Raw genomic sequence first — 144,179 nt, 5'->3', positions numbered from 1 at the left:
TGATGAAGCGATAATCATAATAATACATAATACAAGATTAACTTCTCAGACCTTAAAGACCCAAGTTTCTAGCCTGAAAGGGCCAACCACATCATGACATTTCTGAACAATGGAAATAAATAAAAGATCCTAAAAATTCCCAGAGAGAAAAAGACATGTCACATTTATTTTTTAAAAAAGATAAACAAGATTAATGAGACTTTAAAGACTTTTTATTATTGATTTTTTTCAGAGAGAAGAAGGGAGAGGGAGAGAGAAACATCAATGTGAGAGGGTAACATTGATCAACTGCCTCCTGCACACCCCCTACTGGGGATCAAGCTCGAAACCTGGGCATGTGCTCTGACTGGGAATCAAACCAGCAACATTTCGGTACATGGAATAACGCCCAACAAACTGAGCCACACTGGCCAAAGCAGACATGTCACATTTAAAGAAAAAGCAGAATAGCACTAGACTTCCCAACATTAACCATAAGAACTAAAATAAAATGGAGTAATATCTCAGAAGTCTGATGGAACACAGTTTAGAACCCAGCCAAAAATGTAAGTATAGAAATCAAAGATGTAGATAGATTAAAAACATTTTTAGACATAGAAAACATAACAATATTCTCATGAAGTTCCTGGGGAAATATATTTTGTTAAAGCAAGAACATAGGAGGCGCTGGCCAGGTGGCTCAGTAGGTTGGAGTGTCATCACATACACCAAAAGGCTGTGGGTTTCAGGAGGCACCATTCAATTTCTCTCTCACATTGATGTTCCTTTCTCTCTCCCTTCCTCTCTAAAATCAATGAATATGTCCTCGGGTGAAGATTAAAAAAAAAAAAAAGAAAGAACATAGGAGACTCTAAAAATAAGGGGCCCAATACCAAAACACGGTCCAGATGGCAATGTGCAGCAGACCAAGACAGTGACCAGTCTGGACTGGGGCAGAAGGCCAGAGCACTCCGATGGGAACAGTCTGTAGAAAAAATGCAAAGCTGATAGACTGACATACCTTACCAGGAGAGAAAAAAGTGAATGGCAGATAAAAACCAATGGGAGCCCTGGCCAGTTTGGCTCAGCGGTTGGAGCGTCGGCCTGTGGTACAGAGAGACCCGGGTTCGGTTCCCGCTAAGGGCACGTACCACGGTTGCAGTTTGTCCCCGGCCCTGGTTGGTCGTGCGGGTGGCAGCCACTCGATGTGTCCCTTCACATCGATGTTTCTCTCTCTCTCTCTCTTCCTCTCTCTCCCTCCCGCTCTATCTGAACAAAAAATGGAAAAATGTCCTCGGGTGAGGATAAAAAAACAAACAAACAAAAAAACAAAACAAAACAAAACAAAAAAAAACCAATGGGAGAATGACAAAAAAAAAAAAAAAACCTTAAAATTTTAAGTACATCCATTAAACAATTTTTTAAAAAAACTGGGCAGTTGTTATTAATTCTAGGAAAACCAAAAAGTTATATAAGAAAATAATCATAATATATTACCTGGATCATAAGTGAATCATATTTATGAACTAGTAAAGTTAGCAGTGACTATTACTTTACCAAAAAACTTTGATGTAAGTATATTAGAAGAATTGGGGAGGAGAAATGGGACATGAAGAGTTGAGTTTAGAAAGCTGAATAAATCCTCCTCTTTCCTATACAGAAAATTAGAAAAATGTTTTAAAATAATAAATCAAGAAACAGCATTATAAGCAATGGAGTTAGAAATAGGGCAATAAATGCTACAAAGACACAAGAGCTTAATATGTTTTTCTTTGGGAAACAGGACTGGTGGGGTAGAGGGCTGTTATAATTTGCTACAAGTCTTTGAGCACTTAGTTGACTTTATAACTACGTGCATATATTATTGACAAAACTTGAAATTAAAATCCGAAAATAGGAATCATAGCCCTAAACTTACTTTTCAAGCCAAATTTTGGTAGTTATTATGTAAAGTTCATTTTAGAATGGCTCAATACAATTGGCCCCTCATAAAATCCCTATATCCATAGCCGGTTTGGCTCAGCGGTTAGAGCGTTGGCCTGCGGTCTGGAGAGACCCGGGTTCGGTTTCCGCTCAGGGCACGTACCGCAACCACTCGATGTGTCCCTTTCCATCGATGTTTCTCTCTCCCCCTCCCACCCTATCTGAACAAAATATCAAAAAATGTCCTTGAGTGAGGATTAAAAAAAAAAAATCCCTATATCCATACTCACTCAAGTCAGTTCACTGACTTGCCATCAGTTTATTTCCACAGTGATATAGCATCAGTACTTAATTATGACCCTAAAAACAGTATTGCAAATAACTGCAAAGTGTGTCTTCCCTAAAGATTTTTTTTTTTGCCAAATTATCAGACTTGATTCTATCTGTTCCTTCTTTTTTCCAAGACAAACAGTAATAAAATTCTCTTAGCAACTCCATTACTGTGCATCCATTTCCTCCCCTCACTGTAAGTTCTGGTTTCAAAAGCCACACACCTGCACCACAGGCTCTGTTATAAACCCTTCCATAAAGACAGTGCCTTGGCTTATCAGAAGCTTTGAAACTTCATGTATTCATTGCTTGGTCAGGACACATAAGCGATGGGAGAAAAGTGCAACAGGTAGAGGATAATGGTAGAAAGGAAGAGGTATTTTTGGCATCGTGTGAGAGTGCAGAGGAGACAGAAAGAGGGTGGCTAAAGAAAAAAACCCAGGTGTTACCAAATTTGGAAGTAGCTGGTGTCCTGAAACATATTTAAAATATCTGCAGATCATATAACTTAAATACAAATATATATATATATAAATATATATATATATATATATTTATATTTATATTAAATTTTTTTTTATCCTCACCCGAGGACATTTTTGCATTCATCTTCAAATAGAGCGGGAGAGAGAGAGGAACGAAGAGAGAAAGAGAAACATCGATGTGAGAGAGACACATCAACTGGCTGCCACCCACACAACCCCAACCGGGACCGGGGACAAACTGCAACCGAGGTACATGCCCTCAGCAGGAACCAAACCCAGGACTCTCTGGTCCACAGGCTGATGCACCAATTGCTGAGCCAAACCGGCCAGGGCTGATTTTTTAGAGAGAGGAAGGGAAAGGGAGAGAGAAATACCGATGAGAGATAAATATTGATCTGCTGCTTTCCCCATGCCCCCCACTCGGGGATTCAGCCTGAAAGGGGGCATGTGACCTGACCAGGAATCGAACCAGCAACCTCTTGATGCATGGGATGATGCTCAGTCCACCGAGCCACACCAGCCAGGCACACCATATAACTCAAAAAGGACAATAATGTAACACCACTCTTTTCCTTTGTTATCATAGTTGTATAAAACCTGGTGTTCTACCTGTAAAATATTTCCCTTTCCCACACTTAAAAAAAAAAAAACTGTTTTAGGTTACCTTTAAAACATTAAATCTATTTTGTGACTGTCTAGCTGATAACAGAAACAAAGGAAACTTAATTTACTAAACAGCATTTCACAAAATAGGGTCTGTGTTGCTCTTCACTTAGCAATTATCTTAATAACTGAGTACTGAGTAAGAGAAATGCACTTCTAGAAGGAAAATGCTAATTTTTCTCTATATATGTGCATTTATATAAAATGTCATTATTAAAATCACTGGTCTTCAAAAGGTCTAAAAATATTTACATTATCATGTTTTAAAAAATAAAACACCTATAACTTAGATACATCTAGACTCTTAAGGTTCTGGTCCAGGACTCAACACTTTTATATCTTATTGCCTTAGAGCAGAGATCAGCAAATAAAAAAGGTAGAAAGACTGATCTAGAAACAAACTGACTAGTGAAAGCTCCAAAAAGAGGTACAATGAACAAAGATATTATGGAGAGAAAATTATTACAGAAACATTATGAAAAATTTCCTGGATACAAATTCAAAGAACTTGAATCTCCAGATTGAAAGAGTCCATCCCTAATGCCCAGCATCATAAAGAAACAGATGCTCACCAATACATGTAATCATGAAACTTGAGAACAGTGGCTCCAAAACCTCCCAGAGACTAGAAAATCAGATCTTAAAGATGGTATTGACTTTCTCAACAGCAATATAGGAAGAGGACAATGTAGCAATGCCTTCAAAATTCTGAGGGAAAATAGCTTTTAAGCACGAATTCCATATTTAGTCAAATTATCAATTAAGTATGACAACAAAATTAAGGTATTTTCAGATGCAAGGTCTCAAAAAATGTCTCTCTCGTGTCTCTGTTTTCAGGAAACTTCCAGAGGATAAGCTTCACCAAAAATAGAGAAGAAATCAAAGAGTAAAGACATAGGATCCAGCATAAGAGGATCCAACATGGGAGAGACAAAGAGAATTTTAATAATCCAATGACTTCCTAGAAAATGGAAAGTTTAGCCTTTGAACACCCCTCTATCCATTTTTCTTTTTTTTCTTTTTGTTCTGGTAGAGTGGGAGGGAGAGAGAGGAACAGAGAGAGAGGAACAGAGAGAGAGAGAGAGAGAGAGAGAGAGAGAGAGAGAGAAACATCGACGTGAAAGGGACACATCGAGTGGCTGCCACCCGCACAACCCAACCAGGACCAGGGACAAACTGCAACCGAGGTACATGCCCTTAGCGGGAACCGAACCCGGGTCCCTCTGGACCGCAGGCTGACGTTCTAACAGCTGAGCCAAACTGGCCAGGGCTCCATTTTTCATAAAACATTAGAAAGCAAGTTAGTATTTATGTTATTACATTTTGTGTATTATTCTCAGCTGAGCCAGTTGTATATCATGGTTTTCATTATACAACTTCTCCTGGGGTTGAGTCAGAGTACATAATATATAATTTCCTTTTCCCGTGGAGCCATCCTTCTGAGACCCTTCATCTTCCTGCTCCCATATAGACTGAGTTTTCTAGGACCTTTGCACAGCTACTAGACCAAAACTTCCTTTCACTATCATCTTGGGAATTACTTTTCCCTCTCTCCTGTGTTGGGTGTCCTATTTCCCTGAGTTGATGTCATCTTTTTTTCTGGATTTATTCCTTGAGTTGTAGTGGACCAAAGAGTAAATGGATATTAAAACGGTGGACATGAACAAATCCAGAGTGTTCTTGGACACCTGTTTAGGAAGCACGGGATGAAGAATGGGGGCAGTGGAGGGAGGAATAAAGTAATCTTATGAGAATATATATTTAGAAATATGGGTGTAGAGACCACAGGCAACCCAGCACAGTTAAAAGAAGTTACCACAAGGGAAGTAGAGCAGAGGACTGTTTCTTCCACTACAAGGCTTATAGTGCCAACACATCTTGCATGAGCAAGCAATTCACTAGGAACAACATGATTGTTGGAAGAATAGGGGGAAAGGGCCAATTCTCGAGGCAGAGGAAACAACAAGGAAAAACAAAACAAAACCCTGCCAATGTTTCTACCTGGGGAACACAGGGTGAAGGTGTGGTGGGATACAAGCAAGCACAGGGAAGGGAACAACTCCCCAGCCTATTTGCTTATAATGTCTAGACTTACCTATGGAGAACAACTGGAAGATTCTTTTCAACGGGAGTAACTAGAACAGCTGAGGCATTACATTAGCAGATCGGAGGAGTGCTAGATTAGAGTAGGGAGATTAGCTGGAGACCACAATCTATTCTAGGTAAGAGATGATGAGGGTCTGCGATCAAGGAATTCCTGGTTAGTATGAAAGAAGAGAAATAGAATGAGCAGGTCTTGATTCAGATTAGGGTGGGTTATAAGGGAGAGTAATCTAGGATGATTCCTAGTTTTCCCACTTTAGGTGATTGTTTCCAAATTAGAGAAGTTAGCAGGTTTGAAAGGGGAAGAGTGCACGCGTTGTAGGAGGATGTGGGGTTCTTGCAGTCATGAGAAAAAGCATTTCCAGGGACCCACAAGGGAGGATGAGATCTGGTGGCAATATTTGTGATGCAAAATTAAAGGATGCCCCTCCAGTGTCCCATCATGGAAAATCAGGGCCAAAGATAGAGTCAATGCCCAGAGATTCTGTGCCATATAAAAGCTTAGTTCCAGTCCAGCATTTGGCGAGTTTAGCTTGTGTTTCTGGCTGCAATCCTGGCTTTGCATGGCTATAGAGAGAGAACACGTGAACACATGGGGTGAGAGTGGGTCACTGAGAGAGATGGGTCCAATGATCCCTTTCCCAGGTGAGACTGACAAGCCTCTGGGATCAAGAGCTCCCCATGAGCCATTTTGACTTTATTTCATATGTCCTTATCTCCTCCTGCCCCCCCCCCCCCCAAACACAATCTGGCATCGGAGGGGCGATGGGAGGGGACAATGCTGCGATTTCTCGGGTTGTGAAGCTGTAGCTTCCTGGTGAAGCAAACAGGCCCCTGCCTCGCAGTTGATCATTCCCAACAATTTCTGACTTCCCTTGCTCTCTTCCTTTCAATGACTAGCTAACGTTGGTATCAAGTGCAGTTTGGGTTGTGTTGAAGGTGTGAGGGGAACATCTAATAGGCACATAGATCTGAAGCTTTGTAATGAGACTGTCACAGCAGAAACAAAAGGTAAAGAGAGTAAGTAAACTCACCTAGAAAGGGGGTGAAGGGTGAGAAAGAAAGGGAAACACTGACAGGAAGAGTGGTCACAGGTCTCAGGAGAGGAGTGGTTAACAGTGTCAAATGGTGAAGAAAGAGAACTGAATAGATCTGTTGGATGCGGGTCACAATGAATGATTTTGAACAGCAATTGAGGAGGCCTGGTGGAAGGAGAGGTCTAACATGTAGTCCACTTACAGTTGCCATTCCTTAAGTGTGGGATGAATTGAAGGGGTGACCAAAATAAGGTGGTGGCAGTAAGTGTAGGTGATTCTCTGAGAAGCGTAGCTGTGAAAAGGAGTACTTTTTTTTCCCCTAAAGAAGGAAGAAATTGGAGAATACTTATATGCCTCAGAAAAAGTAGCCAGTACAGGGAGTTTGAAAATATGGGAGAGGAAAAACTGAACAGTCTTACCACACAATCCAGCGATCACACTCCTAGATATTTACCCAACCAATGTACAAACTGATGTCCAAAAAACCTGCACACAAATGTTTACAGCAGCTTTATTCATAATTGCCTCAAACTGGAAGTGACCAAGATGTCCTTCAATAGGGGAATGAATAACTGTGGTAAATCCAGAAAACAGAGTGTTAGTCACCGATAAAAAAACAAGGTATTAAGCTACAAAAAGATATGGATAACTCTAAAAAGCACAATGCTAAGTGAGGGAAGACAGCCTGAAAAGATTGCATAATGTATGATTCCAATTATATGACATTCTGGAAAAAGCAAAACTACAGAGATAGTATACAGAGTAGTAGTTGCCAAGTATAAGGAGGGAGAAGATTTGACTCGATACAGCACAGGCGATGTTTTTTAGGGCAGTGAAACCATTCTGTACGACACAGTAATGGTGAATACAAGACATTAAAGCATTAGTCAAGCCCCATAAAACTTTACAGCTCAAAGAGTAAACCTTCATGTATACAAATTTTAAAAAACTACCTTACTGAAGGGTGGGGTCAGGGAATAAAGTGTTAACTAAGTAGCTTTGAAAATGAGTGAAGTCTGTTAAACTATAAAGGCATGATAAATTGTACATAAGCACTGTACTCGGCTTGATAAAGTTGCTTCCCACATGGATATGGATTAACAATTCTGAAAGTGCTACATATGCAGGTATTGGAATTGAATAATTAAGTAAACGATGGCAGGTGGGAGTTGGGCTTCTCACTGTTGGAGTGGGAGGTTACAGATAAATGAGGGAAGAAAGCAAGATGATATGTAGGAGGGGATCAGAGTTGGAACATCAATGTGAACTCATGTTTACCTTAATATAGATACAGATGGTTACATATACACAGGTTATTCTACACATATATATTTCCTTGCTCTATTAGCTGAGAGGGTGTGAAGCAAAAACACCCTGATAGCAGTGAGCACACCTAATGCCCAGATCTTGGTTCCTAATACCATTCTCCAGCCTTGGAGGCAGGCTGATTCTAGGACTGGGGCAGGAAATTGATAAGATGAGCCTGTGGTATCTTGTAGTGCCAGACAGTAAGGAGGTACTAAGAATGAACAACTAAACACTACACAGCAAGGGGGATATGTCAAAGGCCAAAGGGATCCAGTTGCCAACTGAAAAAGCTTCCAAGTCAAAGCTGGAACAATTTGAGCCACAAAATAAAGTAATACTGGAATATAACCTGGAGTAGAAGATAAATATCCACAAGTTCATACTGATATAAATGGCTGATGGGGGGGAGGGGGAGCTTGTGTAACAAAAATAAATTAATACATTAAAATATAAATAAATGGCTGAACCCATCCAGTGTGGCTCAGTGGTTGAGCATTGACCCATGAACCAAGAGGTTGCTGGTTTGATTTCTGGTCAGGGCACATGCCTAGGTTGCATGCTCAATCCCTACTGGGGGTGTGCAGGGGGCAGCCAATTGATGTGTCTCTCTCATTGATGTTTCTACCTCTCTCCCTTCCTCTCTCTCTAAAAATCAATAAAAAAATATTTTATAAAGAAAAAAAAAGGCTGAATAAAACGAATGGGGGGGGGCAGACAAATCTTACATGCAGAATTCCAAACAATATACATAGCTACTCCACCATAAGGAGGTAGAACATACCACCCATTCCTTAAGTGTGAGCTGTACATCGTGACTTTCTTCCAAAGAGTAGAGCATGTAAAGGGAGAAAAAAGAGTAACCTCACAGTAGAGAACCTGACAAACACTTCATTCAGTTGATCAATGTAAACATCCAAAGTGATGTCATGTTCCAGGTGTACCCTTGATATTATGTGGTAAGAATGGCATTTCTCTAGTGTGGTCTCCTCTCCAATAAAAATGTTACCCCAGTCTAACCATGAGAAAAACACCAGAAAAATCCCAATTGAGGGACAGCTAACAAAATACTTAACCAGTATTCAGAACTGTCAACGTTATCAAAAACAAGGGAAGTCTAACAAACTGTTATAACCAAGAGAAGCCTAAGGAAATAAAATTAAATGGAATGCAGTATTCTGAATGAATCCAAAATCAGAAAAAGAACTCTAGGTAGAAACTAAGGAAATATAAATAAAGTATCTAATATATAATACATATGTTATATAAAATATATAATGTGCCAATAATGGTTCATTAATTATGACAGATGTACCACACTAATGTAAGATATTAGTACTAGGGGAAACTTGGTGTAAGAGAACTGTACTCTTGTCACAATACTTCCTTATATCTAAAATAAAAAGTTTATTTTAAAAATATGGTAGAAGAGTAATAGAGAAGGGGGTCAAATCAGAACTAGCCCAATATTCGAAGGCTGCAAGGCAACAATGAGGGACGGAGTGGTGCCACTGATCCTTTGCTCCCCCTTCCCCAATCCATCTGGAAAGTCCTACTCTTGCCTTTCCAGCTGGCAATCCCTACTCTTCCTTCTAGACCTGACACAAATCAACTCTTCTTTATTGCCACCTCAGACTTGACCAATCCTAACACATCGGCTGAGTCATCTATGAGCTCTCAGAGCTTTATACATACTCAGCAAATTTACTGCCAATTTATTGTGTACCAGATGCTGGGACTAGAGATAAAAACTGTCATTAACCCCAAAGAGCTCAGTCAAGTGCTATATCTTGTTTTAGCATGTTTCACCTTGTACTGTATTGCCTTTGTGTGTGTGTCTCTCTGAAATAAACTATAATCTCTAAAAACAAGGATTACTATTTTATTCATTTTTTCATTCCTAGTACTAAAAGCAATACCGGTACATGTAGCAATCGACATTGTTTGTTGAATTCAAATGAAAAACTGAGTTCTCTTTTAGCTTAGGTAGGGACGACTTATGAGAAAAGCTAACTACTAGAAAATACAGTCTGCAAGGTTTTATACTATAATAGGTGATTTAAAAAATTTTTTTTCCTTTATTGATTTCAGAGAGAGGGAGAGGAAGAGGGAGATAGAAACATCAATGAGAGAGAACATCAACTGGCCGCCTCCTGCATGCTCTGTACTAAGGATGTGGCCCACAACCTGGGCATGTGTCCTGACCGGGAATCAAATCGGCGACCTCTTGGTGCATGGGTCGATGCTCAACCTGTAAGCCACACCAGCCGGGCCTAATAGGTGATTTTTGATTATGTGCAAAGAAAAAAAAAAAAATCACATTGCAACCCCACTCCACCCCTGCCCTGGCTTCTGATTGCACACATTTTGGGAAGCACAGACTGTACTTTCAAACGAAAGAAACCAGACAATGGCTCAGTTTATCCACCCATAAGAGATACCTAGGGCATTGCAGCACCTCACTGATGTGACTAGGCCTTTCCTCCCACCAACCTTGGCATGCTGGCTAATTACCTGAAGTTCACTAAGTGCTGCCATGGCTTAACTGGGAAAGTAAAAAGCAACTGTAAAACTACCTAAATGTAAACTACACTGCCACTTATACCTCACTGGCCAGAAATGGCACATAGCTGGGTGCCCCTAGTTCCACATAAGAGTTTTTTTCAGTTTTTAAGAGAGGAATGAGATAGAAAGAAAGAGTCTGGGATAGGTGGTGTCTGCCAGTCGACCCCCTGGTTCCTCCCAAAATATTCACTGTTCTTCCCATACATAAACTTTTTTTTTTTCATGTATTTATTTATTGCTAAGAGAGAGAGAGGGAGAGATGAAAAAATCGATGAGCAAGAACATTGACTGGCTGCCTCCTACATGCCCCCCATTGGGGATTTGGCCCACAACCTGGGCATGTGCCCTGACTGGGAATCAAACCGGCAACCTCCTGGTGCATGGGTTGACACTCAATCATTGACCAACAATGGCTAGGCCCCACATATAAACTTTAAGGGCATTCACCCCCAACTACAGAACATGAATTCAAGTCTCTTCCAGTCATTGATTCCAGGCCAAAATCTCTGGGTGAAATGCAATTTTCTTGATCAGGTCCTTATGTGGCCCTACATGGTGCAGACCTACAGCTAAAATGCTAGTTTATCTACCCTTAACAAAGAATCTAACATACAAATGCAGAAAAAAATTAGGATACCTACACATTCCATGCTCAAGTCAACAAAAAGATCTTACCTACATGATCTTTAAGATGAGCATTTTGTCTTATAGCAGCTGGTATCTGGGCCTCTGTTCAGTGCCTTCTCCTTACCTTACTGGCTATTGTCTTGGGTCAATTCAAAGCCATCATTTGAAGTAGGAAAGCAAAATCTTTATTCCATTTTTCCAAGACCACAATCTCTAATCTCAATTCCTGGTAAGGCTGCTACTGGGCTCCTTTGGTTGTTTTAATTATGTAGGTTTTCTCAAATCAGCAGGACTCTCTAAGCCTTGCAAATGCCAATCCACTCAGACGACATATACAGGTTGCAAGCAAGGAAGTTTATCTTAGCAAGGCCCTGTTTTCAAACCAGCTTCATTCAGGCTTAATTGCTCTTTTGCAGGACTTTGCAGCTTGCAATGGCTCAGTTTCAACAATTCTGTGATACTGCTTTCCATGTATGAGTTGGTTCATTCTCCTAATAATCCTAAGTAGTAGGAATGATTAGCATTTCTATTTTCAGGTGAGGCACCTGGTCACACAGAAAGTAAGCAGATCCAGGGTTTAAACCCATGCAGTCTGGCGCCAACAAAGCTGCCTAAGAAGTGACCAAACACATGCCAACGCTCTGCAGTTCCCCCGATTTCCCTTAACACCAGTCTGGTCTGCAACCTGAAGTCCAGTAACAGTCTGATAAGATGCTATGCCAACAAATAACTAGTTTTACCAACTCACCTAGGATAGTGGGTTCTTCTCCCTCCATCTTTTAGGATTTGTCATTGCAATTCCAGTATCAAATTGTTTATCAGTCAGCTGTTCTTAGTTGCAAATGAGAGAACTTACTCAGGCTTGTTTAAAGTGAAAAGGAATTTACCCCCGCCTTCCAAAAGCAAACAAACTAGATAGCATACAGAATCTCCAGACAGGCCCCAAGCAAGAAAATTCCCAAATCACACCTAGAAACTGCTCCAAAGACTGCCCTGCCACACAAGTGGCCCCACCACAATACATGCCACCATGGGATGACAAGGTCTCTGCTACCACTGCCCAAAGACGAGACACTGCCTACTCTGCCTATGAGGACAGCTCCTGTATAAGCTCTGCTCCAAGCTGAAGACTTGGAGTGGCACATCTGATACAAAGAGCCCAGGACATGGTATCAGCCTTAGCTGCAAGATAGGCTGGGAAAGCAAATTTCTAGTCTTTCTCTACCTTAAGGAGGGGGGTGAATGCAGGAAACTCCCCAAACACAGAAAGGGCTTTCAGAAGACCACAGGTGGGCCAAGAAGGACAAATGTTTATTACACTGAACCTTTAATTTTTAATTTATATTGAAATTTTTATATTGAAGTTAAATTTTAATTAATATTGAAAATTAATTAAAAAATTCTCAAGCACTATCTTGCAGATTTAAAAAGTATTTCAGTATCAGAAATTCACTGCAAATAATGCATTAAATAATTAATGCAGTCATGGGGAGAGCCCTGGCCCATGTGCTCCGTGGTTAGAGCATCAGCCTGAGCACCAGAGGATCTTGGATTCAATTTCTGGTCAAGGACAAGTAGCTGGGTTGCAGGTTCATTCTCCAGCCCTGGTCGGGATTTGTGTGGGAGGCAACCAATCGATCTCGATTTTTCTCTCCCTGCCCCACCCTTCCAGTCTAAAAAAAAACCAACAGGAAAAACATAATCTTCAGGTAAGGATTAATGAAAAAAAAAAAAGGACTGGAGAGATGGGGAGAAAGATATTAATCAAGCTGTGTCCATGCTACCAAAAATTAGTTACTTGCATTTCTCTGGTTTTTGATCATGAGAATGTTAGGGAAAGCCACCTAAATGCAAATAAACAATGATATTATTATGCAACAAAATAATAATGCAGATATCAAAGGCAGTTTGAAACTTATACTTTAAGAATATTAGAATTTATACAAATTATACTAAGCCAACATAATAAATATTCAGCATAAGCACATTTAGGTACTTGTAAACCAAACATGGCATCATTATTCAGTAGTTCAGTCCATAGGTAGACCTATCCAAATTCCAGGGCTGCTGTTTATTCTTATGTCCTACAAAATATTCAATTATGTAATTATTTTACATTATAATCATGAACCCAAATTTGTTTTATAAAATATGTGCACTTTTATCACAAAAACCAAGTCTCAATTAAATTTTACTTAGTAAAGTAATACCACAAAAGAGAAAACATTATTCCTTTATTTCTATTGAATAAAAACATGAGAAAATCCTTTTTTAAAAAGGGTCAAAATATTCCTTAGGTCTTCAAACCAAGTCCATGGAATGCAAAGAAATGTTGAGTGCTTTCTTTTCCCAAAGGGTCACAACACGCTTTCATGTCATAATAACCTTCAGCAGTATTTGGGCAAGCAAGGACCAGAACATAGACACAAGTATATTCTGGAAAGACTTGCTGCTCTGGCAATGGCCGGTACTGAATATTTGTGTTTTATTCATGGTCCTGTTAAATTTTTAAGCCACACATACCACTGCACTTCAATGGTACAATTCTTCATAATTCTGGAATTATGTAATTGGCAGTACAGTTTAAGTAGCTTAACTTTATAAATTTTAAAATTACATATCTATGCTAAAGACTATCTCTAAAAGACAAATGCTGACATCATGATTTCTATATCCTAAATCCACCAGAAACCCTACAGTCTGATTTAGCTTAATTGAAATGATTCATCCAAACAGGTCACAGTAAGTTCACAATTCTTCAACCTTAGTTCAGGTCATCAAGACTTTTTTCTGACTAGAGTCAATAAGAAGAATTTCTCTGTTAGAGAAAGCAGACATTTTCACCTTTGGCAGACTGCCAAGATGATACTTTATTACAGAATGAAGCTACAGTAATATGCAAGTTTTATTAAAATTAATCAAAGAGAGAAAAAAAAAGAAACACAAAGAATAACTTAATACAGCCCCATTTCCTGAAACTTTCTAGATTTTTTTAGTGCAAGAAATGCTGTATTACTGAAGCACTTGAGAACTATCATGAAATCCTAGCGAAAAAAAGTTCATTACCTCGGATGTGGTAATAAAAAAGAGAAACAACCAGAGAGGCACACATTGTTTTTTAAAAGGATTTTTATACTATATTAAAAAACCACAAAATAAAAAAAGGGATTAATTAACATATATCTTAGCAGTCCTTCCAAGAGTCTCTGTACCCAACAGCCATGCAGGCTGGCTGTTGCTTTTTTCTTCTCTGCTCAGCTTGCAGCTTCAACCCGTACTCTAGTTCTTAAAATCAAACTTGTTCCGCCAAATCCAACACCCTGAATTTATCCAAATTGTAGAAACATGCTTTTACCACCCGTCCACCAAAATACCTCCCATTGAGATCAACGACAGCTAAAAGGCAAACAAAAAGATAGCCAGTTAATATAGGTTCCTGTAAGACATTAAAAGAACATGTTTTAATTATAACAAGATCACAAATTCAACTTTTGTGTTCTTTATATTTAGTCGTACAACTTACCTTTAATTGCTGATTCAACTCTCTCAAATTCTAAAAATATTCGTACTGCTTCATCATCAGGGGCACCAGGAATCTGGAAAAGAAACAAAAGTATAATAGGTCAAGTTATCATTTGAGAGATCACAAAATGTGAGTTTTCTTCCTAAAATGATTTCTGTCAGAATAAGTATGCCAATTATCATCATATATGAACAAGAAGTGGTGAAATACCAAGGAAATAAGTATAATTTGTCATAAAAAATTAGCTGAAGATCTGTTTATGACAGGTGCAGTGTTAGGTGTTGGGAATAGACAGCTAAGTAGAGCAGTGTGAACTTGTGGAGGTCCTATGACAGCTGACACGTAAACAAATAATTATGTGGCAACATGATATAAAAGAGAAGCGAGAGTGAGAGCAGCAACTTAAGATAAAAAAAAATTTTGTATTCTAATTGCCTCTCATAATAGATTAAATTCCTATTGTGTTCTCTACACCCTGCATAAGGCCCCATTCCATCTATGTAAACATGTCTCCTGTTAATCCCGAACATGCCCAACCATTCCATTTTGTAGCCCTTGTCAGTCTCCCAGAAGCTGTGACCTTAATCTGAGTCTTTTCCACCTATCCAAATCCTACCCATTCATTTCAAAGCTCAGCTCACATCTGATATTGTTTTTTTGCTGATCTAACAATCCTTTTCTCAACTTCAGTACTTAGTCAATACTACTGAATCTCGCAACAAAATATTCTCTATTTTTACATGTGTTTGTTTTGTTGTTTCCACTAAACAGATCACTAAGAGCACAGAACATCCCCAATGCTCTCAATACAGTATTGGATACCTGAGAGGCACTAAATATATACTTGCCAAATGAATGAAATCAAAGGCATGTCCAAGTAACTAAACTATTGAGCATACTATAATCAAAGTCTTTAATCACCAAACTAAACCTCAATCATAAAATGAAATGTTTATTTCTTCTCCAAATAAAATCTGAAGTCCTTCTTGTCTTTATGTTGAAAATTTTTATAACCAAGTAAGAGAAGTATAACCAACACCTGTCATCTTCTGTAGTAAGACCATGTTATTTAAGCACAGCATAACATCTCTATTTGTAGAAAACGTTTTGTAACCTGTCAATCACAACAGGTTATAAACATCAAAAGAAAACCCCTTCTTACTTCAAATATCACACATTTTCCAACTTTGCCATATTTTTCACACTCTTCCTTGGTTTCAACTTCCAAGTCTTCATCTACTTCTCCTGCACCAACCATGTTCTATAAACAAAAATAAATTAATTCAAGTATCAAGTATAATTTATTAATATATAAATAAGATGTATAAATAATTTTTATGATAGCAAATGTTCTCCATCCCAAATAACAATTAAAATTTTCATCCCTGTAGTCCCCCAAAATTGCTATAACTTAAAACACACACACACACACACACACACAACTTCACAGTTGCAAGAGCAATTATGCAAGCATAAAAATACATAAATTAAGCTGAACTCCTAACAATTTCAAATATTTTAAAGTAATCATATAGTCTTAAATATTCCACTTAGCAAAGAAACATTAGTAAAAAAGAACTCTATCAGTGTTATATGTAGTTTATCCAAAATTATCACTTGCAAAAGTATTATTTTCCGTTTTCTTTACCCATTATGGTATCAGTAGTGCTGAAAGCATGCAGAGACAGGTTAGGGTGGAGTGACACGTATATCAAGGTGAGAAAACAGGTTTATTCCTTCTTCTTCTTACCCTTAGTAGGACCACTTTAGTAGGACACTTAAGTATTTCAGTCAATGGATTTGAATCCGACTTCTTGGCTGCATCTGTAGGAAAATAAATTATCAGATGTAGACATGTTAGAGCACTGAGTCCAAATTACAATGATTTAATTTCAATAGCAACTCTCTTATGTCCTATAGTCATCTATAAGCATCTATGGCTGAACAAAAATGTAGCTTTATCTGTAATGAAAGCATCTGCTTTGCTTTGGTATAAGGTTTTACTATAATTTCTGGAAGTTTTTAGCTTCCTCAGTTACCTACAATTTTCGCTTAGTTCACTTTCTAAGAAGACGACAGAGCACATCAATTCCAACCCTTACAAGTGAGAGTCTTGGCTTAGGAAGTGACCAAAGGTCAGTAACCCAATATAATAAGTAGTTAATTAGCCAGCCACTGGCTGACTAATTGCAGATACTCCCACAAATCAGGGCAACTCTAGGCTGACTGGCTGCTTACTAAAGCTGTGTATTGACAGAACAAAAATAAAACATCAACTAGACACCATCTACCAGTAAGAACCCTTATAGGATGGAAATATAGCAGATATAATCACTGATATACTATATATGGATCTGTCTTTCATGCTTTAAAAACATAACTATGATCTTATCAATCTAACAAGACTCTTTGTCTAGTAGAAGTAGGCATGAACTTATTTTCTTGAGTACTGCTCATTTTCTGCCAAAGTCATTGTCTTTACTCCTATGGACCTTCCTATCACTACATCTGTTCTGAATAAAGATGATGAGCTACAACACAGAAATGGAATGCATCATAACCAGGAATTATCTTAATCTATTCCAGAGAAAGTCACTCCTCTCACTCGGGACTGCATTTCTCCTTGCTTCTGGGGAAGACCCACCTTTCTCTGTGGCTTCGCCCACAATAATCTTGCCTCCTCGCTTGCTCGTCTTCTCCACCGACAACGCAGTGCTCAGCCCTTGCTCATGCTTCCCAAGACCCTGGCCTTCCCGGAAGCCGTACTTTTGCATGATTTTATGTGCTACTGTGCCACTGTGAGGAAGAAAGAAAGATCCTTTACACTTGAAGTCATCAGCTATAGCACAAATTGGATTTTATATCATAACATTCTCCTTCCATTAAGGAGAATAGAAATTCTACAAGGGCTTTGATGAGGTAACAAAGAATTAACAATGGGCCATTAGATGGAAGTTTGTAGGGATGTTCAGGATGAAAGAAATATAAAAAACTAATGCTGAAACCCTGGATATCCTGAGATTATCTTTAAGGTAAAAGAAATATTACTTTCCCTAATGAACTTTCCCCAATACCCTTGTTAGAAAACACTAGACTTCTCGTGTGTTCTAGTATCTGCACTGCTATCTTTCATTTTTCTATCAGTTTATACTCAATATTATTCTGTATCAGTTTCAGTTGTACAGCACAGTGGTTAGACAATCATGTACTTTACAGTGTTCCCCTGGAAATTTCCAGTATCACCTGGCACCACACGTAGTTATTACAATATTATTGACTATTATTTCCTGTGCTATACTTTACATCCCCATGACTATTCTGTAACTACCAATTCGTACTTTTCAAACCCTTTACCTTTTTCACCCAGTCCCCTAACCTCCTCCCTCCCCTCTGGCAACCATCAGTCTGTTCTCTGTATCTATGAGTCTGTTTGTTTAGATTCCATGCGTTAGTAGTATGTCTTATGACCACAGTTTATTTATTTTTTAATGTGCCTGTCAAGGAAGCACAGAGAGTCCCAAACAAGATGAACCCAAAGAGGCCCACACCAAAACATATCCTAATTAAATGCCAAAGGTTAAAGACAAAGAGAGAATTCTAAAAGCAGCATGAGAAAAGCAGTTATCTATAAGGGAGCTGATTTCACAATAGAAATTTTGCTAGTCAGGAGTGACAAGAAACATTCAAAGTGATGAAAAGCAAGGATCTACACCAAGATTACTCTACCCAGCAAAGCTACCACTTAGAACTGAAGGACAGATAAAGAACTTCCCAGACAAGAAAAGGTAAAAGAGTACATCACCACCAAACCAGTATTATAGGAAATGTTAAAGGGTCTTCTTTAAGAAGAAGAAAAAAAAATTATGAATAATGAAGTGGCAATAAATACATTATCTATCAACAATTACTTTAATGATGAAATCTTGCCATCTGCAACAACAGGGATGAACCTACAGGGTATTGTGCAGAGTGAAGTAAGTCAGACAGGGGAATACAAATGTCATATGATTTCACTTATACATGGAATCTAAAAAAATAAACAAACAAGCAGAACAGATAGACTCATAGAGAACATTTTGCCAGATGGGAGAAGAGTTGGGGGGTAAGTGAAAAAGGTGAAGGGTTTAAGAAGTACAAACTGTTAGTTACAGAATAGTCATGGGAATGTAAAGTAAAGCATAAGGAATAGTCAATAATATTTTAATAACTATGCATGGTGTCAGATGGGTACTAGATTTATCGGGGTTATTACTTAATATAGAATATCTAATCACTGGGGTATACACCTGAGACTAATATAATATTGTATGTCAACTATAATGGAAAAATAAGAATTATTTAAAGCCGAAAAAAGAAAAAAGAAAAAAAATGTGCCTATCAAAAAAAGTATAAAGTTTCACGATGAAAATGCACTTTTCTAAATAGTAGTAGAGTTTCCAATGACAGACTTTATAAAGAGCTCCTAGAGATCATCTATTTAAAGATGGGAAAATAAACCAAGGCCCAGATTAGCTGGCTAGCTTAAAGCTAATTAGAAACAAAAACAAGACACAATATTCAGAAATAATTTCTATACATACTAATGGTAGAATTGAAATTGGAACCCATAACTCATAATTCTCCAGCTACTGATTTTTTTCTAATATTGTAACTTTCAAGCTGTACTTGCTGGTGCCTCAAAGATCTCAAGGGTGCCCCCCAGTGACCACTGCTACTTAAGGCTTGAACCACAAAATCCTGCTTCAACTAGAACTGTACCTACACTACTTCATGCTTATGTGATTTCCTTAAAATTTTCATTTGAAGCTATTCTAGGGCTAAAAATAAAAGACCAAAAACTGCCAAACTGCACCACATTGCATTTTTCTTAGGCATGAGCTGAAGACTGAATTCCTGTTTAAAAGGAGATTCAGCAAAAAGTCCATTTTCATCATTAGCAGAAAAAAAAAAACACTTTCATGTCTGTCCACCCTCCAGCATACATTCTAGGGCAGCCCAATAAATCCTTTTGCAATGATGGGGATGTTGTCTCTCCACACTGCCCAATAGGGTAGCTGTTAGCCTTGTGTGTTTATTAAGCACTTGAGATGAGCCTTGTATGATTGAGGAACTACATTTTAAATTGTATTCGTTTTACATTAATGGATACCAAGGTCAGAAACTCAAAATCCTAACGATGCAGGAACTCCAACTGTTGACTAGTCACCTCTCGAAGGTTCTAAGAATCAAAGCATATGCACATAGGCAAGGGCAGACTGGTGTGATTACTATGGTCACAGCATTTCTATCCTAGGCAGTATCCTTCTAAAGGACACAGAACAAAGGCCTTAGTGTAACCCTGCTTCATCTGATAGCACCTCATTGCATGAAAGAGACAAAGTAAACTACATAAAACATTCTTTTAATCAAAAAGCATGGCAAGTCCAGTGGTGATTTTTTAAAAATTCCACAAGCCCTACCTGAAAGTCAACCTTAAAATTGATTTTTACATGCAGGCAAACACTCTATAGTTTGAGTGTGACTAAGAGTTTTTAGACCAAAGTTACTGAGCCATGATCTTAAAGCAAATGGCTCATTTTATCAAAAAACAAAGATGTCATTTACCCTTTAGACATGGTATAAGTTAGCTGCAATTCATATGAGCTATTTTATTTCTAAATGTTGTGAAAATAAATGTAAATAATTATCAGAAACTTCCTACCTAGAGAATACCACGTTCAGCAATTAAATCATCCCAAACTTATATATTAGAAGGCTTTGTTTCGCATAAAATATAACAGCACTGTGCTGCAGTGCCCTCCATGTGACTCAAGCACTGATTCTCAAGAATGATGCAGCGTGACCAAACACACCAAGCATCTCCCTACAAGCAGAGAATGCCCTCACTTTAAAACAAGCTGCATCTACTGAAAGGACTGCCAACACGTCACACTGAATCTCGTCCTTCTTACACCTGCCGAGACGACAGCACTTGGAACCATTACCCCATGTTGGCGAGGAAGGAGTTGCCAGGGCCCGTTGGAGATCTAGGTCTGTCCTGTTCCTCATATACTGGGGGAGGAATGGCAGCTTTGGAAGACTGTGAGCGAGGTCTTGAATCCTCTTCATAAGGAAATTCTCGGGGTACTGTTGGATAAAAATAAAATAGGTTTACCAAAAGACTACAAAAAAATTCCAAACTGCACTTGTATTTCGGTTATCTTAAACTAAATGAACTGACATTTTTAGTTTACTATAAGGAGAAAAAAAATCAAAATCCATTTTACAGCCTCTACATGACTTTTTAAAATTATAGAGGTACAGCACTATATTTCTAATTCTAGCTTTGTTCCAACTGTTGATTATCTTAAATGTCCTTTTTATATTTTACTGAAATGTTATCCCTTAAAAGTGCTCTAAATGACAATTTTTGTCTGAGTCCTGAAGATTTTTGTATATTCCAGACAGATCCAATCAAATTCTCTTTTGATTCCCGTAGCATCTTGTATACCTGTCTTAGGATTCTCAGTTTACTACTTCATTAGCCTAGCACAGAATAAAGGTCTTTGAATATACCAGAGCAGTGATTTTCAACTCTAGCTATATAGAAGAATCAACAAGGAAGCTTAAAAAAAATCCAGCCCTAGCTGGTTTTGCTCAATGGTTAGAGCATCAGCTCATGTACCAGAGAGTCCTGAGTTCGGTTCCCGCTAAGGGCACGTACCTCGGTTGCAGTTTGTCCCCGGCACCAGTTGGGGTTCGTGTGGGTGGCAACCACTCGATGTGTGTGTCTCTCTCTTCCTCCCCCTCTCCCTCCCACTCTATCTGAAGATAAATGCAAAAATGTCCTCGGATGAGGATTAAAAAAAAAAATCCAGATCCTTGGGGCCCACTCCCAGAGACTGATTTCAAATGGGTTTATGGTTTGCCCAGTGTTTTCACATAAAAGGTATTTCACAATACTTTTTGAATTATATTTTTTACAAAAGACAACATAAATAGTGCAATAGGTAATGAAATCAAAACTAATAGCAGAGCCCTGGCCAGTTTGGCTCAGTGGTTAGATAGTCAGCCTGCGGTTCCCAGAGACCCGGGTTCGGGTTCAATTCCCGCTAAGGGCATGTAACCTCGGTTGCGGTTTGTCCCTGGCCCTGGTTGGGTCGTGTGGGTGGCAGCCACTCGACGTGTCCCTTTCACGTCAATGTTTCTCTCCCTCTCTCTCTCTTTCTTCCTCTCTCTCCCACTCTATCTGAATAAAAAAATGGAATAATGTCCTCAGGTGAGGCTAAAAAACAAAAACAAACAAAAAAAACTAATAGCAGAAAAATCTACTCAAGAAGGCACTACCACCTTGTGGAAGGTCATGAATATAACAGCCTCTAAACCAGAGTACACAAACTACATATTATTTGTTTTAACCTAACTCCAAATATGAAGTGTTGGAGAAGCTAAAACCAAAACAAAAAACAAACAAACAGCATTTTACTGTATAAAAAAACAAATCTCAGCCCTGGCCAGTTTGGCTCAGCGGTTAAAGTGTCGGCCTGCGGTCCGGAGAGACCCGGGCTCGGTTCCCGCTAAGGGCACGTACTTCGGTTGCAGTTTGTCCCCGGCCCTGGATGGTCGTGCGGGTGGCAGCCACTCGATGTGTCCCTTCACGTCGATGTTTCTCTCTCTCTCTCTCTTCCTCTCTCTCCCTCCCACTCTATCCGTACAAAAAATGGAAAAATATCCTCAGGTGAGGATTAAAAAAAAAAAAAAAAAATCTCAGAGCCTGGCATTAAAACTTCTAAAGTATAAGGAGTGGAAGGGAGAAGCAGCCTCAAGGACACACACTGGGCCTCAGGGTTTAGGCCAGAGAACAGGCTTTTGTGCAATTTCCCTTTACACTCAGGAAACCTGGCTGATAGAAGCTAAGACTTCCCAAGCTGGGTTAAAGATTTGTATCAAATTAAAAGAGGGGAAGAAACAGATACATACATTCCTTGTCTTTCTCTACAAGAGAAGTGGGTGGTGCAATGGCAGCTCCGCCCATACCTGCAAAAACATAAATTCCACTGATTAAAGGAACATTTCAGATGCCAGACTCAAGAACTGTGATATATGCCATTTGTCATATCACACCCCCACCCCCCAAAGACAGAAAGAAAGACCTGCTACTTCATCCCTCCAGCTAACATCTAAAGAATTCAGTATCTGAATCTAGAATTTACAACGTATAAAACTGGTCCTGGCTGGTTTGCTCAGTGGTTAGAGCATCAGCCCTTAGACCAAAGGGTCCTGTGTTCAATTCCCAGTCAAGGGCACATGCTTGGGTTGCAAGTTTGATCGCCAGCCCCCGTCCCTCCATTTCACTCTATCTAAAAATCAATAGAAAAATATCCTTTGGTGAGGATTAACAACAAAGAAAAAAAAATGTAGAAAACTGGAAAAAGTCAGAAAAACACAATTATTATTTTTTTTTTATAGTAGGCATTCAAGAGCCCTAGAATGTAGTTAATAAATGAATTTTATGACCAAAGAACATAATGCAGAGAATTAGCAGTTACTTAAGAAACAGTAAAAGCCTGGCCGATGTGGCCCAGTGGTTGAGTGTTGACCCAAGCACCAAGAGGTCACTGGTTCGATCCCCAGCACGGGGTATGCAGGAGGTAGCTGATCAATGCTGATGTTTCTCATGGATTTTTCTATTTCTCCCTCTCCCTTTCTCGCTCTAAAAAATTCAATAAAAACATATTTAAACAAACAAAAAACAGTAACATAACTATTTACTGAGAGCATGTTAGTCACCAGATTCTTTCACATACATTACCTCATTTTGACTTAATAAACCTTTGAGGTAGGTATTACCGTGTCCATTTTTATTTCAGACAAGAATGAATGGGCAGAGAGAGAATAAAATGCAGTTTCCAGTGATTCCAAGCTTTCCCCCACAATACAGCACGCTCCTTCCCAGGGTGCAAACCACTGGCACTAAACACCTATTTGGAAATGTGGGTACTTCTGGTTTCTACAGAATCTGTATTGTGTTGTCACCATTCCTGCTCATGTTTTCTGGACAGAGAATGGTGGACAGAAACAAACCAAAATAACTCCATTTACTATCTGACACGAATAGAGAATATAAGGAATTTTTCATTAGGTATAAGCCCTAACATATGTATTACAACTTAATCACCAACAAAACAGTCCAAAAAATAAGATGTAAACTAACAACAAAAAAATGATTACAGTCCTGGCTGGTGTGACTCAGTTGGTTGAGTCTTGTCCCGTGTACCAAAAGGTCACTGGTTCAATTCCCAGTCAAGGTACATGCCCAGGTTGTGGGCTCAATCCCTGGTTGGGGTGCAGAAGGCAACTGATCGATTGATGTTTCTCTCTTACTGATGTTTCTCTCTCCCTCTCCCTTCCTCCCTCTCTGAAAATCAATGAAAACCTATTTTTTAAAAAACTGACTACAAAATCAGTGTTGTACCAGTATGAAATGTTTCATAAAAGAAATTCCTCTAAAACCAGCATACATAAGCGCCTGGATTAGACAAATTACTTAAGGAGAAATAGGAATAAAACTTTCCTCTATTTCTTTTGAAATACTTCTTATCATTTTTCAATCTTGTCACTAAGACTTAGGTGATTAGTGACTGATTCTGGGATTAGCTCTAATGAGTTCTGTATAAAAAATTAAGGTGATTACTAAAATTTGCTATTAATCAGTTAAAATATAAACATCATCTGTTGACAGCAGTCCACATAATGGACATAATGCCATTACTTCCATACTATTCAATGTACAGCTTATGCTAAAATTCAAGAAAACAAATGGCCTTCACAGAGAAAGCATACTTCCTCACAAAAAGGGCAGCCGATCTGTAAGCTGAAAAGATGAGGCCAACAAATATTCAACCTATATACTAGATTCTTAAAAAGTTAATAATACCTGACACACAAAGCACACACTCGAATGTTAACTTTACTCCCATTAGAAAATCAATGTAGTACCTGACAATATTCAGCATGTTCTAAGTTTTCTTTTTTGTTGTTGAGGTATAATTAAAATATAGTAAGTTTCAGGTGTACAAAATAATGACTCAATATTTGTATATATTGCAGAATGATCACCACAAAAAGTCTAGTTAACATCTGTTGCCATACAGTTACAATTTTTTTTTTCTTGTGATGAGGACTTTAAAGATCTACTCTCTTAGAAACTTTCAAATACACAATACAATATTGTCGACTATGGCCACCATGCTATACATTACAACACCATGACTTATTGATTTTATAACTGGAAGCTTGTATCTTTTGACCCCCTTCACTCATTTCTCACACTCTACCTCTGGTAACCACCTATCTATTCTCTGTATCCATGACCTTGATTTTTTTTGTGTGCTGTGCACTAACTATTCTATAAATACATTTAATTCATATCTGCATTGAGAAATTAAGAATTCTAAATTATTATAGACTTACTCCTTTCCAACTCCACTAGTATTTTAAAATTTAAATTAAATCCTAAAACAGCCTTGGCTATACACCTGAGCAGACCAGGCTCGCCAAACTGCTGGTCATAAAACAGAGTTCATGTATGTGGAAATACACTCCATCTTCATAATAACATTATTCTTAGATCTTATGTTAAAGATGACTACATTATAATGAGGTTTTCAGATGGATGAAGATTTGGGGTAAGATGGACCTATATCATATACAGTGCTTCTTCATTCCGTGCCTCAGATTTCCCACCCTCAAAATGGGGATAATCACAGAGCCCACTCTGAGGTGTCATGTGGCATAAAGGAGATAAGCTACAGAAATGCCTAAAATAGAGCCTGGGATCTAGTAGACAAGTAGAAGATATAAATTTCTCACTTATATCTCAATCTATCAACCAAATTGGTCAATTAAATCAAGGAAATCCCAGCAATCAAAACATATGAAGCTCAAATAGGAAACACTCCATTCTCTCAAGAACAAACACTGCTTAACTATTTAGTGATCACTAACAATTTACCTCTTAACACAATTACAATTCTGCTTGTAAAATTTTAGAGCTACAAGGAGCCTTATGAACCAGTTCAAATTCTTGCTTTCGTGCTCTCTAGATGACACTGAAAGGAACCAACATCCAGGGAAGCTTAAATGATGTCCTCAAATTCATGCACAACAGTGGCTAGGTCCTGGAAATAAGTGCCTTGACTCTCCATGCAGTGCTAACAGAAATGAAGCTGGACACAGAATAGGTCAGTGTCACCGTGCGACAAGTAAAGAAAAGCGTGCGTATATATTTTAAGGTATACTCAAAGTATCCACTTAATAATAATGTTAGAAAGTGGGCGAGCCCTGGCTGGTTTGGCTCAGTGGTTAGAGCGTCAGCCCAAGGACCAAAGAGTTGGGGTTCGATTCTGGTCAAGGGCATGTACCTTGGTTGTGGTTCGGTCCCTGGCCCTGGTCAGGGTCATGCAGGAGGCAGCTAGTTGATGTGTTTCTCTCTCTCTCCCTCCCACTCTATCTGAAGATGAATGAAAAAATGTCCCCTGGCCGGTTTGGCTCGGCGATTAGAGCATCAGCTCGCAGACCACAGAGTCCCGGGTTCAGTTCCCACTAAGGGCACATGCCTCGGTTGCAGTCTGTCCCCAGCCCTGGTTGGGGTCGTGTGGGTGGCAACCACTCGATGTGTCTCTCTCATGTTGATGTTTCTCTCTCTCTCTCTTCCCCCTTCTCTCCCTCCCACTCTATCTGAAGATAAATGCAAAAATGTCCCCGGGTGAGGATTAAAAAAAAAAAGGTGGGAAACTCAAAGGAGAATATATGTGAAGATGCAATATAAATTAAGACTGTATACAAATGGGATTGCTGGAATTCCAGAGAAAATGACCTAAATCAATGTCAACTGAATTATTTATCAAACTGAATATAAAAAGCAAATAATGACACTGCACTACGTTGGAAACATTAGTATTTATGTTCATGCCTTACTTCTTTTTCTCCTCTCTCGCTCATAATCTTCATCTTCATCAGAATCTGGATCTGGTCGCCTTGAAAACCCACTAGCTTCATGTCTGTCTTTACGTCTCCTGTGAAAATAAAAGAACCCATGTTTATCACAGACAAGACAATTTAGAGATGTGAACTCAACGATGTCACCTTGACTTTCTCTTGCCTAAAAAATAACCAAATTCTCCCTTTCACACTAAACTATTACTGGGAGGAGGGGTGTGCAAAAACAACAGGCTGAAGACTAAGTAGCACCAGTATGAGATGTACAAAAAACCCAGAAGATAAACTGAACACATTTAATAGGTATATGAGTATCAATAGCAAGAAAGAGTTTCCTTAATATTTACCTCTTTCAGTTTTAAAGCATATCAACATAGGTAATAGTTGAACAATTCTGATCCTCTAGAACAACAATTTTCAACTGGTGTGCTGAAGAAGTACAATTGGTGTACCTCAAGAATTTTTAACACATGCAATACCTGACTATTTGGTCAGAGGCACTGATCTCTTTTCCCTTAGATTGTCAAATAAAGAAATGACAACAGCTAGCACAATTGTTGTCTGGTGTGAATGAATCAAAACTATACTATTGCATTTTGTCAGATCAGCAAAAAACGTATTTTTTGGCGTGCCACAGAATTCTAGTAATTAGTTTATGTGTGCCATGAGATGAAAAGGATCGAAAATCACTGCTCTAGAACATGCCTTCACTACATGAAATAATTAAGTAACTAATGAGAAACACTATATTAATATTTTATAAACTATTTTTTTATCCTCACCTGAGGGCATGTTCATTAATGTTTAGAGAAAGGGGAACTGATTCCACGACCTTTTGGTGTATGGGACAATGCTCCAACCAAATGAGTCACACCAGCCAGGCATACTTTATAAACTATTTAACAATCAATATTCATTATTTTAAAAAGAAAAAATACCAACAAATCCTAGCTTTCCATACTTTTAAAAAACAAATTAAAAATGCATATGCTTTAAAAAATTCCATCTGGCTCAAAAATAGTTAAAATAAGGTTTTGTGGGGTTTTTTTTGTCATTTTTTTCATATTGATGTTAGGTTTTTAAAAACGTTTTTATTGATTTTTTTTTGAGAGAAGAAGGGAGAAGGAATGAGAGAAACATTGACTGGTTGCCTCCCATACACACCCCCAACCAGGGATCAAATCAGCAACCGGGGCATATGCCCTGACCAGAAATTGAATCAGTGACCTTTCAGTGCTTGGGAGGACGTTCAACCAATTGAACCACACTGGCCAGGGCCACTTTAAGTATTTTAAATAGTTCTGATTATAGAAGAGTCACAGCATAGGAAAGAAACTATTCAACATCAGAATTCTAAGTTACTTTTCTAACAACTCACCCAAAATATATCCTTTTAAGTTTTCTCCATCTATACATGAGGCTTTTTTTTTAATGCTGGGATGTAGCAACTATAAATTTTTAAAAACAATTTGATTCCTTCTGATGACTGCTCCAGATCAATCATGAAAACTAACCTCAACCTTACAGACAGCACTGAAGTTCATTCATTAACATTCTAATAAATATTTCAAACATAAAATATCCCCGAATCCAAACAAAGCCTTACTTTTCTCTCTCTTCTATTTCTTTTTGTCTTTCAAGCTCCCGCTGTCTCTGTCGTTCTTCTCTTTGGCGCTTCACTACTTTCTCATAATCATTAGGAAACATAGGATCATATTCATCAGCTAAGGGAATCAAAACTTCTCCTGCAGAAAATCCACTGGGTACAGGATCCTGAGGAAGATAAAAATGCCAAGGTATCATCCTCATGTCTTAAACTTTTAGTCATAGAATTAAGGTAATAGAATATTAGGGTTGGAAGGAGCCTTGATGACCATTTATCTGCCTCCTTTGTTTTATAGACAAGGGAATAAATGTCTAAGGAGGTTTGGTGACTTGAACATGGCCTCATACCTCATGAGGTAGCAGCAAAAACAGAAAAAAAATTTAGTTCAATATTAAGTCCATAAACACTCTATGGCATTTTCCTGAAATTCCTAAACAAATTGCCACCACCAAAACTTTTAAGCAATAAATTTGATTATTTATATAGTAAACAATGAATACTTGTTTTTATATATCTCTGTAAAAACTTAAAAACCAAACAACCCACAAGTAGCACTAATCATTCTTGTGGTCATTAATAGAATAACTTTAAATTTTGATTACATGGACAGATATGATATATTAAGACTTTTAAAAAAGCAAAAAGCATCCTCTTGGGGTTTTTGAAATGCTCTGGCATGCACCCCTTTCCAGGTAAGCTGCACTTCATGTGCAGAGCCTGGCGCAGGTGAATGTAATTCTCTTCACATCCGCATTTTTTTTTTTAAATCCTCACCAGAGGATATTTTTCCATTTATCTTCAGATAGAATGAGAGAGAGAAAGAAAGAAACATCGGCATCAGAGAGACGCATCAATTGGCTGCCTCCCATACAACCCCAACCAGGGCCAAGGACAAACCACAACCAAAGTACGTGCCCTTGACTGGAATCAAACCCACGACTCTTTGGTCCTCGGGTCGACACTCCAACTGCTGAGCCAAACCAGCCAGATTATCAGCAATTTTTATTTTTTATTTTTTTTATTTATTTTTTTATCCTCACCCGAGGACATTTTTCCATTTTTTGTACAGACAGAGTGGGAGGGAGAGAGAGGAAGAGAGAGAGAGGAAACATCGATGTGAAAGGGACACATCGAGTGGCTGCCACCTGCACGACCAACCAGGGCCGGGGACAAACTGCAACCGAGGTACATGCCCTTAGCGGGAACCGAACCCGGGTCTCTCCGGACCGCAGGCGGACGCTCTAACCGCTGAGCCAAACCGGCCAGGGCTATCAGCAATTTTTAAGGTTCACTAAGATCAGGTTCAGAAGATAACATTTTGCATTTCTCTTCTAAATATTTAGAAACTAGGGCTACTTACTCTTTGAAAGAAAAGAAGTAGTCTTAACAAAGAAATAAGAAAAACAAAAGGCAGACAGAGTACTAGAAGATACACGATTAGATGTGGGGTTTTACCCTAGGTTGGTGATCTTGATCTCTACATGGTTCTGGGAAGACCTGATCTAATGCACAGTCCAAGTTTCCTAAACCTCCATATTTTCTTCCTCCATGTTTTCTTAGAAAAACTCTATTTGTAAAAATAAGAGGTCTTAACTAGTCTCCACAGACATCTTAAACAAGAATAGCTTAGGACTAGTATTTTGAGTGCCAACTCTGCATCTTTCAGGAGGTATGCTGCCCAATACTATCAAAGGCAGGAAGGTTGTAAAATGTATTTTGTTTTGAACATAAAACTGATATGATAAGAGCATATGTTCAATATCAATGGATTTAAATCCAACAATTATTCAGTTTGACATTTTACAATATTACATAATTCCGTTTGGCATTCTGCATTGTAAAACAAACATTTCCTCATCTCCTTATAACTAAAAACCAGGAAACAGTATGATCTGATGAATAAAAGAAGTTAACTCCCAGGCTCTATCACTGGAAAATTTACACAAATCTATCTATATGCTACAGAGAATAAAGCAGCTTGTTGATGTAAAAAAAAATTAAAATGCGTATTAATACCCCAATGTTGGGGAGGGTGGGTAAAACTAAAATGCTAATATACTGTAGGTGATATTGTATACTGACAGAACTCTGCTGAAAACAAGTCAGCACTAAAAGAAAATGGCAGTGAAAATGACTGTTCTCTTAATGCCACCTCAGGAAATCTATCCTAAGAAAATACTTTTACATGCATATAGCACTCTCTAGGGAGATGCATATTACAGTGTTATTTATCTCTTTTTTTTTTTTTATCCTCACCCGAGGATATTTTTCCATTTTTTGTACAGATAGAGTGGGAGGGAGAGAGGAAGGGAGAGAGAGAGAGAAACATCGATGTGAAAGGGACACATCGAGTGGCTGCCACCCGCACGATCAACCAGGGCCGGGGACAAACTGCAACCGAAGTACGTGCCCTTAGCGGGAACGGAACCCGGGTCTCTCCGGACCGCAGGTCGACGCTCTAACCGCTGAGCCAAACCGGCCAGGGCTACAGTGTTATTTATGATGACAACATAAAAACAAATCTAGATGGTTCTACAGTTAGCAAACACTTGCATAAATTATAATACATTCACTTGATGGGAATACTTTACAAAAATTGGTTATGAGCCCTGGCCAGGTAGCTCAGTTGATTAGAGCGTCATCCCAATACACCAAGATTTTGGGTTCAATTGCCAATCAGGGAACATATAAGAATCAACCAGTGAATGCATAAATGGAACAACAAATCGATGTTTCTCCCCCCCTAAAAATCAATAAATTTTTAAAAAATACTAAAACTCTAAAAAAATTAATATTGGTTATGAAAACTATGTAACAAGAAAAAAAGTTTATTGATTAAACTTGGTGGGGAGGGAAAACAATATTATAGGTTCTAGAATCCATATATAATAACAGAAGACGATGAACCAGCTTTTCAGTAGATGTAACAAGAAAAAGTTAGGTGGTGAGTTTGTGGGGAAAAAATGTTAAATGACAAGAATCCCCTCACCCCAATCACCTCTACTGTAGGGTGCCTGTCCCTCTTAGCCTCCAATAGTATTAGTTCTTCCAGCCAAGAAATTCTACCAAGAGCTTTAGCTGTGCCCTGCCTGAGAATAAAAGCAAGGTCAGGGAGCAAGTGAATTTCAAACCAGAACAATCAAAACCATGAGGATGAGAAACTAAAGAAGAGAGAGGGCATGCAGTTTAACGGTCTTGCAGTTTGACTGGGGTCCTTTCTAACAGTTGGGGGGCTGGGGGGAAGAGTACCTTGCTAAGAAACAGTCAGCAATAACAGCACATTCTATCATTAACCTTTGGGCCATATTTCTCATCAAGCCAACTTGTGCACATGGTTCTGTTTAAACTACCACGTTTGTATATCTGAATGACATCCATAGAAGAATACATGTATGCCCAAAGAGTGGGTGTAATTTTAACCATAGTTTGTTTAATTCATTTGCACCTCATTTTGTAATTTTTTTTTTATCCTCACCCGAGGACATTTTTGCATTTATCTTCAGATAGAGTGGGAGGAAGAGAGGGAGAAAGAGAGGGAGATAAACATCGATGTGAGACACATCGAGTGGTCGCCACCTACATGACCCCAACCAGGGCCAGGACTAACCAAGGTACGTGCCCTTAGTGGAAACCAAACCCGGGACTCTCTGGTCTGTGGGCTGAAGCTCTTAACTGCTGAGCCAAACTGGCCAGGGCTCATTTTGTAGTTTTAAGTATGATTTGGAATTATCCTTTTTCAGATCTTCCTCATCCTCACTAACCCATTTACAGAGTTGTCCATGTCTGTATCTTAGTTTTTAAGCTTATGTAAAATTGCTGGGATACTAAAAGGTAAGGTGGTAGAATTATCTTTATTTTTAACTCTTTTCTTTAATCCACAACAAAACAATGAACACTAAAATTCTTTTTTAAATGTGTTTTTATTGATTTTTTTTTTTTAAAGAAAGGAAGGGAGAGATTGAAACATCAATGTGAGGGAGAAACATCCATTGGCTGCCTCCTGCATGCCCCGCCAACTGGGGATCAAGCCCATAGCCCGGGCATGTGCCCTGATGGGGAATTGAACCAAGACCTCTCAGTCCGTGGGACAACGCTCAAGCCACTGAGCCACACTGGCTGAGCTACACTAATATTCTTTATGATAGTAAAAACTGGGGAAAAAAACCTATATATCTAGCATTAAGAAAATTAACTGGGGAGGTGAAGGGGAGAGATGGGAAGACATTAACCAAAAAACTGATACACACATATACATAGCCAATGGACAGAGACAACAGTGTGGTGAAGGCCGGAGGTGGGGCAACAGCTAGGAGTAGAGACCAGTAGGTAGAGAAGACACAGAATGGGAAAATATTCCAAAATGTACTTTTAAACTTCTGGGTAGGATTGAAGTTGTTTGTGTTTTTTTTTTGCATATCTCCGGTTTCTGATTCTTCTATAATGAACTATTTTATTTTAAACAGCTAAATGTTTTAAACTTGATAAAACAAAAGTAAAAATTAAGTTGAAAATGATACTCACTAGACTTCAAAGCCCTACTGAGGAGACTGTGTTCAGAGTACATACACATAAAATAAGACACACAGTAAGTAGGAAGCCTGTCAAGGTTAGAGGTGAGGCTTACCTTTAGACCGGCTGCTACATGAGGTGGGGTGTCCACAATCTGCCGGTCGTCCGAAGAGCCACCTCGCTTTAGGTCTATTACCGGGGCAAGGACTGTACTTTGTTTTGTTCTCTGGCTCTGAAATCATTGAAAAACAAGAAGACTATTCTGAAGCTTCAAATTAAATTCATACTATTTGTAACAAACCTTTCTTCAGTGGTGGTGTTAGGGGTTGATTCTCTGTAATGAACCTTTCCGATATGAGAAAACCATAATCTTAAAGTAGCCTTTTAACTCAATTACTACTATAACTACATACTAGTTCCATTAGCCTTTTCTTTTATAACACTAATTTCCTCCACTATAAAAGATTTATAGTAAACTTGGTCAGTTTTATTTAAATTTGCATGTGAAATCAGCTCTACAGTGGATTCTCCTTTGACCAGGAAGTCAAATCTATAACAAACAGCACATTACATTTTGACTAGTGTGAATCTTTCACAAGGAATGGATATTTTTTATATCCTAGGCAAAAGATATTTGTGGATTCTAATTTTTTCTCCTCCCAGTATAAAATCCTGCCCTACTGCTTTTATTATGAACATACAAAAAAAAAAATTTTTTATAAAGATAACATGATCATTCATATACCACCAACTAGTTTTACCATATTTGTTTTACCCTACACCTATAGTTTATGCTGAACCATTTGAAAGAAATAGGAAGACACCAGGACACTATTCTTAATCACCTAAAATTATGAACATTCTCTTACATAACAACACTATTACCACACCTAATAAAATCAATTAATTCCTTGTATCATTTTCTATCCAATTCACATTCAGATTTTCCAAGTGGTCCCCCAAATGTCTTCTAAATAATTTATTTTATTTTGAACCAGGATCCTACCAATATTCCACAATGCATTTGGTTTTTAAGTCTCCTGATTTAGGGAAATCCTCCCTCCTTGCTGTCGTCATTGTTGTCATCATCATCATCACCATCATTTTTGTCTCCTCCTCTTTGTTCCTCTGACACTGTCTTGTAAAATGCTACACATTCTAAGATGTCTAATAAATTCCTGGTGGTCTAGTTTCATTTATTCCTCTATGCCCTATAATTCCTGAAAACTGAGTTAAATCTTGATTAAGTTATAGTGCTTTCTGGCAAGAATACGCCATAGGTGAGGTGCTGTGCTTCATGACACATCACCCCAGCAGGCACGCAAGGTCAGGCTGCCTTTCAGCAATGCTACTTATGATCAGATGGGTATAGTGTGTACACTTGATCTTTTGGTTATGAAGGTTTAAGTGGCCCCTCCCTTCGCAATTTAAAATGTTATACATTTTCACTGTTATCACTACAAAAGGCTCAAAATAAGCCACTATCTCTCTTGGATTTAACATCACTTATAACTTTAAGCAAATTTAATTCAACCATTAAAAATACAATCCACAAGGCGAATATTAAAGTTTAAGGACAATGGGGGGGGGGGGGTCAGAACCATACATTTTTCTATTCAATATATATTTTTAAAATGTAGATACAGATGAAACCACAGTTCCATCTTTCAGTTTGTAGACAACATTTTCTCTACCAAATACCTTTACAGATTTGGTTATGCCAACCTGGTACTGAGTAGTTAATTAGTAAAGTAAATAGCCTAAAAGAATCAACAAAATGTATCTTCACCTACCTTAAAAAAAAAAAAAATTAACTTCACATAGCAATCTCAAAAGACGTTAGAAAGTTAGCAGAAATAATTTCATAAACAACTTTTTACTTTGAGCAATTAAACAAATCTATTTGAAATCACAAGAGATTTCCTGAAATTAAAGTACTTGGATAAGTGAAAAGATACGCATAAATTAAACAGACTGAAGCAGGTGCTGCAGAGGATGTCTAAGAGTCTCAAGTTCATATAAAAACATAATTCCTTGCTCATCAGCATCCAACTCTTTACTTTTCATATGAGTAAAATAATGGTACAGAAAACCAGTGTGAGATCCATTAATTTCATTTGACATTTTAATATAATTCTTTTTTGGAGAATCTATTTTCTCAATTTTATTTTATTCAAGCTGATTTTTTACTTATACTTCTAATTATGTACTGGTTGGATAGAGAAAGTGATCCTGAAGTACTAGGCAGGAAGAAACAAATTATCTAGGATTTTATTTTTTAAATGTTTTTGTTGTTGTTAATCCTCACCCAAGGATATTTTCCCACTGATTTTCAAATAGAGTAGAAGGGAGGAAGGGGTGGGGGAGGGGGAGACAGAAAGAAAGAAAAACATCAATGTGAGACACATCAACTGGCTGCCTCCCACAGGACCCCTTCCAGGCTGGGGATTGAACTACGATTGAATTGCAACCCAGGTACGTGCCCTTGCCCGAGATCGAACTCAAGACCGTTTGGTCCTTGAGCTGATGCTCTAACCACTGAACAAACTGGCCAGGGCAATTAGCTAGGATTTTAAAAGATTGGCTACAATGCCCAGCTGGTGTGACTCAGTGGATTGAGCATTGTCCGATGGACTGAGAGGTCCCGGTTCGATTCCGGGTCAGGGCACATTTCTGGGTTGTGGACTCGATCCCTAATAGGGGGCATGCAGGAGGCAGCCAATTGATGTTTCTCTGTTACACAGAAGTTTCAATCTCTCTCCCCCATCCTCTCTAAAAAAATCAATATAAACATATTTTTTAAAAAATTAAAAATATTGGCTGCAAGTAATTCACAAAGCTGACAATTGAAAAAAAATGTTTGTGTTTATTGATTTTTAGAGAGAGAAGGAAGAGGGAGAGATATAAACACTGATGAGAGAGAAAATAAATTGACTGCCTCTTACACGACCTTCCTCTGAGTATGGGGCCCACAACCTGGGCATGGTTCCCTGACTGGGAATTGAACTGGCGACCTCTTGGTGCATGGGTTGACACTCAACCACTGCGCCACACAGGTCGGGCAAAGCTGACAATTTTTGAACTGGTAATAAAGAATTATCCCATCCCGCCCTGGCCAGTTTGGCTCAGCGGTTAGAGCGTCAGCCTGCGGTCCGGAGAGACCCGGGTTCGGTTCCCGCTAAGGGCACGTACCTCGGTTGGTTTGTCCCCGGCCCTGGTTGGTCGTGCGGGTGGCAGCCACTCGATGTGTCCCTTCACGTCGATGTTTGTCTCTCTCTCTCTCCCTCCCACTCTATCTGTACAAAAGATGGAAAAATATCCTCGGGATAAAAAAAAAAAAAAAAAAAAAAAAGAATTATCCCATCCCAAAACACCAACCAGAAAGAGTATATGCACCTTTATCTCTGTTCATAGCATTATTTACAATAGCTAAGATCTGGAAACAGCCCAAGTGCCCATCAGCAGATGAATGTTTAGTTTTAAAAAGCTGTGGTACATTTACATAATGTAATACTATGAAGCTATTAAAAAAGAAGGATCTATTACCCTTTCAGACAGCATGGAGGCACCTAGAGATGATTATGCTAAGCTAAATAAGCCAATCAGAGAAAGACAAATATCACATGATCTCACTATATGTGTAATCTAATGAACAAAATGAACTGATTAATAGAACCAGAGGCACAGAAACATGGAACAGACTGACAAATCTCAGAGGGAGTGGGAAGAGATTAGCCATAAAACTTATATACATATATGCAGTGCCCATGAACACAGACAATACTGTGGTAAAGGTCTGAGGCAGGGAGGGAACTAGGTGGAGGGAGGAAATGGGGCGGGGGGACATCTGTAATCCTCTCAACAATAAAGATAAAAAATAATTATCCCAAGTAGTTTTTAATTTGTATATCTCTAGAATATTTTGATTTCTGCTTTTCTATTCTGTTTTGTTTCTATTTTCTGTTTTGTTATCTTCCATTGAACTGAGTTTATGTTAAGATGAGATTTGTTCCTTAGAGACAGCCATTTTATAAAAAAAAAGATTAGGCCATCAAGAGTAAAATATATGACTTCCGGTCAAGATGGCGGGTAGGTAAACACAGTATCGCGTCCTCCCACAACCACATCAAAGTTACAACTAAACTACAGAACAACCATCATTCAAAACCGCCTGAAATCAAGCTGAATGTAAGTCCTACAACTATGGAATTAAAGCAGCAGCCACATCGTAGGAGGGGCGAGGTAGATGGGCTGGTTCCACACCCACGTGTGGCGGATAAAAATCAGGAGGATACCTTGGCTGGGAAGGTCCTCCCTGAGGACTAAGGGGTCCCTGACCCACACCAGGCGCCTTGCTCAGGGTTGCAGTGCCAGGAAGAGAATCCCCATAACTTCTGGCTGGAAAAACCAGTGGGAACTGAGGCTCAGGGAGGCTGATGCAGCTGGAGCCCCAGGCAGCTCCTTAAAGGGCCTGTGCAGGGACATATGGGACTCCCTCTAAGCTTGGAGGGGAGGCAGCTCGAGGGGCACCAGAGACATACAGGGAAGAACTGAGCTGTTTGGCATTGGAGCGAGGCTTCTCCAGGACAGACGTGCTATCAGAGGCCTTTGTTCCTTTGGTGAGCCCTTCCCTGGGGCGGCAGACAGCCGCCATATCTGGGACTCCAGCAACCTGGCTCATACTGGTAGCCCTGCTCTGGTGATTCCCTGAGGCCCGGCCCCACCCACCTTTCAGGCCCACCCAAGCTGTTGCCAGTTGCTTAACCATAAGATTGGCCTGTCTTGGATCCTGCTTCAGGTTTTCCTAAATTCTTTCAAACAAGCAGCATCTGGTCTCAGATAGCCCCATACCTCTCGTTACATAATACATAGAAAACAAACACAGGGAGGCAGCCAAAATGAGGAGACAAAGAAACAGGTCCCAAATGAAAGAACAGAACAAAACTCCAGGAAAAGAACTAAGTGAAATGAAGATAAGCAAACTAACAGATGCTGAGTTCAAAACACTGCTTATAGCCCTGGCCGGTTTGGCTCAGCGGTTAGAGAGTCGGCCTGCGGTCCTGAGAGACCCGGGTTCGGTTCCCGGCCGGTTTGGGTCAGCGGTTAGAGAGTCGGCCTGTGGTCCTGAGAGACCCGGGTTCGGTTCCCACTAAGGGCGCGTACCTCGGTTGCGGTGTGTCCCCAGCCCTGGTCGGTCATGCGGGTGGCAGCCACTCGATGTGTTCCTTTCGCATCGATGTCTCTCTCTCTCTCTCTCTCTCTCTCTCTCTCTCTCTGTTCCTCTCTCTCCCTCCCACTCTATCTGAACAAAAAATGGAAAAATGTCCTCGGGTGAGGATAAAAAAAAAAAAAAAAATACTGCTTATAAGGATGCTCAATGAACTTAGTGAGGGCCTCAAGAGCATTAAAAAGGACCAGTCAGAAATGAAGGAGGCCCTAACTGAAATAAAGAATAATTTACAGAGATTCAATAGTAGAGTAGGTAAAGCCAAGAAGCAAACCATCGATTTGGAATCTAAGGAAGCAAAAAACACCCAATCAGAACAACAAAAAGGAAAAAGCATCCAAAAAAAATGAGGATAGTGTAAGGAGCCTCTAGGACAACTTCAAGCGTGCCAACATTCGCATCTTGGGGGTGCCAGAAGGAGAAGAGAGAGAACAAGAAATCGAAAACCTATTTGAAATAATAATGGCAGAAAACTTCCCTAACTTGCTGAAGGAAACAGACATACAAGTCCAGGAAGCACAGAGAGTCCCAAACAAGATGAACCCCAAGAGGCCCACACCAAGACACATCATCATCAAAATGCAAAAGTTTCAAGACAAAGAGAGAATCTTAAAAGCAGCAAGAGAAAAGCAGTTAGTTACCTATAAGGGAGTTCCTATAAGACTGTCGACTGATTTCTCAAAAGAAACTTTGCAGGCCAGAAGGGAGTGGCAAGAAATATTCAGAGTGATGAAAAGCAAGAACCTACAACCAAGATTACTCTATCCTGCAAAGCTGTCATTTAGAATTGATGGCCATATAAAGAGTTTCCCAGACAAGAAAAAGCTAAAGGAGTTCGTCACCACCAAACCATTATTACATAAAATGTTGAAGAGTCTTTTTGAAGAAAAAGATAAAATATATGAACAAACAGAATGGCAATGAACACACATCTACCAACAATGGAATCTACAAACAAAATGAACAGGCAGAACAGAAACATTCTCATAGATACAGAGAACATTTTGTTGGTTGCCAGATGGAAGGGGGATTGGAGGAATGGGTGAAAAAGGTGAAGGGATTAAGAAGTACAAATTGTGCCCTGGCTGGTTTGGCTCAGCGGTTAGAGCGTCAGCCTGCAGTCCAGAGAGACCCGGGTTCGGTTCCCGCTAAGGGCACGTAGCTCGGTTGCAGTTTGTCCCTGGCCCTGGTTGGTCGTGCGGGTGGCAGCCACTCGATGTGTCCCTTCACATTGATGTTTCTCTCTCTCTCTCTTCCTCTCTCTCCCTCCCACTCTATCTGTACAAAAGATGGAAAAATATCCTCGGGTGAGGATAAAAAAAAAGAAGTACAAATTGGTTGCTAGACTGACAAACCTCAAAGGGAAGGGGAGATTAGGGGGGTGGGAAGAAATAAACCAAAGAATTTATATGCATATATGCATAACCAATGGTCACAGACAACAGTATGGGAAAAGGCAGGAGGGGGGCGGGAGTGGGGAGGAGGGGGTCAATGGGGGAAAAATGAGGAACATCTGTAATACATTCAACAATAAAGATTAAAAAAATAATAATAATAAATAAATAAAAAAGACTAAAATATATGAAATAGTACTGGCATCTAAATATAAAACCTTATTTACATATCTTATGTGCAAATCAAAAGTTATATGAAATTTACAAAGATTTAAAAACCTAAATCAGTTTTTAAAAATTATAAGGAAAAACAAGACGTGTTTTAATTAATCTTCATTTCACGTAGGTTGAAATTTTTAATCCTCAGCAAGGACATTTTTGCATTTATCTTCAGATAGAGTGGGAGAGAGAGGGAAAGTTAGAGAGAGAGAGAAACATCAATGTGAGAGAGAAACATCGATGTGAAAGAGACACATTGACTGGCTGCCACCCACACGACCCCAACTGGGGCAGGGAGAAACTGCAACCAGGTAGTGCCCTTAGCAGGAACCTAACCCGGGTCTCTCTGGTCTGTGGGCCGACAATCTAACCGGCCAGGGCTGAAAGCTTGTTTTAAAAAGACAAATTATGTCTCTTTAAAAAGAAATAATGGCATAAAAAATTTAAACTTTGTAATGATGAATGTGAAAAAGAAAGAAACTCTAATCAACAGAATTTACCAAACAAATTTAAATTTTAAGACAACATGCTCTGCCCTGGCCAGTTTGGCTGAGCGGTTGGCGTCTCAGCCTACACACCAGAGAGTCCTGGGTTCGGTTTTCGCTGGGGGCATGCACCAAAAAAAAAAAGAAAGAAAAGACAACATTGCTCTACCTATGAGTATCCTAATCCTAAAAATCTTTACAGTACTTCCCTGGCCGGTTTGGCTCAGCAGTTAGAGCGTCGGACTGCGGTCCAGAGAGACCCGGGTTCGGTTCCTGCTAGGGGTGCGTGCCTGGCCTTGGTTGGGTCATGTGGGTGGCAGCCACTCGATGTGTCCCTTTCACGTCGATGTTTCTCTCTCTCTCTCCCTCCCACTCTATCTGAACAAAATATCGAAAGATGTCCTTGGGTGAGGACTTAAAAAAAAAAAAAATCTTTACAGTAGTGAGCAAATGTAAGTGCTTCAATAAACAGTAAGTATAGTATCTATTGATACAGTGAAGAAAAAGAAAAATAATTCCAACTTTATAAACCCATTTATTATGAAAAATTTCATACATAAAATTGAAGAGAACTATTAAAGAATTCTTAATTCTCTATCAGCCACTTTAAACAACCATCAACTCGCCCTGGCCTGTTTGGCTCAGCGGTTAGAGCGTCCACCTGCGGTCCGGAAAGACCCGGGTTCGGTTCCCGCTAAGGGCACGTACCTCGGTTGCAGTTTGTCCCCGGCCCTGGTTGGTCGTGCGGGAGGCAGCCACTCGATGTGTCCCTTTCACATCGATGTTTCCCTCTCTCTCTCTTCCTTTCTCTCCCTCCTACTCTGTCTGTACAAAAAATGGAAAAATGTCCTCGGATGAGGATTAAAAAATAAATAAATAAATAAACAACCATCAACTCATAGCCAATTATGTTTCATGTACATCCTTATCTCCCCTGTTCCAGACTGGATTATTTAAAAGTAAATCTCAGAAATTACATCAGTTTATCAGTAAATACTCAGTATGTATCTCTAAAGCATTTTTTCTCTACTTTTTTCATTATAGCTCCTCAAGGAACCTTTTAATACATTTCCCCCTACCCATAAAATTTTAATACCACAGATACAATAGGTAACTGTTTGTGTACTTCTGTACTTCATACATGAAAAGGTCAAGTTTTCCCTTTAGGACCAATATTTGCCCCATTTGAAAAGATACAGCCTCCACTGGGGATGCATGCTTTAAAACATAAGGGCCCTTAAAACAATAAGCAAACCTTAATACCATTCTTATTCTTTTTTTTTTTTTTTTTTTATCCTCACCCGAGGATATTTTTCCATTTTTTGTCCAGATAGAGTGGGAGGGAGAAGAGAGGAAGGGGGAGAGAGAGAGAAACATCGATGTGAAGGGACACATCGAGTGGCTGCCACCCGCACGACCAACCAGGGCCGGGGACAAACTGCAACCGAAGTACGTGCCCTTAGCGGGAACCGAACCCGGGTCTCTCCAGACCGCAGGCCGACGCTCTAACCGCTGAGCCAAACTGGCCAGGGCCCATTCTTATTCTTAAAAGTATTTGACAGTAATATTTTAATATCAAATATCCATCCAGTGGGCACCTATGTTTTTAATGTTTTACATGTTAAATAATTTCAAGGATGCAGCCAATGCCCAACATGTACACAACAGGAACAAAAACAATGACGCCCAGGTTACATACACGCGACACATTCACAACCAATCTGAGCCCTCAATAATGCATACACGTTCTTATAGCTTACAAATTACTGCAGAGCTTCCTTTCTCAAAGTGCTGATTCCAAACTACCTACTAACAGCAGGTATGCTACAAAAAAATGTAGACTCTTTGGGCCCCAACCTAGAACCAGAATTTCAGAAATATGGCTACTGAAGCAATATTTTAGCCAAATTCTCAGTAATCTTAGACATATTGACATTTGAAAACCTTTATCGTCGCTGGAAACCCAGAGTACTGTCTTTGCCCTTCTTCACTGGAATCCCTAAAATAGTCCTATGCCCAGGAGTTGGGATAAGTAAAATGACCTGAAGCACCTTATTCTTCTCTACATAGAGCCTCTCTCCCCATAAATGTTTAACCTTACCATAATCAATAAAAAGGCAGAAGAGCAAGCTAAAACCATATTACTCCTTGGGACCTAAACTAAGGTTTATTTAAAGAATGAGCATGACCACACCTAACAACTGTTGTTCTCTAGGTGGTAGGACTATGATTGATATTTTTTTCTTCTTGCTATCTTCCTGCCTTTTACAAATCTTCTATAAGAAACCTGTTATTCTTCTTACATTGGAATAACAAAAAAAATAAAAATAAATAAATAAAACCATATTACTCTTAATCTAAGGAGGAACCTGCTCTGCACACTTCTGCTTTCACACTGTGGGCTCATCTTACCTTTGCTTGAGTGAGAGCTGCCTTCTTCACCTGAAGCTGAGACTGCAGAAGTTTGAAGTTTTTGGACCAGCCTTCTGTTTTCGAGTCACTGGTCTCCACTCCCAGATCATCATACAAGGACATCTTTTCAGTTTAATGCTGAAAGATTGGGGGGGGATGGTGTTTAAGAATGAAAAATAAAGATCTAAAATATTTTCCTGTTAAAATAACTCATTTTCAAGAGGTAAAATTTATTTAAAGCAATCCCCTAGTCCAGGAACCTTTAGCGACAGAAGCCAAGACATTTGCTATTACCAATCAGTGCCCTCTCTAATATGCATACATTATTTTAAAATAAACTTCTAGAATTAATAAAACCATGTGGTCAAGGAATTCCTGAGTGAAATCCGTCTGTTCTAATAGCATATAATAAACTAAAGATGAAAAGCTCTAGATTCAGGACACTATTAACTACACACACCCATTTTAAATATTCTATTTGGTCTCAATAGCAAAAAGTAGAAGCCTTATTTGCACAGGTTCGTTCAGCTAAATTAGCTACCTGTTTATACAGAAAAGATATAAACATATGCCTAGAAGTTTAAAAAAAAACACACAACAGAGATAGGTTAACCAAGTCAGGTGAACATCACAACCCTTGCCAGTAAATCCCTACTGCCACCTTTAAAGAAAAAAAACAACATTCTGAAACCCACAACATGACCCACTTTTCAAAATAAGACATCAACCTTGATTGTTGAAATTTTTTTTTCCTGAAATCCCTAAATTGCAAATGAATGCTTAACACAGGTAGCTTCACATTTATGGACACATTCCAAAAGTCTGTTAAGTTCCCAGGTCCAAACAACATTTTGCCATAGAAACTCTGTTACACAAAACCTGTTCTGCTTGGGTCTGTGTCTCAGGAAGAGAAGGCAATATAGACAAGAAGAAAAATATTTAATTCCCTCCCCAGGGTTACAACTGACTTAGGGCAAAAATTTCTCTGATATATGCTTACTTCTCTACCCTTCCATGACTGGTATTTCTAGGACCCTGCTGCCCCAACACCTTTGCCAACCTTGGTTCCACTTTGTGTGGGGTTGGGAGGCGGGGGTGACAGGGGTAGATACCAACTTTACTCCCTCAGAATAGTTGTTCTGATTTTGAGCACCATAGCTCTTTCTGCTTAGAAGTCAGTGCCCCACTATATGTTGCTGCTCCTTAATATTCAAATCCTAAGAGATCACCTAAAAGCTGTTTTGATTTCTTAATAAAAGGCCCCTGAGGTAGCACAGGAACAAGGTAAATAAACGCAGAGCTTTTGGTGAATCACCTAAAAATTCAGGGATGCCTACATGTTCTCCTCCTCCTTAAGGCTTCTGTGACAACTCACCAGCTTAGCTGAAAGCAACACAAACAATTTCCTAGAGAGGATATCCAACAGGGAAATGCCCACTGCCTTTCAGTAGCAGACACAGCAAATATTTTATTCAGGAACTAGGCAATCCCTTATCATGTTAAGCTTGAGTCAATGAAGCTAAATGAAGAAAAAGCAATGAACTCTATTTCTTAATTAAGTAGGGCTGAAATACAACCTTGCCTTTAAAGCATTAGAGGGAATCCCCCTGGATTTTACTTTACCCTAGCCTACCTGGCATGCAAAACTAATCCTTCTTCTCTAAATTAAAATTTAGATAAGATATCCTTAAACTTTAAATATAATCTGAAAAACTCAAACAGAGCAACAGCAAGAAAAACAATGCCGAATGTCCAGCTTTATGTTGTGGTTCTCAAAAAAAATGTACTTCAGAAATGACCATGCATCCTTCACTTTCTCTAGTTTAATTTTTTGAGCCCTCTTCAGCCAATTGGTCATTAACCAAAGCCTAGTAAAAACTATGGGTTCATCTGTTCAGTCTTTCTTTATTCTTATAAAGGCAAGGGAAGACTAACACATTCTGGGAAACAAATATAAAAGAAGCTTTCTGGGAAAATACAAACATAAAGAAAAATGATCAAAATGTGTTTGCAGCCCTGGCCGGTTTGGCTCAGCGTTAGAGCATCGGCCTGCGGTCCAGAGAGGCCTGGGTTCAGTTCCCGCAAAGGGCGTGTACCTCAGTTGCAGTTTGTCCCTGGTCCTGTGGGTCGTGAGGGACACAGCTACTCAATGTGTCCCTTTCACGTCAATGTTTCTCTCTCTCTCTCTCTCTCTCTCTTCCTCTCACTCTATCTGAACAAAAAGTGAAAAAATGTCCTCGGGTGAGGATTAAAAAAAATATGTTTGCAACCCAAACTCCACTTTATTTCTTCCAATACCTCATATAAAAAACATGAGAACTTCATCAGAGGAGGTGTTTACAAATGGAAATAGGTTAACTAAATGCCCACTAAACTATGAAGGGAAAAGATTAGCTTATTCGTTTTTGCATCTCCAATTTCTGGCACAGAGTAGGCATTTAATAAACATTTGCTGAAATATTAATATTCAAATAAAGTCTATTTAGCCACATGAATCAGCAGTGAAAACACAATGCCCACAGCTTCCACTAGAAAAAGGCAAAAGGTTCTGGAGATGGATGGTGGTGACGGTCGAACAATGTGAATATACTTAATGCCATAGTACTGTACATTTAAACATGGTAAAAGTTGGCAAACTTTGTTATGTATATTTTACTACAATTAAAAAAAAAAAAAAAGAATAGGTAAAAGGGAGGGAAGAAAGCCAAACTGGAGAGGGGGATGTAAAATAGGCTGCTGTTTAATTAACTCTCATACATCTCCCAACTTATAAGAATTATTTCTCATAGAAATATTTTCCCAAATTTTAGAGTTAAAAAATAATAATCAAGCAGTATAGAGGATCTCTGCCTGCAATAAAGTTCTTTCTAAAAATCCAATACTTAACAAGAATTTCAGGGCTGAAATAATGAGGACTTCATGAAATTATACTTCCTGTGATTCTACTTCTAAATTGAAGATGGTTTGTTGACAATTACCTTTTTAAAAAAAAATCCTCACCTAAGGATAGTTTTCTACTTATCTCCTGGTAGAGAAAGAGAAACATCAATATGAGAGATACACATTGACTGGTTGCCTCCTGCACGACCCCGACCAGGGTGGGGGACGAACCGCAACTGAGGTACATGCCCTTGGCTGGCATGGAACCTGGGACTCACTGGCCAATGCTTTACCACTGAGCCAAACTGGCCAGGGAGACAACTCCCTTTTACTTGCCTTGATCTACTAGTTTCAGAAATCATTATGCAGCAAAAATTTTTTTTTTTAAATCTCATCCGAGGACATTTTTCCCTTTTTTTTTAATCCTCACCTGAGTATATTTTTCCATTTTTTGTTCAGATAGAGAGGGAGGGAGGGAGGGAGGGAGGGAGAGAGAAACATCGACATGAAAGGGACACATGCCGACGCTCCAACCGCTGAGCCAAACCGGCCAGGGCATGCTGCAAAATCTTATGTTCAAGTTCCCTGCTTCTATTCTCAAAATCTTCAAAAACACACTTTAAATATTAGAAATTGCTGTCATCTTAGCATCATCTGCTAGTTTCTGCAACAAAGTGCTTATAAATAAGGTCCCAGTGCCCTGGCTGGTTTAGCTCAGCAGTTAGAGCGACGGCCTGCGGTCCGGAGAGACCCGGGTTCGGTTCCCGCTAGGGGCACGTATCTTGGTTGCAGTTTGTCCCCGGCCCTGGTTAGGTTGTGCGGGTGGCAGCCACTCGATGTGTCCCTTTCACGTCGATGTTTCTCTCTCTCTCTCTCTCTCTTCCTCTCTCTCCCTCCCACTCTATCAGAACAAAAAATGGAAAAATGTCCTTGGGTGAGGATAAAAAACAAACAGAAAATAAGGTCCCAGTAAATGCAGAAGAGCTTTCTCATTTTTCCTCAATTTCAAATCCTCCATACTGCATTAATCACAAAACCACATTTCATGCTCCATCCACACACTCATGGCCTGCTTTTAATTGATTACAGTAATGCTACAAGCACCAGTGACTTCACTACTCAAGAGATGCGACTTGACCAAGAACCTACATTCAATCCAAATGAAACCACTCCCCCATCCCATGTGAGTGATTTCCCTGGCCCAGGGGGGAGCAGCAACCTGAATCCCATTCTCATTAATCCTTTGCCTTCCTTCTTATATAAATAAATAAAAATATTTCTTAAATAAAATATAATTTTATTTATATACCTTTATTGCATCTATTCCTTATTACTGATTCATTCATTCTCCCTACTACCATTGAATGTAACAAATGCACTGACACACAACCAGGACCTGAACTTAATTCATGCTAAGATGTCACTTAGAAGATATTTAACACATTTATTTCATGAAGTCTTGTGCCAAGTAATAAAAAGCAGCACTTGCTAACATCTGGATATACCGTAAGAAGCCAGGATCAAATGCAAATACAAACAGCTGATTTTTACAACTTAATATACCTGCTAACTATTTGCTTCTTTTTTATTGTAACTCCATCTTTTTTTTTTATCCTCCCCTGAAGACATTTTTTCTATTTATCATCAGATAGAGTGGGAGGGAGGGAGGGGGAGAGGGGGGGGGGGAGAGAGAGAGAGAGAGAGAGAGAGAGAGAGAGAGAGAGAGAGAGAGAGAGAAACATTGATGGGAGAGAGACTTATCAACTGGTTGCCTCCTGCACAACCCAACCAGGGCCAGGGACAAATTGCAACCAAGGTACATGCCCTTGGCCGGAATCAAACCCCCGACTCATTGGACCGAGGGCCGACGCTCCAACCTCTGAGCCAAACCGGCCAGGGCGTAACTCCACCTTTGATCAACATATCTTTCATATATGTTCTATAGAAGAAACACAGAAAACACTGTTCTGCTAAAAGAACAATAACTTTTCAAGATTCTAAGCTAGCAAAGTATGTTTTTTAAACATGCCTCAATGGCAGAACAACATGAAGAATTCTTCTCAGAAGTATCCCATCTACTCATTTTTCAAGTGCACCTTTGAAGCCTTTGGTGACTAGTACTCACACATAAAACTATCTCCAATTTGTTTCCCCTGAACACAGTTGGGTCAGGGCAACTTCTACATGTTATACCTCCTACTGGTTGGCACGTCTCTTACTATATCATAAGCCCCTTAAACGTAAGGGCTGTTCTTGACTTCACCTCTGTATCTCTAGCTTAGCATCATGTTTGGAAAATTGTAAGCACTTTATAAATATTTCTAAATGTATCAGTGAATGGATGGAAAATGTTAATGCATCCTCTTCAATCACTACATAGGTATTCATGTACCATTAAGGAAAAATGAAGCTTAAAGTCTATGGTAAGCATATACCAACAGAAAGGAACAGGAGGAAAACTATTAAGGGCAATGCATGTCAACGTCCACCTAACAGAAAACATCTGCCCCCTTAAGATTTATAATTACTTTTTAAAGAATTTTTTTAAATTTACCAATCCTGCACCTCTGACACCCTTGTCACAGTTTTAATACTCCCATCAATTCTCATAGACTCAATTATCACCAAAATAACACAGCTGTAGTGTATTCCAAACAAAGTCCATGAGAGTCACGTGTAATTTAGGTATATAACAGAACATCCTTCACAATTTACTATTATGAAAGACTAGAGGGATTACTAGCCCTAAATCATCTGTTCCATGAAGATAATTTAAAACAACCAGGTAAGCTGTGGCTGGTATGGCTCAGTTGGTAGAGCGTCATCCCACGCACTGAAGGGTTGCTTGGTTCCATTCCCAGTCAGGGCACATGCCCAGGTTTCGGGTTCAGGCCTCAGTCGAAGTGTGTATGTGAGGCAACCAGTCGATGTTTCTCCCTCTCTAAAACAAAAAACATATTAAAAAACAAAACCAAAAAATAAAAATAAAACAGGTAAAAAGAAATCCACTCGCCCTGGCTGGGTAGCTCAGTTGCAGTTGGTTAGAGCGTCATTCCAATTCTCCAAGGTTGCAGGTGGGATCCCCAGTCAGGGCACATACAACAATCAACCAATGTATGCATAAATAAGTGGAACAACAAATCAATGTGTTTTTTCTCTCTCTCTCTCTCTTTCCCCCCGTTTCTCTTTTCTAAGAATAAATAATTTTTTAAAAAATAGACATCCACTTTATAAAGTTACATTTGGAAATGCACAACAATTCTCCCCAATTCTCATTTTCCATAAAGGCTAATCCTTAGTCATCACAGAGCTCCACAATGAGAACAGCTCTTCACTATTAACACTTCTATCACACCTGATTATATTTTTGTCTATCTCACCATTTATTCTAAACTGTACAGCTTGTAGCACATTTCTAATTAAAATTCTAAAAATAAAATACCCATGGTTTAAATTACTAATTTATTACCCGATGTTCCCTGAACATCCTTGTCTTCAACCTTGATCCCATAAAAATGTGGAAACTGGGCTGTATCGTTTAAAAACTCCACCTGCAGCTGGGAGATACAGTCCTCATCTGCCTTGTATATGGGTAATTTTGCCTTTACCCAGAATATACTTTCCATCCATTCGCCTGGTTCTAGCAATAAGTACCCCTTCAAAGGCTGGTTCTCTTTTACTGAAATCTGAAAGAACCTTTTGATCTGACCTGACTACCTCTCCTCAAACCTCTCCCTGCCTTACCTGCAGTTTCCAGAATGCACTATGGTACTTCTGGTAGCAAAAGCTATCTTTACACTTCTTTGCACTGCAGGGAACCTTTCCCCCATCTTGCACATGTAATAAAACACCCCCAAGACTTAGTCATAAGTATCACCCCCTCTTGGAAGCCTTTCCAGACCTCGCTCTGGTCCTTCGGATCAACCCAGGCATGGGTTGTTATGACTGTGTCCCCAGAGACCAAACTCCGAGAGCGGGGATAGAATCTCAATCATCTTCCATCTGCTGTTCATAACATATGGTCTGGACAAGGGGTGACGCTTTAAAAAATGCTTGCTGTTTGAACACCAGAGCGAAAACAGCGCTTTGCAAGGACAAGGGCCGAGGTAACACCGGAATCACGTCTTCTTTCACCTGTCCAGGTAAACCCCTCGTCTTTGAGGGACATCGAGTTCTGCGGCCCCGGAAAGGAAACAACTTCTCTCCACTTCGTGGGCCTGGGACGGGTGCAAGTGTGCTGGGCCCGGGTGACATGGGTCTGGCTACCGGGGTCTTGGGGCCGGGAAACTTTTTCAAAACATGACCGACAGGGGGGAGAGAAAAACGTCCTCGGGTCCAAAGAAGACGGAAACAGACGGAAAAGGAAGAATGAGAAGAGAGGAAGAGTTCGAGGCCCGGTGACCCGAGGCAAATAAAGAAAGGTGGCAGCGGGGTGCAAAAAGAAACAGAGGGTCGCCAGTGCCGGGGGTCCGCCTGGAGTCCGAGGGCGCCGAGGCCTCGGGGCACCAGCCCGAGACCTCCCGCCCCACGGCGGCGCGGCCTAAAGCCACGGTCCAAATGCCCCCAGGGACCTCCCCGCCTCCCCGCCAGGCCACCAGCCCGGGTACCCCCCGGGGCGCTGCTTACCCGGCCCGCCAGGCCGACTCTCCCCATGGGCCGCGGCGGCGCACCGAGACCGAGACGCCGCGGAGAGGGAAGGCTGGCCGCCCTCGGCCTAAGCCCTTGACGGCACGATCCGCTGCCGGCACCAACCCCTACGCGGAGTCCGCAGTGCGCGCGCCGGCGCGGGGTCAGGGGAACGTGCGGCAGCGAGAGAGACTCCCCTGCGCCGCAGTCGTGTAGCCCCAGCGCCCCTTGCGGGCGGGAGGACCGCACTGCACCTCCCCTCCGCCGGCGTCCTTCTCTTCCGCCAAGAGGTGTCGCAGTGGCCCAAGTTTGTGAAATTTCAGATTTCCAGGAGGGCTTGGCAGTGATCCCAGGTCTTGAGAATAAATGGTCCAAGGCTGCAAAGATCGCCTTTGAGAGCCAGTTGTGTTCTAACAGGCGAGAAGGGGAGAATCCCTCCGAGCCCTTCGTTCTCATTCATTCAGAACCATCTATCTATAAGCACAGTGCTGAACATTAATCACCATAAGCGAGATAAATGGGAAAACTGCTGCAAAAGAAATGGCAACAACCATTGAATTAACTGTATGACTAAGGAAACAATAGATACGAAGTTTAAGGTTACATAAATGTTATAAAGGCTCACAATTTAAAAACGATATAACAAAAGTTGGGAAGAAAAGACAAAATGGAATTTTGTATAAATATGATTTTCATATCTATAATTGGGGGTAAATATGTCAAGCTGGTAAATCAAATACAAATTCAAGTTTATATATTAGGACAAAGGAACATACTGAGAAAGAATATAATTAACTAAAATCTGGCGATTAAGAAAAGGAGAAAAGCCCTGGCCAGTCTGGCTCAGCGGTTAGAGTGTTGGCCTGCGGTCCGGAGAGACCTGGGTTCGGTTCCCGCTAAGGGCACGTACTTCGGTTGCAGTTTGTCCCCGGCCCTGGTTGGGTTGTGCGGGTGGCGGCCACTCGATGTGTCCCTTTCACGTCGATGTTTCTCTCTGTCTCTCTCCCTCCCACTCTATCTGAACAAAGTATGGAAAAGATGTCCTCGGGTGAAGATTGAAAAAAAAAAAAAAAGAAAAAAGAAATAGATGATTAAGCACACCAGGTAACATTAAATTATTATAGTACCACAGAACAAAAATACAGACATTCCAAATGATCAAAACATACATGTACACACGACTACAACAAATCAAACAAAATCACATGGTGAAATATTTGAAATAATTACAAAACAGAAAGCGTAACAAAACAAGATGACAGAACTAAGATCAAACATCTTACACGAATAAACATAAATGAGTTAAATTAGCCTAGTTAAAACATACAGCTTCAGATTGGAGCACAAACCATAACGCAACTCCACATTGTATACAAGATAGAGTGATTTTGAAAGTTCGAAAATACAAGAATAGAAAAGTTATACTGCCCTGGCCAGTTTGGCTCAGCGGTTAGAGCGTCGGCCTGCGGTCCGGAGAGACCGGTTCGGTTCCCGCTAAGGGCACGTACTTCGGTTGCAGTTTGTCCCTGGCCCTGGTTGGTCGTGCGGGTGGCAACCACTCGATGTGTCCCTTCACGTCGATGTTTCTCTCTCTCTCCCTTCCTCTCTCTCCCTCCCACTCTATCTGTACAAAAAATGGAAAAATATCCTCGGGTGAGGATAAAAAAAAAAAAAGAAAAAGAAAAAGAAAAGTTATACTAGGAGTATGGAAACATAAAGAAAACAGGGATCGCAAACTTACTATTGCACAGGGCTGATTTCATGACAGAAAGCACTGAATGAGAATAAGAAGGGCTTGTATAATCATAAAAGTTACAATTCACAATGAAGAAGACATAAGAATATCTGTGCACCAAATAACATAACTTTATTATTTATAACAAATATTATAGGAGATATGAAGAGAATAAATAGAAATAAATAACTGGTATAGTCCTTGCCAGATTAGGGGCACAGCAGATAAATGAGGATAAAGAAGAGCTAAAAAATATAATTAATATGGTAGATCGAAGATATCAAATTCTGTACCCTGACACCGAGATTACACCTTTTCAAGTGTTTTTGGAATGCTCACAATTATTGGCCATATTTTAGGTCACAGAGAAAATCTTAATATACTCCAGTAAGTAGAACCATATGGATAATATCTGACCACAATTTTTTTAAAAAACTAGAAATTAATGACAAAATAGAAAAGAAAATATTCCTACTCCTTGGGAATTTTTAATAATTAAAAAATATGTTTCTATTTATTTTTTAGAGAGAGAGGAAGAGAGAGAGAGATAGAAACATCCATGTGAGAGATAAAATCAACTGGCTGCCTCCTGCACACCCCTCACTGGGGATCAAGCCCACAACCAGGGCATGTGCTCTGACCAGGAATCAAACCAGGACTTCTTAGTTCATGGAAGGATGCTCAATCCATTAAATCACACAAGTCAGGCTCCTTAGAAGTTTTTAAATGCTTAAATAACATTTGGATCAAAAAGGAAAACAAAAAACCAAATAGCCAATACCTAGAGAAGTATGAAAATAAAAATGACATATCAGAACCCAAGCAATTTGGCTACAATAGTACTAAGAGGAAAACTCATAGTTTTAAATGACTGTATTAATTAAAGGTTATAATAAACTAAATTAATTAAGCACCCATGTAAGAAGTTAGAAATAGAACAAAATAAACCTTTGAAAAGCAAAAAAAAAATGTAATTAATAAAGATAAAACCCTAAAATGATGATGTATAAAACAGAAAAATATAGAATTAAAACAATAAACCTAAGAACTGATTCTCTGACAATAAATAGGTGAGCTGTTAACTAAACAAGAAAAAGGGAAGAAAGCACAAATATACAAAATATGGAATAAGGAGAATTAATTCCAGATGCAGAGGAAAGTAAAATTATCCTAAGAGATGACTTTGTTCAGTTTTAGCAAATAAGAAAATCTAGATGAAATAAATAATTTTTAGGGCAATATAAATTTCCAAAATGCACTTTAAATGAGTTATACAATTTAAACAGACCAACTGTCACGGGAGAAGCAGGGAAGAAGAGCAAGGAGCTACTCTCCAAAAGAGCACCAGGTCCAATGTTTCCACCTAGGAATTTACCAGGCCTTTTGGGCCAATGAATTCTGATGTACTGTTTTAGACTCTAAACAAGAAGAAAAGCTTATAATTTCTTGTATGTAGCCAGCACAGTACTGATACCCAACAAATATAGCCCAAAGAAAACAGTAGGCCATTCTCACTTATGACTCTCAATCCAAAAATCCTAAATAAAATATTAGCATTAGGACAGAATCCTCTGTCCTAGAATATCGTTATTCCCAGAGTTTTAGGACCAGCCCCCCACCCCCCAGCCCCCCAGCCCCAGCTCCAGCCTCCCCTCACTGCCCCACCCCCCAATCCCTGACCAGCAATGGAAAGGGGAACATTCTGGAAGTGACAACATGCTTGGGACTGGAATGCCCAAGTTAAGCTTTCAGGAACTCTTAAAATGTGATCAATAAAAAAGAATAGGGCAAGTTATTCTTTTTTTTAATCCTCACCGGAGGATATTTTCACATTTATCCTCAGACTGGGAGGGAGGAAGCGAGAGAGAGAGAGAGAGAGAGAGAGAGAGAGAGAGAGAGAGAGAGATGTGAGAGAGAAACATTGATTAGCTGCCTCCTGTACACACTCTGGCTGGGGATTGAACCCAAAACCTAGGTATGTGCCCTAATTGGGAATCAAACCTGCAATTTTGGGTGTACAGTACAGCACTCCAACCAACGGAACCACCCAGCCAGGGCAATAAAATCATTTGTATTAGAAACTTCAAGTGCTGAACCAGCACTATGCTCTTTACATGCATTATCCTTATTCTAAAATTTCGTAAACTAAAGCATAGAGAGGTGTTGTTTTGTTAGTGAATGTCCTGTTATATTCTATTTTCCCACTGAGGCAGGGTAGTGATGTAAACTTGTCACCACATAGAGTCATGTGTGGCATAATGGCATTTCAGTCAAGATGAACTGAATATATGACATTGGTGTTCCCATAAGATTATAATGGAGCTGAAAAATTCCTGTTGCCTAGTGACATCATAACCATCCTTACATCACCTTACTTAGGTGTGTATGGTGATGCTGGTGCAAACAAACCTACTGTGCTGCCAGTTGTATAAAAATATAACCAATAATACTTTAATAACTATGTATGATGTCAGGTGGGTACTTGAATTATTGGGGGAATCACTTTATACTTCATATAATTGTGTAACCACTATACTGTACACCTGAAACTAATATAAAATAATATTGAATATCAACTACAATAGAAAATTTTTTTAATTAATAAAAGTATAGCATGTACAATTACCTACAGTATATAATATTTGATAATGATAATAAACAACTATGTTACTGGTTTATGTATTTGCTATACTACACTTTTTATTGTTACTTCAGAGTATGCTCTTTCTGCTTACAGAAAAGCTTCCTGTCCAGCAGTATGCCGTTACACCAGCAGCAGCCTCATACATTTTGCATTGGCTGCATCTCTTGATCGAATCATTTTTTGCTGTACTTGATTTAATCCCATGTTCCTGTGTACAGTAACATGCTCTACAGGCTTGTAGCCCAGGAGCAGTAGGCTGTACCATAGAGCCTGGGTGTGTACTAGGCTAGACCATGCAGATTTGTGTAAGTGCACTCTGTGATGTTCTCATGACAAAATTGCCTAACAAAGCATTTCTCAGAACGTATCCCTGTTATTAAGAAGCCCATAATTGGATATGTGTTTTTTCTAGTAATTTCCTTTTTATTTTTACTCACAGTTTTTTGTACACAGAAATTATAATTTTATGTGTTAGCACCATTGTTACGTAATGCTGAGAAAGTCTTTTCCATCTTAAGGCCATATAAAGTCACTTAGAATTTTCATGACTACTCTTTAAAATTTTTTCCAGTTTTGGCCGGTTTTGCTTAGTGGTTAGAGCGTCGGCCTGCGGACCAGAGAGTCCTGGGTTCGGTTCCGCTAAGGACACCTACCTCAGTTGCAGTTTGTCCTCAGCCCCTATTGGGATCTGGTGGGTGGCAACCAATCAATGTGTCTCTCTCAGGTTGATGTTTCTCTCTCTCTCTCTTCCCCTCTCTCTCCCTCCCGCTCTATCTGAAAATAAATGCAAAAATATCCTCAGGTGAGGATGAAAAAAAAAGTTCCAGTTTTATTGAGATATAACTAACATATAACATTGCATTATTCCAAGGCGTACAACATAATGATTTGATATTTGTATATATTGTGAAATGATCACCACAGGTTTAGTTAACATCCATCATGCCATATGGTTACAGGTTTTTTTGTAATGAGAATTTTTATGCTCTACTGTCTTAGCAATTTTCTAATAAAATAAGTCCTCTCTTAATATCATTGATCAGTTCTACAACTTTAAGTGAAATAACATGTAATGAAACCAATTTTACCATAGACTAATTGACGTAAGTTCCTCCGACATCTCATCAACATTATAATGAAATGACGAGTAAAATGACATTATTTGATAACCTGCTGTATGCAATACAGTAGTGCGAACTATAGTCACCATGCTGTATATTATATCCTCAGGACTTACTTGTCTGGTAACTGGAAGTCTGTATCTTTTTTATTTTTATTTTTGTTACAGATGTTTCTCCTTTTTTACCCCATTGGCACCCTCCACCCCATCCACCCCGCCCCATTCCCGGCTTTATTGTCCATGTCCATTGGTCATGCATACATGCATATAAATTCTGTGGTATATCTCTTCCCACCCCCACCACCCTCTCTTCTGAGGGTTGTTAGTCTATACCCTACTTCCATGTTTCTAGGTCTACCCTATTCCTCAGACTGTTATGTTCATTATATTCCACATATAAGTGAGACCATGTTGTATTTGTCTTTTTCTGCTTGGCTTGTTTCACTTAGGATAATACTTTCCAGGTCCCTCCATGTCGTCTCAAAGGATAAGAGATCTTTCTTTCTTACAGCTGCATAGTACTCCATTGTGTATATGTACCACTGCTTTTTTATTCATTCGTCTACTGATGGACACTTGGGCTGTTTCCAGATCTTAGCTATTGTAAATAGTGCTGCTATGAACATGGGGGTACATATATTCTTTCTGATTGGTGTTTCAGGCTTCTTAGGTATATTTCTAGAAGTGGGATCACTGGGTCAAATGGAAGTTCAATTTTTAATTTTTTGCGGTAACACCATATTGTTTTCCATAGTGGCTGCACCAGTCTGCATTGCCACCAGTAGTGTACTAGAGTCCCCTTTTCTCCACACCCTCGCCAACACTTGTTGTTTGATGATTTGTTGATGGCGGCCATTCTGACAGGTGTGAGGTGATACCTCATTGTTGTTTTAATTTGCATCTGTCTGATGATTGGTGATGTTGAGCATTTCTTCATATGTCTCTTGGCCATTTGTATGTCCTGTTTGGAGAGGTGTCTATTTAGTTCCTCTGCCAATTTTTTTAATTGAGTTCTTTGTCTTCCTTTTGTTGAGTTGTATGAGTACTCTATATATTTTGGAAATTAACCCCTTTGTTACATATCATTGGCAATGTTGTTCTCCCATACAGTGGGTTGCTTTTCCATTTTGATGACTGTTTCTTTTGCTGTGAAGAAGCTTTTTAGTTTGATGTAGTCCCATGTGTTCATTTTTTCCTTTGTTTCTGTTGCCTTAGGTGATGTATCAGTGAAAATTCTGCTTTGTATGATGTCCGAAATTTTGATGCCTACATTTTCTTCTAAAATTTTTATGGATTCGCAGGTCACATTTAAGTCTTTTATCCATTTTGAGTTTATTTTTGTGTATAGTGTAAGTTGATGGTCTAGTTTCATTTTTTTGCATGTAGCTGTCCAATTTTCCCAACACCATTTATTAAAGAGGCTGTCTTTACTCCACTGTATGCTCTTGCCACCTTTGTCAAATATTAATTGAGCATATTGCCTTGGGTCTATTTCTGGGTTCTCTGTTTTGTTCCACTGGTCTATATGCCTGTTCTTGTGCCAGTTCCAGGCTGTTTTGATTACAGTAGCTTTGTAGTATAACCTGATAGCTGGTATTGTGATCCCACCTACTTTGTCCTTCTTTTGCAAAATTGCTGTGGCTATTCGGGGACTTTTTTGGTTCCATATGAACTTTTGAAGCATTTTTTCTAGTTCTGTGAAATATGTCGTTGGTATTTTGATGGGGATTGCATTGAATCTATAGATTGCTTTGGGTAGTATGGACATTTTAATGATGTTAATTCTTCCAATCCATGAACAGGGTATGTGCTTCCACTTTTTTATATCTTTCTCTATTTCTTTTTTCAATAACCTGTAGTTTTCTGCAAATAGGTCCTTTACTTCTTTGGTTAAATTTATTCCTAGGTATCTTAATTTTTTTTGTCACGATGGTAAATGGGATTGTTTTTTCAGTTGGAAGTCTGTACCTTTTGATCACCTTCACACGTTTTGCTCACCTCCAAACCCTGTCTTTGGCAACCACCAATCTGTTCTCTGTATCCATAAGTTCAGTTGGTTTTTTCAGATTCCACATGGGAGATAATATAGTTTTTGTCCTTCTCTGTATGACATATTTCACTTAGCATAAAGCCCTTAAGATTCATCCATGTTGTCATCCATGTTGTCGCAAAAGGCGGAATTTCCTTCTTTTTATGACTTATAAATATATATATCCCATTTTCTTTATCCATTCATTCATCAATGAACACTTAATTTTTTTCCATGTCTTGGCTATTGTAAATAATGCTGCAATGAACATGGGTGCATAGATACCTTTGAGATAGTGATTTGGTTTACTTTGGATAAATAGCCCGAAGCAAAATTGCTGGATCATATGGTAATTTTACTTTTGATTTTTTGAGTAGTCTCCACACTGTTTTCTGGCTGCACCAATTTACAGTTCCACTGTCAGAGCACAAGGGTTTCCTTTTCTCCACATCCTTGTCCACACATGTTACCTCTTGTGATTTTAATAATAGTCAATATAATAGGTATGAGGTGATATCTTATTGTGGTTTTGATTGACCATCTTTTGACGTATCTGTTGGCCATCTGTGTTTTCTTTGGAAAAATACCTATTCAGATCCTCTGCCCATACTTTCATTAAATTGAGCTGGCTGTTTTTGTTGTTGTGTTTTGTTTTCGTTTTTTTGGCTACTGAGTAATATAAGATCTATTTATATATACTGATACTAGTCCCTCATCAGATATATAATTTGCAAATATTTTCCTCCATTCCATAGGTTGCCTTTTCATTTTGTTCATGGTTTACTTTGCTGTACAGAAGCTTTTGAGTTTGATGTAGTTCTACTTGTTTATTTTGCTTGTGTGCTTTTGATTTTGGTGTCAAAATGAAAGAAAACAAAAATTATTGCCAAGACTTGCCCAGCTGGTGTGGCTCAGTGGACTGTTGTCCCATGGACTGAGAGGTCCAGGTTCAATTTCCAGACAGGGTACATCTCCAGGTTTCAGATTTGATCCCCAGTAGGGGGTGTGCAGGAGGCAGCTGATCCATGGATCTCTCTTACCTCAGCATTTCTCTCTCTCTCTCTCTCTCTCTCTTAAAAAAAAATCAATTAAAAAAATTGTTGCCAAGACCAATGTCAACAAACTTACACCCTATGTTTTTTTTCTGGGAATTTTATGGTTTCTTGCCTTATGTTCAATGTTTTAATCTATTTGAACTGGTTTTTGTGTGTGGTCCAGTTTCATTCTTTTGCATGTGGCTGTACAGTCTTACCAACATCATTTATTGAAGATACTATCCTTCCTCCCTTATATATTCTTGGATCCTTTGTTGAAAATTAATTGACTATAAATGTGCAGATTTATTTCTGGGCTCTCTATTCTGTTCTGTTGATCTATGTGTCTGTTTTAATTCCAAATACCATACTGTTTTGATTACTATAACTTTGTAATATAATTTTAAATCAGGAAGTGCAATGCCTCCAGCATTGTTCTTTTTTTTCAAGATTACTTTGACTATTTGGGGTCTTTTGTGGTTCCACACAAATTTTAAGATAGTTTTTTCTCTTTCTGTGAAAAATTCCATTGGGATTCTGATGGAATTCTCTTGAATCTGTAGATTGCTTTGGGTAGTATGAACATTTTAACAATATCAATTCTTCTAATTCATGAGTGCTTACTTGCATCTTCTTTCATCAATGTCTTATAATTTCAGTGTACAGTTCTTTGCCTCCCTGGTTAAATTTAATTATTCATTCTGATGCAATTATTATAAAAAATATAAAATTATAATAAATAATGTATTTTTTTCAATTTCTTTCTGATAGTTATTAGTGTAGAGAAACCCAGATTTTTATAAGTTGACTTTGTATCCTGCAACATTGCTGAATTTTTTTATTCTAATAGTTTTTTGGAATACTCGGTAGAATTCACTGGTAAAACTGTTTGATTCATACTTCTGTTTTTTGGGGGGAGTTTTGTTTATTGATTCAATCTTGTTACTAGTAATTGATCTGTTCAGATCTTCTATTTCTACATGATTAAGTCTTTAGGTTGTAAGAATTTTTCCATTTCTTCTAGGTTGTCCAAATTGCTGCAGTATAATTGTTCACAGTAGTTTTGTATGAACCTTTGTATTTCTATGGTATCATTTTTAATACCTCCTCTTTCATTTCTTATTTTACTCAAGTTTTCTCTCTTTTTTTTCTAGGTGAGTCTAGCTAAGGGTTTCTCTACTTTGCTTATCTTAAAAACAAAAAACAAAAACAGCTCTTAGTTTCTTTTTTTAACTTATCTTTTTTGAAAGTATTACAATGTCCCCCCACCCCGTTTTTCCCCCACCGACCCCATTCTCCCCACTCCTACCCCTCTCCTCCCTTTCCCACACTATTGTTTGTGTCAATTGTTATGCATATATGCATATAAGTTCTTTGGTTTATCTTTTTCCGCCCTCTCCCCTCTTCCCTTTGAGGTTCATCAGTCTAATAACCAACTTCTACTTCTTAATTTCTTCACTATTTTCACCCCTCCTCCCTCCCCCACTCCCACCTGGCAACCCACAAGAAATTCTCTGTTTCTACGAGTCTGTTTCTGTTCTGCTGGTTCATTTTGTTTGTAGATTCAATTGCTGATAAATAAGTATTTATTTCCATTTTATTGTTCATCGAGTCTAAATGAGAGCTTTGCAGGGTAGAATAATCTTACCTGTAGGTCCTTTTCATTACTTTGAATATTTCTTGTCACTCCCTTCTGGCCTGCAAAGTTTCTTTTGAGAAATCAGCTGACAGTCTAATGGGAGCTCCCTTGTCGGTAAGGAACAACTTTTCTTTTGCTGCTTTTAAGATTCTCTCTTTGGCCCAGCCGGTGTGGCTCAGTGGTTGAGCATTGCACCAAGAGGTTGCCAGTTCAATTCCCAGTCAGGGCACATGCACAGGTTGTGGGCCTGATCCCCAGTGGGGGGTGTGCAGGAGGTGGCCAATTGATGTTCTCGCTCATTGATGTTTCTATCTCTCTCTTCTTCTCCTTTCCTCTCTCTCTAAAATCAATTAAAATATTTTTTTAAAAAAAGATCCTCTCTTTGTCTTTAACCTTTTGCATTTTGATTATGATGTGTCTTGGTGTGGACCTCTTTGGGTTCATCTTGTTTGGGACTCTCTGTGCTTTCTGGTCTTGTATGTCTGTTTCCTTCACCAAGTTGGGGACGTTTTCTGTCACTATTTTTTCAAATAGGTTTTCAATTTCTTGCTCTCTCTCTTCTTCTGGCACCCCATGATGCAAATGTTGGTATGCCTGAAGTTGTCCCAGAGGTTCCTTACACTGTCGTCATTCTTTTGGATTCTGTTTTCTTTTTGCTGTTCTGATTGGGTATTTTTTTGCTTCCTTATAGTACAAATTGTTGGTTTGCTTCTTGGCTTTCCCTACTCTACTACTGATTCCCATGTAAATTATTCTGTATCTCAGTTAGTGCATCCTTTATTTCTGACTGGTCCTTGTTTATGCTCTTGAGGTCCTCACTAAATTCCCTGAGCATCCATATAACCAGTGTTTTGAACTCTGAATCTGTTAGATTGCTTATATCTGTTTTGTTTAGTTCTTCTCCTGGAGTTTTGTTTCTTTTCTTGCATTTGGGACGTATTTCTTTGGATCCTCATTTTGTCTGCCTCTCTGTGTTTGTTTCTTAGTGTTAGGTAGAGCTGCTATGTCTCCTAGGCTTCCTACAGTGGCCTATTGTAGTAGGTGTTCTGTGGCATTGCCTCTCTGATCACCCCAACTGGGCCCTCAAGGTGCACCCCTCGTGTGGATGGTATATCCTTCTTTTGTAATTGAGTGTTGATTGTTGTTGGCACATCAATGGGAGGGATTTACTCAGGCTGCTCAGTTGCAAGGACTGGCTATGCCCACTGCCCACTGCCCTTTGACTATCTTGGAGGATCAGCTGTGCAGAAGCTCACCACACTGAGCAAGACTTACTTCAGCAGGGCTCTGGTACCCACTGAGTGCACTCTTTGAATGTGTCACCTGTGGAGGTGGTTTGGTGGTGGTACTTCAATGTGGTCTGAAGCTATGCACTGGGTGTGCTGGCTCTGGAGGTGCCCAGGCAAAGCCATGCTGTGAACCAAGCTGACTGCTTCTCTTTCTGGACTGCAGGCCAATGCTGTAACCGCTGAGCCAAACTGGCCAGGGCAAGGCTGACTGCTTCTAATGCCAAGCCTGGGGGACGCATAGCAAGAGGTATGGAGCTCACTGCGGCCAGATGTTGCTTGTTTGGGAGAATTTAGGAAAATATGAAGCAGGAGCCAAGATATGACAATCCTACGGTAAAGCCACAGGCAGCATCTTGGGGGGCCTGAAAGTTGGGTGGGGCAGGGCCTCAGGGAATCACCAGGGTAAGGTAAACAGTGTGAACCAGGTTGCTGGTATCCCAGATATGGCATCTATCTGCCCGTGCCATGTGGGAAAGGTTCACCAAAGGGTTCACGTCCATCTGGGAGAAAGCTGCCTCTCCAGCTCTCGCCCTGATGACAAACAATTCAGTTCTTCTCCATATGTCTCTGGTGCCTCTCAAGTTGCCTCCCCCACCCTGGAGCCCGGATGGAGCAAGTATAAGTAAGTCCATGTGTGGGCCCTTTAAGTGGAACAGACAGGGACTCCAGCAGCCTCAGCTTCTTTCAACCTCAATTCCTGCTGGTTTTTACAGCCAGAAGTTATGGAGACTTCTCTTCCTGGCACTGGAACCCTGAGTTGGGAGCCTGGTGTGGGACGCAGACACCCTCATTCCTCAGGGACGACCTTCACAGCAGAAGTGTCCCTCCTGACTTTTATCCACCACATGTGGGTGTGGGACCAGCCCATCCACAACTCTACCCCTCCTACCAGTCTCCATGTGGCTTCTTTAATTTTGTAGTTGTAGGACTTCCGTTCAGCTCAATTTCAGGTGGTTCTGAATGATGGTTGTTATGTAGTTTAGTTGTAATTTTGATGTGATTGTGGGAGGAGGCAAGTATCGTGTTTACCTACGCCGCCATCTTGAACAAAGTCTAAAGGGAAGTCTTGATTTTCATTTAAAAGCTAGCCAAGCTTGCCCTGGCCAGTTTGGCTCAGTAGTTGGAACGTCGGTCTGCGGACTAGAGAGTCCCGGGTTCAGTTCCCACTAGGGGCATGGCACCAAAAAAAATAAAAAATAAATAAATAATAAAAAAATAAAAGCTAGGCAAGCTCAATCTTCCTGTGAAACCAGTATATCTTAGTCAAGTTCTCTTGTTATAGATTAAAAACGGGAAAGCTTGTATAGGATTCTATGCTATAAGGAATTTGTCAACTTCCAATTAAAGCCTCTAATCCCTCCTAAAGTCCAATAAAATGACAATGAAGTGGTTTTCAGAAATAAAAACCATAAGCCCACAGGCGAGATAACAATAATACATTTCCCAGCTCTTAGTTTAATTTCTTCTATTGTCTTTTCTAGTTTCTATTTTATTTATTTCTGCTCTGATCTTTGTTATTTTCTTCCTGCAACTAGCTTTGGGCTGAGTTTATTTGTTTTTACGAGTTCCTTGAGGTATAAAGTGAGATTATTTATTTGAGATCTTTCTTGTGTGTGTTTTTTTAATTTAAATAGGTTTTTATTTATTTTAGAGAGAGGAAGGGAGAGAGAGACAGAAACATTGATGTGAGAGGGAAACATCGATCGAATGCCTCAACCAGGGACTGAACCTGCAATCTGGGCAAGTGCCCTGACTGAGAATCGATCCGGCAACCTTTTGATGCATAGGGTGACACTCAACCAACTGAGCCACACCAGGCAGGGCCTTTCCTGTTTTTTTAATATAGGCATTTATCACTATAAAATTCCCCTTTAGGATTGCTATTGCTGTAGACTGTAAATTTTGGTATGTTGTATATCTGTTTTAATTTGTTTCAAGGTATTATTTTTTTATTTCTCTTTTTTTTATTTTGATTTTGTTTTTGACCCGTGGTTGTCCTGTAGCATATTGCTAATCTCCACATATTTTTGAATTTTTTTATTTTTCTTCTTGTAATTAATTTCTAATTTATACCATGATGTTTGATGTGATTGCAGTCTTCTTAAATTTATTAAGACTTGTTCAGTGACCTCACATATGATCTATCCTGGATTATGTTCCATGTGTGCTTGAGAAGAATGTATGTTTTGATGCTTTTGGATGAAATGTTTTATAAATGTCATAGAAGTCCATCTGGTCTAACATGTAGTTCCAGTCCAATGTTTCCTTATTAACTTTTTGTCTGGATTATCTAGACATTGTTGAAATAGGATTGATGTCCTCTACTATTATTGTATCTCTGCCTAGCTCTCTTTTAAGGTTTGTTGCTATTTGCTTTATTTATTTATGTGTTCTATGTTGGGTGCTTAAATATTTACAAAAGTTATATCCTCTTCTTGGATTGACCCCTTTATCATTATATAATAGACTTCTCTTTCTCTTATTACAGTTTTTGTCTGAATGTCTGTTGTGTCTAAGTATAGCTACCTCTGCTTTGCTTCCTGTTTTCATTTGCATGGAATACCTTTCCCACTCTTCACTTCCAGTTTTTATATGTCCTTAAAGCTGAAATGAGTCTCGTGTAGGCAACATATAGATGGATTTTTAAAAATACATTCAGCCACTCTCTATCTTTTGATTGAAGAACTTAGTCCATTTACGTTTAAAGTAATTATTGATAGATATGGACATACTATTGGCATTCTGTAATTGTTTTCTGTGTGTTTTGTAATTCTTTTGTCCCTTCTTCACTTGCTCTCTTCCTTTGTGATTTGATGGTTTTCCATAGTGGTATGTTTAGATTCTTTCCCTTTATCTTTTGTGTATATATGGTAGGTTTTTGTTTTGTAGTTACCATGAAGCTCATATACAATACCTTATATTTATAACAGTCTAGTTTTAAGCTGGTAACAATTTAGGATACATGCTAAAACTACATTTTAAAACCTCCCCCATTTTTGTTTTGATGTCACAATTTGCATCTTTTTTTTCATTTTTAATTAATTAATTTATTTTTGTTACAGATGTTTCTCCCTTTTTCCCCTAGACACCCTGCTCCCAATCCCACCCCCTCAACAATTTATCTTTTTTTTTTTTTTTATCCTCACCCGAGGACATTTTTCCATTTTTTGTTCAGATAGAGTGGGAGGGAGAGAGAGAGAGAAACATCGACGTGAAAGGGACACATCAAGTGGCTGCCACCTGCACGACCAACTAGGGCCAGGGACAAACTGCAACCCAGGTACGTGTCCTTAGCAGGAACCGAACCCGGGTCTCTGGACCACAGGCCGACGCTCTAATCGCTGAGCCAAACTGGCCAGGGCATTATCTTTTTTATTCTTTAGCAAATTTTGTAGTTATAGTTATTTTTAATAATTTTATCTTTTATACTTTATGCTAGATTTATATGTGATTTAGTCACTATGATAATATAATAGAGTATTCTGAATTTATGTTCATCTTTACCAGTGCTATTTATACTTTCATATGTTTTTCTGTTACCAATTAGCACATTTTTGTTTCATCTTGAGGAAGTATTTTTTTTAAATCTTCAGATAGAGTGGGAGGGAGAGAGAGAGAAAGAAACATTGATGTGAGAGAGACACATCAATTGGTTGCCTCCTGAATGACCCCAACCAGGGCTTGGGATCGAACCACAACTGAGGCATGAGCCCTTGACTGGAATCGAACCCACAACTCTTTGGTCCATGGCTGATGCTCTAACCACTGGCCAGTATTTGAAGAGTATTTTTTTTAAAACATTTCTTATAAGGCTAGTTTAGCAGTGATGAACTTCTTTAGTTTTGTTTGTCTGGAAAACTCTTGATCTCTCCTTAATTTTAAAGATGACTTTTCTGAGTAGAGTATTTTTGGTTGGCAGGTATTTTTTTTCTTTTAGCACTTTGAATTTATAGTGCAATTCCCTTTGGCCTGCAATGTTTCTGCTGAAAAATCTATTCATAGTCTTACAGGGGTTCCCTTTTTATGTAACAGGTTGTTTTTTCTCTTTTTGCTTTAAAGACTCTCTTCTGGTATTTAACTTTTGACATTTAATTGTAATATGTGTTATATATATCTCTTTGGATTAATCTTTTTTTATTTATTTTTTTCCTTTATTGATTTTAGAGAGAGAAGAAGTGAGGGGGAGAGAGAAATAGGTAACTCCACACTGGTTGCACCAATCTGCATTCCCATCAACAGTGCAGGAAGGTTCCATTTTCTCCACATCCTCACCAACACTTGTTTGTTGATTTATTGATGATAGTCATTTTGACAGGTGTGCAGTGGTTTTAATTTGCATTTCTCTGATGATTAGTGACAATGAACATTGTTTCATATGTCTATAGGACATCTGTATGCCCATTGAGTAGGATGTTGGCTGTGGGTTTTTCATATTTAGCCTTGAATACGTTGAGATATGTCCCCTCTATTCCCACTTTACTGAGAGTTTTTATCATAAATGGGTGCTGGATTTTATCATATGTTTTTTCTGCATCTATTGATATGATTATGTGGTTTTTATACCTCATTTTGTTTATGTGTGTTTTACATTTATTGATTTAAAGATATTGCACCATCCTTGCATCCCTGGAATAAATCCCACTTAATCATGGAGTATAATCTTTTTTAATGTATTGGTGAGTCCAGTTTGCAATATTTTGTTGAGAATTTTAGCATCTATGTTTATCAGTGTTACTGGCCTATAATTTTCTTTCTTTGTAGTGTCTTTATCTGGATTTGAAATTAGTATAATGTTCACCTCGTATAAAGAGCTTGGAAGTTTTCTCTCCTCTTGAATCTTTTGGAATAGTTTGAGGAGGATAGATGTTAGTTCTTTGAATGTCTAGTAAAATTCACCTGTGAAGACATATGGTCCAGTACTTTTGCTTGCTGGGAGGTTTGTTTGTTTGTTTGTTTTTTAATCACTGCTTCAATTTCATTAGTTGTTATTGGTCTATTCAGGTTTTCTGACTCTTCCTGTTTGAGTTATAAAAGATTGTATGTTTTTGGGAATTTGTCCATTTCACCCAGGTTGTTTTTGTTAAATTTAGAGAGAGAGGAAGGGAGAGGCATGGAGAGAGAGAGAGAGAAACATTGATGAGAGAGAAACATCAATACTGACCAACTGCTTCCGGCACACCCCCTGATCTGGATTAAGCCTGCAACCAGGCAGGTGCCCTGACTGGGAATCAAACTGGTGACCTCTTGTTGCATGGGTCAATGCTCAACTACTGAGCAACACTGCCCAGGCATGACCTTTGTTTTTAATTCTATTTTGTTGGAAATAAGTATTACTACCCCAGGTTTTTGTTTTGTTTTGTTTTCATTTGCATAAAATATTTTTTCCATCCCTTCACTTTCAGCCTGTGTGAATCTTTTGTTCTGAGGAGGGTCTCTTTAGACAGCATATGTATGGGTCTTGTTTTCTTATCCATTCAGCTACCTTATATCATTTGATTGGAATATTAAAACATTTACATTTAAGGATATTATTGATAGGCACTTACTTATTGACATTCTTTTTATGTCTATGTTCCTCTCTCTACATATTTCTTCTTCTTCTTAAAGCTGTCCCTGTAGCTTTTCTTGTAATACTGGTTTGATGGTACTGAACTCCTTTAGTGAGAAGAACTCCTAGGGCAGGAAGCTCTTTATTTCACTTTCAATTTTAAATGATAGTCTTGCTGGATAGAGCAGTCTTGGCTTCAGGTTGCTGCTTCTCAGTACTTTGGATACTTCATACCAGGCCCTTTTGGCATCAATTGTTTCTGTTGAGAAATCCTCAGACAGCCTTATGGGAACTCCCTTGTAGGCAACTAACTGGTTCTCTCTTGTTGCCTTTAAGATTTTCTCTTTGTCTTTAACCTTAGCTGTTTTAATTATGATGTGTCTTGGTGTGGATCTCTTTAGGTTCATCTTGATTAGAACTCTCCATACTTCCCGAACTTTTTTGACTTTTCCTTTCTGCATGTTAAGAAAGTTTCTTCAATATTTCTTCAAACACTTCCTCTATCCTTTGTTTGCTTTCTTTTCTTTCTGGTACCCCTGTAATGCAGATGTTGGTGTGTTTCATATTGTCCCAAAGTTCCTTTAAACTATCCACTTTTTCATCCAACCTACTTTTAATTCCTTCCATTATATTCTTGATGTCGTATATGGTATTCTCCATTTCCAACTGGTTCTTATTCATGGTTTCCATTGTCTTTTTCATGCCAGTGTAGTTCCCAGTAAGTTTCCTTTAGTTCTAAGTTCCTTGAGCATTATAATTATTATTTATTTTTGTTAATCTTCACCTGAGGATATTTTACCATCGATTTTTAGAGAGAATGAAAGGGAGGGAGAGAAAGAAGGAGAGAAAGGGAAACATCAATGTGAGAGAGACACATCGATTGGTTGCCTCCCACATGAACCTGACAGGGGCTGGGGGATGGAACCTGCAGCCACAGAACATGACCTTGATTGGGAATTAAACCTGCAACTTTTTGGTCTGCAGGTTGATACTCTAACTGCTGAATTAAACCAGACAGGGCCCTTGAGCATCCTTATAAGCATTATTTTGAACTCTACGTTTGATAAACTGCTTACCTCCAGTTCTTACATTTGGTGGTTGATTTCTTACATTAGGACTACTATGACTCCCATTCTTTGTGGGGTGACCGTATTTACTATGTTTCTTTCTTCTTTTTTTTTATCATCACCCGAGGACATTTTGCGTTTATCTTCAGATAGAGCAGGAGGGAGAAAGGGAGAAAGAGAGACAGAGAGAGAAATATTGACATGAGAGAGACACATTGAGTGGTCCCCACCCACATGACCCCAACTGGGGCTGGGGACAAACTGCAACCGAGGTACGTGCCCTTAATGGGAACCGAACCCGGGACCCTCTGGTCCACAGGTTGATGCTCTAACTGCTGAGCCAAACCGGCCAGGGCTGTACTATGTTTCCTAGGGGACCCAGTGGTTGTAGTCTCCTTGATCTTCTGAGCTGGATGTTCTAGGAATGTTTCTTGTGTGGGTTATATGGGGCCTCCTGTTGTAATTTGGTCTTTTTAAAAAATGTTTTTTTTCTTTATTGATTTTAGAGAGAGAGAAAGGAAGAGCAAGAGAAAGATAGAGACATCAATGAGAGAGAACATCGACTGGCCACCTCCTGCATGCCCCTCAGTGGGGATTTGGCCCACAACCTGGGCATGTGCCCTAACTGGGAATTGAGCTGGCAACCTCTCGGTACATGGGTTGATGCTCAACCACTGAGCCACACTGACCAGGTAATTTGGTCTTGATTTCTGTTGACCCATTCATGGGCGGGATTGATTTACAGGCTGGTTGACTAAAGCTTAACCAAGACCATGGTGTGCAAGCTACTATGCAGCTGAAGTCTTGAGGTGTTTTGTTGGGCTCAGTGGCATAATCTTCCAGGTCACCTGTGCTTCATGCTCCAGGAATGTTTGTAGTGGGGTATGTGCACCCCCTGTTGTAGTTGAGGCTTGATTGCTGTTGGCCCTTTCTCAACCCTTCAGGCTGGGTTGCTGTAAGAGTAAACCTTAATCACTATGTTTGAGATGCTGTGCAGAGGCTGCCCCTGAGGTGGAGTTGTTCCCAGCAGGGTCTTGTGCCTGCCAGATTCTTTCTTTGGGTGTGTCACTTGTGTGGCTAGTTGGGTTGAGCTCTGTTGTAGTCTGAAGCCCATCCCTGGTTGTACTGGTTCTGGGCCCACTTGCATGAGGTTCAGGAACATGTCGCTGTCAGACATTGTGTGTAACTGATTGTGGGCTACCTGCCTGGAGCTACCATGCTGTTTACTGGTTGTGTCTGTGTCTACTGGACCATCTGTGCAGACAGGTTGGCTTCCTGGAGCTCTGAGCTGGAATCAGATCTATAAAAGGCCAAGGCTCCTTCAGGTCAGCATCCACCTGTCAACTACTCCACTGCCTCTCGGGGTTGCCTGGATTGCCTCCAGAGTCTTACACAGAAACGCTGTAAAAGGGGACTCAAGCTGGCCATGTCCCATTAACCCTTCCACAGGGCTCAAACTTGGTAGGTTGAGGTGAACAGGTCAGCAAACAGAATTAGTGGGTCCCCTAGTTTGGGGCAGTGTGGTCTGACACTCAATGGGGATAATGTGGCCCCTATTCCAGATACATGCCGTTCAGTCTCTGCCAGTCTCCAACTCTAGCTCCCCCAGGAGGAGTGCACCTCAGGTTCAGGTTGGCTGTAGCCAGCTGTCCTCACTGCAGGAGCAAGCTTGGCAGGACAGGATAGGGTCACTGGGACTTGGGAAAACATATTGAGCGAGCCTTCTTTTGGGGGTGGCAACAACTGTACTGTGGGAGGGGGCAAGCTGCACTCCTCCTTTTAGTTCTGTAGCCATACCTCTCTAGCCCTGATCTGGAGCCTCTGAGATAGATGCACTCTGAATGTCCTGGCTCTGAGCAGAACCTCCTGCCCCTCAAAACTGAGCCTAACAGGATGGGCCAGTGGGGCTTATGAAAACAGATCAAAGCAGTCTTCCATTGGATGTGGCACTGGCCTGCATGAAGGGAGAAAGCTATGTGCCTCCTCTGCTTAGCTCTGCAGCCACACCTTCAGAGACCCCGACAGAGCTGTTTTCCAAGATTCCCAGCTCCAATCTGTGCTCCTTGTTCCCTTCCCCTCTGCGGGACTTGGAGGAATGGATCAAGGCAGCCCTGGGGTGATGCCAGCCCTCGGCCATCTGGAAGGAAGCAAGCTGCTAGCTTTCCCCTAGCTTGGCAGTGCACTGCCAGAAACCCTGATAGGAGGCTCGGAGGGGGTCGCACCAAATGTCCCAGTTCTGAGTTGTGTCCCTTCTCCTGTGAAACTGCACTTGGCAGGTCAGTGCCAGCAGAATTTGTGAATGTAAATTCCACCTCCCACTGGGAATCAAAAATCAAAGCTAAGAAAATGCTTGTCTTTAGGGATAAGTCTTGCTTTGCAGCAGCCCTTTACCTGGGAAAAATAGGAAGTACCAGGATTCTTAGGGCAACACAGCTTTGTCTTTCCCAGTTGCTCTTTTGCTGGAGGCTTTATCCTCAGTCCAGTGATTGCAGATTCCCCAACCCCTACCTAACCTGAGTCCCCAGACCTACCAGCCTCTTACTGCAGATGGGTGGGCCTCAGTCCCACATACCTGCACAGCCTACCCCTGCATTGTCAGCACTGGAGCTCCAGCCTGGGGTCTCAGGTCAAGCTCCTGGGATGACATGAGAGACCTGACTTCTATACCCCATGGATTCCTAGCAGCAAACATTTGGACCCCATAGACAACTGCTCCTCTTCACTAGCCACTGCAGCTAAGAGCACTACTTCCCAGAACATATGAACACTAACTACTCCACACTGGCAGAAGATTGATCACCCAAGGTGTGTGTGAGGGGGGCATGTGGCAGCAACACAGCTGAGGGAATAGGGGGCCGGCAGGACATGCTGGACACCAGAAACTGGAATGGCATGCCCAACCTGGTAGTGTGAGGCAGAGTCAGAGGCGTGCCTGGCATCTACCTGCAGAGCCAGAGCAACCCAGCTTGCAGTATCACATGAAGGAGTACTTGCTGTACATCCAGGACTGTGCCACGCTCTTGGCCATGCACAGCCTCGAGAGAGACTAGGAGGGCCACTGTAGCGTTGATGCGCAGTTAAAATCCCACGCATCCCATATCCAGCCTTTCTGCAGTTTAGAGTCAGAATTCTGCCATCAATTCTAAGATGGAATGTTTTAAAAAATTTACCGCTGAGAAAAATTGACATCCCCAACTAGAATTTCATGATGCCATCATTGGAAGGCTGTATTTCTCTTTCATAGAAGTTAAATGTAAAATGATAAAATCTAGCATATAAATGTCTTTTGATTCTAACACTTGTGGGCTGATCATAGTCAGCTTTTCTCATGGTCATTGTTATTGCCCACTTGCAATGTTGTGTACCTCCTCTGGGTGCTATGAACCGTGGTAGCTGCTGTCACAAATAGTGCCCTCCTCCAAAAACTGGTGGAGTGTGTATTTTAGGTGTGGTGGTTAGCACAGGAGAAGAGGGTGATAGAGGGTGCTAAGGGATGAATGCGGTCGGAGGAGTATGGAACATACCAGATGATAGGATGTTTAGGGAGGATCTGCAGGTGTCTTTTTTACCACTCTATGATACAGAAATATTTCCATCCCCCCAAAAAGTTCCTTCCTGTTCCTTTGTAGTCTATTTCTAACCCAAGCCCCAGCTCCTGACAACCACTAATCTGATTTCTATCACTATATTTTTAACTTAAAGAATTCATATCAATGGAATCATGTAGTATGTGGTATTTTTTTCTGGAATATTTCACTTGCATAATGGTTTTTAAAAAATTTTTTATCCTCACCCGAGGATATTTTTACATTTATCTCCAGATAGAGTGGGAGGAAGAGAAAGAGAGAAACATCAATGTGAGAGAGACACATTGATTGGTTGCCACCCACACGACCCCAACAGGGGCTGGGGATGAACCGCAACCAAGGTACGTGCTCTTGGTCAGAATCGAACCTGGGACTCCTTGGTCCACGGGCCGAGGCTCTAACTGCTGAGCCAAACTGGGCAGGGTACCACTTGCATAATGTTTTGAGACCTTTTCATGCTGTTTTATGTCTCAGCTGTCATTCCTTCTTATTGCAGAATAGTATTCCTTTGAATGGATTTTATACAGTTTGTTTACCTTTGGGTTGTTCCCTTACCCTAGTGGAGAACCACTGTATCTTTCACTACTAAATATGATTTTAGCTCTAGGGCATTTGTTGTTGTTTTTGTTTTTTGTTTTTTTGTTTTTGTAAATGTTCTGTTCTAGTTTGCTGTCTTGCTGCGGGTCTTGGATTTTTTTCAATGCTTTTTTGTATGGTCACATGCTTTATCTTCTTTAACCTATTGATATGGTGGATTACATTGATTGATTTTGGTATTTTTATATTTTGGGGTGCTGGATTTTTTGTATTCCTTGGAAAATAATTGGCCATTGATCTGACATTCAGTTAAGTTAATTGAAATCAGTTTGATCCTTTTGGGGCTTGCTTTTCTGCTTTGTTAGGGTGAATCAGAGCAGCCTTTAGTGTAGGACAATTTGGCCCCACTACTTGGGTGGTTTCCTTCAGAAGACTCTATCCCATGCCTGGTATATGCCTATCCTTCGGTGAGCTCTGGGCATTGCATGGCCCACTGCTTTATGGCTGTTCTTAACTCAGCCTGGGGACTTTCATCCAAACACATGCAGATTAGGATTCAGCTAATGGTTTGAAAGGACCCCTCAGCAGATCTCTCAAGATTTCCCCCTGAACATCTTTCTCTTTTTTAATATTCTATCCCATACATGTAGCTTCCTTAATCTCCCAGAACTGTAATTTCTTTCCCCTCAATTTAGTGAGATACTAGGCTCTGTTTGAGTTTCTTGTACCTGGGTTGTGTCCTGGACACTGCCTCCAGGTAGTAATCCAGGGCTAGTGCTAACCTCATTTGTTTACTTTTTCTTAGGCCCACAGCTGACTATTGCCCTGTGTCTGAAAGACAGCTATTTCATATGTTTTGCCTGTTTTTCTAGTTCTTTAGGGTAGGACGGAATGTGTTGTAGCAGTTACTCCGTCAGGCCAGAAGCAACAATCCACTATACGTTTTCACCATTTCATGACTATTATGAAATGACTATAATGTATACTTCCTTGTGATATTTAAGATCATTTTCTCTTCTTCCAAAATCCCACTCTATAAAAATTATAAATAAAATGTAGAATTTATATATTCCTTTTAGGAAAGTTAACATTTGCACTGAAGGTACAAAAGCAGTGGTAAGTTTGCTGATGCATCAGCAGGAGTCAAAGCAGTGGCACTAAACTATGCACTAGTCATATTCTTCCTTTCCATGCACTCCTGTAACCCACCCCTCCATTCTTTTAACTTTGTTTCTGTTACAAGTGTTTTGGTAAAAGATGAATGAGCTAATATGTAACCTGTGGATAAACATAATATTTGTGTAAAAGTTTCAGGAACTAACTTCAAAGGAAGATGACTCCAGCAACCCAGATATTCTGGCTTCAAGAGACTTGCTGATTTTATCCATAAAAATCAGACCTCTGCTTGACCAGCTTGAGATTATCATTGAAATAGACTGTGCTGTCCGGCCGGTGTGACTCAGTGGTTGAGCATCAACCGATGAACCAAGAGGTCGCAGGTTCAATTCCCAGTCAGGACACATGCCCAGGTTGTGGGCCCGATCCCCAGTGGGGGGCATGCAGGAGGGGGCCAATTGATGTTCTCTCTCATCAATGTTTCTATATCTCTTTCCCTCTCACTTCCCCTCTCTCTAAAATCAATAAAGAAAAAAAATTTAAAAAAAAGAAATAGACTGTTGATTTACACGCAGATAACTTTAAGCCCCTTGCCCCTTGATTTCTTAAAAAAAAATTTTTTCTTTATTGATTTTAGAGAGAGAGGAAGGGAGAGAGAGAGATAGAAACATCGATGAGAGAGAACATCGATTGGCCACCTCCTGCGTGCCCCCCACTGGGGATCAGGCCCACAACCTGGGCATGTGCCAGGAATCAAACAGGAGACCTCTTGGTGCATGGGTTGATGCTCAACCACTGAGCCACACTGGCCAGGCCCCCCTGATTTCTTTGTTCTGCTTTTCCTCTTCCTCCTAATAAAAACCTCTACCTGCACTGAGATTTTAAGATGGTCATTAGGATGGGAGTCCTCCATCTTCTCAGGCTGCTGGCACCTGAATAAACCATCTTTCCTTACATCAGTACTGGCTTTCAAAACAGCAGGCAGCTGAACCTGGATTCAATATCACCCTCAACACAAAACAGCCAGTTTCACTTTAAAAATTTTCTTAATAAAGAGTAAAAATTGTTAATTCTATCAAACCTTGACACTTGAGGAGGCATCTTTTTAATATTCCGTGGGATGAAACAGGAAGTGTGCATAAAGTACTTGTGCTGCATACTGAAGTGTGATGCTTGGCTTTAGGGAAAGCACCTAGTGACTTTAAATTACAAGTTAAAATAGCTTTTTTTTTTTTTTTAATGGAATGTTATTTTTGCTTGAAGAGTAACCAAGGGACAAATTATAGACATTTAGACTTGAGTATTTGGCAGATGTCATCTTGCAAATAAACAAAGTGAGCCTGTCACTTAAAAAAAAATTACTGACCATATTTCTTGCTAGTTATAAAATATGAGCTTTCAGTAAATATTAACATTTTACAATTAGCAAATTGTATCCACCAACATGAGCTTATTATCCTCCCAATCACTGAAAGTTCTTTCTGATGAGATGAAGGGGATGATATTGATTGAAGTGATTAAAAATTTTTTTTTTCTTTATTGATATGAGAGAGAAGAAGGGAGAGGGAAAGAGAGATAGAAATATCGATGAGAGAGAATATTGATTGGCCGCTTCCTGCATGCCCCACACTGGGCATGTGCCCTGACCGGAAATCAAACCGGCGACCTCTTGGTGCATGGATCAACACTCAACCACTGAGCCACACCAGCCGGGCAATTAAAATGATCTTTAAAATACTGTGTAATAAAGTATGTCAACATTTGGAAGATCTATATAAATCAGTGAACTAATATGTTCCAAATAAGCAATGCATGATGTCACAAAATCATGCATGAGTAAAAGATCCATTCAAAGTTCAAAATAGACCAGTAGACTTCTAATGAAACAGTATGAAAAGTTTACAAATGGTTTCAGATTCCACATTGCAACTAATTTTTAGAAAACTATTACTTGTCATGTTTGGGTGTAGTATCAAAGAAGAATGCCCACAGTTATCTGATTAACATACTCTTCTGTTTTCCAACTATATATCTATGTGAAGTTAGATTCACAGAGAACGCAGTGGAACCGCTGACCAGAGGGGAGAAAATTAGTATAAAGCAGAGAAACATGAGCTACCATAAGCAGGCTCCTATTATATTTCAGACTTCCACTGTCTTGGATGTTTATGTAAACCTGTGCATTAAATCTTGATTAAGGCCTGAGATGGAAGACATAAGAGAGGTGAGTACTTGCACAAGCAAACCGATGAGTAAGCTTTTCAATATAGAAGAGGAATAAAGATGACCAGGAGAGTTCAGAAACACCCAAGAGAACCAATCAATCCTGACTTGAAGGGAGAATGTATTCATTTTTAATATGTGCATCCCATTACATCACAATAGAATTACAAAAGTTAAATCGTGCAAAAAACCCAGATGTCCTAAATGGGAAAATGAGTAAATAAGTTATACTTCATACATACAACTGAATAATGTGGAACATTAAAAACCATGATTCAAAAAATATTCCATGATATCAGAGTGCTTGTGATATATTGGTAAACAAAATAGAAATACAACATATTGTCTCTATTGGTAAGAAAAGCGTATAAACTTAGAAAAATGATTGGAAGGAAACATATAAAAATATAATGTTGTTATCTGTCAATAGTACCACTGGTGATTTTTCTTTTCTTCTGTATACCACAATTTGTTAATGAATTCCATAATTTGGAAAAAAATATATACTGATTACAGTCACTTTCTGTTTTATTAAATTATTATTAAAATTATTCATAAATTTTTCAATCAAAATTACTTTAGAAATTGTGTATGATAAATTTTAAATAATTCCAGTTAAAGAAAGCAAAGGATTAAACAATATATATATTTAATCTTTATAATTATTCAATCAATATTTAAATATTTTTTATTATCTCTATATTACCTTAGATTTTTTTTTTTATTATTATTATTTTTTTATCCTCACCCGAGGACATTTTTTGTTCAGATAGAGTAGGAGGGAGAGAGAGAGAGAGAAACATCGATGTGAAAGGGACACATCGAGTGGCTGCCACCCGCACTACCAACCAGGGCCGGGGACAAACTGCAACCAAGGTACATGCCCTTAGCGGGAACCGAACCCGGGTCTCTCGGGACCGCAGGCCGATGCTCTAACCGCTGAGCCAAACCGGCCAGGGCTATATTACCTTAGATTTAATGGCCCAAACCAAATATAAAAAAAAATGGTCCTTGTCCCGCCAATGTGGTTCAGTGGTTGAGCATCAACCCATGCACTAAGAGGTTGTCGGTTCGATTCCCAGTCAGGGCACATGTCGGGTTGTGGGCCAAATCTCCAATGGGGAGCATGCAGGAGGTGGCCAATCAATGTTCTGTCTCGTCAATGTTTCTATCTCTCTCTCCCTCTCCCTTCCTCTCTCTCTAAAGTCAATAAAGAAAAAAAAACCAAAACAGTCCTACCTTTGAGGATATTCCCAGCTAACTTGAGAATCAAGAAATAGATCCTAAAAAGGTAAATTAGGTAAGATAAATATGATTTAATAGCATATATGGGGCTATAACAAAGCATTCAAAGAAATTAAAGACAAGTCATCTTCTAAAAGAAGAAATAGTAAGACTCAATATATGATGGATGAGATTATTCCTCTGTTGTAGTAACTCATCCTAAGAGATTATTTATCATTTCTGGAGACTGGAGAAAATACCAAATTTGATCAGGATGGCCTGGTTTGTTTTGTTGCTGTCCTAAGGGATAGAATGTAACTTAAAAAAACTATATAATCTAATACAGTGGCCCTAAATCTTCGGAATAACCTGGAGAACATTTTTAAGCCCAGACTGCTGGTCCTGATCCCCAGAGTATATGTCTCATTCAGGAGGCTTGAGGTGGGGCCCAAGAATCTGCTTTTTCAACAAGTTCCCAAATGAGGCAGCTGCTTTTTCAACAAGTTCCCAGAGGCCACACTTTGAGAACCACAGATCTGATGTATTAATTTGGAATCCCTCCAGAAGAAAAGGGTGGGTGAGTCAGAAACTCAGTCTACATGGAGTCTTGAACAGGAGTGGAGCAGGAGGCAAGTGTCTGCAGCACTGTCAGGGGTGACTCTCAGGGCACCCGCCCACTCACAGTGACACCGCCATCAATTTCTTAATGGAAGGTAGCAGGCTCCCTCTGGATGCAGCCAGTCACATGCCTGCTTTGTGTGGGAATACCTGGACAGGTACCAACCCAGTCTGGGTCAGTCAGAGCTGGTTTCCTAGAAAATGGATAGTAGAGTTATGCCAGTGGCATGCTGGTTCCAGACCAGTCCATTCTGACCTGCAAGAACCCACGGCTAAATTTTTAAGAATTTTGTGAGTCTGCTGTTAAGTGTAGCCACTATTAAAAATTAAATGTTTATTTACAATTAAACACATTCTGTTACAAAGATAATAAATACACAGAATCTATTACCAATTATATTACTACATTTTACTATTATTTATGCTCTTGGAGTTACTATTGCATCTTTGTGGTGGAAATACTATATAATATGGCTACTTCGTATCTTCTGCCCATTCCACACTTGAGGATGTCCTACTGGTAGCTGGAAATCAGCCATAGTGAGAACGTGTCACAGAAACAGGCAAATGCTACAAACTTGGACTTGATCTATTGTTGTGTTGATTGTCTAAACTTTAAAAAGTTATAGAGAAAATGTTAATAATACAGACCAGGGTTTCTCAACCTTGGGCAGATCATTCTTGGGAGGGGTCCCTGACTTTACCCATTAGATGCCAATAACACACTTTTCACAATTCTGACAACAAAAATGTCTCTAAACATTGCCAAGTGTCCCCTGAGAAACATAATCTCTCTCTGCTTGAGAATCACTGATGGAAAATCCTAATAAATTATTATTTACTTGTTAAATTATAAGTGACTCAGGAAACAGATATCCATGTAAGACTGTTACTATATTTATTAGTTCAAGGATCTTTTCTTTGTAAAATATCTTAAGCTTCCAAAAGCTCTAAAATTTAGCAAAGCATTTTAAGTGAGAAAGAGAATAACTTTCTATATTAATTTATTTTTAGCAAAAGTCAGATATCTTTTAGAGGCAATATAACGAACACACATGTATACAATAAAACACTTAAATTGAAATAAACAATTCTCTCTCATCTTTTATTTTGATAAACCATCTTACCCATGATCAATTGAATGAAAAGTGGGAAAAACTGCCATGCCAAATATTGTTCAGTGATGACTTAAGTAGAACTAAAAACATTTTTTTGAAATATGTTTTCATTGATTTTTTTAGAGAGAAAGGGAGCGACAGATAGAAACATTAATGAGGGAGAAACATCGCTCAGCTGCCTCCTGCATGCCCCCTACTGTGAGCAAGCAACCCAGGCATGTGCCCTGAGAGGGAATGGAACCTGGACCTCTCAGTCCACAGATGCTCAATCCACTGAGTCCCACCAGCTGGGCTTAAGTAGAATTAAAAAAAAAAAAAGATTCAATGTCATAGAACCAAAAATACATGCATTGTAAACAATTTTAAATGTCTTTTTAACATTACAATCTCTGATGTAATTTTTCTCCCCAATGTATTTTTGTTCTTTGGTTGGACTGAAAAAAAAAGAATTTCTGATTAGTTCTTCAATCATGTCACTGAAAATCTTGATTGCTGAACACATGACCAAAAAGATATTCTCAGCTTGGAATAAGTGTTCAATTATCACTAAGATATATAAGCAATCTAGAACTGAGAGAGGAAAAACAAATTTACTTTTGAAAAAGACTTAAATGTGTGTAATTGCTTAACTTTTCAGGGAATTGAACAGGCTAGCAATGAACACTGCCCTTTTACTTTATATTCTGGTTTACTCCCTCTCTACTACATTAATTTTGGCAAGCAGGTAACTTCAGAGACCCTGATGTGAACTTCTGGTATGGTAAGTAAGGATCTGGCCTTATTTAACATAACTGAGGTGTTCTGCTAGGAGGTTTTTGGACCTGAACTAGCAGGTACAATAACATCATTAAAAATAAAGCCGGTGGACCTCCACACGATTCAGAAGAATCGCATTTCAGCCCACATTCATTTGTATCTGTGGTCGTGGAAACTACAGGCGCGCTGCCGGGGGGCGCCACCAGGGGCCGCTCATGCACAGCGGCTTTGTCACCACAGGCGTCCTGAGGCGCTCTCTTTCCTTCTCTCGCTCATCACAACTTCCGCCGGAAGCGCGCCTGTCAGGCTTGTCTGTTTATATTTGGGTTCGCAGTGTTCGGTGGGTTCGCTCCACCACCCGGCTGGGGAGGCTTGGCCGGAGGAGCCAGAGAGGGAAACTCGAGCTTAAACCCGGGCAACGACATGGACATTCTGAAGTCGGAGATCCTCCGGAAGCGGCAGCTGGTGGAGGACAGGAACCTGTTGGCGGTGAGGAGCCTTGGGTCGAGGGCGCGGCGGTGTGTAGGGGCGGCGGAGAGGGAGGATGGGAGTGGGGACGGGCACTGAGGGGGTTCCGGGCGGGCGTGGGGTGAGCGAGAGCCCCCCACTTCCCTGGAGCGGCCCCCCTGGTTCTCCCCTTGACACTGTATTCGGCAGCCTTAGGAAGTGGGGGAGCTGCAGGAAAGCCCAAGGTTTTGGCCAGAATTTCTCCACCTGCTCCCTTATTTCCTCAGTTTCCCTAACTGCCCCTTCTACGCACTCCCGTGTGTCCATATTCTTCGCAATTCTGCCCCCGTTTTTCTGGTCCTTCACGTCGGTGGTTTTACTAAGGGTTTGTGCCCAGCTGAAACACAGAGGAAGGGCAGACGCAGGATTAGTTTTTAAAAATCTTTGATTCATTCCTACTAGTAACACCGGTTATTTATTACTTTTCCTCACCCCCACACCCCAGTACTCTTAGAAAGGTCTGTTGGTCAGTTCTTCACTGAAAGCAAGGCTAAAACTGTTGGATAAACAGTCAAGAAAGAGGAGAAAGAATGACATGCTTTAAGAACTTCCTGAAGTTGATTGATCTCCATTACTTTATTGCATAACAGTGACTTAGATCACCGGTTCTCAAAGCTTTTGGTGTGAGGACCTCTTTACACTCTTCCAAATTGCTGAGGATCCAAAGGGCTTTTGTTTAGGTGTTTATCGATATTTACTATATTAGAAGTTAAAGCTGAGCTTTAGAAATATTTATATATTAATTCACTGATTATTTGAAAGTATTGGTTCACTGAGTTATGCAGATCTTTCAAATGTTGATGTTTCATTACACCATATTTTAAAAATCACGTTATTTAATATCACCATGATGTCAAGAGGGACATCTTTGAGTATTGGGACACCATCAAGCTCATGATAACAAATCTAAGATCTCCACAATTTTAATTTTCACTTGAAAGCTGGAGTTTTATCATAGGCAGTAAATACCATCAGTTGTTTCCTAGAACGTCAGGGTCACTTTGTTTACTTTTGGGAAGTTGTCTAAGTCTGAATTACTATAGTTTTTTGTAAGTATTCTTTCATGTAAAAATGATATTCCATGATAAAAGCATCTAACTTGGTTTGCAGCTTAATCATGCAAGTGCTTTGCCTCCAGACAACCATCATACTTCCATATAAATGAGAAGTGCTTTAGGTATACTTGCCAAGGCACCAGGAGAATTACCATTGCTTTTCATCCTTGGTGCAAATGGCCATAGAGTGTACAGGCAGACAGTACCTTCATATTGAAAATAGTTTTTTGTTTTGTTTTTATCATCACCCGAGGACATTTTTCCATTTTTTGTACAGATAGAGTGGGAGGGAGAGAGAGGAAGAGAGAGACAGAGAGGGAGAGAGAGAGAGAGAAACATCGACGTGAAAGGGACACATCGGGTGGTCGCCACCCACACGACCAACCAGGGCCGGGGACAAACTGCAACCAAGGTATGTGCCCTTAGCGGAACCGAACCCAGGTCTCTCTAGACCGCAGGCCGACACTCTAACCGCTGAGCTAAGCCGGCCAGGGTTGAAAATAGTTTTAACATCACAGACCCTCTCAAAGGATCTTAAGGATCCCAGGGGTCTGAGGACCCCACTTATTGAACATCTGCTTAGGTCTTTGGATGGAATGTAAACTTAATGTATACAATGTAGTGTAAGTTGGGATTTTTTGGTAGATGGCAGATTTCATAATCAGTGAAACTTTAAAAATAATTAGTGAAGTGGAGCTCATTAAATAGAATATTATATAGCAGATGAAGGGGAAAGCTTGTCCATATTTGTGACTTAATGTTTTATCTCTACTTCAGGGACCTTTTTCTTCAAATGAGTGATTTGAGAGTATTTGAAGGCCTGGAGTTGGGTGGGAGCCGGGTGGAGGGGGATGGGTGAAAAATAAGGAGGGATGTCTGTAATCTCAACAATAAAGAAAAAGAAAGGATAATAAAAATTAAATACATGCAAATTATACACCCACCCATACAAAGTAATTTAGATGTTGGAGTGCATAGCTGATGTTAGGAAGGCCAGGACGTTCAGGTATAAGTATTGTACTTTAGAGGGAAAATTGAATCATGGCAAGCTGAGCTCTCCCTCCAGGTTTATAATGTGTTTATTTGCATAATCAGGTGGGTGAGTGCTCTTATACAGGCATACCTTATTGTAGTGCGCTCCACAGATGTTGGTGGGGTTTTTTGTTTGTTTGTTTTTAACAAATGTAAGGCAAGCCCCTCCACCAGCAACAACATTACAATTCGCTTTATAGCAGCACTTACTTTATGGTGGTCTGGAACCAAACCTGCAATTTCTGAAGTGTGCCTGCATGAGAGAATATGTATAACTGGACATCTTTTCTAGTTATATGCTTGGGAATAGTCTTGTGATTTATATCTGTATAATTTATAGCTGTATAGAAATAGCTTTATAGCCTTTGTCTTTCTGCATCATAGTATCAGTAACTTTTATACTTTATCATTGCTCCAGCCACAGTAAGAAATATTTTTTTATATTTTGTTCTGATATGTATATGAAACAAGTCTTATCTTAACTACATGCGATTCTCTCATTTGTTTTATTATTTTAATCTGTTCTGTTTCATTAAAAAAATGCTGGTTGGAGATTACCGAATTGTTTTTATTGCCCTACCTGTAGATAGAAAACACCCATCTATGTTGGTCATTTCAGGTGGTATCCCAGCTTTTGTTGTTAGTCTGATAGTTGAAATAGTCACCTCCTTGTGAGTGCCCCTTTGTTAAACCAGAGAAACTCTTTTTTAAAAATTTTTTATCCTCACCCGAGGATAGTTTTACATTTATCTTCAGATAGAGTGGGAGGGAGAGAGGGAGGAAGAGTGAGAGAGACACATCGAGTGGTCGCCACCCACACGACCTCAACCAGGGCTGGGTACAAACTGCAACTGAGGTATGTGCCTTTAGTGGGAACCAAACCTGGGACTCTCTGCTCCGCAGGCTGATGCTCTAACTGCTGAAGCCAAACTGGCCAGGGCTAACCAGAGAAACCCTTAAGATAAGTCTCCCATCACCTGTCCTAAAACATTCTGTCTGGTGTAACTACTCTGAGGTGATTGCTCAAATACCAATGCTTTGGAGCCCTGGGATTAGTGAATCTTCACTTAACACCACACCTCATTTATATGGAAAACTAGGCTGTTGGGACCTAATTAGCAGTTTTATTAGTTGTAGTTATGAGGATGGGCTTTGTGTAGAAACGTAGCTTTTCCCCCTAATATTTATTGGATATTTCTCATATGCATGATATTACACTCTCCCTCAGTGGATTAAAAAGAAAGTAATACTTGATTCTTTTATTTAAGGAATATACATTCAATTTCACAGAGAAAAAAGAAGCCTACAGGCCAGAAATCCCTCTTTTCCTCTGTTAAAATGAGTGAGGTATTGGTTACAGCTTAGGTCAAACCTTCCACCTGCACATTGGATTCCAATTAGTCTTTTTTAGCATCATCAAGAACCTTAGTATTACTTACCCTCTTTCTTCCTGTGTCTTTAGTCTGTCTACTGGCTTATCCCCATCAGCACTAAAGCATACAAATGTCTCTCCCATGTTTTTTTTTTTTTAATGTGCTATTTAAAAAAAATTGTTTTTATTGATTTTTTAAAATTATATCTTTATTATTGAATGTATTACAGATGTTCTTCATTTTTCTCCCATTGACCTCCCCTCCTGCCTTTTCCCACACTGTTGTGTGTGTCCATTGGTTATGCATATAAGTTCTTTGGTTTATTTCTTCCCACCCCCAAAACCCCTTCCCTTTGAGATTTGTCAGTCTACAAACAATTTGTACTTCTTAATCCCTTCACCTTTTTCACCCATTCCCCCATCCCCCCTCCTATCTGGCAACCAACAAAATGTTCTCTGTTATCTATGAGAATGTTTCTGTTCTGCTTGTTCATTTTGTTTGAAGATTCAGTTGTTGATAGCTATGTATTCATTGCCATTTTGTTTGTTCATATTTTTATCTTTTTCTTCAAGAAGACCCTTCAACATTTCATATAATAATGGTTTGGTGGTGATGAACTCCTTTAGCTTTTCCTTGTCTAGGAAACTCTATATGGCCATTGATTCTAAATGGCAGCTTTGCAGGACAGAGTAATCTTGGTTGTAGTTTCTTGCTTTTCATCACTCTGAACATTTCTTGCCACTCCCTTCTGGCCTGCAAAGTTTCTTTTGAGAAATCAGCTGACAGTCTAATGGGAACTCCCTTAGAGGTAACTAACTGCTTTTCTCTTGCTGCTTTTAAGATTTTCTCTTTGTCTTGAAACTTTTGCATTTTGATGATCATGTGTCTTGGTGTGGGCCTCTTGGGGTTCATCTTGTTTGGGACTCTCTGTGCTTCCTGGACTTGTATGTCTGTTTCTTTCAGCAAGTTAGGGAAGTTTTCTGCCATTATTGTTTCAAATAAGTTTTCGATTTCTTGTTCTCTCTCTTCTCCTTCTGGCACCCCCAAGATGTGAATGTTGGCACACTTAAAATTGTCCCAGAGGCTCCTTACACTATCCTCATTTTTTTTGGATGCTTTTTCCTTTTTGCTGTTCTGATTGGGTGTTTTTTGCTTCCTTATATTCCAAATCGATGGTTTGCTTCTTGGCTTTACCTACTCTACTATTGAATCTGTGTAAATTATTCTTTATTTCAGTTAGCGCCTCCTTCATTTCTGACTGTGCCTCCTTCATTTCTGACTGGTCCTTTTTTATGCTCTTGAGGCCCTCACTAAGTTCACTGAGGTTCTCACTAAGTTCATTGAGCATCCTTATAAGCAGTATTTTGAACTCAGCATCTGTCAGGTTGCTTATCCCCATTTTGCTTAGTTCTTTTCCTGGGGTTTTGTTCTGTTCTTTCATTTGGGACCTGTTTCTTTGTCTCCTCATTTTGGCTGCCTCCCTGTGTTTGTTTCTATGTATTACTTAACGAGAGGCATGGGGCTAGCTGAGACCAGATGCTACTTGTTTGAAAGAATTTAGGAACACCTGAAGCAGGATCCAAGACAGACCAATCCTATGGTTAAGCAAGTGGTAACAGCTTGGGTGGGCCTGAAAGTTGGGTGGGGCAGGGCCTCAGGGAGTCAGCAGGGCGGGGCTACCAGTATGAGCCAGGTTGCAGGAGTCCCAGATATGGCTTCTGTCCGTGGCCCCAGGGAAGGGCTCACCAAAGGAACAAAGGCCTCTGACAGCACGTTTGTCCCGGAGAAAGCCCCCTCTCCAGCCCTCGCTCTAGTGCCAAACAGCTCAGTTCTTCCCTGTATGTCTCTGGTGCCCCTCGAGCTGCCTCCCCTCCAAGCTTAGAGGGAGAGAGTTCGATAAGTCTGTGCGTGGGCCCTTTAGGGTGCTGCCTGGGGCTCCAGCGGTGTCAGCTTCCTTGAGCCTCAGTTCCTGCTGATTTTTCCAGCCAGAAGTTATGGGGATTCTCTTCCTGGCACTGGAACCCTGAGCGGGGCACCTGGGTGCTTCCTGCGGCTCTTGAGGACCCTCTCCGTCTGAGGTGTCCTCCTGATTTTTATTGGCCACACGTGGGTGTGGGAGCAGCCCCTCGCGCCTCCGCCCCTCGCGCCTCCAACCCCCTACCAATCTGGATGTGGCTGCTGCTTTAATTCCGTAGTTGTAGGACTTCCATTCAGCTTGATTTCAGGCAGTCTTGAATGATGGTTGTTCTGTAGTTTAGTTGTAACTTTGATGTGGTTGTGGGAGGACGCGATACCGCGTTTACCTACGCCGCCATCTTGACCGGACATCTCATAGGTCCTTTATTTTTTGGTTAAGTTTATTCCTAGGTATCTTAATTTTTTGTGCCATGATGATAAATGGAATTTTTTTGGGGGGGGGGTTCTCTTTCTGTGACTTCATCATCGATGTATAAGAATGCCATCTATTTCTTGACGTTAATTTTGTATCCTGCTACTTTTCCAAATTCATTTATTAAATTTATGATGGAGTCTTTGGGGTTTTTTACGTATAGTATCATGTCATCTGAGAATAATGACTGTTTCACTTCCTCCTTTCCAATTTGGATCCCTTTTATTTTTTCTTCTGTCTGATTGATGTGGCTAAGACTTCCATTACTATGTTAAATAGGAATGGCTAAAGTGGGCATCCTTGTCTTGTTACTGTTCTTAAGGGAAATGCTTTTAGTTTTTGCCCATTGAGTATGATGTTGGCTGTAGGTCTTTCATATATGGCCTTTATTATGTTGAGATATGATCCCTCTATTCCCAGATTGCTGAGTGTTTTATCAGAAATGGGTGCTGGATTTTGTCGAATGCTATTTCAGCATCTATTGATATGATCATATAATTTTTATCTTTCATTTTGTTTATGTGATGTATCACATTTATTGATTTGTGAATATTGTACCAGCCTTGCATCCCTGGGATGATTCCCACTTGGTCATGGTGAATAATTTTTTTGATGTATTGCTGGATCCAATTTGCTAGTATTTTGTTCAGGATTTTGGCATCTATGTTCATCAAGGATATTGGCTTGTAGTTTTCTTTTTTTGTAGTGTCTTTTTCTGGTTTTGGAATTAGAATTATCCTGGTTCAGTTTTGGGAGACTGTGTTTCTAGAAATTTGTCCATTTTGCATAGATTGTCGAATTTGTAGCTGTATAATTGTTCTTAATATTTGTTATTCCTTTGTATTTCTGTGTTGTCAGTTATTATTTCTCCTCTTTCATTTCTGATTTTGTGTATTTGGGTTCTCTCTCTCTGATTCTTGGTGAGTCTAGCTAAGGGTCCATCAATCTTGTTTATCTTTTCAAAGAACCAGCTCTTTGTTTCATTGATCCTTTTAATTGTTTTTTTGGTCTCCATGTCATTTATTTCTGCTCTGATCTTTATTATTTCCTTCCTTCTACTTGCTCTGGCATTTTCTTTTTGTTTGCTTTCTAGTTCTTTAAGTTGTGAGGTTAGATAGTCTATTAGAAATTTTTTTTGCCTCCTGAGGTAGACCTGTAGTGCTATGAACTCCCCTCTCAGAACTGCTTTTGCTGCATCCCATAGATTTTGTGTTGTTGTGTGTTCATTTTCATTGGTTTCCAGGAAGTTATTAATTTCTCCTTGATCTCCATGGTAACCCATTCGTTGTTCAATAACATGCTATTTAGCCTTTATGTTTTCAAATGTCTTTGCATGTTCTTGTTGAAATTGATTTCTTATTTCATGTCATTGTGATCTGACAAGATGCTTGATATAATTTCAATCTTCTTGAACTTGTAGAGACTTAGTTTGTGCACTAGCATGTGGTCTATCTTTGAGAATATCCCATGTGTACTTGAGAAGAATGAATTCTGCAGTTTTGGGGTGTAATTTTCTGTAGATATCTATTAAATCCATTTGATCTAGTGCTTCATTTAGAGTCTGTGTTTCCTTGTTAATGTTTTGTCTAGAGGATCTATCCAGTGATGTCAGTGGGGTATTGAAATCCTCTGCTATGATTGTGTTGCTCTTGATTTCTCCTTTGAAGTCCTCCAAAAGATTTTTAATATATGTTGGTGCTCCTATATTGGGTGCATATATGTTTACCAAGGTTATATCCTCCTGTTGGATAGATCCTTTCAATATTATGTAGTGGCCTTCTTTGTCTCTAGTTATGGCCTTCTTTTTGAAATATACTTTATCAGATATGAGTATTGCTACCCCACTTTTTTTTGCTTCCGTTTGCTTGAAAGACTTTTTTCCATCCCTTCACTTTCAACCTATGTGAGTATTTGGTTGTGAGGTGGGTGTCTTGTAAACGACATATATGTGAGTCATGCTTTCTTATCCAGTCAGCTACTCTGTGTCTTTTTATCAGAGCATTCCAACCATTCACATTTAAGGTGATAATTGATATGCACTTATTTATTGCCATTTTTGTTTAGTGTGGTTATATTTTTCTTACTATTTCTTCTACTAATTACAGAAGTCCTTTTAGCATATCTTACACTGCTGTTTTGGTGTTAATGTATTCTCTTAGCCTTTTTTTGTCTGTAAAGCTCTTTATTTGACCTTCTATTTTGAATGATAGCCTTGCTGGATAGAGTAGTCTTTGATTCAGATCCTTGTTTTTCATGACCTTGATTACTTTATGCCACTCCCTTCTGGCCTGTAGTGTTTCTGTTGAGAAGTCAGCTGAGAGCCTTTTGGGGTTTCCTTTGTAGGTAACCTGTTGCTTATCTCTTGCTGCCTTTAGGATTCTCTCTTTGTCTTTAATTTTTGGCATTCTGGTTACTATGTGTCTTGGTTTGGTCCTATTTGGGTTCTTCTTACTTGGGGCTCACTGTGCTTCTTGAACTTGAATGCCTCTTTCATCAAGTTGGGAAAGTTTTGTGTCACTATTTCTTCAAATATATTCTCTAATGCTTGCCCATTTTCTTCCTCATCGGGGACTCCTATGATGCGAATTTATTACATTTCCAGTTGTCCCATGGTTCTTTTAAGCTGTCTTCCTGTTTTTTAATTGTTTTTTCCTTTTGTTTTTCTGATTGGTTGATTTTTTTTTCTACCCTGTTTTCTAATTCACTATCCGGTCCTCAGTTTCCTCTACTCTGCTGGTTAGTCCTTCCTATGTGTTCTTAATTTCTGCTATGTCATTCTTCATTTCCACTTGGTTGGTTTTCAATGATTCTGTATGTTTACTCATGGTGCTGATGTCCTTACTCATGCTGTTGAGCTCTCTCAAGATCATGGCTCTGAACTCTACTTCTGATAATTTGCTTAGCTGCATTTCATTAATCTCATCTTTGATAGAGTTCTCTTGTTCTTTCATTTAGGATTTGTTTCTTTGTTTCACCATTTTGGCTATCTCAGTGGGTTTTGGAGCCTGCCAAATTTTCCGTGTGGGTGTTGGTGTTCTGCTGTTTGTGGCTCCCTCTATTGGGTTTGGATGAGCCTGGGCGGGCCCACGTTAAACACCTCTGTCAAGTCTTACTTTCCTTGGTAGATTTTCAAGCCCAGGAAAAGTTCAGTCATCCTCTAGCTTTTTCCTGGTGGCTAGTAGTCTCAGTTACTCAGTGCCTTGGAATGTAGCCCTGGTATTCTGCATGGGAGGATTTCTACAGGGTGGGATAGATGCTGGTTATTAATGAGCCTCCATTTGCATTTCTTTGCCTCACCTGGGAAAGGCTGAATCTCCCAGGGTCGGGGGGCTGCTGCTTTTTCCCACAGCTCAGGGAAGGAGCACACTGGCCACCGTCCTTTGTGGCCGCAACTCAGCAAAAACTCTGAGTGCCCTCCAAATCCCGGGTGTCCCCACAGAGTTCCAGCCCAGTTTGCCCTCCCTCTGCCATAGCGCCCAGGTGAGTGGCTGTGGCTATTTTAGTGCTCTATCCTGGCTCTCTGCGCTGTGGAGCGGGCTTGGTCTTTATTCCCCAAGGACACTGCTCACAGCTAAGACTGCTGCTGTCCCTGGGCTCCTAGCCCGCCACCCTCTCGTGCCTCTGCAGATTCTGCTAAATTTTCCCTGTGGGAAAATTCTGCCAAATTTTCTGTTCCTGGTTATATGGTCCTGTCCTGCTGCTTTTCTTTTGCTTTTTTCCGAGGATTTGTCTTTATTTTAGTTGTAATTCCCGTTTGGTCCTGGGAGATCATCTGCGTAGCTTCTATTCACTCCACCTCCATTTTCACATTCTCTCTGCCTATGTTGTGCACAGCTGGGTCTCACAAACCTTTCTGGTGCCCCCACACACTGCAGGTCACGCGGGTAACTGGATCACAGAGTCCCTTTGGGGACTGGGCTCTATATGTTATGGGCTGCTGGGTCACACAGGCCTATCTGGTGCTTCAGCACCCCACAGGTCCTGCGGGTAACTGGATGGTACAGTCCCTGCTGGGTCGCACAGGCCTCTCTGGTGCTTCAGCACCCCATGGGCCCCGTGGGTAACTAGATCGCGCAGTCCCTGCTGGGTCTCATAAACCTTTCTGGAGTTTCAGCACCCTACAGATCCTGTGGGTAACACGGTAGCCGGCTGCTTTGTCCACAGCACAGGAACTTTCTGCTCCGCGTCTCTGCACTGCTCGGGTTTCATTGTCCACTTTCACGTCCACTCACACTTTCTCACACACTCACCCTCCCTGCGGTCCTGCCCACTGCCATCTTCTGATTCCTCGGGAAAGGTAGTATTTTAATAGCCTTTACAGATAATTATGGTTTTCTTTGATATTATACCAAAAGTAGACAAATGTTTTCCTAAAGATTAATTAAGACTGGATTCTAACCCATATCAAAACTTTTTGTATATAAAATCCATTGATAGCCCTGGCCGGTTTGGCTCAGCGGTAGAGCATCGGCCTGCGGTCCTGAGAGACCCTGGTTCGGTTCCCGCTAAGGGCACGTACCTCGGTTGCAGTTTGTCCCCGGCCCTGGTCGGTTGTGCGGGTGGCAGCCACTCGATGTGTCCCTTTCGCATCGATGTTTCTCTCTCTCTCTCTCTCTCTGTTCCTCTCTCTCCACTCCCCACCCCCACCCCCCCGCTCTACCTGAACAAAAAATGGAAAAATGTCCTCGGGTGAGGATAAAAAAATAAAATCCATTGATAATTCTGCTCTTCATCTATGCTGATCTATTCTGCTCATAGATCTTCTGCCTATGCATGATTTTGTAACATCTTGCCTTTATAACATTATGGTTTGCTGAGATAAGCGGATCTTCTAAATGTTGATATATTTCATTAGATTACATAGAGAAAATCACATTCACTGATATTATTTTTAGTTCATCAGAAAAGCCTTTACGTATTGGGAAACCATGAAGTTCACAGTAATGGATACATGTTTCCTACCATTCTAATTTTCACTTGAAAGATGGAATTTTATCATAGGTGATAAGTGCTGTCATTGTTTTCCTTGAAGTAACAGGCTTGCTTTGTTCAGTTTTAAGTAATGTCTGTGTAATCTGCAAGTCTGAATAATCAGTTGCACAAATGATTTTCTTTGAGAAACTGATCTCAGTTTACTGTATAGCAGAAGTGCCTTGTTTCATTTTTTGTTTCATCATGTACTTTATCAAGACATAAGAGAAACTGGCTTCTTTATTTTCCTGCAAGTCCATGGTGGTGTGTACAGTGCCCACTGCTACATAAATAAGGTAGTCAGCCTTATTTATGCTCAGATTTCGGTAGTTTTCCTCATTGCTTTAGTACCATTAGTGCAAGTGTGTGCACAGTGAAAAAGGTGGCAATAACATCTTAGTATTGTTATAAAAGTAAATTTGACTTTCCAGAACCTCTGAAAAGATGTAAAGGACCTCCAGAAGACTGTGAACCACATTTTGTGGATTGATGTTCTGTGCTTAAGATATTGTTAGGTATGTGCAATGAAATTGAGACATGGAGTAAAAGATATCATAGTTATAGATTAGACCATGGACTCTGGCTTGGAGAGCCCTTTTACTTTCTTCCTCTATAGTCCCTTTTTCTGAGAGGATGCCATATGTGTTTGCCAACTCACCTGAAATTCGGCAATTACCTGCTACATACTCAAAAGGAACAATTTATGATGCTGAAATAACATTTTGGTTGTAAAGAACTCTAGCATGGAATCCTGGACAGTAGTACAAAGGACTTAACCAGAGTTCTAGTCCTGTCTGTGTTGCTTATGAGGCTTACTAATTCTGGGAATGTCACCTAACCTTTCTAATGTACTATGGGATTAATATTATTTGCTCCCATCTTTCTCAGGGTAGTTTTGATATCCAGATGATACCATCAGTTTCTTACCCCAGGTAATATCTTCTTCATTGTTAATCTGTAAAGCTGTGCTTGGTGTGTGGTAGATGTTTATTAAGTTAATGAATAAACTTTTAAAAAATTTCACTTGCCCTGGCCGGTTTGGCTCCGTGGTAAGAGTGTCAGCCTGCGGTCCAGAGAGACTCGGGTTCGGTTCCTGCTAAGGGCACGTACCTCAGTTGCAGTTTGTCCCCGGCCTTGGTTGGGTCATGCGGTGGCAACCACTCGATGTGTCCCTTTCACATCAATGTTTCTCTCTCTCTCCCTCCTTTCCATTCTATCTGAACAAAAAATGGAAAAATGTCCTCGGGTGAGGATTAAAAACAAATAAAAAATTTCATTTAATGAAAGTTTTAAACATACAGAAAAACATAATTGTATAATGAGCTCCCGTCTACCCCTTCCCCTAAAGATTTGTAACTAGAAAATGAGAATATGTTTTTATATAGCTCTGGTCAGCGTGGCTTGGTTGGTTGGAGTGTCTTTCCATGCACCAAAGAGTGGTGGGTTTGATTCCAGGTCAGGGCATGTGCCCAGGTTGCAGGTTTGATCCCCAGGCAGAGCGCGTGCAGAAGGCATCCTATCGATGATCCTTGATGTTTTTCCCTCTCTCTCTTCCTCTCTCTAACATCACTTAAAACATATTTTTATATAAACAAAATGACAACCAACAAAATTAAAATTAGGTCCTTACAAATACCACATGATCTCACTTATATGCGGAATATAATGAACATAACAGTCTGAGGAATACAGTAGACCCAGACACATGGAAGTAGGGCACAGACTGACACCCCTCAGAAGAGGGGATGGGGGGTGGGGGGGTGGGAAGTGATAAACCACAGAACTTATATGCATGTATGCATGACCAATGGACATGGACAACTAAGCCGGGGACAGGGTGGAGGGGGTGGGGGGTGGGGGGTGCCAATGGGGTAAAAAGGTAAAATATCTGTAACAAAAAAATAAATAAAAATTCATAAAAAAAAAAAAAAAAAATGAAATTAGGTCCTTAGTATCATCAGCTACTCCTTTCACATTCAGATACCTCCAACTGAATTAAAATAAATGTTTTTACAGTTGGTTTGTTTAAATCAGATCCACATGAACTGTAGTCACTGCATTTATTATGACTCTTGGTTTCTTTTAACTAAGAACATTTTCATTCTCCCCAGCTCTACCCCTTTTTGATGCCATTAACTTTTGGGGGAAACTGGGGTTAGTTTGTAAAACTTTCCAGTGTTTGATTGTTTCCCTGTGGTGTTATTTCGCTTATTCTTTTATTCCCTGCATTATGGTAAACTGGAAGTTAGATCTAAATATTTGATTAGATTCATATTTATCTTTTTTGGCAAGAATGCTGTATTGATGGTGCTACATACTTCCTATGTGCATCACATAGGGAAGTGCTTAATGTTTTCTTGATGCCAAACTTATCAGTGGGCTCAAGGGTTGGCAGCCTGGTCTTTCCATTGTTCACCAACAGCCTTTCCTGTCATGGTCTTAATATCCATCGATAGTCATTGCCTGAGTGAATGAGCTTTGGACTATGAGGTGCTAAATACTTGAGTGGAGGTGGTATTAAGGTACTAGTATACTTACTACTAATAAAGTAGGGCAGCATCCTTTTTTAAAAAAATGTTTTTACTGATTTTAGAGAGGGAGGAAGCGGGGGAGGAGAGAACCATCAATTGGCTGCCTCCTGCATGCAAATACTTGGGATCAAACCCAGAATCTGGGCATGTGCCCTGACTGGGAATTGAACCCACCACCTTTGGGTGCACAGGACAGTGCTCAACCAACTGAGCTACACGGGCCAGGGCAAGGAAGTATCTTTATTTGAGCCAAGTCATCAGTGGAATAAGAGCTGCAGATAGTAAGAAGCCTCCAAATTATATATAGAATAGAAAGAACTAACGTTTTTCCCCATCACAGTAGATTTAAGAACTTGTCTCTTAACATCAAGTCATATTAAAACAAATGCCTTTACACTGTCTTTTTAAGAGTTAACACAATTTTAAGAATAAAATGCAATTAATTGATACAGTAAGATTTTAGATGATGAAAATAATTTTGATGCACTCTTGTGGTTTATAATAAATCCATTTGTAGAGCTTATCATTTTACCCAGATATTGAGATACTAAATCAAAACAGTGTGAACACTTGGAAAATATTGTTGGTTTTTTCTCTTTGCTGTTGGATATGCCTGTTAAAATGATACTGCAAGAAAAATATGTACTTCAAATTTAGACTAGGGGTTGAGGACAGGTGGCGTGTTCAGGAAATCAGTATACTTTCTTTGGAACCAAAAAAACTTTATCAATTTCTTTAAAAATTGAAGAGTATTTTCAGGCTGTTGACTAGGGGATGCGAAATTCTATGCAAGGATATATTATTAACCATTTCTCTCTTCAATAGGAAAATAAAAAATATTTCAAGCGCAGTGAACTTTCAAAAAAAGAAGAGGAAGCATATTATGAAAGATGTGGCTATAAGGTATGAATTCCTGTTTTTATGTTAAATTGTCTATTTCTGAGTTTAAATTTATACAGCTGTTATTAAAGTGACAAAATTATTGATCTCTGTTCAATTTATCAATGTTATACATTAGCCTGTAAATGAGAAGCCATCTGGAGAGGTATGAATTTTTGTTTTCATTTTTTTCTTTTTTTTATATTAAATTCAGGAAAATACATGCATGACTTTTGGCTTGGAATGGTTTGGCCTTCTGTGGACAGCATGAACTGGCTTGAGATCAAAGCTTGTTTTTCTTGTTTTTGTTAAGTCCTGGATCTGATGCTGCCTCATTTTCATCTCCACCACCACTCCTCTCCCCACCTCTCCCAATAAAGTCAGTTTTTAAAGGGCTAAAACATTTTATTCATTCAAAAACAATGGTATTAGGAGTGGTATTTTCCCTGCTTTCTCCCGAATATTTTAAGCCATTGTTTTTATGTTTACATTATTAATTCCTTTTGGCCCTAAGTACCTCTGCTTGAAGTATAGTGCCATATAACATTTATATGCTTTTGTGTAATAAGAAACCACATTGCAAACATTGCTCAGTCTATTGGATAGAAAATGTAATACTGAAATATTTATTAGAAACAAATGAGTTGTCTGGAAGACTTGTATATTTTAGAAGCATGACTGAAATTATCTTTGACATTACCTAGTTGAATAACGTATTGGGTTTTTTATTGGGAGGGGTTAAAGGTTATGAGGTTAAGTTATGTTTAAATTATTTTTTTAAAACTAGTTTAATAATTTTTAAACTAAATTTTAGAAGGCTCTCTTACTTTTGCTAAATCATAAATTTAAAATCAACATTTTGCTTGTGAAATATCAATATCAAATAGTACTCTTGTGCATGTCATGTTGAAAGTTCTGGAAATTAATTTATCTGGCATAGCATTTCTAGAGGGAAGCATGAATAATACAAATGGTATGTATATGCATTTGGCTTTATTTTGTACTGTTGGGAGAGGGCAAGTTTTATATTTCTGATAGGTTTCTAAAATATGAAAGTTTATATTGGTATTTTTATATTTTCCATGAATATAGTGATTTCATTTGCTTCTAATTTAGGAAATTAAAATGTTTTGTGTAAATAACCATCAAATATTCAGAAAGAATTCTCATCTTTCACTTGCCCTAACATCGTCTAACTCCAACTTCATTTGAAATAAGAATTACTTACCCTGGGTTTAGTCTGCTGACTTGTTGCTTTCCCAGATCCCTAAATTTGAACTTTTCAGCTTTTGGATAAGGTAGGAAAATAACTTAAAAACAATGGCAGTAGTTTTGCTTTGCTTAGGTTGCTTTGGTGATATGGCAGTACTTGCTTATATAGAGGAAGGCACTGAAGCAAAATAATTACTGTAAAGGTTTGCTTGTAACATTGAGTCCAGCTGCCATTCCATAATTAAAACTACTTTTCATCCTAAGACTTTTGGAGAAATAACCTGTTTTTATGATGAAAAAAAAAAGCACAGATTGTTCTTTCGAAAACATTTTTATTATTTCTTTCTTGGTAGTAATGAAAATCCAACATGTATTACTTTATTCCTTTATAGATACTTGTTACCATTTTTTAAGGCTTGATGCTGATTTGGTTTGTGAAAATACAAAAGTTTAGTTTTTTGTTTTTTTATTATTTTTATTGATTTGAGAGAGAGAGAAGCATCGATCTGCTGGGCTGCCTCCTGCACAAAGCCTGAGTAGGGATCCAACCCATCTGGTATGTGCCCTGAATGGGAATCAAATCCGCCACCTTTTGGTGTCTGGGGTGACATTCCAACCAACTGAGCCACACCAAACAGGGTGAAAGCTTAGGGTCTTTCTTTCTTTCTTTCTTTCTTTCTTTCTTTCTTTCTTTCTTTCTTTCTTTCTTTCTTTCTCTCTCTCTCTCTTTCTTTCTCTCTTTTCTTCTCTTTCTTTCTCTCTTTCTTTCTCTCTTTCTTTCTCTCTTCTTTCTCTCTTTCTTTCTCTCTTTCTTCTCTCTTCTCTCTCTTTCTCTCTCTTTCTCTCTCTTTCTCTCTCTCTCTCTCTCTCTCCCTCCCTCCCTCCCTCCCTCCCTTCCTCCCTCCCTTCCTCCCTCCCTCCCTCTCTCCTTTCTTCTCTCTCTCTCTCTTTTTCTTTCTTTCAGATTTTTCTAAAGAGAGAGGAACATTGATTGGCTGTCTCCTGCATGCCCCCTACCAAGGATCTAGGCCACAACCCCAGGCATGTGCCCTGACCAGGAATCGGCAACCTCATGGTGCCCAGGACGACACCCAACTGAGCCACACCAGCCAGGGTGAACGCTTATTTCTTTATCGCAATTTTCTATTACACTAGTAATACAGATAAACCTGTTAACCATAAACTTTATAGAATAAGTTATATAATTTTAACCATATAACTTTTCTTAGTTGCATATGAGTTTTTCCTTAATGTTGATCTTCCTTTATGTTTTCTTTATCTTACTTCTTTTGACATTTTAGATTTGTCTTATAGTCAGTTGGGAAACCACGTTTCATTATCTTTTTACAGACGACACAGTGGGCTCATAAATTGCTGAACTCAATTTTCCCAAACTGTGACTTGGGCGGCAGACTCAAGAAAATATATGAAGAGATTTTTTCCCCAGGTTTATATGAACAAGAATGTCCACTCTTTGTGTGGTATGAGTAGAGAGGTTTTGTTTTACACTATTTTCTCACAAGGTTTGTAGCTCAGTTTTGTGGACAAGTTCTGTATAGCACTGGACATTTTTTTATATGTCCAACAGTGATTTCTGTACACTTGGAATAATACCTTTCAAAAAGTAGGGTAGCAAAAAGCTGGATTTTGAGGCTTTACAGGTTTCTGTTAGAAAGCATTTCTTTCCTTTGGCTTTCATTTTAAATCCACGGCAAGGATCAGACAACTCTGTAAGATGATTTTCTCAAAGAGAAGCAGGTTGATTGCTTTTTGAGAAAATGTAAAATTATTTTGAGTTGAGGAAGAAAGTGAGTCTAAGTTTACCTCTTTTAATGTTTTGCTTTTGGAAACCATTACATTTAATGTCACTCTTCTGTAGCAAGAATGCTGTTTCCGACGTGCATGTTTTCTCTTTGTGCTGTCCCTGAAATGGACAAGTTTGATTAGTTCTTAAAAGCTAGACATTTATTATCAGCTCTTTCCTTGGAGGAACGTTTAGAAGGCCTTCAATATTTAAAACATGTTTAACTTTTGTGAGCAGCTAAACTAATAGAATAAGTATTACCTATATTTCAAAAGCTGAATTTCTTTCTTTTCTTTTTTGCTATTAATATAGATACAGCCAAAAGAAGAGGACCAGAAACCATTAACTTCATCAAATCCAGTATTAGAACTTGAACTGGCAGAGGAAAAATTACCCATGACTCTTTCTAGGCAAGAGGTAAGTTTATTTAGAGAGTGTTTCATTAAAAAAACAAACAGCCCTGGCCAGTTTGGCTCAGCGATTAGAGCGTCAGCCTGCGGTCCAGAGAGACCCGGGTTTGGTTCCCGCTGAGGGCACGTACCTCGGTTGCAGTTTGTCCCCGGCCCTGGTTGGTCGTGTGGGTGGCAGCCACTCGATGTATCCCTTTCATGTAGATGTTTGTCTCTCTCTCTTCCTCTCCCTCCCTCCCCACTCTATCTGAACAAAAAATGGAAAAATGTCCTCAGGTAAGGATAAAAAAAACAACAGCAGAAAAACAAACAAACAAAAACTTTGCACAGCATTTATATTTATCTGTAGTTCTGTTCAATACTTTTATGTCATTATTTCCTGTATAAGATAACTTACTGAACGCAATTACTATGCAGCTAGCCAGTTTTCTTCATGAAGTTCTAAATTATCTCTGCTTTTCTTGATATTATGTTAAACTTTTTAAGTATTTGTCATTCTAAACTTTAAAAACTAATAAACACATTGCTTTAAATGTATATATTCTAAATAATTATACTTAAATTATTTTAAATAATGTACTATTTTATAACTTTCTCTTAATACACCCTTCTAGGTCAAAATATAGAGATTTATATACTTTTTTTTTGCATTTATCTTCAGATAGAGTGGGAAGGAGAAAGGGGGGAAGAGAGAGAGAGAAACATCCCTCACCCACACAACCCCAACCAGGTGGCCGGGGACAAACTGCATTCAAGGTATGTGCCCTGAGCAAAACTGAACCCGGGACTTGATGGTCCGCAGGCCGATGCTCTAACTGCTGAGCCAAACCGGCCAGGGCGAGATTTATATACTTTTTTATGTTTCTGTATATTTTCCCATCATATTTGTTGTTGTTAATCCTCACCTGAGGATATTTTTCCATTGATTTTTAGATAGAGTGGAAGAGAGACAGAGAGAGAGAGAGAGACACACACACACACACACACATCAGTTGGTTGCATCCTGCACAATCCCAAACAGGACCATGAATTAAACCTGACCGGGAATCAAACTGAGACCCTTCTTTGGTCCACGGGCCAGTGCTCTAACTGCTGAGCCAAACCAGCCAGGGCTTCTATAATATTTTTAAAACCAATTTTTTATTAATTGTCATTTAGATTATTTCAGTATAAATCATACTAAGAGGAACATCTTTCTAAAGACATGATTGCATGCATAATAATGTATGATTATTTCCTTTGGAAAAATTTCTAGAAGTGTGATATCTGGAGTGTATGTACTAAAGATTAAAGTCTATGTACATTTCAAAGACATTTTTTCTTTTTTTTAAATATTTTTTTCTTTATTGACTTTAGAGAGAGAGGAAGGGAGAAGGAGAGAGGGAGAGAGAGATAGAAACATAGATGAGAGAGAACATCGATTGGCTGCCTCCTGCATGCCCTGCACTGGGGATCAGGCCCACAACCTGGGCATGTGCCCTGACCGGGAATCAAACCGGTGACCTCTTGGTGCATGGGTTGACGTTCAATCACTGAGCCACACTGGCCGGGCACATTTCAAAGACTTTTGATACACATCACCAGAGGGCTCTGTGCCAGTTACATCAGTTTAAACTCTCACCTGTTGTGTTTGTCCATATCCTGCTTGATATCAACTATTATTTTCTTTAAAAAAATTTTTAAAAAGATATTTATGTGATATAAAGAATTCAAACTATTTAGAAGGTACAAAACAAAAATGAACTTGGAACAAAAGGAAACTTTCAGAGCAAAGGATGGCTGACTCTGGAAGCTGTCATTTGAAAATTAGAGGAAAGAATTTTGAATACTTAGCCTGGAGAAAGGAATATTAGAGACTTTTAAAAGAATTTATTGCCCTAGCTAGTGTGTCTCAGTTGGTTAAGCGTTGTCCTGTCCACCAAAAGAGCACTGGGTTTGATTCCTGGTCAGGGCACATGCCCAAGTTTTGGGTTTGATCCCCGATTGGGGTGTGTTTGAGAGGCATCATCTCTCTCACATTGATGTTTCTCTCATTCTCCCTCTCTAAAAAAGATATATATCTATATCTGTATATCTATAGATATAAATATATATAATTTTTTTTAAAGAGAATTTGTTGACCGCAGCTCTAATTTTGAAAAGTAATTGAGTACTGCCTGCGGTTGCATAAAGTAGAACTAAGATAAATGGGTAGATGTTTAAGGGAGGTGGATTTTAGTTTGAGAAGCAAAATGTATCCATAAATGGGATGGGCTGTTTCATGAAGAGATGTGATTCCTGTCATTTGTCCGACAAGAGACCTGACAAATGTGTCTTTTTAATACCAAGCTTCAGTTAATCCATTGGGAGCCCTACCAGTGGTTTCTAAGTGTGTTGTAAAGTTCTTGGTATTACTTTTAATTTGGATTAACCTTTATTAATTAAATATACTTTTTATTTCTCCTTTTTATGAACTATAGCATGTATATAGTGTATAAAACACATAGGTTTGATATACTGTATAATTATAAAACACCTGTATAACTATCACCCAAATCAAGAAATAAAGCAGTATTATCAACCCCTCAAAAGCCCTGCATGTGACCCATCCTGATCATACTCACTTTCTCTTTTGAGGGACAAGTGTTTTGTTTAAATGTAGTCTTGCAACGCTGACCTTGGCTGTGGTCGTTGAGTATCAGCTGACTCCAAACTTTTCCTTCCCCATATGAATATTATCACTTGTTCCCATCTTAATATTTTTCTTATGTATACTACTACTCTGATTGGTCCTTTCCTGAAACAGTTAGCCAACTGACCTAAACTGTTAGGATTATTTAAGGTGTGACAATAACTCAATATATTTGTTCATGGAAAATTAAAATTCAAACACAGCTTTTTGCATTGACATTTCAAAGTAAGTGTTAGGTCACCTAATATAGGAATTACAATCACTAATAACATAAGGAACTACTATCTTATTTTTATTTTTAATAGGTTATTAGGAGATTGAGAGAAAGAGGAGAACCAATCAGACTATTTGGAGAAACTGATTATGATGCTTTTCAGCGTTTAAGAAAAATAGAGATCCTCACACCAGAAGTTAACAAGGTAAGAAGTCAAAACAAAGCTAAAATATCACTGTTCCACATAAACTAGAATAGTGTGGAGTTTGATGGAGTTTGACCAATTGAATTATTATAGGAAAAAATGGAAAAAGTTGCTGGTGAATGTAAGTTTTTAAAAAATTTTTAAAAAGCACATATCTTAATCATACAGTTCAGTGCATTTTGACAAATACATATACATTTGTAACCACCAACCTTGTGAAGGTATAGAACATTTTCATCATCTAAGGAAGTTCTCCAGCACCCCTTCTTGGCCAATCCCATATCCTTCCTTCTCCACTCCTGAGCAACCATCATTTTAAATTCTAACGTCATAGAGTAATTTCATTTGTTCTGTTTCTTATAGATGAAGTCATAATGTCTGGATTCTTTTGAGCAGCGTATTTTTTAGATTCATCAGTGTTATTGTGGATATTAATAGTTTGTTCCCTTTTCATTGCTGATGGTATTCAGTCATATGAATATACCACAATACGTTTTTCAACTTTGGGCTATTCTGAATAAAATTTCTCTGAACATTTTTTTGAATTTTTTGTTTTTTTCTTTATATTGATTTTAGAGAGAGAAGAGGGGAGAGGGAGAGAAAGACAGAAACATTGATGAGACGGAACATAGGTTGGTCACCTCCTGCATGTCCCCGACTGGGGATTTGGCCCACAACCTGGGCATGTGCGCCCAGGAATTGAAATGGCGACCTCTCGGTGCATGGGTTGACGCTCAGCGACTGAGCCACACCAGCCAGGCTGAACATTCTTTTTTTTTTTCCATTTTTTGTACAGATAGAGTGGGAGGGAGAGAGAGGAAGAGAGAATAGAGACAGAAACATCGATGTGAAAGGGACACATCGAGTGGCTGCCACCCATACGACCAACCAGGGCCGGGGACAAACTGCAACCGAAGTACGTGCCCTTAGCGGGAACCGAACCCGGGTCTCTCAGGACCGCAGGCCGACGCTCTAACCACTGAGCCAAACCGGCCAGGGCAAGGCTGAACATTCTTACATAAATCTTTTTTGAGCCTATTTTCTTTCTCTTGGGTAAATACCTAGAAGTGGAATTGCTGAACAGTAAGAGTAAATGTATGCTTAACTTCTTAAGGAATGACAAATATTTCCAAATGCCATCAGCATTTTTAGTTAGTTTTTAAAATTTTAACCATTTTCTCGTATGCGTAATAGTATCTCATTGTGGTGGTTTTTACATTTCTCTGGTAGCCAAAGATTATGAGCATCTTTTCATGGACTTACTGACTGTATCTTTCTCTGCTTAGTGTGTGTTAAAGTCTTTTGTTCATGTTTTAATTGGGTTCTCTGTCTTTTTATTTTTGAATTGTATGAGTTCTTCATATAATCTTGATAAGTCCTTTGTGAGATACAGATATGTATTTTGTGACTATTTTCTCCTAGTTGATGGCTTACCTGTTCTCTTATGGTGTCTTTTGAGGGAGAGTTTTAAATTTTGATGAAGTCTACTTGATCAGCTTTTGGTTTTATGGTTATTGCTTTTGATGTTTTGCTTAAGAAACCTTTGCCTGTCCCATGGTCTCAAAGGTATATTCTTCTGTATTTTCTTGTAAAAAAGCATAACAGTTTTAGCTTTTAATTTAGAACTCTAATATTGTTTTATGGCTCAGTTTATGGTTTGTTTTGGTGAATATTCATGGGCTCTTGAAAAGAGTATGTTTTATGCTTTGGATAATTGTTAATTACAGTAGTGCTGTTCACAGATTCTGAGGACTCATTAACTTATCTACTTGCACTAGCAGTTACTTAGAAACAGGTGTGGTTATCTATGGCTATGTAACAAACCACCCAAAATTTAGTAGCTTAAAAAATTTATCATAGCCCTGGCCAGTTTGTCTCAGCTGTTAGAGCATCGGCCAGCGGGTTCGGTTCCCACTAAGGGTGCATACCTCGGTTACAGTTTGTCCCCAGCCCCAGTTGGGGTCGTGTGGGCGGCAACGACTTGATATGTCTCTCTCACATTGCTGTTTCTCTCTCTTCCTCCCTCCCTCCCTCTCACTCTATCTGAAGATACATGCAAAAATAAATAAATAAAATAAAGAAAGTTTAATTTTAAAAAATTATTATAAAATTGCCCTGGCCAGTTTGGCTTAGCGATTAGAGCATCGGCCTGTGGACCAGAGAGTCCCAGGTTTGGTTTCCCACTAAGGGCACGTACCTGGGTTGCAGTTTGTCCCCAGCCCCAGATGGGGTCATGTGGGTGGCAACCACTCGATGTGTCTCTCTCACTACCACTCGATGTGTCTCTCTCACATTGATGTTTCTTTTTCTCTCTTCCTCCCACTCTATCTGAAGATAAATGCAAAAATGTCCTCGGGTGAGGGAAAAAAAATTATAAAATCTTTTTTGGTCATTGCTGACTGTAACAAACCATTCTGAAACTCAGTACCTTAAGATAATTTATTATTCCCAAAGTTCTGTGATTTGATTGAGTTATGCTGGGCAGTTTTTGGCTCGAGATCTTCCATGTGATTGTAGTCACGTGGTGAGTGGCTAGGGTTATCTGAATATTCCACTGGACCAGTCTTATAACTTAGCATAAAACTTTGAAGGTTCATCCATGTTGTAGCATGTGTCAGAATTTCAGTTTTTTTAAAGGCTGAAATATACTCCATTGTGTGTATGAGCACCACTTTGTTTATCCATTCATCCTTGATAGATATTTGGGGTGTTTCTATCTTTTGGCTATTGTGAATAAAGCTGCTATGAACATGGGTGTACAGATACCTGTTTTAGTCTCTCCAATTCTATACCCAGAAGTAGAACTGCTGGATCATTTGGTGATTTTATGTTTAACTTTTTTCCCCAAAGTATAAATGATTTTTTAAAAAATTTCATCATTTATATTATTAACGTTAACAGTAATTTGTTTTTATTTTATTTTATTTTATTTTATTTTTTATTTATTTTTTTATCCTCACCCGAGGACATTTTTCGATATTTTGTTCAGATAGAGTGAGTGGGAGAGAGAGAGAGAAACATCGACGTGAAAGCGACACATCGAGTGGTTGCCACCCACACGACCCAACCAGGGCCGGGGACAAACTGCAACCAAGGTACGTGCCCTTAGCGGGAACCGAACCCGGGTCTCTCCGGACCGCAGGCCGACGCTCTAACCGCTGAGCCAAACCGGCCAGGGCTGTTTTTATTTTTAATCCTAACACTTTCTTAACCTAAATTCTTGGAAAGAGTTAGTGGTTTTTATAAATGCTTCTTTTCACCAACATTTATTCCTCTTCTGTATTCTGAATCATTTTCCTTATTAAAAGATTGCATAAAATACTGCTGTGAAATAGTAAGTTTTTATATTATTTAATTTTTTTTACCACTCATGTTTTATTACTTTAAAAACCTTCTAGCCCTGCCATTGTGGCTCAGTGGTTGAGCGTCAACTCATGCACCAAGAAGTCACTGGTTTGTTTCCCAGTTAGGGCATATGCCCAGATTGTGGGCTCAATCCCCAGTAGGGGGCGTGCAGGCGGCAGCTGATCGATGTTTCTATCTCTCTCCCTCTTTCTAAAAAAAACAAAAAAATGCAATAAAAACTTCTACTTTTAATATTAATTTATATCAACCTGCTGTATTATAATTTTGTTCAAGCCTGTGCCAAATAATACAGAATTTCTTATTTGTACTTTTTGTTAATCCTCCCCTGAGGATATTTTTTCCATTGATTTTTTTTCTTAAGAGAGACTGAAAGGGAGGGAGGGGGAGAGAGAAACATTGATGTGAGAGAGACCCATCAATTAGCTGCTTTCTACAACATTCCCTCATTGGAGGTGGGGAACGAACCTGCAAACCAGGTATGTGCCCTTGCCTGGGAATCAAACTTGCAGGCCAACACTCTAGCCACTGAGCCATATCAGCCAGGGCCATTTTTTAAAATTCTGGTATAACTGACAATATAACATTATATTAGTTTCAGGCGTGTGACATAATGATTTTGATATTTGTGTATATTGCAAAATGATCACCACAAAAAGTCTAGCTAGCCCTGACCGGTTTGGCTCAGCGGTTAGAGCATCAGCCTGTGGTCCAGAGAGACCTGGGTTCAGTTCCCGCTAGGGGCACGTGCCTCGGTTGCAGTTTGTCCCCGGCCCTGGTTGGGTCATGAGGGTGGCAACCGCTTGATGTGTCCCTTTCACTTCGATGTTTCTCTCTCTCTCTCTCCCTCCCACTCTATTTGGAAAAAAAAAAAGTCTAGCTAACATCCACCATCATATTCTTGTGATGTGAGTTACTCTCTTAGCAACTTTCAAATATGCAATATAGTATTATTAACAATAGTAACTATGCTGAACATTACATCCTCGTGACTTATTTGTTTTATAGCTGGAACAGTCTTTTATTTTTTTATCCTCACCCGAGGACATTTTTGCATTTATCTTCAGATAGAGCAGGAGGGAGATAGGAAGAGAGAGAGAAACATCGATGTGAGAGAGACACATCAAATGGCCACCACCCACACGACCCCAGCTGGGGCCAGGAGCAAACTGCAACCAAGGTGCATACTCTTAGTGGGAACCGAACCTGGGTATCTCTGATCCGCGGGCCAATGCTCTAACCGCTGAGGCAAACCAGCCAGGGCCAGTCTTTTATTTTTATCCTCTCCCAAGGACATGTTTATTGATTTTAGAGAAGAAGAGAGAAATATCAATGTGAGAAACATTCATTGGTTGCCTCCCATACACACCCCAACCAGAAATCAAACCCGAAACCTTTTTGGTATACAGGACAATGCTCCATCCAACTGAGTCACCTGGCCAGGGCTGGGACAATCTATTTTAAGTTGATAACATCTTAAGTTTGAATGCATTCTAAAGTTCTACATTTTTACTTTATCCAGCCCACATTTTATGTTTTTGATGTCACATTTTACATCTTTTTTATCCTGTGTATCCCTTAATTAATTATTGTAGTTATGATCATTTTTACTACTTTTGTCTTAACCTTAATACTGGCTTTATACATGATTAATTCACTACCTTTACTCTGTATGTACCTTTACCAGTGAGATTTATACTTTCATATTGTTTTATTATTATTAATTAGCACTCTTTCTGGTTTAAAAAATCACTGTAGCATTTTTCTTTTCTTTTTTTTATCCTCACCCTAGGACATTTTTCCATTTTTTGTTCAGATAGAGTGGGAGGGAGGGAGGGAGGGAAAGAAGGGGGTGGGAGGGAGGGAGAGAGAGAGAGAGAGAGAGAGAAAGAAAGAGAAACATCGATGTGAAAGGGACACATCGAGTGGCTGCCACCCGCACGACCAACCAGGGCTGGGGACAAACTGCAACCGAGGTACGTGTCCTTAGTGGGAACTGAACCTGGTTCTCTCTGGACCACAGGCTGACACTCTTACCGCTGAGCCAAACTGGCCAGGGCACTTAAACATTTCTTATAAGGCCAGTTTAGTGGTGATGAACTCTTTTAGCTTTTGCTTGCTTGGAACACTTATCTTTCCTTCAATTCTAAATTATAATTTTGCCTGGTAAAGCATATTCTTTGTTGGAAATTTTTTCTTTCAGTACTTTGAATAAATTGTGCTACTCCCTTCTGGCTTGCAAAATTCCTGCTGAAAATCTGATGTCTCTTATGTGTGTTTCATTTTATATAATAAGTTGTTTTTCTTTTGCTCCTTGTAAGAATCTCTCATTGTCTTTATCTTTTGACATTTTTTTTTTTTTATCATCCTCGCCCGAGGACATTTTTCCATTTTTTGTTCAGGTAGAGTGGGAGGGAGAGAGAGGGAGAGAGAGGAAGAGAGAGAGAGAGAGAAACATCGATGTGAAAGGGACACATCGAGTGGTCGCCACCCGCACAACCAACCAGGGCCGGGGACAAACTGCAACCGAGGTACGTGCCCTTAGCGGGAACCAAACCCGGGTCTCTCCGGACCGCAGGCCAACGCTCTAACCGCTGAGCCAAACCGGCCAGGGCTATCTTTTGACATTTTAATTATAATGTGTCTGAATGTGGGTATGTTTTACTTTCTGAGGTATTGCCCAGTTTTCCACAGCAGCTCCCCCATTTTACATTTCCAGCAGTGCACAGTGTTCCATTTCTTTACATCCTAGTCACTACTTGTTATTGTGGGTTTGTTTTAAATAATAATTGTCCTGCCTAGTCAGTCTGGCTCAGCAGTTAGAGCATTGGCCTGTGGACCAAAGAGTTGCAGGTTTGATTCCGGTCACAGGCATGTACTTTGGTTGCTGTTCAGTCCTGGGTCTGGTTGGGGTCATGCGGGAAGCAACCAATTGATGTGTCTCTCTTACACTGATGTTTCTATCTTTCTCTTTTCCTCTCTCTCCCTCCCACTCTATCTAAAGATAAATGGGAAGCCTCCAGTGAGGCTTAAAATAATAATAATAAAAAACAAACAAAAAAACAGTCTTCCTAAGGCATGTAAAGTGGTATTTCATTTTCGTTTTGATTTCATGTCTTCTTGTGATATTGAATCTTTTCATTTGCATATTGGCCATTTGCATGTCGTCTTCTATTCAAGTCCTTTGCCCATTTTTAATCATATCCATTGTTTTTTGTTAAGTTACAGAAATTTCTGTGTATTTTGGATATCAGTCCTTATCAGATATATAATTTGCAGATATTTTCTTCCTTTCAATGGGTTATCTTTTCACTCTATTGATAGTATCTTTGATGCATAAACATTTTTAATTTTGATGTTCAACTTACCTGTTTTTGCTGTAGTTGTTGCCTGTGCTTGTGGTGTTGTATATAAGAAATCATTCCCAAATCCAATGTCATGAAGCTTTCCCCTTATGTTTTATTCTGAATTTATACTTTTAGCTCTTACATTTAGATCTTTGGTCCTTAAGGGTCCAGCTTAAGGCTTTCATTTTTCTTAAACAGTCACAAACTGGATGTGAATAGAATATGGAATTTGCTTGTGTTAGAAATATAGTGATAGCCTGAGATATAGCGGAGACATTAGTTTTATACTGTATAATGTTAAACTAATATACATTAGTTTATACTGTTGACATTTTTGAATATTTCCAGTTTAGAGCAGTCTTCAGGTGGTTCTCAATGATGGTTGTTCTACCATTTAAGTTGTAATTTTGATGTGGTCATGGGAGGAGGCAAGTGTAGTGTGTACCTATGCCACCATCTTGGCTGGTAGTCTAAGATGAATTATATTTACTAGTGAAAAGTCGAGTGAAACATTAGTGAAATTTCATACCTGGTCTAATTTTTCACCTTTCTTAGGGATTGAGGAATGATCTAAAAGCAGCTTTGGATAAGATTGATCAGCAATACCTGAATGAACTTGTGGGTGGTCAAGAACCTGGAGAGGAAGACACACAGAATGATTTGAAAGTTCATGAAGAAAACACCACAATTGAAGAATTAGAGGTAATCTCTGTACCACGTTACCTCATCCCTGCAGCAAATGCTTGAGTTCCTCAGATTGCTTATTTCAGAGCACACTCGTCTTTGGTCATTACAAAGGTCCTTCTTTCATTTCATGCTTTTATTCCTTCAGTCCCTTTTTTCTCATTCTCTACTCACACTCCCCTGCTTCCTGCCTTCAAAAGTAGTCATTCTGCCCTGGCCAGTTTGGCTCAGCGGTTAGAGTGTCGACCCTCGGACCAGATAGTCCCAGGTTCGGTTCCCACTAAGAGCACGTACCTCAGTTGCAGTTTGTCCCTGGCCCCTGTTGGGGTAGTGTGGGTGGCAGCCACTCGATGTGTCTCTCTCATATCAATGTTTCTCTCTCTCTCTTCCTCCATTTCTCCCTCCCACTCTATCTGAAGATAAATGCAAAAAAATGTCCTCAGAGGAGGATAAAAAAAAAAAAAGTAATTCTAGTATGTTTGTGCATTGTTTTATTCATAGGTCTTCTAAAACCAGTAGTAGTTCGTGTGCATGTGGTTTTGATGGTCATGGTATTGTACTATAGAATTCTTCTTTGTTCTTTTTACTTTTCTTTTTTTATACTTTGAACTGTGTTTTTAATATCCATCCTTGATGTCTATGTACATCTAAACCTTTGCTTTTAACTACTATGTAACAGTTTATACCCTGTGGCATTCACTGCTTTTTCCCTGTTATGATGGACAACTAGACTGCTCCCAGCACACTGTTACCACAAACAGCTTTGTGATGAATAATCTTGTACATCACCCTATGGACTCAGAAGTGGGATTGCAGGGTTTATATATATTTAACTTGTTTAAGTATTGCCAAGTTGCCCACCAGAGGGCTACACTAGTCTGTATCCCACCAGCAGGGCATGTCTCATACCCCTAATCCCTGGGCAATATTTTGCTTTCTAATTTTTGTTTGTGTGTTGAGTGTGTAGTGATATGTGTAATCTCAATTAAAGAGCAATGTTGTGTTATCCAAATATCTAGCTCGAGCAAACAATATGGCTTAATGTAAAGTTCTTAATACCTAATAAAATGTAAAGTGTTAGTTTTCTTTTTCCTTACATTCCTTCTTGTGCATGTTGGCATCATAGTTGAAGAGGATGTCCTTTTAATTGCACCCACCCCACACACAAAGCACCTATCTATGGAATCTAATTTTTATTGGAATAATTGGTGTGAGTCATCAGTTGTCCCCCCCTTTAACAGCTTTATTGGAAAATTTGCATATCATACAATTTACCAACTTAAAGTGTACAGTTCAGTGGGTTTTAGTATATTCATGGGGTGGTACAATTATCACAATCTAATTTTAGAACAGTTTTGTTCTCCTGAAAAGGAAAATTCATATTCATTAGCAATCACTCCACTTACCCTGTCTCTTCTGTCTTTTGATTCATAAAAGATAACATACTTTCAAAATTTAAATGTCAAATTGGTGTTTTTAAATTTTTTTACTTTGAAATTCCATCAGGTTTTTAAATAGAAATCTGACAGTCTATGTAATAAAGAGCCATGTTTAGAGTGGTGTTAATAACATATATATTCAGTTGTTGCTCTTTACTAATGAGCAGGAGCATTCTTTTTTTTCAGGCACTGGGAGAATCTTTAGGAAAAGGTGATGATCATAAAGACATGGACATCATCACCAAATTCCTTAAGGTATGTACTTTTAGGCTAAGAAAGGGTGTTTTTGGTTGGTTAACAACTGTTTTTATACTTTTGGATTGTCAAGAGTCAAAGTCAGGGAAGGGAAAGCAAAACATTACTGGCATGTACACTGTTTATGATACTGCTTTGCACTTGCATATAGAGGTTAATCAAAGACTATGTTTGTGTTCCTCTTGGCACTTTAGAAAAAAGCTGACTTATTAATCTAAAAATGAAGAAGAAAAATAATTACAGCAGTAGAATGAACAAGAAGTTTGAGGAATTCTACATTTTTTGAAGCACTCTAGGAAGGAGTACAGTGAGGGAAGAGTACTAGAAGCTTTTATGAGGTGATGACAAGTAAGGAAAGGAAGGAAGTAGGAATACGTTGGCAATGATAAAACCAAACCTATCAGAAACCTCTTGGAGACTGTGCCTTTTCTCATTTCTACAGATAGCTGCTTATTCTTGCTATGATATGCTCATTCCATCTTCTCAGCATTTCTTATTTTAGTTTAGGTAGAGTGTGTGCAAATTCCAGATTTCACCATTTACTCATAAATTATTTGTGTTTAGGCTATGAGATTTAAATGCAAGAAATACTTTTATACCCTGGTTGGTGCGGCTCAGTTGGTTGAGCATTGTCCCGTGCATCTAGAGGTCGCTGGTTCGATTCCTAGTAGGGGGTATGCAGGAGGCAGCCTATCAATGTTTCTCTATCATTGATGTTTCTCTCTCATCGATATTTCTCCCTTCCCCTCTCTATAAATCAATAAAGACGTATAAAAATGCTTTTACTTGCATTTACAGTTTAAATACAACATATCAGTCATCAAGATTCTGAATCTGTTCAGGAAATGATATGGAACTAGATAGGACATGGGAACTAGTTATGAACTAGAATTTTCTCTTAGAGTGACAGCCTCTCCTTATATAGGATTGCCACTAGGGGAGTATGTTCTTCTCAGTATGTTCATCACTGTTTATCTGCCTCTATAGAAGGGTGCTCTTTTCTTTTTTTTTTTTATCCTCACCCGAGGACATTCCTCCACCCTTTGTTCAGATGGAGCGGGAGGGGGAGAGAGGGAGAGAGAGAGAGAGAAACATCAATGTGAAAGGGACACATCAAGTGGCCGCCACCTGCACGACCAACCAGGGCCGGGGACAAACCGCAACCGAGGCACGTGCCCTTAGCGGGAACCGAACCCGGGTCTCTCTGCACCGCAGGCCGACGCTCCAACCGCTGAGCCAAACCGGCCAGGGCTAGAAGGGTGCTTGCTCTTTATACAGGTAAACCCAAGGAGCACTGCGGCAGTTTTCCAGGGTGGGGTGGAGGAGGGTATGGATAATAGTTTCTTTTATTTCTGTTCCTTTTTTCTTTCCTTCTCTTTTAGTTAGGCATTTTAGTAGGAATTTTTAAAAAAATGTTTTTAGAGAGAGGAAGGGAGAGAAACATCAATGGGAGATAGAAATATCGATTGGCTGCCTCTTGCACACTCCCTGCTGGGGATGGAGCCCAAAACCTGGGCATGTGCCCTGCCGGGATCAGGACCTCTCAGTTAATGGTATGTCACTCAATCCATTGAGCCACACCAGCCAGGCTTTAGTGGGAATTTTTTTACATTTAATTATTGTCTTTACTGCAAAAGTAGAAAGTCCAGATACTACAACAACATTCTTGGGGGATTCATTAAATATCTCAGCACCTATGGTATTATGGCTGATAATCTAGGTGGGGTGAAGTTTATGTAATAGAAATACAACTAAAACTTTATTTCTATCAAATAATTATTCATGTAATTTAGTAATTCTTTTTAGGGTAAATGGATTATATCTGAGCTAGTAATATATATAGAATAGAGATGTTTGTGAATTGCCAAAGGCACTAATTCAGAACATACATGACAGAATAAGTAAGTATAGTTCATTCATTAAATATTAGTGGATGATATTGTAATCAGTTGGGAAATTTACTCTAAGGATGATAGTATACTGTTTTGTGTGTTAGGGAATTTTAAACTTTAACCACTGGGTGGCATTATAGTCTAATCTTACCCATTCTTTCAACAGTTCCTTCTAGGTGTTTGGGCTAAAGAACTGAATGCCAGAGAAGATTATGTGAAACGCAGTGTGCAGGGCAAACTGAACAGTGCTACTCAGAAACAGACCGAGTCTTATCTCAGACCCCTTTTCAGAAAGCTACGGAAAAGGGTGAAGTTTCTCAAAATATGCTTTTATTAACTGATTAAAAAAATAGTATATATAAAATTAGAATAAATGAGGTCTGTAACTATACACAGTAGCTTCTGAAATTAGTTGTGTTTTTTCTTTTCCAGAATCTTCCTGCTGATATTAAAGAATCCATAACAGATATTATTAAATTCATGTTGCAGAGAGAATATGTGAAGGTATGTGACCATGCTGTGCATTGGAAGTATAGTTTTTTGTCCATCTAGGCTATGTACACAATATGTTCATTTGGTGTGGGAGAATTTTACATACGAGATTTAAGAATAAATGTAAAAGGAATTCGTAGTTTAAAAAAACCTTTTATTTTCTTATGTAGTGTCAACTTTACTGTGGGGCAAAACTTTATTTTTTAGTCATCTTTAGGGTAGGTGTAAAGATTCTTCAGATCATGTACTGGATATAGGCAAGGTATGTTTCATGAATGGAACAGAATTTCAAAATTTGGTTATAGATTGGTTATAGCTTGGAACAAATTTCCCATAGAAACGATGTTATGTAGCTGTAAATACCTACTTAATTCATAATATAGCTGAACTGTTGTACTAATGATATGATGTAATTTGACCACCTTTATGATTGTTTCTATGAGAAATGTTCCGAGTCAGGCTCCCAGCATTTATCTCTCCCATTTGAGGACTGCAGCAGTAGCAGTGGAATACTTGATATAAGAATATGGACCAATACAATATTTCTGCTTTTCTGATCTCTCCTTAATCTTTCTTTTTAGGCTAATGATGCTTATCTTCAGATGGCCATCGGAAATGCCCCTTGGCCCATTGGTGTCACTATGGTTGGTATCCATGCCAGAACGGGTAGGGAAAAGATTTTCTCCAAGCATGTCGCACATGTTTTAAATGATGAAACACAGCGGAAATATATTCAGGTAAGCAGTCTGGAGGGAAAGACATTTCTCTGGAGGTCAACATTATCCAATTCCAAAACTGTGTATTTTGAGAGCAAAGGAATTATAACAAATAGGATGTATAGCATGATAGTATGTAAGTACAGTTCTTATAAATGTGTTTAAAACATCTTCACTGAATAACTCTTTAAGTTCCATATATAATGCAAAACAGGGTGAAGTGTTATGCTTCAGTTACCTCAGCATTGACTATTGCAGTTTGCTTTGGGAGTTTAGTGAAGAGCAGCAAATTAGAGTATTTGCAATAAATTTTGTATTGTTACTTTTTAAAAAAATTTTATTTTAATCCTCACTTGAGGATATTTTCCTATTTATCTTCAGATAGAGTAGGAGGGAGGGGGGGAGTGAAGGAGAGAGGGAGAGAGAGACATCGATTGGTTGCCTCCCGCACTACCCCCAACCGGGGCCAGGAAGTACATGCCCTTGCCCAGAAATCAAACCCCAGATCTTCCCTCAGGCCGATGCTCAAACCACTGAGCCAAACCCGCAGGGCTTGTTTGGCTTTAACAATTGAAAACAATTCCAATGATTAAATTTGCTTAGTATGTTCAGCTATATACCCTTTTTTAAAGCTGTAAGTTATAAGTGTGGCCCTGGCCAGTTTGGCTCAGCGGTTAGAGTGTCGGCCTGCGGTCCAGAGAGACCCAGGTTCGGTTCCCGCTAGGGGCGCGTACCTCAGTTGCACTTTGTCCCCGGCCCTGGTTGGGTCGTGTGGGTGGCAACCACTCGATGTGTCCCTTTCACGTCGATGTTTCTCTCTCTCCCTCCCACTCTATCTGAACAAATATCAAAAAATGTCCTCGAGTGAGGATGGGGAAAAAAAAAAGCTGTAAGTGTGTAAGAGATCATATAATTAGATAAATTGTCTTAATAATGGTACCTCCCATAAACTGTTTTTTGTTTTTCAAAATATACCTAGAATTTATTTACTTAAAGAAAAAAAAATTTATGAGTTATTTGAGCCAAACTGATGATATATGTTGGGAAGATCTTAAATGCTCCCAACCTAGTATTTATTTTTTAAAAGCTTTCTGGTTTATATTGGAAGCTACATATTGACCTTTTCACCCCTTAGTTGTACATCCTTTTACATTGTTACCTTCTCATTTTCTTTTTTTATCCTCACCCGAGACATTTTTTGCATTTACCTTTAGATAGAGCGGGAGGGAGAGAAGGGAGAAGACAGAGCAACATCGATGTGAGAGAGACACATCAACTGGTTGCTACCCACACAACCTCAACCAGGGCCGGGGACAAACTGCAACCAAGGTACATGCCCTTAGCAGGAACCGAACTTGGGACTCTCTGGTCCGCGGGCCGATGCTCTAACCGCTGAGCCAAACTGGCCAGGGCAAAAGAGAATTTTTTTAAATGAGAAGGTAAGCCCTGGCCAGTTTGGCTCAGTGGTTAGAGCATGGGCCCGCGGACCAGAGTTCCAAGTTTGGTTTCCACTAAGGGCACGTGCCTCGGTTGCAGTTTGTCCCCGCCCTGGTTGGGGTCATGTGGGTGGCAACCACTCGATGTGTCTCTCTCACATTGATGTTTCTCTCTCTCTACTCCCCTCCCTCCTTCCTGTTCTATCTGAAGATAAATGCAAAAGTGTCCTCGGATGAGGATTTAAAAAAAAAAATTTCTCTTTTATCCCCAACATGGTTAGGGAAAATTGGTGAACATACTATATCTGAACTTTGGGAAGGTGTTTGACCTAAACCCAATAATATTTTTATGGATAGGTAGATATGACAATACAGTCAGGTGACTCATAGCTTGTTGAGTGAGGGAGGCCATGGAATACTGAATAATTAATCCACGTCTACTTGGGTACATGCTAGTTAACATATGCCATAGTTTCTTAGTGACCTCAAATGACTGATTGAGATGATTACACAGAGAGGTACGTTCATCAGATTTATAGACAACAAGAAACTATAAGAAATAGGGTGTAAGGTAAAAAAGAAACTGGCAGTATAGAAATTCTTGACAGACTGAAGGACATATTGCCATAAATAAATTTGGATCCAATAACCTAGTTGCTTGAGTATACATCTGAGCAGTGTATGAGAGGAAATATTAGGGAATTTAGTGAACTATAAGTGTAATAAAACTAATATGATATGGCCACTGGAAAATTTAATGATAACTTACGTTACATTATCAGACATAATTTAGTGTTGGTTCCACAAAAGAACATAGTTCACTGTTAAACCCCTCGAGTCTAGAACGTATTACACTTATGGTGAATGCTCAATGAATATTTGCTGATTGAATTAATACTCTATGGGAGAATGCATAGAAATAATTTATATTTGTGTTGTTTCCTTACTATGGGACCAAAGAGATTTTGCAGATATTTTTGTTATGATTTCGTTTTTTATTTTAAGCTTAAGAGTTGTTTGAATAGTTGGATAATTACAAAGTAATTAAGAGTTCCAAACGCTTGATGATGATTCAGGTACCTGTTATATCAGCAAACATTTCAAGGTGGTTTTTTACCCTTCCTCTTCAGATTTCCAGATACGCTTGCTCTTCTGTTGCTGGGGGTGCAGTTATAGCCACATCCTCTGCTTTCCCAGATCATGAAGCTCTTTCTTCTCTTAAGAGCAGATGACATTTCATTGTATTATTCTGAGGAAAGAAAATGAATTTGGGGCTAATACTAGTTAAATACCAGGAAGGGTGCTGTATATGCACTTTCATATTCAATATCTAATATAGACCTGAACATAGTCAACCTTTGGCCTCTGATAGGATTTCATTCATCTTTTCTTAAAATTATTTTTTCTTTATTGATTTTTTGAGAGGGAGGAAGGGAGAGGGAGAGAGAGAAACATCGATGAAAGAGAACATCAATTGGCCGCTTCCAGCATGCCCCCTACTGGGGATTTGGCCCACAACCTGGGCATGTGCCTCCACTGGTAATCAAACTGGTGACTTCCTGGTGCATGGATCGATGCTCAACCACTGAGCTACACCGGCCAGGCAGGGTTTCATTCTTTTTATTGTGATAGGAATTGGGTGATTTTAATATTTGTGAAGCCAAACTGAGAAACCTTAAAATAATTTGTGCCAAAAATGGCATTGGAGGTAATAAAACTAAGTGTTACTATTCTTAGTAGTTATTTTTAATGACTAATCAATATTGCTGTAGATATATAGACTTCAGTAAGACAGTTGCAAACAAGGACATTTTGTAGGCTAGTAGATAAAACAATAGGATTCATTGCTGGCTGCAGAACTTTTCCCAGAACTGTTCTAGAGAGATCTAGAGTGACAGGTTTCTGCCCTTGTCTCTGGCCTGATTGTGAATTTGGATAATGAGTTACAGGCATATTTGCTCACTTGTGGAAGAGAAAGCTAACAAGAATGACTAAAAACAAAATGTCAACTAAGGGTTTTAAAAGATCAGACTGCTCTGACAGGCTTGTCTCAGCTGTAGATAGATACCACAGGAGTTCTCATATAATTGACCAAAACTATGCTTTCTGGCCCTGGCTGGTGTGTTCAGTGGTTAGAGCAACAGCCCTCACAGAGTAGGGTCTCGGGTTCAATTCCTGGTCAAGGGAGGGCATGTACCTATACCTGGATTAGAGGTTTGGTCCCCAGCCCCAGTCGGGATTGAATGGGAGGCAACCAACCAATGTGTCTTTCTCGTGTCAGTGTTTTAATGCCCCCCCCCCACTCCTCCTTCCCTCCTTCCCCTCGCTCTCCCTCCCTTCCACTCTATCTAAAAATCAAAGGAAACTATATTCTCAGGTAAGCCCTGGCCTGTCGATGTGTGTCTCTCTCTCTTCCTCCCACTCTGTCTGAAGATAAATGGAAAAATGGGTGAGGATTTAAAAAAACAAACAAAACATAGTGAAGGATGAGGCTAAATTTTAAGTGATTATTCTTGTCATCATGTAAAGTATCACTACAAAGTTATAGACTAGATAAAAACTGGCCTAATTGCAGAAGAGATAGAAAGCACTTGAAATTTGTGAGGTCATGGGAATTTGTGGTGGGTAGTATAGTTGTCTAAAAAAGAACTGAAGGCCATGGTAACACAGATGCCAAAGGTTCAGAACAAAGGTGAAGTAGCACAATACAGAATTCTGCAAGATTGGCTGGATCATGTTTGGAATGTTGTACTGTTTTTTTTTGTTGTTGTTATTTTTTTAAATGCTCCCCTGAGGATATTTATCCATTTATCTTCAGACGGGGAGAGAGAAAAGAAACATCAGTGTGAGAGACAAACACAGATTGGTTGCCTTTCCTAACCAGGACTGGGGACTGAACCACAACCAAGGTATGTGCCCTTGATCAGAATCGAACCCTCAACTCTTAGGTCTGTGGGCCGACACTCTGTTGAGCCAAGCCAGTCAGGGCCATTGTACTCAGTTTTTATGCTATTAAAATGTTTATATTATGTAGTATTTAGTTGCATACAAAAGAATACATGTAACATGTAAGTTATGAAGTAAAAACAGTTATCTAAAGACCTTGCTCTGCTGGAATGGCTCAGATGGTTGAGTGTCATCCTGTGCCACTTGACCAAAAGATCATTGGTTTGATTCCTGTTCAGAGAACATACCTGGGTTGTGGGTTTGATCCCCAGTTGATGTTTCTTTAGCACATCAATGTTTCTTTCCTTCTCTCTCTAAGCATGTCCTCGGGGAGGGAGGGAGAGAGGCAGGGAGAAATAAATAAAACATAATCCCAGTTTAAGAACTAGAGCATTTTGAAGATCATGAATCTGTATTTTCCTTCTCTACTCCAGAAGTAACCATTACCTTGAATTTGTTTGATGTGTCCTTTTTCAAAATATTTTTTCCATATTATGTATTTCTAAGCAATATATTATTTTTGTTTTTGAGTTTTATTAAAATGCTCTTGTACTGTATACAGCTTTTGCTGCTTGCTGTTTATAGTCAACATTGTTTCTAAGATTCATGTCTATCTGTTCTCAACCAGAATTCTCCATCTGAACCACAGAACACAGAAGATGATTTGAGTGCCTATTTTCTTATGTTTCTCAAGGATGGTACATATGTAGCACCCTTTACATACAAAGGAGAGGAGCTGTCTCATTACGTACAATGGATGCTTTATGCTAGGCAGTGGGGTTTAATTCTCTACTGGAACCTGGTGAAGAAAGGCCAAGTTGTTATATAAAGCTCTAGAATTCATTTAGACTGTTGTAAAATGTTCCATTTGTGAGCATACTTTTTCATATATTCTCCTATGATGGGCATTTGGGTTACTTCCAGTTCTTTTGCTATTGTTATTGTGAACAATTCTGCTCTGACCATCTTACACATATCTCTGGGTGCACATGAATAAACATTTCTCTCAATATACGTCTGAGTGGTATTGCTGAGGACTGCCACATTTTAAGTAATTATTTTGATTGATTTGATGTATTTTTAAAAGTATGTTTTCTTCAAAATTGATTTTAGAGAGGAAGGGAGAGAGAAACATCGATTGGTTGCCTCCTATACACTCTCTCACCAGGGGTCAAATCTGCAACCCAGGCATATCCCAACTGGGAATCGAGCCGGCATCCTTTCAGTGCATGGGACAATGCTCAACCAACTAAGACACACCAGCCAGGGCTGGGGACTGCCACATTTTAATGGGGACATTGGTAAACTGGAGTACAGAGGAAGGCAATTTAAAAAAGTTTAACTGTATCATAACCAATCTTCATTTTCCTTATTTTCTTAGGGATTGAAGAGGTTAATGACCATTTGCCAGAAGCACTTTCCGACAGATCCATCAAAATGTGTGGAGTACAATGCACTGTGACATCTGTGTACGATGTGTAGATAATGATAAGAAACTTAAGGGAGCATGCATGGTACAGACTTCTGGAATTACCAACAAGAAAGAGGGAAGAAAAATGGAGTTTCTAGACTCTTGGTTCCACCTAATGCAACTCTTCATTTTAAGAACTGTCTTGGCCCTCATATCACATCTGACTGCAAACTGATTTCTGTGTTTTGCTTTTGTTTTAAATAGTAGAACTAAGTTCTAAGAGACTTTTCCTCATAGTTTAAATGTGTAAACAGTAGTCACAGAAGGGGGTTTAAAATGACTCCCTCTAGACCTGAAAGTTGCAGTTGGAATATTAAAAACGAACACTTGAGGATGGACATATTTCTGTAAAATATGGTGATTTTCACATTGTCTTTTATGTCATGTTTTTAGAAAATATTTTTATATATTTCAACAAAAATATGGAACCATTTAATGAAGCTTTATTGTCCTTGAATGTTTTATTAGGGTTAATTCAAGTATTTCCTTGCATTTCAAAGCTTGCTTTTATCTTCTAAGGAGTGTAAATTTCACATCTGTTACCTCTTGGGACAGACAGAATGAACAGGAAATAGAAATTTTAAAAACAAAAATGGCATATTATACCAACAGAAGTTCAAATTAAGTATAACCCCAGTGCATCCAGGTCAAGGTGGGGACGTGTTGATGCTGCTGGTTCTTCCTAGAGGAAGACTGATATCTCAAGTTCCATCCTCATGAGACCTGTGGTGAACTGCTATTCCCAGCTCCATCCCTCCAACAGAAGAGAAAGGTGCCATGAACTCTTGTTACTGCCTGAGACAGTAGGTCTTATTTTTCACAAATGAGGACTTCTGAATCTTGTACAGTGTCATACCCAGATAACGGTGATGAATCACAGTGCTTTTAGGAGTTAAGAGGAATCAGTTAATAGAGGAAAGTGGGTAAATAGAATGTTAGTTGACCAGGTGGAGTGGCAGTAAGAGTGGGGATCTGTCCAGAGTCAGAACTTCTAGCTTCGAATTTCAGGTCTCCACCTACTGACTGTGAGTGAATAACTTAATCCTTCTGAGTCTGTTTCCTCATCCGCAAATAGTAGTTAGTAATAGTCCATACCTCAAAGCATCATTGTTGTGTTCAAGTTTAAAAAAGTGCTTAGCACACTGCCCAGCAAATGAGAGCTCAGTCAATATTAGTTGTCATGTCTTTATTGTTATTACAGTAAAGCCAAAGTTGCTGTCAAGGGCAGTGTGTGCTCACATAATGATAATTGTGGTCTTAGTAGCAGCTCTGGTAATAGTAGAAACATTTACTGTGCAGGCTCTTTGGTGCTCCCACTTGCAGCCAGCTCTGAATTTACAAGGATAGAGGAGAGGATGTGGGAGCTCGAGTCAGCTGAGTAGGCAGGTGGATACAGCTTCACAATCACTTATTCTGGCCCCTCTGGGGAAGGCTTGAAAGCTCTTTTGGGCCACTTGTGGTCTATACCTGACTGTTCCTGCTGGTTACTTGCATGATGGTGGCTGAGGCCCACTGTGCTAGATTGAATCAAGTTCCTCATCCCCCAAACTGTTTCTTAGATTTTCCTAAAATAAGATAATGATCTAGACCAGTGATTTTCAACCAGTGTGCTGTGGCACATTGGTGTGTTGCAAGAATTTTTAAAACATGCCATACCTGACCTCTTTACCCTTAAGATTGTCAAATTTAAAAAATGACAACAGCCAACACAACAATAGCTGTCTGGTGCGAATGAATCAAACTTATACCTATTTTTTTTGTCAGATCAGCAAAAAAGTAAATTTTTGGTGTGTCGCAGAATTTTAGTGATTAGTTTGTGTGTGCCAGGAGATGAAAAAAAGTTGAAAACCGCTGATCTACACTTCTGCTACACAGTCTTACTGTATAGGACTCGTTTGTAAATATTGTTGACTGAATACTCCCCATATTACTTTTTGTTTTTCCACCAGACCACAGCATGGCAATCAGTTAATTTCACTTTGCCTTCCATTAGTTTATATGCCATATAAAGAAGAAACGACATCACATGATGACAGTAATACCTTCTAAAATTGATCAATATGGATAGTTTAAAAAAATAACTGTAACATATTCTACAGTGCTATGAATGTTAACCATTTTGGGCTTGAGTAGAGGGAGGCAGGTTCAAACATGTAGATCCCTCATAGAAAAGTTTTCCATTTCCCTGAAACTGAAGATTTCAGATTACTACAAATATCATATAGGTAGACTAAAAAACACCTCTTACATTTTCTGAATCATGATAATTATAGTTTAGCAGATACTACATACTGTTTTTGGCTCTAAAACAAGGCATATCTTTTAAAATCAGACACAATCCTGATATATATTCTCTCCCCTTTCTTCTTCCTCACCTCCTCAGACTCCTATCCAAAGGAGTTGTGTCTTCTTAATTCAAATTTAGTAAAACACCGGTTTTCCCTCAGAAGTCAGTACTACATTTCCTAGGAAGGCATATTCTTGCCAGCTGTAAAAACTGAGCAGTATTTTTTCAGCATTGCAGGACAGAGCCTGTGGCAATCTGGAAGTTATGGCTGTGATTTCAGCCTTTCGGGAAATAAAACTGAGGCCAAAGACAACTGACACACAGGGCGAAAGAGAGAGAGAGAGAACCATCTAATTCTTGTAGGAAGAATGGGGAGGTCCTGAGAGACCAGAGCTAGGAAGGCAGCTGTCACTACTAAGAGATCTTAGGTATTTGCTGTGGGCTCTGAACCTTCAGAATTTGGTGGAATAGGAAACAGGATTGATAGCAATACACTTGTTAATGTTAAGTTCTTTTTTCTGGTGATTTGCTGACCTACTCTAGCACTTTAGATTGCCCTGGTATTTGACCTCAGTAAATACCTTAGAAATACAACTGTCTTTTTGTTTGAAAGAAATGATTTATTCTGAAAGTAAAATGCTTGGAAAAGATTAAATTATAACCAAACTACAATTTTAATTCATGGCCTACAAACAGTTCTCCCGTTCATAGCATCATGATGACCATTAGCAACTCTCACCAACCTAGTTCTACCTCCTATGATCAACTTGATTGGAGAACTGTTTGTAGTTATATCAACATTCTCTTGATACCACCTATCCATCATTCTTTTAAAAATATTTTTTCTTTATTGATTTTTAGAGAGAGGGGAAGGGAGAGATAGAAACATCGATGAGAGAGAACATCGACTGGCCACCTCCTGCATGCCCCAACAACCTGGGCATGTGCCCTTACTGGCAATTGAACCAGCAACCTCTTGGTACAGGGGTAGACGCTCAACCACTGAGCCACACCAGCTGGGCCATTCATCATTCTTATAGGAGTTAACATTGTTATTGCTGCTTTATATTCCCTTTACATGCTAATTATAACCCAATGAGGCAACCACATATATTAACATATTAAAGCATCCTTTATAAGAGAAAACACTCATATTAATGCACTGAATACTCCTACTACTATTAACCCCAAGATCAATTTACAGACTTTGTATTTGTAAATACTGTTTAACCAAAACATTAACTTGTGAATGTAATAACAGAATGTAAAAATTCTTATTTATCAAAAACGTATGCAAGAACTGCTAACTCACGCCCCCACACTTAACAGTGTGGCTTTTTCAGACTTGTGGAGGATGGAGGTTATCTATTGGTCTAACCAAAAAACTGGTGCAACTCCAAATAAAAGTAGTAAATCTATTTGTCGCCTCAATAATTTTGCTACTTATACTAATTATACCAGTCATAATAACCATCTATAATATTCAGAAATATATTCTATACCCACACTATGTAAAAACTATAATCTCATACACCATTATCGCCAGCCTAATCCTTACTATAATGTTTACTTTGGCCAAGAAATAAATAAATAAATTTATATATTTATATATATGTGTGTGTGTATATATATATATACACACACACACACACACATACACATATATATATAATTATGTTGTTGTTAATCCTCACCTGAGGATATTTTTTCCATAAGGGAGGGAGAGAGAGAGAAACATCAATTTGTTGTTCCACTTGTTTTCGTATTCATTGCTTGATTCTCTTGTATGTGTCCTGACTAGGGATTGAACTAGCAACTACGGCCTATCGGGATGATGCTCTAACAAAATGAACTACCTGGCCAGGGCGAGAAATAGTAATTTCTAACTGACAATGAATAATAATTCAAACTATGAAATGATCATTCAGCTTCAAACTAGTCTACTTCTCACTAATATTTATACCAGTAGCACTATTTGTCACATGATCCATTATAGAATTCTCAATATGATATATACACTCATATTTCTCATCACAATACTAATCCTAGTTACCACCAAGAGTCTTTTTCAATTATTTATTGGTGAGGAGTAGGAATTATGTCATTTCTGTTCATTGGCTCATGATACGCTGAGCAGATGCTAATACTATGGCCCTGTAAGCCATCTTACATAACCATATAGACAAATATCAGATTTATTATATCAAAGCATGATTCTTAATCAACTCTAACACATGAGAATTATAATAGATCATTTTACTCAACTTTGACAACACCAACTTCCTGCTCACCAGATTACTAGCTGCCACCAGTAAATCAGCCCAGTTCAGATTACTCATGACTACCCTCTACCATGGAAGGCCCAGCAGGCACTTCTCTACTAATTCAATTCTACCCACTAACAGAAAATACTAATTAAAACAATAATAATAATATGCATATGGGCAATCACACTATAGCAATCTTTGCCCTCACCCAAAATGACATTAAAAAAATTAGAGCCTTCTCCACCTCAAGTCAACTAGACCTAATAACAGTAACCACCTCAAGTTCACACTCCCCTTTCACTGAAACCACCCTACTTAGTTCTACTACCTTCTAGTTTGAGTCTCTAAATTGGTTTGCAACCATTGTGACCAGAAGTATGAAAATTGCTGGTTAAAAGAAATTACTGGAGCCTGGCCGGTGTGGCTCAGTGGTTGAGTGTCAATCCATGCACCAAGAGGTCGCCAGTTCAATTACTGGTCAGGGTACATGCCCAGGTTGTGGGCTCGATCCCCAGTGGGGGGCATGCAGGAGGTGGCCAATCGATGTTCTCTCTCATCAATGTTTCTATCCCTCCCTCTCTAAAATGAATAAAGAAAAAAAATTTAAAAGAAATTGTAGTCAAAGAAAATTCCCTGGTAGATGAATTCTGGGCAAAAGGACTCTATTTCTGAGATAACACTTAGCACTCAAGGTTAGGGTAAAATTTAGCAGATTATAAAACTCTGAGTACTTCAAATGCTAAATACTTCTGAAGCAGTAATTCTTAGGTTTCAAACGAGGAGACCTGTCCATATAGGCCGGGAAAGAGGAAGAACCGACACGAGCAGCATAGAAGCCATCTGTAAGAAACTGTCAGTCAGGATAGGTGATTACCTTAGGCTGGCTGTAAACTGTGTAAAGCTGTGGTTCTCAACCTTCCTAATGCCGTGACCCTTTAATACAGTTCCTCATGTTGTATGTGGGTGTATCTGCATGTGGGCAGACCTGTCTGGAGATGGATAGAGGAGAGGTGTGTCGGTTCCTAAGACCATCGGAAATATGTTTTCTGATGGTCTTAGGCGACCCCTGTGAAAGGGTCATTCGACCCCCAAAGGGGTTGTGACCCACAGGTTGAGAACTGCTGCCAAGATTAAACAAGGTTTTATAAAATAAATGGGAGGTCATTTAAAATATGAGATAGGATTGAAGCAGAGGGAGATACAAGGAGCACAGTATAACGCATCAATATCTCTTGAGGATTATTTCCTAAGACTTGGGTAGGGGTGGATTAAATGTCTTCTCATGTAAATTTTAAAATCAAAATATATATACAGAAAAATGCCTAAATGAAAAGACTACATATCATGATGATTTTTTTTTTTTTTAAATCCTCACCCAAGGACATTTTTGCATTTATCCTCAGAGCAGGAGGGAGAGAGGGAGGAAGAGAGAAACATCTATGTGAGAGAGAGACATCAAGTGACCACCACCCACACGACCCTAACCGGGGCCAGGGACAAACTGCAACCGAGGTACACGCCCTCAGCGGGAACCAAACCTGGGCCACCCTCGTCCGTGGGCCAACGCTCCAACTGCTGAGCCAAACAGGCCAGGGGATGATGAATTTTGTTAAGTGAACATCTCCCAAGAAACTAGCACCCAAGTAAGTCAAGATAATGTTATTAGCACCCCAGAAACCCCTTCATACCTCTTTCTAATCATAGCCTTGATTTTGATTAATAACATCACTTTAAATAACTGATTAAGTAGAACAATTATTTCTTATTCATATGTGCATTCATCTCTTTGATGATAAGCTACAGAGAAACAAATACCAGGCGAGCTCATCAACCACTGCATTCCTCAGAATTAACTTTTCTTCAAAATGATCAATGAACTGTGGTCCTTGCCCTCAAGAAGCTCACAGCTTAATACACAGTACTTTAAAGAATAACTGTAAGTATGTATGTTATAGGGCAGTGAGTAGAGATACATGCAAAGGGCTACTCTAAATCGTTGTCAAATAGAACCTGGTATACCTATCCTGCCAGTTCCCAACTATCCTCCATGCTACCTCTAAACACCCTAAGAAAGCAAAACAAGATATTGGCTCAGTGTCTCAGAGTTGATGTCTAAATATCTCTGATTACTCTGCAAAGTGATACATAATCTTGATTCACATTACTGGTTTTATAATATCCACGCTTATCCATCAATAGCAAGACAACTTGCACAACATATATTTGTGACAGTATGCGCAATCTGAAATGCAGCTATTCATAGATAATTATGGCTTTGCCACTGATAGTTATTAAGCAACTTATAACAAATGGCGATTCTGTATGGTCTTACTATACCACAGGCATACGCTATTCTACAGTATAAGTTTACATTAAAGTTTTTATACTTTTTCCTCATTTGGAGAAGCTAAACCTGTTTAGAAACATAAAATAAAGCTTTGACTGTTACAGTAAACAGTTTCTTTTCCTTTTGATTGACTCCCCCCCCCCCTTTGTTATATTTATGTGATAAAAACACTTAAGTATGATCAGGAAAAACACAGGAGGAAGCTACAAACAGCAGAGCAAAGAATAGGGAGGATAATTTAAATAAGTAAACCAAGATCCTTTATCAGCATCCTTTAAGAATGTGTCATCCAGCCCTGGCCAGTTTGGCTCAGCAGTTAGAGCATCGGCCCACAGACCAATGAGTTGTGGGTTCAATTCCATTCAAGGGCACATACCTTGGTTGCTGTTCATGTCCAGCCCTGGTTGGGTCGTGAGGGAGACAATCAGTCCATGTGGCTCTATCACATCGATGTTTTTCTCTCTCTCTTTCTGTTTTCCCTCCCTCCCACTCTATCTGATAATAAGTAGAAAAATATCCTTGGGTGAGGAATAAAAAAAAAAAGTGTCATCCAGCCAGTATGGCTCAGTTGGCTGGAGCATTGCAGGTTTGATTCCCAGTCAAAACACATACTTAGGTTGCAGGTTCAATCCCCAGTCAGGGTGCATATTGGAAGCAACTGATCGATGTTTCTTTCACATTAATGTTTCTCTTTCACCCTTCTTCTCTCTCTAAAAATAAAAAAAAAACATATTCTCGGATAAGGATAAAAAATAAAAATAAAAAAAGTATGTGTCATCCAGAAAATTCCCAAATGTGTCACCAAATGTTGCTTTGTATGTCACTACGTTGTGGGTGTTGTGCCCTAAAGTGATGAGAACCGTTATCCAGACCCCTTCGCAATGAAACAAATATGGGTATTGACATCACAGATGGTGGAATGGGCTTTGAATTTCCTTTACTGCAAAGATTATTTGAACAAATCTGTTATGATATTACTAGACATTGCTTTTCAAAAACTGAAGATTCTTTTATTCAACAAGCATACCCTGGGCCTTTAAGAAATGCACAAATAAAAACACTACACATTGCAGACCTTACATAACATTTGAAGAGATGAAACTCACCATTAAGTATTTTTAATAACAAAGGCACTGATTAACTAAACAATGGAACAAAGGGCTAGAATGGAAAAATGAGTTAGGAATGGCAGGCTGGAACTGCCTGAAAGCAGTGTGTACTCAATCAATTTGTAAGCTAGAGTGTATAACATTCTAAATTGTTGTCATGTAAAAATTAAAAATACATTCAAGCCGGTTGGTATATATAATTTTCTTTTCTCAAAAGTGTAATCAAGATACATAAAAGACAAAAAGATAAATCACTATGTGTTAATAAATTACAGAGCATGATAAATCTTGATACCATGCACATTTTTCTTTTAATGGGTACTGGGACCAATGATCACTGGCTGCCCAGATACCAAAAAATTATTCTTCTGAAATCTCCTGATGTTGATTCCGCATGTAGAGCAATCAAGGTGCCCTATGTGTGCCACTCATAACAGCCCTTGTTGCACCGTTGTTTAACAAACACATATTACGTGCTAGGTGCTTTTCTAAGCACTTGACAAATGTTGACTCATGGTCACATCATGGCTGCTAAAACTCCAGGAATCTCAGACAGAAAAAACTTGCCCATAAATCCCCAGCAAGCTTTTGCTTACAATTCAGGAAAGAGACTTTATTTGTTGATTTGTTTTTTAACTAAGTACAGTATCACCCCAAACAAAATCAAGGTTATTTTATTAATAAAATATTAAGGGAGAATGGATATTGGGTGGGCAATGACAGTGTTTGCCACAAGCAGCCATTTCTCACCTTCTCAGTAAATAATTCTTATGGTATCTCCTTTTTTTAGTTAAGAGCATTAAAGTTTTTATATATACAAAATCTTCAAACAATTATACTAGATACTATGACTTCAGTTGCTCAAGCTCAAATATTAAGCATGTGTAGCAAAATATGGATATATTTTAAATATAAGCTGAAAACCATTATCTTATCCGACCATTACTAAATATCTCAAAGGGCAATCAACATTTCCCTATCCATAGTTTTGTTATTAGCTATAATAGTTCATTTATTTAAAGATCAGTTTATGGTACTTTTAACCATCTAAAACACAGCTTAAAAAAAAAACAGCCTTGGCTGGTTTGGCTCTGCGGTTGGAGGTTGGCCTGTGGTCCAGAGAGAACCGGGTTCTGTTCCTGCAAGGAGCGCATACCTCAGTTGCAGTTTGTCCCCAGTCCTGGCTGGGTCGTGCAGGAGGCAGCCATTCGATGTGTCCCTTTCACATCGATGTCTCTCTCTTTCTCTCTCTCCGAACAAAAAAATGGAAAAATGTCCTCAAGTGAGGATTAAAAACAAACAAAAAAAACAATGGGAGCCCTGGCCGGTTTGGCTCAGCGGTTAGAGCTTTGGTCCATGGTCCAGAGAGACCCAGGCATGGTTCCCGCTAAGGGTGCGAACGTTAGTTGCAGTTTGTCCCAACCCTGGTTGGGGTAGTGTGGGTGGCAACCAGTCGATGTGTCTCTTTCACATTGATGTTTCTCTCTCTCTCTCTATGCAAAAAATGTCCTCGGGTGAGGATAAAAAAAAAAAAACAATAGGCACAAAAATGTTTGACAATAAACCAAAAACATTTATTTAAATTAACATTTGGACAATTTAATAAACATAATCATAATGTATAATACAAGTTTAAAGGTGTAATATTAGATAAAAAAGTAAAATGCTAAGAGAATACAAAGAAAGGAATGATTGCCCTGGCCAGTTTGGCTCAATGGTTAGAGCGTCAGCCTGTGGACCAAAGAGTCCTTGGTTCAATTTCGGCCAAGGGCATGTACCTCAGTTGGGGTCGTGCGGGTGGCAACCAATCAGTGTTTCTCTCTCACATGGATGTCTGTCTCTCTCTCTCCCTCCCTCTTACTCTATCTGGAAATAAATGTAAAAATATCCTTGGGTAAGGATAAAAAAAAAAGGAATGATTAATACTGACCTAGAGCAACAATTTACAACATTTTTCATCTTATGGTACACAAACTAATTACTAAAATTTTGCGGCACTCCAAAAAATATATTTTTGCTCTGGACTGGATGGCTTGACGAGCAAATTTTACCAAACATTTAAAGAAATAACATCTATCCTCCTCACTATTCCCAAAAATTCAAGAGAAGGTAAGACTTCCAAGCTCTTTTTACAAGGCCAGCATTATCCTAGTTCCAAAACCAGATAAAGACACTACAAAGAAATAAAATTATAGGCCAATATCCTTGATGAAAAGAGGTGCTAAAATCCTCAACAAAATATTAGCAAACTGGATCCAGCAATACATTAAAAAGATCATACACCATGACCAAGTGGAACTTATTCCAGGGATGTAAGGATGGTACATTAGCAAATTAATAAATGTGATACATCAAATAAACAAAATGAAGGATAAAAATAACATGATCATATCAACAGATGCATAAAAAGCATTTGACAAAATCCAGCACCCATTTATAATAAAAACTCTCAGCAAAATGGAATAGATGGATCATACCTGAACATAATAAAGGCCATATATGAAAAACCTACAGCCAACATCATACTCAATGGGAAAAAACTACAAATGTTTCTATTAATATCAGGAACAAGACAGGGAAGTCCACTTTCACCCCTCTTATTCAGCATAGTACTGGAAATCCTAGCCAGTGATTAGACAAGAAGAAAAAATAAAAGGCATTAAACTGGAAAGGAGGAAGTAAAACTGTCATTGTGTACAGATGACATGATATTGTACATAGAAAACCATAGACACCACCAAAACACTACAAGACTTAATAAATGAATTTGGGGGGCAGGAGCGGGAAGGAGGGTGTCAATGGGGAAAAAAAAGAGGGATATCTATAATACTTTCAACCATAAAGATAAATTAAAAAATAAAGAAATGAATTCGGCAAAGTAGCAGGATACAAAATCAACAACCAGAAACTGATGCATTTTTATACACCAATATAATAAACTCTCAGAAAGAGAAACTAAAAAGACAATTCTATTTACTGTTGCAAAAACAACAAATAAGGTAGCATGTAAGAGCTGGAGCATAGAGGGGGAAAGCTGTCCCAGGGCCTTATAGGAAAGAAGATCCTTTAGGAGATGAGGTGAAAGAATGGTAGTCTGTTGGCCAAAAGTGAGTTTTCAGCTTTCCTGGGCAAAAAGGGCTGCTGCAGCTAGAGCACAGAAACAGGTTGGCCTGCTTCGTACAGTGGTGTCCTGCTGTTTCGATTAGATAGGCTACCAGGGCGAAAGTGGGGCCCTTATATTGCCACAGGACTCCAAGGCTGGAATTTCACCTGATCTCTTTGGGCCTTTTCTGCCTTTGCCTGTTCTTAGTTATTACAGACTTTAAAAGCCATACTAAGGAGATCTCGTTGAGGGGTTTGAGGGCCCTCTTCCGCCTTTTAAATTTTTTCCCGAATATCAGGGGCTGACTGGGAGATAAAATGAGTGTTAAGAACTATAGGCCCCTCGACCGAGCTGAGGTCGATTTTAGTATATTTTAGGAGTGCCTCTGTTAGGCAGGCCAAGAATTGGGCTGGATTTTCATCTGCCCTTTGTGATATTTCTCGGAGTTTTTCATAGTTAACTGCTTTGTGAACGGCCTTCTGGAGCCTGGTTTTAGGCAGGTGGCCATATGGTTACAGAGGTCTCTGCCAGGTTTACTAACCTGATAGTCCCAATTAGGGTTTTCCTGGGGAACAGCTGCCGCTCCCACAGGTTTTTGGTTGTCTGCCCTACGCAGGTCATCCGTGTGTGCCTGCGCAGCCAGCCAGACCTGTTCCTTCTCTTCAGGTAGTAAGGTAGTAAGGTAGAAGAGAGGATAATACAGAGGTCATGCCAGGTCAGGTTGTATGACTGGATTAGGTATCTAAACTCCTTCAAATAAGTGTCTGGGTCGGTGGAAAAGGAGCCTACTTTCTTCTCTATCTGGGACAGGTCTGAGGGAGAACGGGATGTGGACTTGGACAATCCCCTCAGCGCCTGCTACTTCTCAGAGGGGGAGGAGAGGTGCTGGAGGGGCCCGCCATCCTGTGCGTGAGCGAGTATGACGGGGAGGGGGGAGACCTGGGGAGTCAGGTTCTGACTTTGAGCTCGAATGGTCCCCAGGTGGCAGGGAGACATCTTGGGGTGGGGATGGGGTCCTGAGGAAGACATAGGGAGGAGGAATAGATGGGGCTGATGGTGGGACACTATGATCGACAGGATCAAAGTGGGGAAGTTCAGAGTCGGCTAGAGGAGGAGGTTTGGAGTGTGCTAAAAGAATTTGATATGTAGTACAGGACTGACAGAGAGACGGGCAAGATTGGAGGGTAAAGAAGGCCTGAACGTAGGGGATTTCCAACCATCTGCCATAGCGTTGACAGAAGTTATCAAGATCTTGAAGTGTGTTCAAGTCAAAAGTGCCATTTTCGGGCCACTGAGACTCATCTAGCTGGTACTGGGGCTAAGTAGTATTGCAATAAAAGATGAGTTTCTTGGGTTTGACTACATCTCGAAAACCGAGAGTCAATATTCCAAAAGAGACATCCCAATGGAGTGTCCTTCGAAGGAAGAGACTGTGAGGTTCCCATGATGTGGAGTTGGAGGCTATAAAGGGTGAGTGTGAGGGTCCCTAGGAGGAGAAGGGCAAAGGGAAGGGGCGTCCCCGTTCCCCTGGCCAGTCTCCGAGAGGCGAGAGAGGAGGATCACTCACAAATTGGTCATCCTGAATTTGTGAGGATCAGGACCCGAAGGTCGAGAGTCTTCCTGGCCTAGCACTAGGACTTTTGAAGACCGAAGCCGACAGAAAGATAGGAGACCCGGACTAGGAGACCCCGTTACTCACCCGTAAAAGGAGAAACCAGGCTGGTGGTGTTTGTAGAGTAGGCAATGGCAGGGGTGGAGAGCCCTGGAGAGAGGGTGTCCTCTTGGCAGGTCCAGGAGGGGCAGCCAGGAGGCAGATCAAGCCTGGGGGTTGAGTAAAGGGAGAAAAGGGCGATCCAGCAGGTCCTGGCAGACACCCCTCCAGGGTTTCGGCACTAAAATGAAAGGTTGGCCGAAGGAGGAACACACCTGAGTTCAGGCAAGAGAACTTTATTGGAGAGTTACCTGCAGGGCTGACTCCTAAGGCGGGGTCAGTGCCAGTATCTCCAACAGGCAGGGTTATATAGGGGATTTATGGGTGCGGGGCTGGCAGCCCTTAGAGGGAGAGGGAAATGTGATTTGACTATTTGCATAGGTATAACCGCAAGAAGACCAAGGGGGGGCTCCACTCCCAGGGTGATTCAATCTGGATACCTGGGGTAGTGATCTGGAACATCCTGTTTATCAGAATTCTTTTCTTATATCAAGGGAGGAGGGAGTTGGAGACCTTGGCTGCAACCCAATCAGTTCTTTTATATATATATATATTTTTTTTTATCTTCACCCAAGGACATTTTTCCATTTTTTGTTCAGATAGAGTGGGAAGGAGAGAGAGGAAGAGAGAGAGAGAAACATCGACGTGAAAGGGACACATCAAGTGGCTGCCACCCGCACGACCAACCAGAGCCGGGGACAAACTGCAACTGAGGTACACACCCTTAGTGGGAACCGAACCTGGGTCTCTCTGGACCACAGGCCAACACTCTAACCACTGAGTCAAACCAGCCAGGGCCAATCAGTTCTTAATACATTTTATGAGGCCAACATAACCCTAATACCAAAACCTGGCAAGGATAACACACACAAAAAACTACAGACCAATATCTCTGATGAATACAGATGCAAAAATCCTAAACAAAATACTAGCAAATTGAATACAACAATACATTAAAAAAATATGTCACAAACAAGTGAAGTTCATTCCAGGGGCACAAGGGATGGTTCAACATATGCAAATCAATCAATGTAATATACACCACGTTAACAAAACAAAAGGATAAAAATAATATGTAGAAAAAGCATTTGATAAGATACAATATTCATTTATGATTAAAACACTCAATAAAATGGGTATACTAGAAGGAAATTACCTCAACATAAGAAAGGCCATATACAACTTTCAGCTGATGTCACACTCAATGGTGAAAAACTGAAAGCTTTTCTTCTAAAATCAGGAACAAGACAAGGATGCCTACTCTAACTCTTATTCAACATAGTTCTGGAAGTCCTAGCCAGAGCAATCAGGCAAGAGAAAGAAATAAAAGGTACCCAAATTGGCAAGGAAGAAGTAAAAGTGTTACTTTTTGCAGGTGACGTGATTCTGTATCTAGAAAAACCTAAAGACTCCTCCAAATAACTACAGTAGTCCCTCGTTTATCGTGGTTAATCCATTCCAGACTCTAGCGGTTGCACCTGGCGTTGAAGGATTCCTGGGGTGCTCGAATACATAGGCCTATAGTCCATACGTACAGTAATTTTAATTGTAACTGTAATACAGGGGTGTATAATTGATTCAGACAACCAAGCACGCGCTGTATCATTTTCACTGTCTCGATCAACTTTTTAATGAATATATTTGAAAAAACCGTGATAGAGTGAAGCTGCGAAAGTCGAAGTGCAAAGTGGCAAGGGACGACTGTATCAGAAACAATAAACAAGTATGGGCAAGTTGCAGGATACAAAAATGAATGGACAAAAATCCAGTGCAGCCCTGGCCAATGTGGTTCAGTAGTTAGAGCATCAGCCCCATGTACCTAAGGGTCATGGGTTTGAGTCCCAGTCAAGGGCACCTGGGTTGCAGGTTTGATCCCCAGTCTTAGTTGGGGCGTGTATAGGAGGCAACCAATTGTGTCTCTCTCACATCGATATTTCTCCCCCACCTCCTTCCAGTATGTCGAAAAAATTCAATGGAAAAGATATTCTCTGGTGAGGATTAACCACTCCATCCCCTCAAAATCCACTGCATTCCCATATACTAACAATGAAATTAAAAAAACAAACAAAACCCAAAAACAATTCCTTTTGCAATTGCAAAAAAAAAAAAAAGATAAAATACCTAGGAATAAAGGATGTGAAGGACCTATATACTGAAAACTACAAAGCGTTATTAATAAAGATTGAGCCTTGGCCGTTTTGGCTAGCGGTTAGAACGTTGGCCCTCAGACCAATGAGTTGCGGGTTCGATTCCAGTCAAGTACCTCAGATGCTATTCGTCCCCGACCCTGGTTGGGATCGTGCGGGAGGCAGCCACTCAATGTGTCCCTTTCACCTCTATGTCTCCCTCTCTCTCTCTTCCTCTCTCCCTCCCACTCTATCTGAACAAAAGTGAAGAAGTGTCGTTGGGTGAGGATAAAGAAATAAATAAATAAAAGAGATTGAAAAATATACAATGAAACAAAAAGATATTATGTGTTAATATATCAGAAGAATCAACATAGTTACAATGTCTGTATTACCCAAAGCAGTATACAGATTTAATACAATCCCTATCAAAATCCCAATGTGATTTTCTTTTTTTGTTTGTTTGTTTTTTCAAATCTTTATTGTTGGATGTAAAATGTATTACAGATGTTCCACATTTTTCCCCCATTGACCCCCTCCTCCCCACTCACACCTTTTCCCACACTATTGTCTGTGTCCATTGGTTATGCATATAAGTTCTTTGGTTTATTTCTTCCCACCCCCCCAACCCCTTTCCCTTTGAGGTTTGTCAGCCTAGCCATGAATTTGTGCTTCTTAATCCCTTCACCTTTTTCACCCATTCCCCCAACCCCCTTCCCAACTGGCAACCAACAAAATGTTCTCTGTATCTATGAGAATGTTTCTGTTCTTCCTGTTCATTTTGTTTGTAGATTCCACTGTTGATAGATATGTATTCATTGCCATTTTGTTTGTTCATACATTTTATCTTTTTCTTCAAAAAGACCCTTCATCATTTCATATAATAACGGTTTAGTAGTGATGAACTCCTTTAACTTTTTCTTGTCTGGGAAAGTTTTTATATGTCCATCGATTCTAAATGACAGCTTTGCAGGATAGAGTAATTTTGGTTGTAGGTTCTTGGTTTTCATCACTCTGAATATTTCTTGCCACTCCCTTCTGGCCTGCAAAGTTTCTTTTGAGAAATCAGCTGACAGCCTAATGGGAACTCCCTTGTAGGTAACTAGCTGCCTTTCTCTCATTTTTTTTTTTTTATCCTCACCCGAGGACATTTTTCCATTTTTTGTTCAGGTAGAGTGGGAGGGAGAGGGAGGAACAGAGAGAGAGAGAGAGAAACATCGATGTGAAGGGACACATCGAGTGGCTGCCACCCGCACGACCGACCAGGGCCGGGGACAAACTGCAACCGAGGTACGCACCCTTAGCGGGAACCGAACCCGGGTCTCTCAGGACCGCAGGCCAACGCTCTAACCGCTGAACCAAACCGGCCAGGGCTCTCTTGCTGCTTTTAAGATTCTCTCTTTGTCTTGAACCTTTTGCATTTTGATGATGATGTGTCTTGGTGTGGGCCTCTTGGGGTTCATCTTGTTTGGGACTCTCTGTGCTTCCTGGACTTGTACGTCTGTTTCCTTCACCAAGTTAGGAAAGTTTTCTGCCATTATTGTTTCAAACAGGTTTTCGATTTCTTGTTCTCTCTCTTCTCCTTCCGGCACCCCAAAGATGCGAATGTTGGCACGCTTGAAGTTGTCCCAGAGGCTCCTTACACTATCCTCATTTTTTTGGATTCTTTTTTCTTTTTTGCTGTTCTGATTGGGGATTTTTTGCTTCCTTATATTCCAAATCGATGGTTTGCTTCTTAGATTTACATACTCTACTATTGAAGCTGTGTAAATTATTCTTTATTTCAGTTAATGCCTCCTTCAATTCTAACTGTGTATCCATGATTTCTAACTGGTCCTTTTTTATGCTCTTGAGGCCCTCCCTAAGTTCACTGAGGTTCTCACTAAGTTCATTGAGCATCCTTATAAGCAGTATTTTGAACTCAGTATCTGTTAGGTTGCTTATCTCCCTTTCGCTTAGTTCTTTTATTGGGATTTTGTTCTGTTCTTTCATTTGGGACCTGTTTCTTTGTCTCCTCATTTTGGCTGCCTCCCTGTGTTTGTTTCTGTGTATTACTTAATGAGAGGTATGGGGCTCGCTGAGACCCGATGCTGCTCGTTTGAAAGAATTTAGGAAAAACCTGAAGCAGGATCCAAGACCGGCCAATCCTATGGTTAAGCAAGTGGCAACAGCTTGGGTGGGCTTGAAAGTTGTGTAGGGCGGGGCGGGGCGGGGCCTCAGGGAGTCAGCAGGGCGGGGCTACCAGTGTGAGCCAGGTTGCTGGAGTCCCAGATATGGCTGCTGTCTGCCGCCCCCAGGAAGGGCTCACCAAAGGAACAAAGGCCTCTTACAGCACGTTTGTCCCCGAGGAAGCCCCCTCTCCAGCCCTCGCTCCAGTGCCAAACAGCTCAGTTCTTCCCTGTATGCCGCTGCCGCCCCTCCTACCAGTCTGGATGTAGCTGCTTTTTTTTTTAAATTCCGTAGTTGTAGGACTTCCATTCAGCTTGATTTCAGGCGGTTTTGAATGATGGTTGTTCTGTAGTTTAGTTGTAACTTTGATGTGGTTGTGGGAGGACGCGATACCGCGTTTACCTACACCGCCATCTTGACCGGAAGTCCCAATGTGATTTTCAAAAAGAAATAAAACAGAAAATTATCAGATTTGTATGGAACCACAAAAGACCCCCCAATACCCAAAGCAATCCTGTGAAAAAAAGAACAAAACCAGAGGTATCACACTAACCTGACTTCAAATTATACTACAGAGCTACAGTAATCAAAACAGCATGGTATTGGCAGAAAAAGAGATGCACAGACCAATGGAACAGAACGGGAATGCCAAAATAAAACCACATATATATGGGCAAAGTAGTTTTTGACAAAGGAGCCAAAAACACACAATGGAGAAAAGAAAGCTTCTTCAATAAATGGTGCTGGGAAAACTGGAAAGCCACATGCAAAAGAATGAAAATAGATTACAGTTTGTTCCATGTACAAAAATTAATTCGAAATGGATCAAAGACCTAAACATGAAAACTGAAACAACGCATTACACAGAAGAAAACATAGATACTAAAGTTATGGACCTTGGTCTTAGAGAAGACTTTAAAAATTTAACCATAAAGGCAAGGGAAGTAAAGGCAAAAATAAATGAACTGTACTATATCAAACTAAAAAGCTTCTGCACAGCAAAATAAAAATGTCAACAAAACAAAAAGGCAACCAACCAAATGGGAGACATTTGCAAACAGCTCTGACAAGGGGTTAATATCCAAAATATATAAAGAACTCACACAACTCAACACCAAACAAACAATCCAATTAAAAAAAAGGTAGAGGACCTGAACAGACACTTCTCCCAAGAAGATACACAAGTGGCCAATAGATATATGAAAAGATACTCAACTCACTAGCAATCAGGAAACTGCAAATAAAAGCTAAAATGAGATACCACCTCACATCTGTTAGAATGGCTATTATCAACAAGACAAGTCATAACAAGTGTTGGAGAAGTTGTGGAGAAAAGAGAACCCTCAAGTCACTGCTGGTGGGAATGTACACTGGTACATTCACTATGGGATACAGTATGGAGGTTCCTCAAAAACATAAAAATAGCATTACTGTATGACCCAGCAACTCCTTTTCTGGGTATGTACCTGAAAAATTTGAGAACATTTATTTGTAAAGATATATCCACCCCTATGTTCATTGTAGCATTATTCACGGTGGCCCAGACATGCAAACAACCAAAGTGTCCTCTGATAGATGACTGGATAAAGATGTGGTACATATATACAATGGAATACTACTCAGCCATAAAAAAGATTAAATACTGCCGTTTGCGACAACATGGGTGGGCCTTGAATATCATGGTAAGAAAATAAGTCAGTCAGAAAAAGCTAAAAAGCATATGATTTCACTCATATATGGGTTATAAAAGGGAAACTCACAGACGCAAAAAACAGGTTACCAGAGGGTGGGGGAGGTAGTGAAGGGGGCCAAATATATGGTGACAAAAGATGATCTGACTTTGGGTGGTGGGCACACAATGCAATATACAGATCATGTATCATAGAAATGTACACCTGAAATCTACGTAATCTTATTAACCAATGTCACCCCAATAAATTTAATAAAAATAAAATGTATTTCAGCATATCCCAGACGCAGACAGGGTATAAATATGAGTATTTTAAACATAAAACAGAATTGATTAAGCATATAAACATAAACAGAATAAACTAGTTATTCACTGGAAAAATACAATAAAATCTACCATTCATTGTCTAATTCATATTTATAACTACTATTTTATCAGCTATTCACAATAAGAACCATCTAGTGTTTTTTTTTTGCCCTGCTATAGGCAAAATCCTAGCTTGTTCCCTTCTGATTTCTACCATGAACGTTTATACTTTAAAATGAAAAGAAAAGTCCTGTGAGTGTGGCTCAGTGGATTGATTGAGCATCTTCCCACAGACTGAGCGGTCTGGGTTCCATTCCCAGTCAGGGCACATGCTGGATACCTGGTAGGGGCCACGCAGGAGACAGTCCAACAGATGTTTCTCTCTCACATCGATGTTTCCCTCTCTAAAAAAAATCAATAAAAACGTTTAAAAAATAAGAAAATTAAAAGAAATGAGGATTATATAAATTATTTTCCCCCTAAAATACCTAAACCACAGATTTACTATTATGAAAGATAAGCAATTACTAACCCTGGATCATCTGTTCCATGAACATAATTTAAAACAAACCAGGTAAAAAGAAATCCACTTTATAAAGTTACATTTGGGAACACTCAACAATACTCCCTCAATTTTTATTTCCCATTAAGGCCATCCTTAGTCATCACAGAGCTCCACAATCATAATAGCTCTTCACTGTTAACACTTCTAGAACATCAGGTTATATTTCTGTCTATCTCACAATTTATTCAAAACTGAACAGCATGCAACACATTTCTTAATAAAATTCTAAAAATAAAACACTCTCGGTTTAACCAATACAGTCCCTGAATATCCTTATTATAGTCAAAATGACTTTGGTCTTTATCCCATAAAAATACGGAAATTGAGTTGCATCCTTTAAAAACTCCACTTGCTGCCCTGCCGGTGTGGGTCAGTGGTTGAGAATCTTCCCATGCACCAAGAGGTGGCAGGTTGGATTCCCCATCTGCGGAGTTGTGGGCCTGGTCCCCAGTGGGGGGCATGCAGGAGGTGGCCAATCGATGTTCTCTCTCGTGCATGTTTCTATATCCCCCTCTCCCTTCCTCTCTCTGAAGCCAGTGAAAAGATAAAAATAAATAAAAACTCCACTTGCTGCTGGGAGATACAGTCTTCATCTACCTGTGTATAGTCACAAATTTGCCCTTATCCAGAATATATTTTCTATACATTAGTCTGGTTCTAGCAATAAGTACCTTCCACAGCTGGTTCCCCTTTGCTGACTTCTCAAAGAACCTTTTGATCTGACCTGACTACCTCTCCTCAAACCTACCCCTGGCCTTACCTGCAGCTCCCAGATGCGCTAGGGGAACTGCAGGTATGGTAGGGAACCTTCTACCCATCTTGCACATCCAACAAAACACCTCCACGACTCAGTTACTATAAGCCTCACTCCCTCTTGGAAGCCTTTCCAGACCTCGCTCTGGTCCTTCGGATCAACCCAGGCATGGGTTGTTAGGACTGTGTCCCCAGAGACCAAACTCCGAGAGCGGGGATAGAATCTCAATCATCTTCCATCTGCTGTTCATAACATATGGTCTGGACAAGAGGTGACCCTCTAAAAAATGCCTGCTGTTTGAACACCAGAGCGAAAACAGCGCTTTGCAAGGACAAGGGCCGAGGTAACACCGGAATCACGTCTTCTTTCAGCTGTCCAGGTAAACCCCTCGTCTTTGAGGGACATCGAGTTCTGCGGCCCCAGAAAGGAAACAACTTCTCTCCACTTCGTGGGCCTGGGACGGGTGCAAGTGTGCTGGGCCCGGGTGACATGGGTCTGGCTACCGGGGTCTTGGGGCCGGGAAACTTTTTCAAAACATGACCGACAGCGGGGAGAGAAAAACGTCCTCGGGTCTAAAGAAGACGGAAACAGACGGAAAAGGAAGAATGGAAGAGAGGAAGAGTTCGAGGCCCGGTGACCCGAGGTAAATAAAGGAAGGTGGCAGCGGGGCGCAAAGGGGAATAGGGGGTCGCCGGGCCCCAGGGTCCGCGGGCGCAGGCGGCTCGGGCCACCAGCCCGAGACCTCCCGCCCCACGGCGGCGCGGCCGAAAGCCACGGTACAAATCACCCCGGAGAGACGCTCCCGTTCCGGCTCCCGTCCAGGCCACTTACCCGGCCCGCCAGGCCGACTCTCCCCATGGGCCGCGGCGGCGCACCGAGACCGAGACGCCGCGGAGAGGGAAGGCTGGCCGCCCTCGGCCTAAGCCCTTGACGGCACGATCCGCCGCCGGCACCAACCCCTACGCGGAGTCCGCAGTGCGCGCGCCGGCGCGGGGTCAGGGGAACGTGCGGCAGCGAGAGAGACTCCCCTGCGCCGCAGTCGTGTAGCCCCAGCGCCCCTTGCGGGCGGGAGGACCGCACTGCACCTCCCCTCCGCCGACGTCCTTCTCTTCCGCCAAGAGGTGTCGCAGTGGCGCAAGTTTGTGAAATTTCAGGCTCTGAGAAGAACTTGGCAGTGATCTCAGGTGGTGAGAATAAATGGTCCAAGGCTGCAAAAATCGCCTTTGGGAGCCAATTGTGTTCTAACAGGCGAGAAGGGGAGAATCCCTCCGAGCCCTTTGTTCTCATTCATTCAAAACCTTTCCATCTATCTATATTGCACACTGCTGAACATTAATCACCATAGGCGAGTAAAATGGGAAACTGATGCAAAAGAAATGGCAATAAGCTTTGAATGAACTGTACCACTAAGGAAACAATAGATACGGAGTTTAAGGTTACAGAAATGTTATAAAACCTCACAATTCAAAAACGGCTTAACAAAAGTGGGGAGAGCCCTGGCCGGTTTGGCTCAGCGGTTGGAGGGTCCGCCTGCGGTCCGGAGAGACCCAGGTTCGGTTCCCGCTAAGGGCACGTAGTTCGGTTGCAGTTTGTCCCCGGCCCTGGTTGGTCGTGCGGGTGGCAGCCACTCAATGTGTCCCTTCACGTCGATGTTTCTCTCTCTCTCTGTTCTCTCTCTGTCTGAACAAAAAATGGGAAAATGTCCTCGGGTGAGGATTAAAAAAAAAAGAGAGAGAGAGAATGTTGGTTTTAGTCCAATGTAAAGGTCTGCCCCAGCACAAAGATTCAAGGAACAAGACATGCTAGACAGTTCCTGTAGAATTGCGGCTCTGACTCCATTTTGAAAAGGCTCAATTTATGTTATTTTTCACAATGGAGTACTATTCAGCCATGAGAAAGAAGGAAATCCTGCCATCTACAGCAATATGGATGGATCTTGAGAGCATTATACTAAGTGAAATAAGTCAGAGAAAGACAAATACTATGTGATCTCACTTATATGTGAAATCTAAAAAAAAAGCTAAACTCTTAGAAACAAAGAGTAGAATTAGTGGTTACCAGGGATTAGGGAGTAAAGGGAAATGGGGAGATGTTGGTCAAAGGGTCACACTTCCAGTTATAAGATGAATAAGTTCTAAGGATTCTAATGTAGAGCATAGTGATTATAGTTAATAATACTGTATTTCATATACTTGAAAGTTGCTAAGTGAGTAGAGTACAGCTTAAATGGTCTCACCACAAAAAAATGGGAATTATGTGAGGTGATAGAGGTGTTAGTTAATGTCATGGTAGTAATCATTTTGCAATACATAAGTGTTTTAAATGAACACATACACTTTAAGCTCACACAATGTTATGTGTCAATTATGTCTCAATAAAGTTGGGGGAGGTGGCGCGGAAAGACAAGTCAATTCGAAGGGTTTCAGCTGGCCAAAGAGTGGACAATTTGACCATTAAAAAGAATAATGAATACAGTGGATGCAAGCAAGCACATTAAGTATGTTAAAATCCATGGATTCCGAGTCCTCCGCAGCATTCTGGCACCCTGATGGTGCACTCGCCGGATCGCTCCGAGCTCCCCGACCCGGGCATTTCCCCTCCCTTCCACTGCTGGTGGGCGCCTCTAAAAAATAAGAAAAAAAAAAATCTATGAACTCAGAATTCATGATATTAAACAAATATATATATAAAACACAAACACAAAAACCTCAGTTCATTGGTTACCATGTGAGTTTTATTTACTAGGGCACTGCAGTAGGCTGAATAAGTAGCCCCTGAAGATATCAGGTCCTAATCCCTGGAATTTATAAATGTTACCTCATTTGGCAAAAGGGTTTTTGCAGATGTCATTAAATAAACAACCTTGAGATAGGCAGATTTACCTGGATTATCTGGTTAGGCCCAAAGTACAATCACAAATGTCCATACAGGACAGAGGCAGAGGGAGATTTGACTGCACTACATACACAGAGGAGATGGCTAAAATAAAATTTTAAAAAAAAAAGAAGAAGAGCTACAAATATAATAAATGTGGTAGATCTACTATATCAAACTCTGCACAGAGATTACTTACATCTTCTCAAGTGTCCTTAGAACATACAACTATTGGCCATATTTTAGGCCTCAGAGAAAATCTTAATATATTCCAATAAGTAGAACCATATGGATAGCATCTGATCACAATTAAAAAAAAACAAAAAAAACAAAACACACACACACACAGAAATTGATGACAACTGTGGCTCAGTTGGGAATCATCCTGTACACTGAGGGGTTGCTGGTGCTATTCCCAACTGGGGCACATGCCTGGGCTTCTGCTCGATCCCAGTTGCGGGCATGCAGGGGAGGGGGCAAATGATGTTCTGATCTCGAATTGATGTTTCTCTCTCTCTTCCTCTCCCTTCCTCTTTCTCTTTAAAAAAAATTTTTTTTTAAATTAATAAACATATTAAAAATTTTTTAATTAAAAATAAAATAAAAAATATAGAATTAAAACAATAAATCCAGTAACTAATTCTTTGAAAATAAATAGGTTAGCTGTTAACTAAGAAAAAGGGGAGAAAGCACAATATACAAAATATGGAATAAGAAGAATTAACTCCAGATGCAAAGGAAAGAACAATTATCTTAGGAGATGACTTTTTTCTCAGTTTTAGCAAATAAATTAGGAAATCTGGATGAAAGAAATACTTTTTAGGACAATATGGACTTCGAATTATACAATTTAAACAGACCAACTGTCACAGGAGAAGCAGGGAAGAAGAGCAAGGAGCTACTCTCTAATGTTTCCACAGGGGAATTTACCAGGCCTTGAGGGCCAATGAATTCTGAGGTACTGTTTCAGAGCCTAAAAAACAAAAGCAAAAGCTTCTAATTCCTTGTATGTAGCCAGCACAGTACTGATACCCAACAAATATAGCTCAAAGAAAACAGTGGACCATTCTCACTTATGACTCTTGATCCAAAAATCCTAAATAAAATATTAGTGCTGCATTAGAACATAAATCCTCAGTCCTAGAATAAAGTTATTCCTAGAGCTTTGGGGATCAGCACCCCCACCCCCCACCACCATGTGACGGGGAACATTCTGGCAGTAAGACAGCATGCTTAGGACTGGAGTGCTCAGGCTAAGCTCTCAGGAAGATTTAAAATGTTATTAATAGTCTTTGCCGGAGTGGCTCAGTTGGCTGGAGCATTGTCCCATACACTGGAAGATTGCAGGTTTGTTCCCGGTCAGGGCACATACCTAAGTTATGGGGACAATCCCCAGTTGGGCACAGGAGGTAACCCGATGTTTCTCTTTGTCTCTCCCTCCCTCTCTAAAGTCAATTAAAAAGTAAAATAATTTTTTCTTAAATGTGAGAGGGGAAGGAAAGTTGAACACTGACAAAATAAAATGAATATACCAAGTGCCTCCAATAGTTTGGGTGGGTGGGCAAAAGCCCTGAAGCTGAGGCCAGGAGCCTTGGGGACACCCCAAGTGGAACCTGCTGTCTACCAAGCCTCCACGTCTCCAGTTTGTAGGCTGTTTACTACCGCTGCCCTCCTTCTGCTTAGAGTTTCGTGCATTTCCAAACCATTGTCACACATTGACAGACAACTTTTTGAATTACAAACCATAGATGCAGTCACCTTCATTGTTTGGGAATTTCCTAGTTTAATTCTCAGGAGAAAATATTTTTCCCTCTCGTTTCTGAGTATATTAGAAACATCATTCTTACTTCCACTTCCTGCCCAAGGTAACTAATATTACTCTTAGTTTACAAACTGAGAATCCAAGGCTTATTGAGATGGAGGACAGTAATCCAGGCCATGCAATTAAAAGGAAGGATATTCAAATTGTGGAGATTCAGAAGAGGGACAAGACAAAAGGCACAGGGGGCCAGTCCAGGCTGGAGAGCAAACATGCCTAGTGACACCTAGTGACACAAGTTGTACGATTTTTCTCCAGCAGAGCTCAGCAGCCTGGAGGGAGGAGGGCAGATGATAGAAATTAGCATGGCAGATGTTCTAGGAAGAAAGGAGATGAAGGAGGTGCTTAGGCTGGCAGGAAGTGGCGAGAATGAACCGCCACAGCACGCAGGACAGAAGAGACTGGAGGAGGACCAGGGGGAGTGAAAAACAAGTGGGTGTGCTAGAAGGAAAGCATTTTAGTTAAGATGACAGTTTCGTCAACATTATAATTTGATCAAAAATGATTATTCCCTGGGACTCTGTGTGTAGTGATACTTTTCACATACCATGAAGGATGATTTTTGTTCCCTTTTATATAACTCGAAGCAATTTTGTC

At 39.7% G+C, this 144,179-nt stretch overlaps 2 protein-coding genes, 1 long non-coding RNA gene and 1 other non-coding gene across 8 annotated transcripts; 1 reads left to right on the top strand and 3 right to left on the bottom strand.

Annotated features, from left to right (window-relative positions):
• Window positions 1–14,131: 14,131 nt before the first annotated feature.
• On the bottom strand, window positions 14,132–50,001 carry RBM17 (RNA binding motif protein 17). The gene is made up of 12 exons (XM_036244465.1): window positions 49,878–50,001; window positions 42,372–42,509; window positions 32,750–32,866; window positions 28,126–28,292; window positions 26,499–26,596; window positions 22,500–22,556; window positions 20,525–20,666; window positions 17,185–17,336; window positions 16,291–16,364; window positions 15,703–15,801; window positions 14,541–14,613; window positions 14,132–14,413 (listed from the first exon to the last, which is right to left on the bottom strand). Exons 2-12 carry the CDS (start codon window positions 42,492–42,494, stop codon window positions 14,310–14,312), a joined length of 1,206 nt encoding a protein of 401 aa, XP_036100358.1. The 5' UTR covers window positions 42,495–42,509; window positions 49,878–50,001; the 3' UTR covers window positions 14,132–14,309.
• A 29,458-nt stretch (window positions 50,002–79,459) lies between these two features.
• On the top strand, window positions 79,460–118,810 carry LOC118630981 (pre-mRNA-splicing factor 18). Of its 4 annotated transcripts, XM_036263289.1 has the most exons (12): window positions 91,401–91,420; window positions 93,845–93,922; window positions 94,038–94,064; window positions 96,461–96,557; window positions 97,227–97,331; window positions 100,301–100,414; window positions 107,680–107,826; window positions 109,434–109,502; window positions 111,561–111,701; window positions 111,827–111,898; window positions 112,468–112,623; window positions 118,366–118,809. In XM_036263289.1, exons 4-12 carry the CDS (start codon window positions 96,537–96,539, stop codon window positions 118,444–118,446), a joined length of 906 nt encoding a protein of 301 aa, XP_036119182.1. In that variant the 5' UTR covers window positions 91,401–91,420; window positions 93,845–93,922; window positions 94,038–94,064; window positions 96,461–96,536; the 3' UTR covers window positions 118,447–118,809. The 4 variants fall into 4 exon arrangements, with proteins under 4 accessions (XP_036119155.1, XP_036119164.1, XP_036119174.1 ...); XM_036263262.1 differs by lacking the exons at window positions 91,401–91,420; window positions 96,461–96,557 and adding an exon at window positions 79,460–79,650 and having other exon boundaries at window positions 118,366–118,810; XM_036263281.1 differs by lacking the exon at window positions 94,038–94,064 and having other exon boundaries at window positions 91,400–91,420.
• LOC118631002 lies at window positions 96,933–139,841 on the bottom strand. 2 transcript variants are annotated; one of them, XR_004959718.1, is made up of 5 exons: window positions 139,721–139,841; window positions 115,119–115,287; window positions 107,654–107,758; window positions 107,146–107,329; window positions 96,956–97,034 (listed from the first exon to the last, which is right to left on the bottom strand). It is a non-coding gene; the product is annotated as an uncharacterized LOC118631002 (long non-coding RNA). The 2 variants fall into 2 exon arrangements; XR_004959716.1 differs by lacking the exon at window positions 107,146–107,329 and having other exon boundaries at window positions 96,933–97,034.
• Window positions 126,780–126,910, bottom strand: LOC118622554. Its single transcript, XR_004958087.1, has one exon. It is a non-coding gene; the product is annotated as a U11 spliceosomal RNA (small nuclear RNA).
• Window positions 139,842–144,179: the final 4,338 nt, after the last annotated feature.

This window comes from Molossus molossus, unplaced genomic scaffold, assembly GCF_014108415.1.
Source record: "Molossus molossus isolate mMolMol1 unplaced genomic scaffold, mMolMol1.p scaffold_m16_p_1, whole genome shotgun sequence".
Taxonomy (NCBI): Eukaryota; Metazoa; Chordata; class Mammalia; order Chiroptera; family Molossidae; genus Molossus; species Molossus molossus.
Note: the sequence above shows the minus strand (reverse complement) of the source record. Positions and strands in the feature narration are given on the sequence as shown.

Bases quoted from the DNA above. Each gene is read 5' to 3' on its own strand.
- RBM17 (XM_036244465.1), bottom strand. From the start codon at position 42,494: ATGTCCTTGTATGATGATCTGGGAGTGGAGACCAGTGACTCGAAAACA. The intron at 26,597-28,125 runs GTAAGGCTTTGT...TTATTTTCACAG, and splicing joins GAAATAGAAGAGAGAGAAAA to GAGACGTAAAGACAGACATG. The intron at 14,614-15,702 runs GTAAGAAGGGGT...TTTCTTTTCCAG, and splicing joins GAAAATGTGTGATATTTGAA to ATTCCTGGTGCCCCTGATGA.
- LOC118630981 (XM_036263262.1), top strand. From the start codon at position 79,585: ATGGACATTCTGAAGTCGGAGATCCTCCGGAAGCGGCAGCTGGTGGAG. The intron at 97,332-100,300 runs GTAAGTTTATTT...TATTTTTAATAG, and splicing joins TGACTCTTTCTAGGCAAGAG to GTTATTAGGAGATTGAGAGA. The intron at 111,899-112,467 runs GTATGTGACCAT...CTTTCTTTTTAG, and splicing joins TGCAGAGAGAATATGTGAAG to GCTAATGATGCTTATCTTCA.